We start from the raw sequence: 121,896 nt of genomic DNA, 5'->3' as shown, positions 1-121,896 counted from the left end.
ATTGTGGTAATGTACAGAACCAAAATTAGAAAAAAGTTGTCTCTGTCCAAATATTTATGGACTTAACTATATATTTGTGTGTTTTAATTGGGGGGCAGTTAGGCAGTTATGGTTACTGTTGTCCTTCTGTTGTTTATTTGTTTGATTTGTATAAAGCTAACATTTTTATGGCAGTTAAGGATAAGAGTGGTTGAAGTCTAAAGATGTGTTTATGTAAGACTAAAAGGGTACATAAAGTATAAATATAACTGTGTATCAAAGCACTGTTGATTTACATTTTTCAAAAAGTACAGAATGCTACAGATGACAGCAGCACAGTGTATCAGAAGGCTGCATTGCAGGTCAGATTGTATTTTAATTTTTGCCTCAGAAATAAAAGCTGGAAATAAAGCAAGAAGTGTTGTTTCAATTCTTTTAATATGTATACAATAATTGCATTTACAACATTGAGAAATCATTTGAATTTAAGATGTGCCCATTGTATACTTTTTTTTCTAAAAGCTGCAACATTCTTGTTGAAAATCAAATAAGCCAAAATCTTTCATTTTATAGTGGTGCCACTAATGTAGTCCTCTGGGTTTGAATGGTACGAAGTAAATACTGTTGCTAAGTACAACTTGAGCTTAAAAAACCCTGTGCAACTAGAAAGAGAATGAGTGAGAAGGCAGAAGATGAATAGGTGCAGTTGCATTTCTGACCAGCAGATGGCACTGCATCCCTATGATCTGATAAATTTTTATTTCTGCAGAGGCGTTTGCTAGTTTCTGTCACAATAGTTTGTGTCTCCAGATCACTATGAATATAAAGTCCCATTTTCATGAGAAGACACAGGTCTTGGGATTGACTGGACATTCAAGGATTACTGACTGTACAAGACTAAAATGGGCAGAGGAGCTTCAAAATGATTGGTACTGTTACATTACCCTTTAGAAGGAAGCATACTTTTAAGGTGGTTAGATTATGATTGGTTTTTTTTTATGCATTCCACACAGAAAATCCTGTATTTTATGACACTCTTGTTTCATATATGTTTTTCATTTCTGTTAATATGCAGCATTACCTCATTTTATTTTCTAGTTTTTATCCTTGCCAACCAGTCGATGGGCTTACCCTTTATTGTTGTGCTTCAGTCAGGGATCTCATTACCTCTTATTTTCACATGCATGGATATTTCTGTTCAGTTGTTAATTACCTCAGCTTTAACATAATAAACTGTGGTGGCCATGAAATTAAGGATCTGTGCTCGTATCTGGAAGGTTGCCAGTTTAAAACCCATTACTGCCAGAAGTGATTCTACTCTGTTGGGCCCTTCATCAAGACCCTTAACCTGGGGCGTTGTACAATGGCTGACCCTAAGTCATGTGAAAAAAAAAAAATTCCCTAAAGGAATAATACAGTGTACCAAATTTCTAATTTGAACAGCTAATCAACCATTTTACAAGTTCACTTTTTACATAAAATAATTTCAGGGCTGCAGCACAGGATGTAAGACAGGAACCAGCAGTAAATGTGATGCCACCCTTACACAAGACGTATATACATACTCAAAATGGGTCAATTTACAGTCACCAGTCAATCTAACTTACATGAATGAGAGAGGAAAGCATAGCAATCTTACATGTAAATGTAAATATGAATCCTACTCGCATTACATTTCCAACAACATCACTAGCAAACGTGCCACTTATTACTGAGATAGTTTATGGAAAAAAGTGAAACCTCAATTTTCAAACTCTTTTGTCCAAGTCTGTAGATCAGATTATGTCCAGCTGATGCTTTGTCTTCTCATTCAGAAGCCTCCTGCCTTAAATGCAGACCTTTTCTAATGAAATGGCTTTTGTCACCTGTCATTGTAAAATATGTATTACTGCCCCACATTGTATTACATGAAGGTCAATTTATTCCAACCAACTTTTTTGATCCTTTCCATCTGAATGATTTGGAATAAAAACTGGTAACAAATCAATATGCTTGCAAAAGAATGTAGTCTACAATAAAGCTGATTCTTCAATATAATTTTCTTCTGTTTAAAGCTTGATGCGAAATATATACAGAAAGCAATGAGTGTATTGCCTCAACCACTGATTGCAGGAAAAGCAACCCATATTTGTACCTTTGTTGTTAACCTTAAACCTTATTTTTTCCAATCTGACAGTACTGGAAAACAGCAAATTTAATTAGGTAAACCATGATGTGAATTAAAAGTAGAATTTGGCTCTGATTAAGAAATTGGTTGGAATTAATACAGACTGGCACAATGAGAACAGCGAAGATGAAGATGCAGGAGGAACATGATGACTATAAGCTCTAGTGCATGGCTTGCCACCTGACTTGATTATTTAAGCATTTTGGTAAATATAAATGGATCTTGGGGAATCATGGACCACAATTTAGCACAGTAGAGACTGATGAAGTATGATTTCTGTGGACAATCCATTGCCAAGTTTAATGAAACTGGGATTCTAGAGTCATAAAGATAGGCTGCTGATATGTCACAGCATTGCTGCCAGCTTGACAAACTAATAAGTAACTTGTTAACACTTTGTTCATCACAATGACAGTGTCTCCACCTGATATTCTAAGGTGCAATATAACTTTAATGAACACTTATCTTAAAGACAACTATTGTGCCTTCAACAGAAAAAATGTTTTTTCATGTATATTTTTAATTGCTAATCAGCGAGAGCTGCTGAGGCGGAGAAATTATGTAATAACGTGGAGTAATATAATACTTCGCTTATCGATAGGTAGTGGTATGACCAGCAGATCATAAATGTTTCTTGTTCTTCTTAAGGAGACTACCACTAATTAAAGGCACACAACTAACATTTTTATGCTAATGCTGAACATGAGCACATAATTGAAGTGGGGGAATTTGAATGTAAACATCCAAATTGCTGCAGCCCAATATGGGAAGCAAGCCTGACCTAAACGTCTGCTTTAAAGGAAGCTGTGAAACATGTGAAATGGTTGCTTTAAATCCTGCTGCTGGTTCACTTTGTAACCCTGAGCATGTCACTTTACTTATCTGAATTATAAGTACAGAATTATTATTAAAAGACACTCTGAACATGGAATTTTGCCTGTTTCCTCTAGTTTTGCTGTTGATAATATTATTATGCAGGCAGGCATCACCAGTGACATGTCACTACAAAATGAAGCTTGTCAGCTGGTGGTGACCTGTCACTAACAATCATAGCAGCTTGTGTGACTCCATGATGGTTACAATAAAACTGCCACTTACAGTTGGGCCGAGCCATGAGCAGAGGTAGAATTTGTAGAGGCACAGAAAACTGATAAAATGCAGATGTTAACAGCAAGCAAAGCACACTTACGAATTTGTCTAAAGGACGGTGAAAACACTGTGAACTCTATTAGCCCTGTAGAGTTAGAAGTTGCTTAGTTTTCTTGTGATTTATTGTACTGTTCTTATGTTCCATCATGTTCACCTCTATCAACGTCTTTTATTGAAAGATGTTTTTTTTGTAGGTGTCATCCAGTAATATGCTGTGAGATGTATAACAAATCTAGCGCAGTCAGCAGTGGCTCACCTCTGACTTTTTAAGAAATCCTGGTTCCAGACACAAAGAAAGTCCAAATATCCTTCACATAACCTTTAGAATATTCACATTAATAGCAAACTGCCAAGCTGCATCAATGTAGGAGTAAAACTATTCTGGCACAAATACCAATTTTAAAATTTGAATTATTGCTTAGCTAGTGAATTGTCCCAGCCAACCTTGGATACCAAATACTGAAAAAATGTCCTCATTTTCTTCCTGTTTTCCAGTTAAGTCACCTGATAATACATACAAAAAAGAGGACACAGCATACTTTCTGGGAAAAGAAGGCCAAAACTTAATGAGGAGTGCTATATTATTTCATTATATCACCTTGCTTCATCAGTGAATAGTTTCTGTCACTCCACTGTTGCACTGGGATGGCTGGCAGGCTGAATTGGGAGATTCTAGTGCAAAACTATCTTTAAGCAGGAACACAGAGGAATCAATGTGCCCCAAATGATGATGTTTTTAATTTCATCACTTTGCTGATAGACCTTTGGGGCTGGGCATTAGTACAATTCTACTGTGCTAAAAGTTGAGTGCAGTTCAAACATAAAAAAAACTATGCTTTGCCTCTTGGAGGCACTGTGGTGTTTCACAGTTACACATCTGTGGTTCTCATGCCATCAGCATCCAACGTTGAAGGAAACATGGTACCACTGCACTCCCCAGGCTGGGAATAGTGCCGTCTGCGCTTGCCTTGAGATTCCACATCATCCTGAGTGCTTTGGAGGGGCAAAGAGCTGAACTGTCCAGTCACTTCTTCAAGGATTGTATTCCCTGGTGTCCCAATGGTTTTTGATGGGGTGATGGGTGTCCAGGGCTGCCAAGAGGAGGCTATTGAAGAAGACTTAACCAATTGGCTCTTTTTTTCCTCTCCTGTTTGTTTACTGAAGTTCTGGGTCCTGTATCTGTGCAATGATAAGGTGCGGCTAAATGAATCCTGTAAAACCAAAAACAGTATTATCCAAACCTTAAAGAGGAAATTGCATACACAAGAAACAAAGAATATATGTGCTTTTTAGAGTCTACAGCACTGTAGTGTTTTCTATTCAGCAACATGGGTAGAGCATAACCTATAAGAAGCTGTGAAGTCACAGGAAAATGGTACTAATAGCTGTTAGGGACATGGTAATTTCAGAGAAGGGGAAAATTTTATGTTAAATGTATCATAAAAAATTGCAGATCAATTTATGCTCAGAGCACATAAACAAATTTATTAATATAAAACAACAAAAACTACGTAAGCATTCAGCATTTACATAGCACTCATTCATCATCAACCACTGCAGAGCTGTAGGATAATCAAATTAATAGTACATGTAGGATCTATAATCTTTATTCATTCACCAATGTTTACCCTGCTAATCCAGTTCAGAATCATGGGGAGCCAGTGGCTATCATTCTGGCATGGCATGCAAGATAGGGACCAACCTTAAATGAGGCAGCAGGTTATCACAGGGCACCCTCATACACATATAAACTCCCAATTTCAATCAGAGTTAACAATTCTTGGAATGGAGAGCTGACCTCCAGAAACCTTAGGTGAAACCTAACACAAATTGCATTACAAAAAGATCTGGCCAGTTGGTAACAGAGATTAGCAAAACAAAAACACCAATTAATATAATTTCTGGCAAGGAAACCATTTGGTTGAAATTTCAAATAAAAAATGTAACTCAGCTATTGACAAAATACAAACCGGATTCCAAAAAAGTTGGGACACTAAACAAATTGTGAATAAAAACTGAATGCAATGATATGGAGATGGCAAATGTCAATATTTTATTTGTAATAGAACATAGATGACAGATCAAACGTTTAATCCGAATAATGTATCATTTTAAAGGAAAAATATGTTGATTCAAAATTTCACGGTGTCAACAAATCCCAAAAAAGTTGGGACAAGTAGCAATAAGAGGCTGGAAAAAGTAAATTTGAGCATAACGAAGAGCTGGAAGACCAATAAACACTAATTAGGTCAATTGGCAGCATGAATGGGTATAAAAAGAGCTTCTCAGAGTGGCAGTGTCTCTCAGAAGCCAAGATGGGTAGAGGATCACCAATTCCCACAATGTTGCGCAGAAAGATAGTGGAGCAATATCAGAAAGGTTTTACCCAGCGAAAAATTACAAAGACTTTGCATCTATCATCATCAACTGTGCATAACATCATCCGAAGATTCAGAGAATCTGGAACAATCTCTGTGCATAAGGGTCAAGGCTGTAAAACCATACTGGATGCCCGTGATCTCCGGGCCCTTAAACGACACTGCACCACAAACAGGAATGCTAGTGTAAAGGAAATCACAGAATGGGCTCAGGAATACTTCCAGAAACCATTGTCAGTGAACACAATCCACCGTGCCATCCACCGTTGCCAGCTGAAACTCTACAGTGCAAAGAAGAAGCCATTTTTAAGCAAGATCCACAAGCTCAGGCGTTGTCACTGGACCAGGGATCATTTAAAATGAAGTGTGGCAAAATGGAAGACTGTTCTGTGGTCAGACGAGTCACGATTCAAAGTTCTTTTTGGAAATCTGGGACCAAAGAGGACAAGGACAACCCAAGTTGTTATCAACGCTCAGTTCAGAAGCCTGCATTTCTGATGGTATGGGGTTGCATGAGTGCGTAGGGCATGGGCAGCTTGCATGTCTGGAAAGGCACCATCAATGCAGAAAAATATATTCAGGTTCTAGAACAACATATGCTCCCATCCAGACGTCATCTCTTTCAGGGAAGACCCTGCATTTTTCAACAAGATAATGCCAGACCACATTCTGCATCAATCACAACATCATGGCTGCGTAGGAGAAGGATGCGGGTACTGAAATGGCCAGTCTGCAGCCCAGATCTTTTAAGACGATTGAACAGTTAGAGGCCTGTATTAGACAAGAATGGGAGAGCATTCCTATTTCTAAACTTGAGAAACTGGTCTCCTTGGTCCCCAGACGTCTGTTGAGTGTTGTAAGAAGAAGGGGAGATGCCACACAGTGGTGAAAATGGCCTTGTCCCAACTTTTTTGGGATTTGTTGACACCATGAAATTCTGAATCAACATATTTTTCCCTTAAAATGATACATTTTCTCAGTTTAAACTTTTGTTCCGTGATTTATGTTCTGTTCTGAATAAAATATTAGAAGATGGCACCTCCACATCATTGCATTCAGTTTTTATTCACGATTTGTATAGTGTCACAACTTTTTTGGACTCCGGTTTGTACACTGCACATCAATCTTTGCAAAGAATGCTGTAATTCAACTAAAACATCATACACACATGCACATATTTTGAGTCAAGTTATCAAAACTGTACCAGATCAGGACCATAAATGTGAGCAATTTCTTATGACAAAGCTAAGTTTGTGACATAAGTTTTAAAATGTTCCGATACTCAGACCATTTCTCTCTGTCAGTTTAATGGATATTTCCCAGGTTTACCCAGGTTGTCATGTAGCCCTGCATTATATTGAGGGTCCGGGTGCATAATCGTTAATGACCCACTAGAAAAATCCTAATACACCCAATGGGGTGGGAAATGGATACCCTATTCAGTTTAAATTTGAGCAACTGGCAAAAGATTCTTTGCAATTTGGCAAGAACTTATTCATGTATTAATGTTGTCCTTAAGTTAGTCTTGCTGGGCCTCTGTTAACCTTTCAGATGTTTCAGTATCTTTGATACTGACACAACTACTGTGACAACTACATATTGGGATATCTGATTTCAGAGCTCTCCAAGAAAACTGGGGGTGGTGTTTAAGTTGAATTTGATATGAAAGATGGCATTACTGCCATTAAATTATGCTTACTTGTTCAGTAATGCTTACTGTAGTGTAACTTATAAAAAGTCATTTCTGAAAAATAAACCTGTAAGTCTAAGTTAAGTTGAGTTAAGCTAACCACTCACCCAAAACCTTCCAGACCTTCTAAAATATTATACAACACATGCTTGGGCATGTAGCTATAGTAGACAGTGAAGAAATTGAAAACTGAATGGCTAAATTTTAAAATACCTCACAAATTAATTTATAATATTCAAAAAATAGTTTCATAATTTATAACCATAAAATAGTTAGGTTAAACTTAGCAATTTTTGTTTTTATTTGTTTATTCCTTCTGGACTGGATCCTTATATTTATCCATTGTTGCTATATTACATCTCTTCCTCCCCAGTGACCCTCCTAACCCAATAGAATTGAGTGTAGAAAACAGATAGATGGGAGGAAGTATTTTCAGGGTAATTTTTAGATCCATTCTCAATAAAATACTCTCACATGATAACAATTTTTTCCGTCAAATTAGTTCTGAATTTTATTGTAGTTTTTAAATTAAAATTTGGCAAATTACAACTTATAAATTTTCACAGAGTGTTTAAAATATTATAAGATCATTATTTACTTCACAATGAACCTGAACTTTCATCCTACATTTCATTTACTAGAATGAGCTGATTCATTGGGTAATCTGCTCATGTTTGGCCTTTCACACAGGGGTTTCTAGGTTCTGTGCCATTTTTATTTCTTTCAGCTATCATGTAAAGAGCAGTTCCAATTTCTATACAGAGATTGTCAGCTAGTCCTTAATTGCTTCACATAAGATGTTTAAAGCCTACTAAAACATCTCAAGCAAACTGGCAGTTTAACTGATTAAAATAGGCCACATGATTGTCATACTCTATCCTGGGGAACCTATGTGGCTGCAGGTTTTTATAACAGCCAATTTCAATTTCACAGTCATTTTAACTTCCAAATTATTTAATATAATTGGCTTGTCTTTTTATTTGTTCTTCTCTTATTCTGCATTTAGAAAAACAGCATGATTATAAGGAGTTCAGAACGTTTTGTATTTTACTATAGCTTTAATGCTTTTTTGTTGTTTTCCAACTAATTTCTATTTTTTATTTAGTTTGCTCCCCTAATTTTATCCTAACAATGGCAATTAAGAATCAGCAAAGCAGACACTCGCGAAACCACATTGAATGCTGCAGAAAGCATAAACTACTTAAGCATTAGGCCTCCTAATGTACTCATTAGTAAGTAATGGATTATACAGTATAATCAGAACACTTGTAAAAGCAGAATGAAAAACCTGATGATGAAAATATCAAAAACCAAGTTAAAAAAATCTATAAATTACCCGGTGTAAGATACATACATTGTTGGTACATTCTAATAAAATTCACCAAACATAGTTTTGTAATATCTACATTTACCCTAAAACACAGAAACTGGAAAATAACAGCTTGCTCAATTAGGCTAGGAGTCCAATTAAAACCAAAAACTGGTTGAAACAAACCCTTTTGCCATAAGGCTATTTATATGGAATACCAGCAGTAATAAAGAATCCCAAACACTAATTCTAAAACGTGGAACGTAGTTAAGCATTGACACTAACAAATCACATGCATCACCCTCCCCGTCCTCACTACTCACCTTCACAGGACCACGGAACTGCTGCAGTGCTGTATTGATGGCCTTGATCCAGCTGTGCATGTCTTCAGGACTATCTGCCTGCCATAGGAAACATGAAACACCCTCAATTTCTTTATTCACCTCCTACCTTTTGCCACTAACTTCTCCCAGACTGAGTCACAGATCTCAATGCTCAATGGCTTTGATTTTTACATATCAAATTAAATGCATTGTGATATTTTCTTACTGTCAGATACACTGAATAATTTTAAAACTGTTTGTCTGACTAATATACATACATAAACATCCATTTATTTAGATAATGTCAATTAAATTATCAAAAGAGTAAAAATTGTAATCATAGTATTTATTAATGCATATACTCCAATGCTTTAACACTAGAATTACCAGAGCCTACGAAAAAACTCATAGATCTGGCCCACCTTAAATCCGTTCACACCTTTCCGCGAGCGTCTTTTGTCCTGTAAATGTGGTGATAAAGATAAACAGCAAGCAGCCTACTTTTCCATCCCCTCACTGATGCAGAACATGCACAAAGTTCTCCCAGCTCATGCCTTGATTATCTGGGAGTGAAGTGCTGGAGTTTTAGAGTGGAAATAATAGATCGTTATTTGGAACAAATGCATTTCATGTGTGTTCCGTTTCTACAATAATCTGTCATTTTTAAAACAAATGTTTTTCATGTTTTAGTAGTAAATGACAAAATATAGGCATAAACTATATAATGTATGAAGCCTGAAGTCCAAAGATCAAATAAACACTTTCACAAAAGGTTCAAGGTTTACACAGATTATTGTAGAACGGAATTTTAAAAAGAGGACTGGCATTCACTCTTTTTCACACTGTCAGGCATGGTGAGGCAGCGAGCGACGATATGAAGGCAGCTGAGGATTACCTCAAAACTTTTGCCGGAATTATAGCAGCCAAAGGATACATCCCCTAGCGTGTCTTCAACTGTGACGAGACAGGACTCTTCTGGACGAAGATGCCAAGGAGGACTTATATAACGGCAGAGGAGAAGAGGATGCCTGGCCACAAACCCATGGCTAACCCTCGCACTGTGCGCCAATGCGAGCAGCGACTGCAAGATTATGCTCATTTATCATTCGGAAAACCCCAGAGCCTTTAAGTCACAAACGAAAACCCCTGCAGATGAAAGTGAGGAAGGCGTGGCGAAAAAGGCAAAAATCAGCGAATAAGATTCACTTATTCAGTTCAGCATCACCTTCACCTCCGTCAGCATCTTCAAGTCGTCTGATCTCCAAGGTAAATGCTGTATATTATACTTAATAAACCCAGTTTATTGCAGTACATTCAATTGTATTGTGTTTTTATACAATATTCATTATTTACAAGTACATTTTTCTTATTTAAAAACATACAACAAAAAATTGCTGTGTTTTTGGGGGTCTGGAACGGATTAATAGCATTTCAATTCATTTCAATGGGGAAAATTAATTTGACATACGAATAATTTGAGTTACGAGCTCCGTCACAGAACAAATTAAACTCGTAAGTCAAGGCACCACTGTATTTAGATCTGAACTAAATCTTAGGGCACCAGAAAAGGTTAAACTATAACCTCATCCACATCTGCATTTGACCTCTGAGCCTGGTTTAACAATGTGCATAAAAAGTACAGTAGACAGCTGTGGTAATCATGAAAATTGCGTTCACGTGGCTTTTTGTAAGCTGAGCATTGCTCTTATATGATCAAGCCCTTGGATTGTGAGAGCATGTCAACTGATGTAGCTGTATGTGGCATGCCTATCTACATTAATATAATTAAGTAAACAGTTTTTTTCCCTTTTTTTGTATGGTTCTTAGCCCACGTATCCCAACAGAAATTTGTATCTGGGACTTGAAGCATCTTACATATAAGCTATTTCTCAGTTTCTACAATGCTATATCACCACAAAGATGTGACTATCTGCATGGGAATACTTATTGTATTAGTACCCAGATGGGTTGTCCGTTAGGTCTTTTGGAGCAACAAGATGGTTTACTTATTCATGCTGTGACGGGTGGCCGGGTCCCATGTCCGGCCGAGATGCCCCTGCTGCATATGTTCCAGGGGAGCTACCATGGGCAACTTGGTGGCAGCCTCCCTGGCCGACGTTGATTCCCCAACTTCCCGCAGGGCTCCATGGGAGATGGATTCCGCCACAGCCTGGTAAGGAGCTGGGGTGGCCGCTAGGGGGTGCTGCCTGGATTTCACAGCCCAGCTGGACAAATCTTCAGCCCCACCCAGAAATGCAATTTTGACCAGGTGGTGAAGCGCCAGGTGAGCTATAAAAAGGGCCAGGCACCACCACTCAGTGGCCAGAGTCGGGAGGAGAGGACGAAGCTTCAAGGGAGGAGTGATTGTGCCAGAAGGCAGTGTTTTGGTTGTGATCAGTGCTTTCTGGGACTGTGTGTCGCCTGTGGGGTTCACAGGGAAGACGTGCCCCACAGGTAAAGAAAAATAAATATTGATTTTTATTGATTTTTTATTGATTTTTATACGTGCCTCTTTGCTATTGTTACAGTGCTATCATTCTGCTTGTTGCTGTTTTATTATGCATATTATCAGGAATATGTTAACTTTAATTTTTAAACTATTATTTGTATGCCATTTAGTTCATGGATACACTTTGGTTGCTCTTTTATGCATGACATCATGTTTTGTTTCATTTTGGTTTTCTTTGATCGTGGCACTGAGACTTGCACACTTTAAATGCAGTCTCACCAATGTATTATAGAAATTAGTCAGAGCTTAGTATCTCTTTAATTAGCACTTAATAAGTTTTACAATATAGTAGCACATTGTTTGAAAGATGACAGTGTTATTGTACAGCCAGAGATATTACATACGCTGAAGTTTATTATTTGGCTATTTTATCTTTTTGTTACTTGTTTAATTATAAACTTTAATGTTATGTTATTTCTGTTTTTGGTTTTGTTTTGTCATTGTATCTATGTATTCAATATAATGGTTTTTATTGATATTGTATTGTTTATTAATTTTGCTGTTATGTTTTATGTTAAGTATATACTTAATTTTTTTTTATTTTTTTCCCTGTCTTTGGTATGTAGAACCTAAGGAGGTGGGGGGTTGATCTAAATAGGCATTTGGGGTAATTGCCACTGCAGTGCATAAGTTTAAGATGAAAAGAGACCTACATCTTCTGCAGAGCATGTTTGTTTTTGGATTTCTGTAATTTTTTATTTTTCATGACTGGATTTACTGCCTCTTGACCTATGCAGTTGTTTAAGGTACTGTTCTTATTTTTGTGATTATTTTTCATGTTATTTTTTCCCTCTCTCCTTTGGATATTTGCCCCATTTTTGGGCCTGGGCAGGTAGTAAGCCTGCCTTTTGAATTTGAGAGTAGCCTGGCTGCTGTCGTGAATTCTACTTTTTGGGCCCAGTTTTCCCTAAAAATGCAGGTCTGCATTTAACACTAGAATCTCTGAAGCCTATGAAAAAACTTGTAATCCTGGGCCACCTTAAATCCCTTTGCACCTCTCCATTAGTGTTTTTTGTTTTGTAAATGTGTCAGTCAGCACAAGCAGCAAGCAGCCTGCTATCCCAGCTCGCCAAAGTATCATGCAAAGTTCTGTTTGTGAATATGTTTTGTGATGGTCTTTATATGAAAAACATGTATATGTTACTTATATAAAAGCCAGAAATGTTATTTATTTACCTTGATTAATTTACTTATCTTCCTACAGTGTAAAGTCACAAATAGACTGCAGAGCTCCCTGTGTTTGATCAACAGAGGCATGCTGACAAAGTACATGTGCAATGCTACTTCAGTACATGATTGACTTTAGCTGCAGGTGGAAGCTCCTGTCACACGCTATGCAACTGTTGTTATTGTTCTGCCTTTGTCCAGGAACGGTTTCATAACCTTTATGACCTTAGTCTTGGAAAGTCTTTCTTCCGTGGGACAACTGGGATCTTTTCCTGAATAAGGAGTGGCATTGCACATGTACTTTGTCATCATTTGTCATCAATAATATATTATTTACCCTATACAACTCCAGGCACCTCACACCCAGATAAACAAGACTTGAGCTGAGAGAACTCCTTTCCCTGAGTTGAGCTGCAGCGGTAGGGGGGATGGGATAGCAGGCTGCTTGCTGCTTGTGCTGAGCGACACATTTACAAAACAAAAGACATTAATGGTGATATGCAAAGGAATTTAAGATGGTATGCAATTATAAGTTTTTTTTGTAGGCTTCAGGAATTCTAGTGTTAAAGTTTATTTTCCAAATGTCTGCCCACTAATAAAACTTGCCCAGGTCTTCTTGAATTTATTTTCCTATACACTTATAAGTTACTATTCTACTAAGGCTGGCATTATCTTTAAAGTTTGTTCAATATATCTGAATCACCTTTCTAAACATAAATAATCAAGGCATAGTCCAAGCATAGACACTTGGGGACTTTCTCTACAGACATATAAGTCAGTATGAAGCATTTTTCTCTGATCTGTATGGTTTTGTTTTCCTGCTCATCAACTATTTTACAATTCTATATTAGTGCTGAGCAACAATTAAAAATTTGAATCGCAATTAATTGCATGGTTGTCTCTGATTAATCGCAGACAATCACAACAATCACATTGTTATTTGAAAAATTCAATAATGAACTCAAAAGTAGTTTATTGCGTTTATTTGGTTTGCAAACATATAAGGTGCTTTCTAACAGCAGTATTCCCTTTACATAGCAGCAGTTAAAATATTTCTTGTAAATCTCAATTTAACACTAGAATTACCAGAGCTTACGAAAAAACTCGTAAATCCGTCCCACCTTAAATCGCTTCTTAAAATCGTTCACAGCTCTCCACCAGCGTCTTTTGTCATCTAAATGTGCTGATAAAATCAGGCTGCAAGCAGCCGGCTATTCCATCCCCCCACCGACTTAGAACTTCTCCCAGCTCATGCCTTGATTGATTTTCTGGGAGTAAAGTGGAGTTTTAGAGTGGAAATAATAGATCCTTATTTGGAACGCACACATTTCATGTGTGTTCCTTTTCTACAATAATCTGTGTAAACACATTTTTAAAACAGAAACGTTTTTCATATTCTAGTAGTAAATGACAAAATGTAGACATAAACTATATAATGTATGAAGCCTGAAGTGCAAATATCAAAGAAACACTTTCACAAAAGGTACAAATATAACAGAACAAATGCGCTTTTATTCTAAAGTGTAACTGCAGAAAAAAAGCCTCCTTAGTAAGCCATACTGACACATTTTCACTATAACTGCCGCGGTGGCGTAATGATATCAGCTGCCAACTGGGAATCAAAAGGTCACGAGTTCGATCCTGCACCACTCCATCTTGAGAAGTAAACTGCTCTTAGTCTTACTATTTTAGAATAAAAACATACATTTGATTTCAGTCTGTAACAGCCGGTGCAATTTATGATCCTTGTAAAGGTTAGCTTTGGTTTTTTTTATTCACTTTTCATTCTCTCAGTCGCGTTCAGGATCCTTCCCTAAGACCCCCTCCCCCCCATCTGACATTGCTGTTTTCACATAAAGACGTGCTATAGCTCTGCAGTGTATGACGATACATTCTCTTACCAATGCTAGCGAAATGAAGTGTCTGCATGCACTTTTTGTGGCATTACACGTGTATTTTTTGAGCATGTCCGTGCCAAATAAATAACATTTGAGCTATAGCGTGTCTTTATGTGATCCAAATAAATAACATTCGAGCTATAGAGCGCCTTTATGTGAAAAATTGGATCACATAAAGATACGCTACAGCTCAAATGTTATTTATTTGGAGACGCACTATAGCTCGAATGTTATTTATTTGGCACGGACATACTCAAAAAATACATGTGTAATGCCACAAAAAGTGCATGCAGACACTTCATTTCACTACCATTGGTAAGAGAATGTTTTGTGATACACTGCAGATCTAGCGTCGGAGCAAGAATGCACATCGCACTTTTGCCATCGCTGTACTTTGTATATGTATATGGGAAGCTCTGCATTTTACATGTGCCTAGGAAGTGAGTACATATATAAAGGTAACTAAAGGTAAATAAAGAACTGAAGCTTGTTGATGCTGCATCATCTTTTCTTTTTCCATCGCCTTTTCCTGTAAGAAGCATTGTACACACTTCTCTCTATGCTGTGGGTTCTATTACACACCAGAAAGAAAGAGACAATATATGTAAAAACATCATCGCACAAATGCAATATTATTTGAAAACAAACAGCGTCCGATCAGCTGTAAAAGTATGGCATTTCTAAATGTTTACTTTTTTTCAGTCTGATTCTCTCAGTCAGACTGTATATTTGTCTCTTATTCAGTGCGCGCAAGAACATGCAGGTGGCCAGATGCTGTGTGCTACAACATGCTGGCGGTGATCAACGCACATTTTAAAAAAAGAAAGACAAATACAGTAATCCCTCGCTATATCGCGCTTTGACTTTCGCGGTTTCGCTCTATCGCGGATTTTATATGAAAGCATAACTAAATATATAACGCGGATTTTTGCTGCTTCGCGGGTTTTGCAGACAATGTGTCTTTTTTACTTCCTGTACATGCTTCCTCAGTTGGTTTGCCCAGTTGATTTCAAACAAGGGACGCTATTGGCGGATGACTGAGAAGCTAACCAATCAGAGCACGCAGTTAAGTTCTCCTGACTGAGAAGCTAACCAATCAGAGCACGCAGTTAAGTTCCTGCTTGCTGAATGCAGTGTTAACCAGGAAGTCTCGTCTCGCTCATTCAGCATCAACGTGTTTCGCTGTGTAAAGAGTTGTGCTCTTTTGTGTTTATCTTTGTGCATAGTCAAGCCCTTCATTATGGCTCCAAAACGATCTGCTACTGCTTCAGGGGCGTGGCCAAGCGCAAACGGAAGATATTAACGATTGCCGAAAAGGTTTTGGATTTGTTGAAGGCTACGATTCTTTTTATTTAAAAAGTAGGAAAGGAATATAAGATCTACGGCCACAGTGTCCTTTTAACCAGGGTGCAAAACGAGTTGTAAGTGGATGTAATAAGGCAGTAGTCTGGATGGAATCTGCTTTAGGGATTTGGATTGAAGACTGCCAGAAGAAGAACAACGGCAGTGCTACACAATCGCCTGAAGTGGCTCCTTTAAGGGCTGTAACGCTCTCCTTTGTTGTGCAGTAAAATAAAACTCATTGTTATCGGACAAGTCATCGTGTCATTGTTGGTGAGTAACCATAATTAATTTTCTACTTACAGTACTTAGTACATGTACGTGCGTTTAGTGTCACTGTACACACACATTTACTGTATACTATTTTTGTTGCATTGTACGTATTTATTGCTGGTGGCATGTCTATCGTAATGGCTGTAACATGTGATATCGGAGACACTCAATATCTTTAAAATAATATTTAGGTTTTACTATATATAAACAGTGTGTTTATATACATAATTTCAATGAATCTTACCTAATATCTAAGAGAATACAAAGGGATTATGATGTATAACTCTGCGGGGAATATTTATAAACAGTGTGGGAGAGTTTATAAGGGCTTAAAATATATAAAAATAACCATAGAAACATATGGTTTCTACTTCGCGGATTTTCACCTATTGCGGGGGGGTCTGGAACGCAACCCCCGCGATCGAGGAGGGATTACTGTATATGTCACGTTTTGAAGAAATCATTTTATGAGATGATTTACCTTTATTTATTTACTTACTTCCTAAAGCCTAAAGTCACAAGTAGTGTGCAGAAGGCATGCTCAAAAATGTGTGTAATGCCACGAAAGTGCCTGCTGACACTTTAGTATGCAAGCAGTGGTATGTGCATTCTTGCTCCGATGTAGAAGGGAGCTGAGTTTACCTCTGTTATAGCGCGTCTATGTGAAAACAGCAGTGTCAGATGCGGGGGTGGGGTGTGTTTGGGCTCGTGAATGCGGTATAATAAATGAGATAATAAAACTGACTAAAAAAAAAACAAAACCAAAGCTAACCTTTACAAGTATCATAAATTGCACCGGCTGTTACAGACTGAAATCAAATGTATGCTTTTATTCTAAAACAGTAAGACTAAGAGCAGTTTACTTCCCAAAACGGAGTGGTGCAGGATCGAACTCACGACCTTTTGATTCCCAGTTGGCAGCTGATTCTATTGCGCCACAGAGGCAGTCATAATAAATGGGTGTCAGTGTCGCATGTTAAGGCAGCTTTTTGTTTCTGCAGTTATATTTTTGAATAAAAGCGCAATTGTTGTGTTAGATTTGTACCTTTTGTAAAAGTGTTTCTTTGATATTTGGACTTCAGGCTTCATACATTATATAGTTTATGCCTACATTTTGTCATCTGCTACTAGAATATAAAAAACGTTTCTGTTTTAACAATGTGTTTACACAGATTACTGTAGAAACGGAACACACATGAAATGCGTCAACAATCTATTATTTCCACTCTAAAACTCCACTTCACTCCCAGAAAATCAATCAAGGCATGAGCTGGGAGAAGTTTGTGCACGTTCTAAGTCGGTGGGGGGATGTGATTTTATCAGCACATTTAGATGACAAAAGACGCTGGTGGAGAGCTGTGAACGATTTTAAGAAGCGATTTAAGGTGTTTTTACGAGATTTACGAGTTTTTTCGTAGGCTCTGGTAATTCTAGTGTTAAACATTAATGTAATCAAATCAAATATAAAACCAAAGCTATTTGCCATTGCTAGGGCATTAATGTTTTATCTAGTATGTTGTAGAAAAACAAGTTGCCCACGGAGTCCAGAGCTACGATCATAACATTATAACAAGCACCATCCGAGCAACAGCAAGTTAACATTTCTAAATCTGTTTTCTTTTTTATCTGAAGAGATACCAGCAGAAATATTTTCTTTTATCAGGGGGCAGAATAAACAGTCTATGTTCAGTAGCAACTCTTTGAGGGTAATATTTTTTCCAAAAAATTCTGTTTTCTAAAAAGCACACAAAGCAATGGTTTCACAAATAAATCAACATAAAATGTCTGTTGCTGCCTGTTGTCGGTGCAAGTTTGCAGTTTGCGGCAACAGTGGCTACGTGGGGGGCGGCTCAACAGCCAGCAGGAATGAACAGTGGTCTGGCTGCCCTGCTGTCTTTGTGAGACAGATGTGCTGGGATGGCAGTTGCAGTGACACGCAATATGGTTTGTACCTCCTGTCATCGTAAGTGTCCGTCCTCCCAGGAAAACGTTGCCATAGGTGCATCAGCTACACAAACGTGTTCAGCACCACGATTAGCTGGGGACCGATCAGCTGATGCCAGTACCTCACTTTTTTTTCAATCTACATCTCCAGATCACTTGAATCAAAATCGGAGTCTGACAAATCAGATTCCGATTCAGCAATAATATGAAAAAAGTCATCCACAGATCATTTTGCTTTGAGCATTCACTTTGGTATCTCTCCACATGCCATTTTGGAAGGTGTTTGCTCTTCGCTACTCATGCACGTGCAGGGACTCGAGATCAAATCAACAAAGCTAACTTTCCTTCTAGCAAAAGCATATCGAAAAGCGCGGTAACAAGAAGATCATTGATCTCTACTGATCACTAGCGAGACTGAGGCTTTCAAAATAACAATAATAATAACAAAAACTGCATTAATGTGCAATAAAATAATTGTCAGCATTAATTAATTAATGTGTTAACACAAAAAAAAATCATGCTGGACATCTATACTGATATGGACTGGGTTATGTGTTAGAACTGAAAGGTTGCCACATCATTTGATGGAAATAATTATCAACCTACAGAGAACTGAATTAAAAAAAAACCCGAAAATCAAAGTGAAAAAATGATATAGTTGGCTAGTCCATTTTGCACAAATTTCATTACACCAACACAAAATTGTACTCAGTAGTTTGTATGGCCCCCATGTGCTCGTATGCATGCCTGACAACGTTGGGGCATGCTCCTAATGAGACGATGGATGGTATCCTGGGGAATCTCCTCCCAGACCTGGACCAGGGCACCACTGAGCTCCTGGACAGTCTGAGGTGCAACCTGGCGACTCCGGATGTTCCAAAACATAATGTCCCAGAGGTGTTCTATTGAATTTAGGTCAGGCGAGTGTGGGGGCCAAGCAATGGTATCAATTCCTTCATCCTCCAAGAACTGCCTGCATATTCTCGCCACATGAGGCTGGGCATTGTCATGCACCAGGAGGAACTCAGGACCCACTGCACCAGCATAGGGTCTGACAATTGGTCCAGGATTTCATCCCAATACCTAATGTCAGTCATGGTGCCATTGTCTATCCTGTAGAGGTTTGTGCATCACTCCATGGATATGCCTCCTCAGACCATCACTGACCCACCACCATACTGGTTATACTGAACAATGTTACAGACAGCATAACGTTCTCCACGGCTTCTCCAGACCCTTTCATGTCTGTCATATGTACTCAGGGTGAACCTGCTCTCATCTGTGAAAAGCAGAGGGCGCTAGTGGTGGTCCTGCCAATTCTGGTATTCTATGGCAAATGCCAATCAAGCTCCATGGTGCTTGGCAGTGAGCACAGGGCTCACTAGAGGACGTCGGGCCCTCAGGCCACCCTCATGAAGTCTGTTTCTGATTGTTTGGTCAGAGACATTCACACCAGTGGCCTGCTGGAGGTCATTTTGTAGTCCTCTGGCAGTGCTCATCCTGTTCCTCCTTGCCCAAAGGAGCAGATCCCGGGTCTGCTGATGGGTTAAGGGCCTTCTACGGCCCTGTCCAGCTCTCCTAGAGTAAATGCCTGTCTCCTGGAATCTTCCCCATGCCCTTGAGACTGTGCTGGGAGACACAGCAAAACTTCTGGCAATGGCACGTATTGATGTAGGGTCCAGGTATCGCATCCTGCTACCAGAAGAGACACTGACTGTAGCCAAATGCAAAATTAATGAAAAAAACAGCCAGAAAAGATGAGGAGGGAAAAAATGTCAGTGGCCTCCACCTGTTAAACCATTTCTGTTTTGGGGGTTGTCTCATTGTTGCCCCTCTAGTGCACCTGTTATTAATTTAATTAACACCAAAGCAGCTAAAACTGATTAACAACCCCCTTCTGCTACTTAACTGACCAGATCAATATCCCAGAGGTTTCACTGACTTTATGCTATACTCTGATTAAAAAGTGTTCCTTTAATTTTGTGAAACTGTGTGTGTGTGTGTGTATATATATATATATATATATATATATATATATATATATATATATATATATATATATATATATAATGTTAAATAATTGTTCTATTTTTTACTATTGTGCTTTCCATTACAGGACAGTGTGGTAAGACATAATGGTTTTTAAATTACTCTGATCAATTTATTTGTCTTCTGGTGAATTGAAGCCACACTTGTAGCTTTCTTGTTATCAGGTAACTTAACAATATGTTGATTGACAGTTTGTACATAATGTGCTTAACCTCTCTGAGTTCCACTTTTGAAATCGCACAAATGTTCGATGTCCTAACGAGCTATTCTGACTCCTGCTTTAAAATATGTAAACACTGAGTTCATTTTCACTGCTAAATAAGGTATAATGTGTATTTCTTGTTCTGTAAAAAAAACACTGTGAAATATTTCTGTAACTTATTTACAATGTCCCAAATCATACAATTTAGGGATGGAAAGGGAAGGTCACAGAGTGAGGTACAGTTTAGGTATATGGGCATACTAACACTTCCACCTTGTATGTTATTGGAGCTAGGGCATTAGACCCCAGAATGTGCTTCATAGAGATAGTAGCTTAGGACTCACTTTCTGCATTCATAAAAGGAAATACATGGAAATTAGCCTCACTTTGTATTACTCTGAGATTAGGATATTCACTCCTATTTTGTTTTGTACTGATGCACCTCACTTTTATGTTTATCTGTTATCACACTGGTATTTCTGTCAAGCAGATGTTCCATCCATCCATCCATTATCCAACTTGCTATATCATAACACAGGGTCATGGGGGTCTGCTGGAGCCAATCCCAGCCAACGCAGGGTGCAAGGCGGGAACAAATCCCAGGCAGCACGCCAGCCCACTACAGGGCACACACACACCAAACACACACTAGGGACAATTTAGGATCGCCAATACACATAACCTGCATGTCTTTGGACTGTGGGCGGAAACCAGAGCACCCGGAGGAAACCCATGCAGACATGGGGAGAACATGCAAACTCCGCACAGGGAGAACCCAGGAATCAAACCGGGTCCCGTTACTGCGAGGCAGCAGCGCTACCCACTGCGCCACCCCAAGCAGAAGTTAATACTGAGAAATACGAGTGTAGCATGTTTTATTTTTGTGGTTAGTGAGTCTGAAATTTATCCTGATTCTTACTTTTGTGGTCACACTTGCTATGAACCAGCTGTGTTTTTGTTTCTCCCTTTCTCTGTCAGCATTTTTATGTTTATCAGAAACAAACTATTGCTAAAGTAAAAGTGGTGTGGAGTCAATGTTACAATAAAAACTATTATGTTTGCCATTATGCATGAAGCAATGTTTCAAAAGATGCTCATGAAATACAAACTTAGTTAGTCTGCAGTATAAATGGCATTGCTATTCTAAATAAAATAAAAACTTAAAGTAGCTGAGCCACGTACGTCTAAGTTCAGTGGAAGATTCACAGAGGTAATAGAAGAAGATAAAATGTGGAAATTTTTATATGAACTACTAAAAGGAATGCCCAAAGAAATTTAAAAGAAAAAAGAAATGATGATTGCAATTAAACACTACATCTATTTTTGGATCTGCTACATCATAACAAGAGCCACTAAAAACTTGGACTGCTGCCCAGAGCACACTACATTACTCCCACTTCACCTGTTAGGCACAAACACTTTAGAGGGTGCTCAATGGTGACAAATAAACAAAGAAGCCCACAAGCAACTCTAAGACCTACTTTCTGCCTCTTTACTATACACTCTGAAAGTTAATGGTAAAGAATTCACAGCTGCTGATGCTTATGTACATTTGTGCCCTGTCAACATCAGGAGTCCCTGGAGAACAAGCCAGATGTTATTATGATTCACAAAAGAGTAAAAAAAGAAAGCAGCCGTTAAATGAGATGTTATGAATTCACACTTGGCTAGTAAAGCATTTCAGTATGTTTTTCGGAAACATAACCAACACAGTAAAGTGTCAAACACAAATGGATATAAGCTGTTTGGATAAGCACAGGTGCCCTATTTAGCATTATGTGTAACCATGAATGGAAATGGGCCAAAACATGTCAAAATGCAATTCTAGGAACATATTCTCATACTGCAATCCACTTTTTTTAACATTCTAAACAGTCATCAGTGTTACAGTGATGACAAAATCTGAACTGAGTGTTTCATTAATATACATACCTTCAGCTGATTGATCTTATATTTCTGGATTGTGTACATATGAAGTATGTGACTGAGTGTCAGATCAGTTTTTTTAATAATTCTCTCATCGCTCAACTTTAAGTTCACAATTGTGAACAGCTTTAACCAATCAAAGTACCTCTGATCGCAAGGTGGAAACTGAGGCTAGAATTCCAGTTGATCACATTGCATGCTTAGGCATACACCCACACTGACTCTTACTAAATCAATTTTGAGTTTCCAATAAGTCTAGTATGCATGTGTTTTGGAAGGTTTAAGAAAATCAGAATAACTAGAAATCTTGCACACATACTGTGAGAATGAGCAAAATTCACACAGATATCAAGCCTGTCATTGTGGCCTAGATACAGCTAGGTGTCTCCACAATTGTCAAACACCTTTCCTCATTGGCTTTCTAAGTCTGTTTTAGTACTAAGTCCTACTTGTGTAACACTAAAAGCTAAGCATTCTGTTATGTCAGGCAACTGAAAAGACTAATATTTTATCTAGTTTTGACTGAGGGAAGGTGAGGTAAATGAGACAATCTCTGAAATTGAACAGGGGCATAGAGTAGTAATATTTTATATAAAACAATCCATTCATTTTCTGATCCTGCTTATTCCATAGTATTGTGGTTCCAGAGTCTATCCTAGAAAGACTGGTACAAGACCAACCATAGATAGGGAGCTAATCCATCACAGGGTATGCTTAGGCACACTACCACACTCACTCATACCAGTTCAGAGAATTTGGGTTATTGTAGGAAAATGAAGAAACCCCTTGAAACCTTGGTTAGAATGGGTACAGTTCAGAAATGCAGTGACTGCTCAGGGATTCTGGACCTGGAGCTATGAGACAGGAGTACTACCAATAGTGCCAAGGCACAGGGCTAATCTATTTTAAAACTGACTGTAAGAAACGTTGAAGCCTGGGACCTGTAGTTCTCATCTAGAATAGGAGGTTTCTTTACACCCTTGGGCTCACACTGTTGGGACCTTTGTCCATTGTAAAAAATTAGTTTATAGTTTATTCATAGAAAGTGTTAGAAACAGTTGCAAAATGCAGTCACAAACTGAACTCCTCAATCTCCAATGAATTGTGCAAATATTCATCTGTAACATAAATTAGAGAGGAAAATCTATGAAATCTATCAATTTATTAATTGAACATGCAGACCATTGATAACAAAATTGACTAAAATAGGAAGTGTGGACGAGCATTAGTGAGTTCTCTTAATGATATTAATTTGATACATCTGAAAATAGCTTTGTCTGACTGTCAAAGCCACCCATGGTCAATTTTAATAAAGAAATCCAAAGTATGTGCAATATGGTCATTAAGATGCACACAATGGTAATACAGAACTGAAAAGTTTATAATTCACCAGTATACTATATGTTCCCACGCCCTGCTTTTCAGTTTTTGCTTACCTTCTTAAACTTTTAAGATGCATGATTGAATTAGTATGGGTAGCAGCATGAAGACTGGGCTGTCAGGCAATAACAGAAACACCCTAAGGTATTTGCCCTCACAGTGAACACCACACTTCTGGTTTCAGCTTATCGTGTGACATGACGCAACAATATACACTGATTGTTTGACCTTTAGCCTAATTATAATGCCTGCAGAATACTGCTCACTCCTATAAAGTTTGGTGGCTTGTATAAATACAGATATACCTGGTTAAGCCTCAGGCACTAGGTTACCACTAGCACTTAAATGCAGGCAGTGAATTGTGAAAAAACTACCTTTGCACTGAGAGAGAGAGATGACTCAGTGCAAGTAGGCAAAAAGCCAGGAAATCCAGAGCTTAATCAGGAACAGGCAGGATTCAGTACAAAAAGTATGCAAGAAAACTTGCACAAGGGCAAAGAAAAATTTTACTTGAACAAGGAGCAAAACATCAACATGAAAAATCAAAAGAGCTGGAAGTACTCTTAGAGGGTGCCTTAACAATCCCTTTAAGTGGTGTAAATAAAAAATAAATCAACATCTTAAAGAATACTAATTATTGGAAAGAAAAAGAATACTAATTATTGGAAAGAAACTTCCCGACAACTATAGTGAAAGTCTGTGTTGCTCTTATGAATATGATATGCCTAGCAGTAACTTAACCCCTAAATATAGAGACATTTGAACTTATAAGGGCTAACGCAATATGTTCTTAAAATACTGGAAAACTATGCTTGTGAGTGAATTCAGCACTTCGGCCAAAATAAAACACATGTACTGTATAACACCTTCAGTTGATTGAATCTTGTATCTCCATTTCACTTTGTGTTTATAGCAAATCCCATTAGTTAGGAGGCTATCCCAGAAAAAATGCACTCCCAAGTACATTATCTGATAATGTGATTATATGTTTCTGTGGAAGTCATAGAATAAGTTGCGCACATCACTGATTCTCTATAACTTGACTTTCATTTTTTACATTCATTTAAAGTGTAATTCTCATCTTCATAATCAAAAGACCATGAAAACAAATCCAGTAATATAAACAGCATCATAATGATAATTTTTACTAAGACTAAAAGCACTCTTTTGTTTCTTTTTTTCCACAGTAGTCGAAGGCAGACTTGAAAACCACCTATAAAAAGTTCTGAAAAACTTTACATTCTTACAAGTATAAAACAAACCGAAATTTCTTATATCTAAATCATACACATTGCTCAAAACAAAATCTGTTCTTATGTCCAGATCTAACAAAATGTAGGTTTACTGCATGATTTCAATTTAGACAAAACCGATGTGCAAACATCTGGCCCATTTTTTGTGTCAGCCTTTAGATGCTTTTTCGATTTTTCTTTTGTAACAAATCTTGTGCAAATATAAAAGTGAAAACAATATTACTATTAAAATCTGCCCATATGTATGTGTGACTTTCTGGTAAGATGGAGACTGTCAGCTGTTTTTGACACAGCATTAAATCTCTAGCTACCTTTGTGTAGTGTTGTTCTCTGTGTCTGCATGCTACATGTGTTTGCAGCTCAGAGAAAAGCCAGGTCTAGCCATGAACAAATTGTGGAAATACAAAAGCAAAATATAAAATGTTCATTTTTAATCAGAAAAGGCCTGCAGGAAGTCACAACACACCATGTGAGTGCCTGCCACAAAAACTTATGTTATATGAACTATATTTATGAATATAGTGCACAAAAACATAAGTTACTCACTTTATTTAATATTATTGTTCAGGTGTTGGAAGGTATCACAAATCAAGCTCACTGCATGCTGAAAACCTTGGAAAACTCAGTTGTTTCAATGTCTGACTTAAATGCAAATTTCAGTATGTATATGTAATGTGTAATTTCAGCCTGACAGTTCCTTACAGCATCTAGATGACACAAAGACCTCTCTATTGATTTTCTGTGCTTTTTGTTTTTGCACAAATACATCATCTTGTTACTCACTGAAATTAATATAACTCAGCTGATACTTAGGCTGCCATATCATATCATGATTTGTTACAAGTTATGTGTTATGATATGCAAATTTCAAAATCACTGTTAGATGACTAACTTCGTTTTCATCAAAATTTGTATCAGAACAAAGAATCTCCACTTTGTGGATTTTTGGGGAGTGGGTTATTCTCAATGCATTTATGATGTTGTTGTGTCAAAACACCATCAGTGTTGCTGTTCTCTCTCATACTGTGTTCAGAAATTACGCCCATTACTCATTCCGTGTCTGGCTCACACATACTTTGTCAGTTGGTATGTCCCTTACTGCTTTAAAGGCCATATATGATATTGTGACTGGTGGAGTAGTCAATTACTTGGGGGCACAGATACCTAATAAAATGGCCACTTGTATCTCTACGTCAGAAATTCATTCACATATCTGCTGGGGTCTGTGTGATGTATTCTTAATGCCACAGAGTCTGAGTATGTAGTGGTTGCAACCTGGAATTAAGAGTGTAAAAGAGGCTGAAATCAACAATCAAAAATGTGTCAGTGTGTATACTTGAAGGATAAATGTATCCTTCTTTTCACTTCTGTAAAAATAAAATCAACACCTTTCCTGAAACTCCATATTTCCTATCCGGTAAATGTTATGCCACTTTCATTTTCTTTTTATACAGGTTGAGAATGCAATGTGCTAAGTGTGCAATTTTTAGTTATTTTTAAGTGTGACTTCATTTAAGGTGCTTCAAAGCCAGATACACAGTGGTAAATTTTAAACAGGATCTGAAGTACATGCTTTTATTAAAAGTCTGGTGAAGTACTAGGAAAAATGTCTCGGAACATTTTCTGTTTCAGTTCCACATACCATTAAACGTCTGTTATGCTTTTAGTTTAGGATGAAACAGAAAAGCATATTATGTCAGTCTATGTTTTCTTGTACCAGTTTGTGACTGAATGAATGTCAACGGGAATTTCTTTAGAGATTAGAGATTCTTAGAGTTTTTTTTTCTTGTGAGCATTTTATACTGTATAACTCATTTCTCTGTACTACATGTACAAGATAAAGAAAGTTTCTGTTTTTATTTTATACTAGCAAAATACCCACGCTTCGCAGCAGAGAAGTAGTTTGTTAAAGAAATTATGAAAAAGAAAAGGAAACATTTTAAAAATAACGTAACATGATTGTCAATGTAATTGTTTTGTGACTGTTATGAGTGTTGCTGTCATCAAGGATTTGATTATCATTATTTCTTTTGATCAGGTTCGTATTTGGAGGAGGTGTTGTGTTCAAGTTACATTCCGTGTTTGTCAAACATTGTAAAGATAACAGGTTTCATTCATCGAAGTGTTCACTACCCAAATCAGTACTCGTGAATCTAAGATATTTAACAGGCATTCCCGGTATTAAGTTGTGGATTTGCCTGCAAATATTTAGCGGTAGCGTGTCTATGAACTTAATTTACCCTTTCCCAGTCCTGCAAAGTCAGTTCACGTGAGCCGCCCAGAGTACATGCATCGAAGCTTCTCAGCTGTGCTTGTGCTAAGAAAAGAAAACATTTTAAAAATAACGTAACATGATTGTCAATGTAATAGTTTTGTCACTATTATGAGTGTTGCTGTCAGCAAGGATCTGATTATCATTATTTCATTCAATCAGGTTCGTATTTGGAGGATGTGTTGTGTTCAAGTTATATTCCGTGTTTGTCAACCGTTGTAAAGATAACAGGTTTCATTCATCGAAGTGTTCACTACCCAAATCTGTACTTGTAAATCTAAGATATTTAACAGGCATTCCCGGTATTAAGTTGTGGATTTGCCTGCGAATATTTAGCGGTAGCATGTCTATGAACTTAATTTACAATCCTGCAAAGTCAGTTCACGTGAGCCGCTTGGAGTACATGCATCAAAGCTTCTCAGCTGTGCTATCTTGAGCGAACTCGCGATGTCCACGGCTTTATTTAATGTTAGCTCAGACCTGGCATACCAGCCATTTAAACTCCGTTGCAGCAATTTTAACTCTGTTACAAAGTGATCAAAAATCTCATTGAAACCCTGCATCTTCTCATTAAACTTGTATCTCGCGAATATCGTATTCGTCATGGGCATGACAAACGCCAGCGGCAGCCTGTCTATGAACTTAATTTAAACTTTAGGTTTACACCGTGCTTTGTTTCCGAAGTAGCTGCACTCATGAATATGCTTGTATGCTTCACTCGCTTAATATTCTTTTGCTGCCTTCTCAATTGTGTACTGCGTTTTTTGAACAGGTTTCATTCATCTAAGTGATCACTTGTACTGCGTTCAAAGTCAGTTCACGTGAGCCGCTCTCTTGTGTGATCTTGCGATGTCCACGGCTTTATTTAATGTTAGCTAAGACCCGGCACTTAAAGGTTTCTCGCTACAGCAATTTTAACTCCGTTACAAAGTGATCCAAAGTCTCATTTATACCTCGTGTCTTCTCATTAAACTTGTATCTTGCGAATATCGTATTCGTCGTAGACATGACAAACGGCAGTGGAAGCGTGTCTATAAACTTAATTTAAACTTTCAGTTTACATCATGCTTTGTTTCCGCAGTAGCTGCACTTATGAATATGCTTGTATGCGTCACTCATTTCATATTCTTTTGCTGCCTTCTCAATTGTGTAATGCGTTTTTTGTTTGGCGCTCTTTGGCGCTGTTGCTTTTGGTCTGCGTACTGTGTTCACAGTCAGTTCACGTTAACCGCTTGGCGGCAGACTGTTTCTATTGGATTGCCGCTGACGGACGGCCTTATATGGGCAGGCACTTAATTACGTGGGAGGCGTGACGATGAGAGATGCAACTCCGCCTCACACGGCGACCGAGCTGCTGGCTATGGCCAGTATATATGTACATAAGTAGGTTCCAGTTATGACCGTTACGCGTAGAATTTTGAAATTAAACCTGCCTAACTTTTGTAAGCAAGCTGTAAGGAATAAGCCTGCCAAATTTCAGCCTTCTACCTACACGGGAAGTTGGAGAATTAGTGATGAGTCAGTGAGTGAGTGAGTGAGTCAGTCAGTCAGTGAGGGCTTTGCCTTTTATTAGTATAGATTTGTAAGTGGCAAAAGTATGTGAACCTCTAGGATTAGCAGTTAGTTTGAAGATGAAATTAGAGTCAGGTGTTTTCAATCAATGGGATGACAATCAGGTGTGAGTGGGCACCCTGTGTTATTTAAAGAACAGGGATCTATCAAAGTCTGCTCTTCACAACACATTTTTGTGGAAGTGTATCATGGCACGAATAAAGGAGATTTATGAGTACCTCAGAAAAAGAGTTGTTGATGCTCATCAGGCTGGAAAATGTTACAAAACCATCTCTAAAGAGTTTGGACTCCACCAATCCACAGTCAGACAGACTGTGTACAAATGGAGGAAATTCAAGACCATTGTTACCCTTCCCAGGAGTGGTCAACCAACAAAGATCACTCCAAGAGCAAGGCATGTAATAGTCGACGAGGTCACAAAGGACCCCAGGGTAACTTCTAAGGAACTGAAGGCCTCTCTCACATTGGCTAACGTTCATGTTCATGAGTCCACATCAGGAGAACACTGAACAACAATGTTGTGCATGGCAGGGTTGCAAAGAGAAAGCCACTGCTCTCCAAAAAAAAATTGCTGCTCGTCTGCAGTTAGGGTTAGGATCACATGGACAAACCAGAAGTCTATTGGAAGAATGTTTTGTGGACGGATGAGACCAAAATAGAACTTTTTGGTTTAAATGAAAAGTGTTATGTTTGAAGAAAGGAAAACACTGCATTCCAGCATAAGAACCTTATCTCATCTGTGAAACATGGTGGTGGTAGTATCATGGTTTGGGCCTGTTTTACTGCATCTGGGCCAGGACGGCTTGCCTTCATTGATGGAACAATGAATTACAATTATATACTTCTGTCCAAGAACTGAATCTCAAGAGAAGGTGGGTCAAGCAACAAGACAACGGCCCTAAGCACACAAGTCGTTCTACCAAAGAATGGTTAAAGAAGAATACAATTAATGTTTTGGAATGGCCAAGTCAAAGTCCTGACCTTAATCCAATCGAAATGTTGTGGAAGGACCTGAAGCGAGCAGTTAATGTGAGGAAACACACCAACATCCCAGAGTTGAAGCTGCTCTGTACAGAGGAATGGGCTAAAATTCCTCCAAGCCGGTGTGTAGGAATGATCAAAAGTTACTGGAAACGTTTAGTTGCAGTTATTGTTGCAAAGGGGGGTCACACCAGATACTGAAAGTAAAGGTTTACATACTTTTTTTGCCACTCACAAATATGTAATATTCGATCATTTTCCTTAATAAATAAATGACCAAGTATAATATTTTTGTCTCATTTGTTTAACTGTTTTTTCTTTATCTACTTTTAGTACCTAAGTGACAATCTGATGATGTCTTAGGTTATATTTATGCAGAAATATAGAAAATTCTAAAGGGTTTACAAACTTTCAATCACAACTGTATATGTATTGGAACATAGTGAGGGGGGAGGCTTATAGCAATGATTTCTCTTATAAACAGCAAATACATCAGCTCAACACATTGTGCAAATATTTTACATATATTTTAAATTCCTCACAAAGCAGGGAAGCTGGAGTTCCACACAACTACCTGTCAGAATTGTATACAAAGCTGTCTGTTAAATTAACTCTGTTAGTTGTTATGTATTTTAAGGAATCTAGGGAATATAACACTTTTCCAGAAACATTAGACCAGACATCAGTTTCTGTTTTTCAGAAGACAAATTGACACCTCATTGATTGTGCATCCTTATAGATCAATCTCTCTTCTGAACAAGATGTTAAAATCCTCCAAAAAGTTAAATTAAATGAAATGGGAACATGCTCCCTTTCATAATATTACAAGGTCAAACTACATTTATTGAATGCAGATAGCTATTATCTAACCTTCACCAGTTGTTAAGTAAAAAACATTATATACCCTCTATAATATCTGAGCTTATAAAATAATATAAAAGCCTTTCAAAGAGTTCAATCTATATTTGCTTATTTTATTAATGAAACTCAGTTCAAACATAACAGAAGTATTTGGATGAAATTATTATACTCCACTCCAGAATCCTCTGTTCACATATTAAAACTCTGACTATCGATCTCCAAAGATGGCCATCTTTTCAACTTACTTCAGTCAGCATAAATTTTCTTATTAAATGAATTTCCTTAGAAAGGCCATATATCTTTTAAAGTATCCAACATATATTAACAAATTCTTTCTTTTCATAACGCAGATTATTTAGAACACAAGAAGACCCTGTATAAAAAAATGAATACTCTGCAAGGCCTTAAAGCATAGCAGACATAGCAGTATAATAATTATATATTCTAGCTTTATTTAAACTACACAGCATTTAATTTATGGAATTTACTAGGCATCCTGACATTTATAGGCCTCCATAATGGCAAATTGCCTGTATCCTTTGAATAACTAACTTCAAATATAATCTTTGATTCTATGAACAATTTAGAAAATGATAAAAAGAAATCTGCCCAATTTTCGTATCTTCATTCAGCATCAATAATAGCTAGTAGTGACTCGATACAGGTAGTATTTCCAGACATTCATCTTATTTCAGGGACTGAACCCCAGATGATCTTAGGCAACGATGGGAACACTACCTTTCAATTAGAATCTGAGATAAGGAGTGGCATGTAGCCGTGAATAAAATACATTTCTCTTCACCTATGCAAAGCATGGTGTAAATAGCTAACACATATAAATCGCACATACCTATCTCGACTAATTATCTAAAATTTACCTAGCACAAGATCCTTATTGTGAACAGTATCACCTACCACTAGCCTTGCTTGCTTTGGAATGCCCTACACTCACAGAATTTTAGAAAAAAAGTACTTGCTTATGTTTCAGATAAAAAATATTCTAAATCCTTTAAGAGCATTACTTTCAGTAACACTAGATGGAGTAACATTATGCAATGAAAAATCTGTTGTGATACCCTGCTGTACATAGTGATAGTGTGATAACTTATTTTATTCTGTTGCAAGAATAACCAACCAACTAATACAAAATGGCAAAATTATGTACATTTTTTTATTTTATTTAATATTAGAAAAACATAAAATTATCTCTGACAAGGAAAAGTCCAAAGCTTTTTCAGAGTTTGACAGAATTAATTAATTAATGCTATTCTAAAATAAGCACATTGGGTCTCGGCTTAGCCTTTCTTCCAACTCAAGATATATATTAAAAAGTACTTTACATTATAATCTCTGTTCATATGGCTCTCTAAATTAGAAAGGTGTTGAGGCTGACTTAATTATATTTAATTTAAAACAAAAATGTTTGGAATTTAGTATTTCATTTGATTTAATGTAGTAATTTTCTTATTGTAATATGATTAACAACATCAATAAAATGTAAAAAAATAATTATAACAATTAGGCATATTATTCAGTGAAAATAAGGTTAATTTTAGTGAAAAATAGGAAATGCAAAACTTCACAAGAACTAGACTTGTAGCACATTATACTATAGCATGATGTCTGCTTTCAGTAGTTAACACTTCAATTTCTGCACTCACTCCTAAACTTACAATAGGGATAACAAAATTCTGAAGTCAGCATTCCTCTCATTTACAGGGAATATCTTCAGTCTACATCTGGTTCATCTTTTCAAATTCCAGGTTATGTGAATATTAAGGCTGAAATCCAGGCAAAGCATGCAAGAGACATTTTCACATGTTTTAAGATCTTTTAACCAATATTTTTCAAGGTCAGAAAAATTGATCACTTTTAGGAATAATAATTAAAAATAAAACATTTTCTAAATGGCACCTTGTACAATAGTATCACTATATGCTTCCAGTGCTCTTACCTGAATGTAGAATACTCTGGAGCTTGTAATTATTTCAAAGAGGTTGTCCCTTGTTAAGAAGTCACTACAAAAAGAAGACAATTCCACCTTGTTATAGTGACTCTTAGGTACATCTCTGCTACATACACCATCAAATATAACAGGATGTACAGTCTGACTGAACTCTTTTTAAAAAGTTTTATTTCTGAATAGCAATATTTTAAAACTTAGCACTTCAGGTAACCAAGTTATTTAACAAATGTTTCATTCCTGTGTTTTACATTTACTGAAGGGCAGAAAAGAGAATAATTGTGTCCAACAGTGAAAAATCTTGGAGTCAATTTTCAGACCATAAGGCGCACTTAAAATCCTTTAATTTTATCAAAAATCGACAGTTCGCCTTATAATCCGGTGCGCCTTATGTAATAATTCTGGTTGTGCTTACTGACCTCAAACCGATTTTATGTGGTACACGGTGCTCAAAAATCTGTCAAAATGTTTTAGAATAACTTTGGTAAGCTATGAAGCCGCACCGCTTGATGGACTGTTGGAGCATTACAGCTACCGTAGTCAGGAAGTTTACGTCAGGAGACCGGATGGCTTTTTCCACAAATCTCTGTCTCTATTGATCTGCGACTCCATGCACGCCCATCTAACCGATACTGTCAAAATCCAAGTGAAGCAAACTAATTCGGAGCTTGCCATCATTCCAGGTGGATTAACCAAAGAACTCCAACCATTAGATATCAGTGTGAACAGGTCGTTCAAAGTTAAATTGCGAGCTGCGTGGGAGCATTGGATGACAGAAGGCGAACACACATTCACCAAGACAGGAAGGCAACGGCAGGCGAGTTATGCCACTATCTGCCAATGGATCGTGGATGCCTGGGCTAAGGTATCAGTCTCAATTATCGTCCAAGCTTTCACGAAGGGCGGAACCATCACTAAACAGCTAAGTAACAGCAATGAGACTGACTCGGATAATGACGAGAGAGATCCAGGCATGCTTGATGCTGAAATCGCCCAACTGTTTACCTCTGACACTGAGGATGAAGAATTTGATGGATTTGTGGAAGAGGAATGAACTGAAAAAGTGAGTGTATTGTTTTGTATTTTATGTTACAACTGAACAATGTTGAGAGTTATTGTGAATGAGTTAAATAAAGTTTGACTTATCTGACTGTTTTGTTTCGCTAAATGCGCTTTATAATCCAATGCGCCTTATGTATGAAAGTAGACGCATTCATTGATATTGCGCTTTAAAATCCGATGCGCCTTATGGACCGAAAAATACCGTAGTTAAACAGATGAACTATTAGAAAAAAACAACTCACCCAGATTTAACAAGACACTCATGAACCTTTTGTACATCCTTTAAAGGAACTGAACGAAGTGGATCCTTGTCCTAATAAAAAAAAAAACATTAATTTTCTCTTTAATTTTGTTTGGCAATCCCCTGATCTATAGTTGTTATGTGGTAACCACGATGCTAACTAATAGCTGAAAACATTATGCTTTGTGTATAAACTATCATTTAACTAACAAAGGGAATGGAGGGGGAGCAATAGAATTGAAAAAACACACAGAAGAGTTTAGGTCTTTAAGAAGCTGATTAGAGTGAGCACTTGGTGTGGAGAACCATCTATAACTGCAGGATAAAGGGACACCCTGGTTACATCATTTGATAAATTAATTTTTCATGTCTTTTATACAAAAAAGTCCCTTTAACTTGTTTCATTCATGCTGACAGGATAGCCTGTAGTCCCCATGACTCTGATCTGGATTACAAGAATAATGTTACATTGAGAGATGACTAACAAAACCCAGAGTGAGAATTAAATAATACAAAGCATACTGTACCTGTCCATCAGTATTCCAGTTCTTGATAAATGACAGCTGTTAGCTTTGCCCATATTCTGAATAATACTGCTACTGTGCTATGTTTACAAAGTGCTCATGAAACACTCTTGCATTTTGTATTTGTTCAAAGGTATGATGTCCTAATGGAAGTTAGAAGTATGACCTGACAGCAAGAGAAAATTCCTCCATTTCTGAGTGTTTCTGATCCCAGTGAGTACCTGGATAATTTCCCTAGTCCACACACCAATCCTCACTACAAGTGATGTCCCAAATAAATGACAACTTGAAAGCTGCCAACAGAAGATGAGTTAGCCATATCAAATCAAAAATCAAATTAAATTTTGTCCCATACAAATTATACATACAGTTAAACTGTATCGCAATGCTTAGTTGCTGAACTCGAATGACTGTGTCTTTAAGAAGAATATAAAGGACAATAACAATAATACATGACTTTATAAATATCAAAAACCATTAACAGAATTATAAATATGTTATAAATAATAACTAAATACCTTAATAAATTAAAGTAAGAGAGTTAAGAATAGGGTAGCGCTGCCTCGCAGTTAGGAGACCCGGGTTCGCTACCCAGGTTTGTTTCCCAGGACCTCCCTGCATGGAGTTTGCATGCAGGTTAGGTGCACTGGTGATCCTAAATTGTCCCTAGTGTGTGCTTGGTGTGTTTGTGTGTGCCCTGCGGTGCGCTGGCGGCCTACCCAGGGTTTGTTTCCTGCTTTACGCCCTGTGACCCTGTGGGTAAGATATAGCAGGTTGGATAATGGATGGAGTTAAGAACAGGGCATCTTTTAATTCTAGAGACTTTCTTTATTCAACATGTGAGTGGACTGCAGGAAAAAACTCCTCCTCTATGTCTTTGAACAAGTGTTTAGGCTGTGGTTGCGTTTATGTGACCACAGCAATAAAAGAGGCCATTGTTGGGATGGCTGGTGTAATGGATAGTTTTATTTGTCCTGGTCCAACATCACTTGGTATAGATGTCTTGGAAATTTGAGGGTGCGCACTCAGCGGTGTGTTCAGTTGTCTGCACCGTTCTCTGCAGAGCTTTGCAGTTCTGCTGTGTGCTTCTCCCAAACCAGGGGACAAAACAGATTAACCAATGTACATGGAATGACTAGTAAAAACTGCCGCAAATAACTACAAATACAAATATATGGCTATCAACCATATTTTACTGGTGTATGTCATCATTAAGGTAAACCTATTTCAGTTTAGCTGATATTTTGGTTAAAGGTCATTTATGTTGGTTTCCTCAGTGTGGCTCTCTATTTTATTGTCTCCTGCCAATGTGGCTCTTGTGGAAAAAAAATAAAACTGTCAGAACCACTGAGTCAAGACACTGCACTATACATCACAATATGTTTAGGTCATACCAGGAACTCACTGTAGTAACCTCTGGAATTCACTTAAACTTCTTGTCCTCCAATTCCAACATTTGTCCCATTGTGAATTACACAAAGTTAAATTTAAAAATTAATATAAGTAACACTTTTTAGTAGATAAAATGTTTTATTTCAATACCTAAACATAGAATTGCAAAGAAACACAGCATTTTGTTAGTCATGTTATGCAAAGAAGTAAAGGCTATGCTTGGCCAACTTCAAGACAGGTGACACTGTGTTTTCTTCACATTTGAATGACTCATTTATATATACATATTTAGCCACATTTTGCATGGTAATAATTATTTCAGATTGTTTTAATTAGCTTAATTACATTTTTACATGCAGTGTATGATTATCTGTGCATTTCACATTAGCAGATACCATTCTATATGTGTGAGTTTGAGTTTGAAAGTATTGCTGGTAGAATGCAAAGCCACACTGACTAGAACATCTACCTTACTTACCGTTTCACATTTGAAGTAATTCACAGAGGTCTCGTCCAGTGTAAAGAATCTTCTCTTCCAGTTTTTTCTCTGTGAACCATATTTAAGAGTGGTTAGTTTCTGAAAGTCTTTATGATATCAAACACATTTCAACATCTAATGTTTCACAGCCCTTACTATTCAATATTGACATTAACCAGAAAGACTGCTTTATATTTCCATAATAAGAAACAGCAAAAATGGTGCAAAGCCTTATTTAACAGTTCTCTAGTTGAAACATATGTAATCAGAATATAAGTTTAATGTCACTGTGCTCTGTACAAAAATTATTTTATAAATCCACTCACATGTACAGGCCAGGCCAAAGTTAGCACACAGGCTCTCAGCATTTAGAATTGCTGGGCCAAGCACAAGACAAGATAGACAAAGACAGCTAGAGGAATATATGGTCAGCCTAAAGACAAGTGTATACTAAATTATTTTGTCTTATGTTAAAAGTCAGCACAAAATCTTCTTTCCTTGTTTGGAAATGGACTATTTGCCAACATGGGGGCCTGCATGTGGAGAAACCAGTATAAAAGACTTGGACAGCAGCTAAATGCTTTGAAGCCGACGGACGGATGGGTGATATCGTCATCCGTCCTGAAAACCCTTCCACCGCAGCAACAAAAAATGGCAGACTGTATAGATCAAGATCCCACCTTAGTATGTCTTGCTATGGCTTCCCGTCTGTAATGCTGTGTAAATCGTCATTAAAGAAAGCTATTATTTTCTCTTATGTGATTTTTACCACCATATCACTATGGGAGAGGTATCGCCTTTTCATATATCTATATAGTTTTCAGTTACTTAAAACGCAGCAATTACAAAAGAACTTGTTCCAACTAGGTAGCTATCACTCCCTAAAGGAACAACATACTGAAAGGCATTCAACTTATTCCTATAGTGCCTCCCGTGTTGTGTAAGGTCATTACTGTCACATGTACAGAGCACAGAGAAATTCTTATTGGTAAGTGCTGATAAACATGCAGTATGCTCCCATTCTCTGGTGTGAATATACACCAGAGTCTTGCCCCCAAACATGCTGTCTTCATTACCTGAAATAGCTGCGTATAATGACTACTCCACTGCCTCTCATAAATTGTTTCACTCATAGTTGCTACCACAATGTCAGTTTCTTCCTAGTCTACATACACTTGTGTGGCCATTTTAGGTGCTTTACTCAAATAGAGCAAGTATGTTACACTTCAGAATGGTTTTCTTTATGTAGATATTGATTAATGTGTACTGTCTGTCAGCTTTCATATTGAATCACTTGGCAGTAGCAAACAAAGCAGCTACCTGAAAGCAGACACTTTCAAAGTTTGTTACAGATACACTCACCACATTCCCCTGTTTAACACAGTATCCACTTTTGATGACACCAGGTCGGCTAGGACTAGAGAAAGGGATGTGGCTCTGACAGCGTTTAAGGCCAGTATGGACTGGTAAAGGTTCTCGTCCCTCTGCCTCCTCATCTTCATTCTATGGGCAAAAACACACACATGAGGTTTATTTCCTGCGTCATGCACTGTGTGAGTTCCAAGACGTGCTCCCATCATCCACCTATGAACACCAATACATGTATTACTGAATAAATATAAATTTACTAAATTAACAAAACTTATCACTCGTAATTAATTTTCTTGGCGAATATATTCTCCTTCAGGATAAAGACATGCGGTTAAATGGATTTTAAATTACAAATGTCTGCATTATGGTGGACTGATCGGATGTGCCACATGTTCTTATCCTGCAGAGGAAAACCCTATATGGAAACTGGATTGACCGATTAATGTTTGGCACATTTTGTTAATTTGATGACGAAGCTTGGCATGGTGGGGGTCACTCATTAATGTATTCCTTTTCTATGGAAATGATTTGTTTACTTTGTTTTTGTGGGTCAGAGCCTGTCCCAGCAATATTGGGCACAAGGGAGAAACCAGTCTAGGATAGGGGTCTAGACCATTTAGACAGAGTAACACTAACACACACTGATTTTGATTTTTTATTAATCTAATTTGTGTATCCTTTGTGGTGAATGGTTGAACCTCACAACCATTGTGTCTGTGCTAGAATTGGAATATAGAATAGAAGAGGTATGAGGCTTCAGTGGGCTAAATCATTATCTAATGAATCAATTGAAACATCTGTATCAATATTTTTCCACAAAAAATAGCATAGGAGCCACTGTCTAACCCAATACTAATGGATCATAAGTGTACAACATAGACACACATCACTATAATTTATGCCACCTGAAAGCATGTCTTCAGACTGTTTGGGACAATATACTTGGACAATATCTTAACCATATTCTATCTAAACCATACAATGAACTGGATTTCAGTTTGGATTAGGACAATTCAACGTATTGTTGTACATTATAGTACAAATGAATAATAGTTGTTGTTAGTACTATTAGTACAATGACAATAAAATATACAGTATGTTAGAACAATTGAGCAGACACAAATTTATTAACAAGAATATATAAATAATAAGAATATAAAGAATAATATATAAATAATAAGAATAATAAATAAATAAGTAATAATAAATACATAAATAAATAAATAAGAATAATAAATAGATAATAAAAATATAAAGAATATATAAATAATAAAAAGGTGTCATTTTGCTTGGCTTTTCTCTAAATAAAAAACAGCAGTAAGCACTGTGAGTTACCTAGTAGACTGGCAAGTTAAATACAGAGATACTAGAGACTTATTTTGGTTTTAATCCCAGTCAAAGAAAATGTGTTTTGCACATATATGTTATGACATTGATTCAATCTTCTTACAGAAACATGACATTAAAAAAGATAAGAGAGTAATATTTATCTTTGCTACTTTTTTTTGTATTGTTGTAGGACTACCATACACCCCCTTCCTCCCACCACCCTGCACCTATGTCGGTATGTATGACTGCAGGTAATGAATACTAGTACCATGTACTGACATGTGGCAAGGCGTTGTGAAATGTGTAATTTGAAACTTTTAAATAAAATTTTATTTCTAAAACCTTTTTAAAGGTAGTATATAAATACGGTACTGGATGTGTACATAATTCTTTAAGTTCACACTTTAATTTTTTACATTATTGTTTCATAATGTACAAAAAAAAACCAAAAAAACATGAAAATACCACCGGACCATAGCATTGCCTGATGCAATCGCCTTGTTGCCAGCCCTGGATGCGACAATATTTTTTCAACTCACAGGCCTAGTTAAAATATAATTAAAAATCTTTTTCAAGTCCATCATAGTTATCAATACATCAGTTCTTCAATTTCCAGTCCTATCTATTCTAACACAGGGTTGTGGGGACCTGGAGCCTATCCAAGCAGCACTGGACTTAATACAAAAACAAAATGTAGACTGAACCCTAGTCCACTGCTGGACACTCTCACTAATATGGGGCTAATTTAGAGATACCAACCAAGTTAACTTTTAAGTCTTTAGAATATGGAAAGAAACTAGATTACTTACACAAAACCCATGCAGGCATGAGAAGAATATACACATTCTATTCACACGGTGCCTGGGATGGGATTTGAACTAAGAAATCTTCAACAGTGTGACAGTAGCAGTAATCTCTGCATCACCATGCCACAGAATTTGAATACACTACTAACATATACCAAACAAGTTTATTCTGCTTCTGTGTATCTCCAGAAGCAGAATTAAAAAACTTTAAATTTGGGGTTAAAACAACCACATGTGTATGTGCCAGGTAATTTTCAAATCAAAAATCAAATCATGTAAATAGGTTTTTTTAGGGTTAGTAAGGAAGTGGTATGCCATTGTGATTGACATGTGGGTAACTAAAAGTCCTCAGTTATGCAGGTCACTCTGCAAATCTATAGACCTCTACCACAACAATCTGCTCACTTTCTCTGTGCCCCCAGCTTTGCAGCACTGCAATCTGTCACATCAGTGGCTTTCAGCAGGTAGCACATAGCACTGAGGATGGTTAATCAGAAACCATCTTCAAACACTCTCTGTTGAAATGATGATAGTGATATGTAAAGCATTTGGAAGAGGAATTTGTCCAACATCTGGGCCACAGATTTCTAATATGCACAACATACTGTAAGAAGACATCAATTCATGTTAAAAGCCAGAAAGGAGTTTTGCAAGGATCCCACAAATCTGTAAAACCATCACAATGGCTTCTCACTGGTTATGTCCAACAGGGCGACTATGCTCAGTCACATTTATTGGTAAGGGGTAAACAAAATCACATTTGGGTCTTAATGTATCCTCTTATGTTTAAAATATATGTATGCTTTTTAGAAAGAGATGAGAGCAAGCAAAGATGCTGTTAACTGTGAAAATAAAAATGACAATGAAGATAATACATTTGAAAAGTTAGAGGTAAGAAAAAATAACTTTTTATTCACTGGGATAATAAAAAATATGATCATTTATCATACAATATAAACTAGAAATTGGAGTTCTGCAGAGGAAGGGGGAAGTGTTTTGTGAGCAAAATAGGAAAACAATAAAAGAAAATGAATGCATGAATAGTTTTGAGTAATGAACCATACTTTTGCAAAGCTACAGGTGACTATGAACAAAGCACAGGAGGAGGAGAAAGTCTAAAGAGACTTTCATCGAGCGAATGCCTCCATCCATTCATCTTTTCACCCATTTCTTTCCAAAGTCAGGTCATAAGGAGCCACACTTTATTCTGACAACACAGTATGAAAGGTGGGAAGTAATAGGGACACAATTACTCACACCACACAAATTTAGAGTCACCATTTCACCAAATATTCATGCTTTTAAGACGTCAGATGGATTCAGTCCAGGACTTGTGCAGGAGCTAAGAGCACAGGCAGCAGCTGAAGATGATGATAGAAAGAAGTTCTAATGATTACATCCAAACAAGAAGATCAAAAATAAAGGGAAAAAAACTAAAAAAAGCTAAAAAAATAATACTTAAAATGTATTTCTTAATTACACCAAACAAAAAAGTTCTTAAAAACAGACAAAAAAAGAAATAAAATCATAAATACACGTTTGACATACTCAAAAATAGAAACAGCAATGTCAAAGAAACTTTGAGAATGAAATGAAATCTTAAGTAATAAAAATCAGTTAATATACCTATAGTGAATTTGTGTTTGACATCAGCTGATGCAGTTTTTCTAATTTTTTGACTTTCTTGAAGATGTTTTTCTTAGTGTTTCTAAATGTTATTGTTCTGACAATCATATCAGCACCATCTTTGTTGATCACTCATCACAAACACCAGTATTTGTAATTGTAACTAATGCCCTTGGCTGTAGTGTTTACAATGAAGCAGTTTCCAATCTTATGGTCAAACTTCATCATAAAACATCACGTCATCACATCATTGAAAACGGTGGTGTGCACTATTCTGTATTTATTTATTTTCTACTTAGTGTACTGGATCCTAAGCCTCTGAGAGGATTTAAGTACTAGGACATTTCTATGATTTTAACTTTGATTTAGATTTTTTGGCTCTGATGATTGGTCTATTTGTTTCTTTATCTTTTAGACAAATTATTGCCCTGACTTTAATTCTCCATTATGTGCTTTCCAACTCCTGGTCATTTTAGAAGTGTTCTTTATTAACTTTGAATCCATAACTAAGCCAGAGGGACAATCCAAATCTATAAACTTAAATCAAACTGGTATTTAAAAAAACAAACAAACAGACTTAAAATGACAAGAACTAAGAGTTAAAAACTAGCACAAAAGTTGGTCCAAAGAAAATGGCCTTTATTCTTGTTGTTGCCACAGTGAGGGTTTTAAATAGTTCTCGCAGTTAACTGTAGCTCTAATGACCATAGAACCTTAGAGTCCTAATTCAATACAAGGCCCCGCTCCTGCAGAAACAGAAAATAGACAGGATTAGGGATTAGGGATGCTGTGTTACTGCTGGGGTTTATTGCCTGGCTTGTGTTTATTTTCCTTTATATTTTTGCTTTTTAGGTATTTTTACTGTTTTCATGTTAATATTGTCAGGTTTATTTATTGCTAAATGTTAATGTACTATCTCTTTAAATGTTTGTCCATAACTTATATTTTGTGACATAACCGCTGCTGTGCTCAACCCCTCTGTCTTTATATTCAGGTCAGATAGAATGATCCAGCACAGGATCATTAAGTTTGTGTAGTTTGTGAATGTTGCTTTTTCTTTGGATTTACTGTTCTTTTGTGATTTATTTTTTTCTGTCAATGGATCTTGCTTTCAGATTGTGTATTGGACTTATTTGCCTCAGGTTGCCTTTTTTGTGCATTTTTTTCATATTTTTCCATTTTTTCTTAACACTAGAATTCAGATTTATAAAGAGTCATGTTTGTGTGATCTCTTTCACCCAAGAGAGTTTAATTTATTTAAGAACCTTGATTGTATTTTGAACTTTTAAAGCCAGTTCCACAATTTGGGCCTAAACAGGCCATAACTTACAGGTATTAGTTAGGAACAGGTCTGTCTTGCAACTCATTTTGGAGGCCTCGCAACCTCATTTGCCATGCCTGAAACTTCTTTCACAACATGGAAAGGATGAAAAACCCAAAATAAAACATAAAACTTGACAAAGGAAAGAAAGAAGGGAAACTTTCTGCAAAACTACTGGTGCTACAATACAGTAGCATCGCACTTACTGGATTAATTGGTGTGTGAACCACCACACCTCCGACAATTTCTGTCTTGTAGGCCACTTGCTGCTTCTTTGGTTGAGATGACACGGCAACTGCTTTCACTTCTGTGCATGCAGGGGTTTGATTTACTTTAGGAACCTGAAAAAGAGCATAGAAAACAACATGAAGAGAAGGAAGCGTTGCATGCTTATCCATAACTGATTCTATGTACTTTTTTAGAACACACATTATGGCTTATTTTGCCCTGTTCCTGAACCCAACTCACCGATACTGTCTTTAGTGTTAGTAGTGAGACATGAGCATTGGGCTGGGAAATATGGCGAAAAAATAAAACCCTGATTTTTCAAAAACGACAATTAACAATTAAATATTTAAATACTTTATCATAACACTTTGAACTAATCTTGGGGAAAACAGCCACATTTTGCAAACTGAAAACACAATTGTAAATTTCCTTGAAATTCAAATATATATTTTTATTGTCAATGAGAAAAGATGCAAACTAAGACTTTTCTGTGCTTTTTTGTGTACAGTAATTTGTTTTTAAAAATTTGCAGCTCTTGTTCTTCTTCACTGTAGTTACCACAAGGCCTTTCACATTACTTACAGGGACCCACCCCCTTAAGTTTTCCTTATAACGTTTTGCTTTATTGCAGCCCTTTCTGCTGTTCCCCATATGTTCCTCATACCTTACTTTTTTTGATAAATGTTTTCTTAAATGGAATGTTTAGCTTGCAGAGTACATAAGTCGGCTTCTTCCCTCTACTATAAATACACTGCATCCACTAAACAGTATCATCTCCAGACAGAGGAGCAGCTTCAGCGACAGACTGCTGTCACTATCCTGCTCCACTGACAGACTGAGGAGATCGTTCCTCCGCCACACTGTGCGACTCTTCAATTCCACCCTGAGGGGTAAACGTTAATATTATACAAAATTATTGTCTATTTTACCTGCATTTTTATCACTCTTTAATTTAATATTGCGTTTTATCAGTATGCTGCTGCTGGAGTATGTGAATTTCCCCTTGGGATTAATAAAGTATCCATCCATCTATCCATCTATCTATCTACAGGTAGGGCTAGCCCTAACAATCTTAGGTACCATAGGCAAGGCTTTGCCATGTGGCCCTGACAAGAAAAAATGTTTTGTGATATTTACATATTTCATCAAGTTAGTCTACCTTTGAAGTATGGCTGAAAAGAAGCTATAAAGCAGATGTCCAAAGAAGGCAATGGCACCTTTTAGCTTCTGATTGCATCTGCTACCACTAAATTTATATTGTATGCAGCACACTGCACAAAGAAAACTCTTGGGCTTTTTTGCAACAGTCTGGCCTATACACCTTTGTGCCGCCTGCCTCCATGTCAACACCATTGTCATTCTTCATGATTGCTCTCTGCAAAAGGAATATTCAAGTCTGTCCAGGGCAACAGAAGACAAAATTTCTCTTACTGTCACTGTAGCTGGAAGGAATCCCATCAAGTTCTCTTTAATCCAGGATACTTCCTCTAGTATGGCAATTCTTATAATTATTGTCATTTGTTTCTCATTGCTAACATCAGGTGTGCAATTTAAAATAATGTAGTTATATTTCGACTGCTTGATGTCACTCACTATAAGCTCAATTGCCTTGCCACTCTCAATGTGTTCTGTATGTTCATTAATGCCTTTGAAGCAAACATTGATGATCAGACTCATAGAAGAGGGAATGCAAAAAGCCAGCTACTACAGAAAATGCAACAGATTTTACTTATATGACATGGGAAATTATCTTTTTTGTATTATTTTATTTCTTTTTTTTTAATGAGAAACAAGCATTAACAGTCCTAACCCTGTTTTGTTTATCACATGCAATGAGTCATCTCTCGTGGGGATTTCCAGTTGATTATTTAGTTAAATAATTTGCAGACCAGTTCTCTTTTGTGCAAAGTGAAATGCTGCTTTTCGTATGGAATATTCTGTGGTTTAGAGAAATCACTCATGTGGAGTTCAGCTCTGTTATAGCATGTCTTTATTTGAAAACAGCAGTGTCAGATCGGGGGGAGCATGAACGTGACTGAGAGAATAAAACAGAATAAGAAAAAACACTAACCTTTACAAGTACCATAAATTTACACCAGCTGTTACAGACTCAAATGAAATGTATGTTTTTATTCTATAATAGTAACAATAAGAGCAGCTCACTATTCAAAACGGTAATTCTAGGAAATGCCCAGAATTGAACCGGTAACCTCTTGATTATGAGTCAGCAGCTCTTCCTGCTGCACCACCCAAACAGTCGTGTCAGTGTGGTACCCTAACCTGATTTTTTTTTCTTCAGTTATATTCTTGAATAAAAGCACACTTGTTTTGTTATGCATGTATCTTTTGTGAAAGTGTTTATTTGATATTTGGACTTCAGTCTTCATACATTATACACTTTATGTCAAAATTTTGTCATTAGTACTATAACGAAAAAAGTTAGTTTTAGGCATGTGTTCAATATTCCTTGCCTCGCATTTCCTGTCATCCTACATTTACATTGATCGTTGTAGACACGGAACACAAATGAAATGCATGTGTTCTAAATAATGATACATGATTTACCTAATACAATTCCAGGCACCTCACACACAGATAAACAGACTTGAGCTGGGAGAACCTTTGTACCCCCCGTGTTAAGCTGCAGCGGTGTATGGGATGGGATAGCAGGCTACTTGCTGCTTGTGCTGATCAACACATTGCAAAAAAAAGATGCTAATGGAGAGGTGAGAAGTAATTTAAAGTGGCCCGGGGTTCGAGTTTTTTTTGTAGGCTTCAGGGATTCTAGTGTTAAACAATCAAATTAATCACCTTGGTAATCTACACACAGTGCAATCTGGTTTGACAAGTAGATAATACAAATGAACATCATGGACCTATTTTTTGCCTGTAATCCATATGTATTTCTTCCCCAAAAATGACATAAGCAAATACATTAAAATACTTGAATAAGCACATATCCCTACTGTCCCAATTGAACCTTAACACTCTTGTCACAAGATGCCAGCTCTTCCCATGTTAATTACTTCTTTTATGTCAATTACACTAGATAGTTGTTAGTCCTATTATAAGAGCAGCATTTAGGTATGAAGTGCACTCCTATCTCAAACTACTCAGTGACTATTTAATCTATTGTGTGTCGGGGCTTGGATTTGAACACAGATCTCTAGAGCTATAAGACTCAAGAGCAAACTAATGGGTTATCTAGCCTGTTTATATCACAGATCACACATTCTGCTTCCAGCCTAACTATAAAATAATCCCTTTCCAAATGGTCACAGTTAAGATAACAAAGTAAAGCTCTAGGGAAATGATGCTTTTAAGTTATTTTATTTAATTCTGGTTTACACTCTCACACAAAAACAAATGAAAGAGTCCTCTGGAACAGCACATTTTTTTTGTGTAGACTCTGTCCATTATCTGTATTCTATTTAATCTGTATTCTATTTAATAGAGCAGGAGTATTTTTGTTGAGCACCATTTGCAGGAAAGTCTGTCCTCTGGTTAACTTCAAACTTCACAGGACATAGCCACTATTTTACAACTTTGGGAAAATTATTTGGTTTGAAGCTCCTTAAATCAGGTAAGAATACATATTCCTGAAAATCAGATACTAAATTAATTAAAAATGCATTTACCTCATCTCTGTTAGTTACAATGAGAAAAGCACTTTGCATTTTTTCTTATATGACCTCATATTTCCCACAAAGTCACAGACCATTTCAATATTTCAGATCAATGTCAGCCTGCTAGAAACTTCTTAACGACTGCATTTTCTAGAAAAACTTTCATTTCCCTCTTGTTTATCCTCCTCAGTTTTCATCACATATAAGATCCAGATTAATTGTTTTTTATTAACTAATTTATTTATTTCTATAGTAAACTAAGTATATTTATATCTTGCCACAAAGAGGGAAGGCCATTAAAGCAACCTTCCTACCTTGAATAATTGCAATAAGGCTGAAATATTAAAAATAAAAAATCTAATTAATAGTAACTAAATACAAGGGATGAGTGGACATGGGGAGAAATCATCACAGTAAATAAACAGCCAGCACAATAAAAAGCCTACAACCTCTCTGAATTTATCTGTGGAAGATATTGATCCCTGACTACCAAGTGAAGCAGCTTGTCCACTTTTCCACCAAAATAGCAACAAGCACTCCCTTTTTCACCTGCCATCTGTCCTTACATAAAGTTATTCGCCAGCAAGTGGGCTTACTTTGAGGGTAACATGGGAGGTAGATAATACTGGGAGATGTATCATGTAAATTATTTTCAATGTAGAAAAATTGTGGCCTTCTAACAGGAATAAAATTATTTCTTTCTCAAAGGCAAAAGATGATGTCAGCGGCTTCACACAAAAGCAAGTTACACAAGCCACGGCAGCACCAGCTCCACTGTTCACAGGAGGAAATTACTCACTGACCTTGCTGCTAAAATAGAATCAGACAGATAAGATTACTTCATGTCTCAGAGCTCATAGAACGTTTCAAGTGCTTTGGCATGAACACACACATACAAACAACAAGAAAGAATTATGTCTTTTCCAGTAAAGAGTCTGCATAACCAGGCAAATAAGGGTATCTGCTTGGTGCCAGTGTATCCCTATATTTCTCCAATGCAACTGACTTCCACACTGACAAGTGGCAGAACTAGATACACAGTGATTTCACTTCTTGGGTCGGGTAATAGACAAATGTACACACAGAAGCTGAAGAGCTTGTTCAACTGCACTGAGCACTATAGCAGAAGCTAGTCTTGGTTGAGACATCAAGGCTAGTCGTTGGGCACACCTATACATACAACCCCACTTGTCGGCAAATATATGGGATGTCAAAATCCATTAGGGCAAGGGGGGAAAGTATGTAGCCAGGACTGTGGAGTTGTAAATGGAGGAGGCGGTTGAAAGCATACGCTGATAGCGCATTGCTGCACTCTCCACACAATGAGCTACCTGGATTGGGACACAAGTGCAGCACGTGATACCTCAGCACCACACTGGAGCAGTGTGAGGTTTTTTGCAGTGGCTGGTGTACCAATCCTTCCACCAACTCCCAAGTTTACCCTGTAAGTTGGAAGCAGTAGTACAAACATGTTTATTATGACTGTTGCACAATAAAAAATAAATATCTGTCAAAAGAAAGCAGGTAGGTTGAACATCTTAAATAACATAATATTTTTTAATATGAAATCTGGAAGCAACTGGTTGTATTGAGTCCTTGGGTTAAACTAGACAATGTAGCATTTTAAAAATTAAAAGATAAATATTCTTCAACATGCTACAGCTTAAACAATATGGTTCACAATTTAGTTTTTCACATTAACTAACATTTTTCCTGAGTTTCAAGAGCCTGAGGCATTTGCATTTAATTGATAAAAAGCAACTCCAGCATCAAGTCAGTTTCTCAGGAAGTCTGCTAACTTGCATAAAAAGCCTGATCAAAGCATGTCACAACAGGCCTGTTGTCACTGATGCAGCTACAGTTTCTTTCTGCAAAGACAGTCAATTATGCTTCATTTGGAAGTCATTCTAACAGATATGCTAATGGTCCTCAACACTTATTTATATATTCAGGCAACTTAACTGGACTTGCACATGGAATCTCTTTAGTACAGTAGCACACAATCAAATCGTTTTTTCTGAGACCTCTATACTTCTCTGCTCAGTAAAAAACATGTAAGTAAAATATGCATTTATAAAATTAAAACAGCCTCTTTTAGTATTGAAAGGTAGGTGAGTATTCAACGTGTTGCAACAGAGATACTGTACATAAATTTGTATTGCAGGTTTCCTAATACTACCTTATCCTGGTATTCCTGGGCGCAAGTCAGTAAACAGACCTAGATGGGACGCCAGTCTCCCACACAGCAAACTCACAAATACATCCACACTCAGTTCTATTGGGACAACTTAGAGGAATCAAATAACCTAACAAGTATGACACTAGGAGGAAACTGGGCAAAACCAAACTTAACAGTGTAACGTGCAGTGAACAAAATAAATCCCCCTTAGATTAAATCATTTCATGTATCTAGGCCTTTGCTAAAACTTTGGACAAGTCTGTAGTTACTTTATGATCCTCAAGTGAGACCACCTTCACTCACTACATTTTTATTATTGTCAAACCAGATTTAAGACTGTTATACAGTGCTTTTCATATCTATCTGTTATGATAAAAAAATGTTGTGAGGATTTTTCAAGTAAGGGAGACAGGTTTTGAGTTAAGGTAGTTAACTCTGATCAAGTTGCATGAGACTGATGACACATGTTAACGTTAATTAGTACACACAAGTAACAATTTCACTGTACACATGCAAATGATGACCCTATAAGCCTACAGAAATGATGTGCTGTCTCCACCACCAAAACAGACATGTATTAAAGGGCTGATGTAACATCTGCATTTCATATGAGAGGACATGTGTGCATCAGTGAGGTTTTTGTCACATAGCCTCTCACTTTGGCACCTAGTGAATCAGTATTATGAGGTGCATTTGTTTGTTTGTAGTTTCAGTTGAATCAACTCTCCAGGACCAAAAAAAATCTCTAGGAACCTGACTCCTGTGCAGTTTTGACTGTGTGAAAGACAGATTGTGAAGATGCAAGATGAAAGCTATAAACTTACTTCCGTTATTAAATGAAAATCACTAAGTGTGCGTGGTAAGAGAAGCAGATACAAGCAACCACCTTTTTTTGGTGCTGTCTGACACACGAACACTTGTATAATTCATACCCCCACACAGCAGGTGTTTCTCGTATGAAACGGAATTAATTATTAATCAGAGGTATGAAAAGAAATGGCTATGCAGAATGGCCTGGGAGACATCAAAGCATGTGGCAACGCAAGCTCAACAAAAGGGCAAAAAATTAATAGTGTACAATTTTTCAGGCCATACTCAAAAAAAAAAAAAAAAAAAGTAGGCAAACAGACTGATAGACTAGATTTCAGTCTATAAACATGATACAGAATTGCAAACTAAAGTAACCTGCAACAAAAATGCCTACATCAGCCTACGTGAACACCATTTGAGTAGTGGGTACATCCTCCTTCCTTTGACGTCAGACTCTACTGATTACCAACGAAAAAAATCAATATATCACACTATGAAAATTACAGAGGAGGCATATATAGGTGCACTCACCTCTAATAATCCTTAATATACTGTACTAACAGAAACAATACCTATATTTCTTGAATGAATGGTGTCGGCCAAATGAAAAGTGTATGTAAGTCCTTGATCATTTGGCAAGCAAGTGCCCTTTAATTGGTTGCTTTTAGGTTTTTCCAGATACTCAGCTCTCTGCACCACAATAATTGGTAGCGAATTAGCATTGTTTTTGGCTTTTTTAAACTCATGTGATTGGACAATTGTCAACACACTATTTCATGTTCATGTCCTTGGGATGATTCTGGTTACAATCTGATCTAAAAAGTAGTATGAGGATACATTTTTCGTCAAGGTTAGTGAAGAGACTCAGTTTAAGCAGAAACTAATGGATACATTTTCTGGCCTGAAGGAAAGGAGGGAAAAATTTATGTTCAAGGAAATATTGGGTATCCTGATCATAAAGACAGAAGAAGATTTAGGTTGGGTGGGTATAGTACATGACAGGTTGGGGAACAAGTTATGTTTTAAGATGTGGAAGGTCTGTGGATCTTACAATATGGATTTGTGCCTAGGTGAGATAAACCGGGATACAAGACTTGAGAAAAATCAGAGGACTAGTTATTGTATGATGTTGATTTATGGAGTACACTGGAAATGGCCATGGATTGTACTTTCTGTTAGCAGAGGCAGAATAAGAACTGGATTGGACTTGTGCTGTGGATGTATTATAGGACAGACGGAAGCCCACGTTATTAAAAGATTATGGAGTTGGGGAATGCAGACATTATGGTGTGGGTTTTCACAGAATGGGGAACTGGGCAAATTGGCAGAGCACTGGGCAATTTAAAGACAGGTGTAGTATAAAATTTGAGTGGCAGGTGTACCTGTTCTATAGGGAATGTTATGGGAAGAACAAGGGGACTGTGGATGTCATAGACTGAAGTTTTCAAGCACAGTTGAAACGGGAAAGCTGGCATCAGATTGGGCAGCATGATGCAAAGGGTATAATACATTTTAGCCTGGATTTGTCCTATGGGTCTGGGTCTATGACAGGCCAAGATGTGAATTTGCATTATTATTTGGACCACAAGAGCCTGTGGAATGACCAGATAGTTAGATATGAAAGGCACTATATGATAAATAGATTAGAAAGGCACTATTTAATAGAACTAGATTTATAGAAAGAGGGGTTTAAACAATTAAAAGGTTGACCAACAAACAGACAGATTAAGAGAAACTGAAGTGAGAAACCTGCCAAAATGCAAAGAACCTACAAATGCTTTCCAATAGTGCAGTGAACATTGCCTGAATATCCAACTTCTTGAGATGGGTTATTCTTGGTTGTAAATAGGATGTCTAGCAGTTTTTCCAGCACTATTAACCTTAGTGCCATAATTCAGACACTAACTATATTGCTAAATGTTATGTACTCAACTTAAAAATGTTACTCTCAATTACAAGCTAACTTCCACTACTGCCAAACAATTCCATATACTGAACGTACCTTCATTTTTTGAGCTGTTTTTGGTAAAAGCATCTGCTGAATAATAATAATAACATTATTATTATTATTATACATCTTGGAGTTATATCCTAACTTTCGGGCAGATGGGGCTCGTTAGCCTTGTAAGGCTACTCATCTAGGAGAAGGAAAACTCTGATCCCAAACCTCCACTGCCTTGTGGCTAGACCCATTTACGGGGAAGGCTAGGGGAGTAAACCCCGAAGACAAATCAGGAGTCGGAGTCCCTAAGGCAGTTTGCTATCTGCTTGTCTCATAGCTTTCTGGCAACTCCTGCGATACCTTGGATGCCAAGATGTATAGGCTATGCCTTTCCCTTGTAAACATCTGATGTGTGGAGAGAGGGGAACTGGTACATGGGCAACATCAGTCTCTCCTCAACATGCTGCCCAGGCTTGCGCCCTGGAGAGGACACTCCAGCTTCGCTATTCAGCGTCGACAAAACACGGAAGGCAGCAGTCTACCGGTTATAAGCCACCTGCTCGATTGACGTAGAGCTGGCGCCAGGGGTTGCCTTCGTCGGTGGGAGAGACTACCATATCTCATTGGACAGCTACCGCCCGCCTCAAACTGGGCAGCCCCCAGTCAATAAGGTGTTGTCTCGTCACAGTCTGTCTGCCCTACTGGGTGCGTAGGGCTCAGGACATTAATATGGCCGACAAGCAGACTGTAAAGTAAGCACCAAGCCAAACAATAAAAACAAAATCAAACTACAAACAGAAAGAACGACACTTGAGAATTGGAACTTGGAACGTAAGAACAATGACACCAGGCCTGTCTGATAGTGTACAGGACATAAGTGATGCTCGCAAAACAGCAGTCATCAATAATGAGCTGGCAAGGCTGCATATTGACATCGCAGCCCTCCAGGAAACACGACTGCCGGACTCTGGAAGCATAAAGGAGAAAGAATACACATTCTTCTGGCAGGGAAAGAAAGATGACGAAGTCAGAGAACATGGTGTGGGCTTTGCAATAAACAACTCTCTATTAGATATGATTGAGCCATGCAAACCGGGCACAGAAAGGATAATGACACTTGCCTTCTCACAAGTACAGGCTACGTAAATCTGATCAATGCCTATGCACCAACCATGCAAGCCAGCACCGAAACTAAAGATCAGTTCTATGAGCTATTAAACAGTGCTGTTGCCGCAGTCCCTTCTTCAGAACACCTCTACCTTTTGGGAGATTTCAATGCCCGGGTCGGCTCTGACCACGAATCCTGGCCAAGTGTGCTAGGTCACCATGGCATAGGGAAAATGAACGAAAATGGCCAGAGATTACTCGAACTCTGCTGCTATCACAGCCTATGTGTGACAAACACCTACTTCCAGAACAAGGCATGTCACAAGACATCATGGAGACACCCAAGATCAAAACATTGGCATCAGCTGGACTTGATCATCACCAGGCGCAAATTTCTGAACAGCATCCACAACACCAGAGCTTACCATAGCGCTGATTGCGATACAGATCACTCCCTCGTTGCCTCAAGGATTAAGTTACGCCCCAAGAGGCTCCACCTCTCCAAAAAGAAATGTCAGCCAAAATCAACACCTGCCGGACCACCGACCTAATCAAGAACAAGGAATTTATAGAACAACTGGGGGAACTGCAGAATTGTGACCAAGAGCCAAATGCAGAGGACAGATGGAACTTACTCCGGAACACCATCTACAGAGCTGCCATCCTGACGTATGGCAAAAAGGAGCACAAGAACACTGACTGGTTCGAGGCCAATGCTGCAGAGCTCGAGCCCGTCATTGGCGCTAAGAGAAGGGCACTGATCAACTATAAACACGACCCAAGTCAGTACAACCTCCAAGACTTGAAGGCTGCCCGAAGAAAAGCCCAACAGACTGCTCGTCGCTGCGCAAACGACTATTGGCTCCAGCTGGCAAGCAGCATTCAGCAAGCGTCAGACACTGGCGACACAAGAAACATGTACGAGGGCATCAAGCAAGCAACAGGCAAACCAATAAAGAAGACTGCACCCTTAAAGTCCAAATCAGGCGAGACCATCACAGACAAAGACAAACAAATGGGAAGGTGGGTGGAGCACTACCTGGAACTGTACTCCAAAGAAAACTCTGTCACTCAGACAGCGATGGACGCCATAGAAGACTTGTCAGTTCTGCAGGAGCTGGACACCGAACCTACCATGGATGAACTCAGCAAAGCCATTGATTGCTTGAAAAGCGGAAAATCACCGGGTGATGATGGTATTCCGACAGAGATTATCAAATGCGGAAAACCAGCTCTTCTCAGACCACTCCATGAGCTCCTCTGTATGTGTTGGAGGGAAGGCAAAGTTCCACAGGACATGCAACGCCAAGATTGTCACTCTGTACAAGAACAAGGGAGACCGCAGCGACTGCAACAACTACAGGGGTATTTCACTGCTGAGCACGGTGGGCAAAGCCTTTGCCCGCGTGATTTTGGAACGCCTTCAGATCCTCGCGAATCGTGTGTATCCCGAGTCACAATGCAGCTTTAGGCCAGAAAGATCCACAGTTGACATGATCTTCTCAGTACGCCAGCTTCAAGAGAAGTGCAGAGAACAGCAGATGCCATTATTCATCGCCTTCATAGATCTGACTAAAGCGTTCGACCTTGTAAGCAGGAGCGGCCTGTTTCGGTTACTAAAGAAGATCGGTTGTCCACCTCAGCTGCTCAGCATTATAACCTCTTTCCACGACAACACGCAGGGAGTGGTCAGTTACGACGGGACAGTTCAGAACCCTTCACAATCAAAAGTGGCGTCAAGCAGGGCTGTGTCCTAGCACCTACTTTATTCAACATTTTCTTCTCAATGCTGCTAAACTTTGCTTTCAAGGGCTCTGCCGAGGTGTTTCCCTACACACTAGGAGTGACGGAAAGCTGCTGAATATGGCCCGGCTAAGAGCAAAGACCAAGATTCGCACTGTCCTTGTCAGGGACATGCTGTTTGCTGATGACGCTGCCCTAATGTCACATACAGAGGAACACCTCCAGCAGCTAATGGACCGCTTTGCCCAGGCATGCAGGGAATTCGGATTGACAATCAGCATCAAGAAGACCAACGTCATGGGTCAAGACATCTCTGCTCCACCCTCTATCACCATCGACAATGAAGTGCTGGAGACCACCGATAAATACATATACCTGGGCTCCACTATTACCAGCAACTTGTCTCTCGACAACGAGATTAACAAGAGGCTCGCCAAAGCAGCCAGCGTCATGGCCAGGCTGAGCAAGCGTGTGTGGTCCAATAACCATCTAACACAGAATACCAAACTTAAGGTATATCATGCATGCGTTCTCAGCACTCTGTTGTATGGCAGTGAGGCCTGGACCACCTACGCCCGGCAGGAAGACCGCCTCGAGCTTCCATCTTCGCTGCCTCCGACGCATCCTTAACATCACGTGGCAAGACAAAGTCACCAACACTGCCGTGCTTGATCAAGCCAGCTCACTGAGCATACACCTCCTTCTATGCCAAAGACGCTTACGTTGGCTGGGCCACGTGCATAGAATGCAAGATGGACGCATACCCAAAGACATTCTGTATGGTGAATTGGCCGCAGGACACCGCCCCATTGGTCGCCCACATCTTCGCTTCAAAGATGTCTGTAAACGCGATCTCAAGCTGACTGGCATCGACCCTGACAGTTGGGAACAGCTTGCTGATGACCGGAACGCCTGGCGCCAGACTGTCCATGAAGGCATCAAGAGGGGTGAGCAACATCGCAGTCAACAGATGGAAACCAGAAGGCAAAGGAGAAAAATGAGACAGCAGAAACAGGACTCGGGCCCCCCATCCAGCTTCACCTGCAGCCACTGTAGAAGAGACTGTCGATCTAGGATCGGACTGCTGAGTCACTCCAGACGCTGCCCCCAAAAACACAAATGAAGATCATTCCAGAGCGCAAACATCATCTTTCGAGATGGACGAATGCCTACTATACATCTTGGAGTACTGAGGGCTATTTCTTGTGTTTATTATAGCTAATGTTTTAAGTTGGTCTCATCTGACTGTGATCTCCAATGCAGAGTAGAGTGTAAAGAGGCAAGGGCAAGAGTCAGCATCTCCAAATTTACAGTCATAGTACTCTACTAAAAAAGCATGACCGACATTCTTCAGGACAGGGGGAAGGTAGCAGTTGTCACAAGTGAGGTTTGTTCATGGGACAGGGTAGAGGGGACAGTTGCTCTGACCAACTGTTACAACAGTTACAACAGTAACAGAACTGCTGGTATTATCTTGGATGACAAGAGTAAAGTGTAATCTATATTTATTCAGTTATGTTGCTATCATCATTTAGATGATCAGTAAATAGTAGTAGTAGTACTAGTAGTACATAAATTGCCAAACCATCTTCTGTTGTGTAGAACCATCATACCCAACCTTACCTTAGCAATACTTGTAACAGGTACATTGGATAGGGTAAATATCTTTATATATAATACGTTACCGTGGCTGTTCGTTTTTCTGTGTAGGATTTTAAATCACCTGTAGGTCGCAAACCATTTGATCTACTGAACTGAAATTTGTAACACATATACTACGTGACATCTACTATCCGCTTTCGGGGTAATGATTGACCTCCAAGGTTATTCCTCTTTTTATTTTTATTTTATTTTATTGTACAATCAACTCTCGGCAATGGCCAGCAGGGCGGTTGTGTGGCTCATGCGTACAGGCGCCATTCTCACCCCAACCACCTTCACCGTCACTTCCCCTACCTCTTCATATCTTAAATCATTCTTGTGGCAGATTGAAGACTTGCCAGCTTAAGTGAAAAAATTCAAGAACACGTACTAAGTAACTGCAACACAAACACTGATTTAATCAGTTTAACGCAAATAGATGCCGACGAAAGAAGAGAAGAAGTGGGCCGCTAGGGTGGAGAAAAGAAGAGCTGCTCAGGAAGCAGCAAGCGGATAAACCTCTGAACAAACGAATGCATTTGTGCATTTGTGTGTGTAAGAAAACTATAAGTCAAGTGTATTCACTACACGTTATTGTGCAGTGTGCCATTACTGGTCTTCTATATTATAATACCTTTATTATTACTTTGTTTGTTTAGTTCTAAATCTTACAATAGTTTACTGTTTTGCACTATGCTTTTATGTTCTACCAAATTTTGGTTTATGGGGTAGATTCCTCTTTGGTGATCAAAAAATTACATCAATGTGAAGTATATATCAATTGATCAAAAATGAGCCCTTCTACAGGGCAACAGGGCAGTCTGGGAAGATCTTGAAATATAGAAGCATCTACTCTAGATTAATAGAAGCCAGGTCATTATGCGGTGCATATCCAGTGGGGATATCAAATAGAAATATCCCACTAGAAGTTTATTTGGTAAGAAGGGAGCAGTCACAAAGGTAATATTGAAAGGAATGCATATTTTAGTTGGACTGGGGTCCCTTCAGGAATGCCTCTAAGTAGCATAGACAACTGCAGCCCTATTAAATGTGTTATCACTATAGGTCTCTCCAGAAAAAGTTGCATAGCAAATAAAATGAGACTAATATTTACTTTATCCTTTGATCTCAACCTGCATCCCATTAAACCCTGATGGTCACATCCTGAACCTTCTGGAAGGCTACACTGATTTTGATTAATGAGTGCACAACACAAGAATTCCTTGTATACAAATGTTTTTTTTTATTCATAAAACATTTAAAAGTTTCCAGAATCTTGAACATTTTGATGCTATTATTTTAGTTTTCAAATTAAAAATTTGCCTCTCTACCTTTCAGAAAAGCTGTTATGTTACCCTCACCTAACTCTTCTCTGCAATTTGGACTCCAGTTTGGATGTGACTGAAACACTAGCAAACCTCTACACATTACTTTTATGTTTCATTCTCATCTGAGTCTACACTTAAGAATCTTTCAGTTAGGGCTTCGTATTAAAAATGTATAAATCTACCTCAGCTTGATAGTGTTAAAATGTTGGCAATATTCAAATAAGGATGTTTTCCAAAATGACTAAAAGAATGTTAATATCACATGAATTTCCTCTACTGTGGCAAATCTAAATGAGTTTTATGTGAAACACAAAACAACACAACACTGTGAAACACAAAAAAAATTGTTGTATTTCTGACTGTATAATCAAACAGAAGCAATTAGACTACCAAGATTCTGGAAAATGGCCTCAGTTAAAAAATGAATATCAAGTCACTGCAGATATAGTAAGAAAAGAATGCAAGTACGAAAATCAAAGAGCTTTGACAAATAAGTGATAAAGAAAGTGGCAAGTTGACACAAAAGAAAATACTGCAAAGAAGTATGATATATTCAACAGCCTTGTCACTAAAACAATCAAACCTATTTTACAAGCTAAAGCCAGCCATGACTATGGTAATTCATGAAGAACTAGTCCTGAGAAGGGAGTAAGCATAACACATCACACTCAGTCTATATCTTCAGAAGTAAGAAAAAAGCTTTTAATGAAAACAAACTAAAGTCAAACCCGAGAACAAATGTGTAACAGCCACAAATATGGTTGAAAGTTTTGCAATCAAAAAAAACCTGTGCCATAAGTGTGAAGAAACATCAAAAAAGTGTCTGTTGGAGAAGGCTAAATTGTTAAAATTAGAAACTTGGCAACATTTAATATCAGTGACAAAAAAGGATAGAAAATGTACACCTATAGCCTGATTTGGGTTTCTATAAATACTGTAGATAAAATGGCAGTTTGTAGCTTTTGACAGATTCCTTGCTTAGCCAAAAAGTCAGTCAGTCAGTCATTCTCCAACCTGCTATATCCTAACATGGGGGTCTGCTGGAGGCAATCCCAGCCAGCACAGGGTGAAAGGCAGGAACAAACCCCAGGCAGGATGCCAGCTCACCGGAGAGCCAAAAAGTATTTATTATTATTTGCTGTTCAATGTTCCTAGTATGGAAGAGTTTAAAGGAGAGGTGAAAATGGGGACAGCATTTCCCCAATTGACTTTGGTTGGGAATTTTTTCTGTCACATTGTAGATGTAGATGTTATCGTCAGTTGGATGCTGCTTAATGCCTCAGTAATGCTAACATGCAAACAGATATACTGCAATATGACCTAAATCTTTTTGAGTATCGTGAAAATAATATTTTGCTAATAATTTGGTAGGTTGCTTATTTACCTAGTGCATATGCTAATAGCATGAACGTGTCAGCATTTATCAGCAAAAGAAAAAATGAAAAGTAGAAACACAATGTTGGCCCTTCATCATTATTACTCAATGCATAGTAAATCTAGCAGGATGGCTTAAATTGCAAAGGTTTCATACTATGTGCATCAGCATTTATTAGCAAAAGAAAAAATAAAGAAAAGTAGAAACACAATGTTGGCCCTTCGTCACTATTACTAAATGCACAGTAAATCTAGAAGGATGGCTTAAATTGCAAAGGTTTCATACTATGTGGGTGGCACAAAGTGAAATTCTTGCAAATTCCATATTTGCTTTATTTCTCAGTATACATCCAGCAGTAAAAAGTTTCAGGTATAACAGGAGAGCAGGGTGGTGGTCGAAACTATAAGGCAGTACATGTCCTGGATGAGATATCACTAACAGGCTGGCACACCATGCTAAGATGTCCTTGGCCAGGGGAGCACTATAAAAGAAAAATAATCTCTCAGCATTGTTATTCTGCTGCAGTGGTTTACTCAGAGGATATTATTAATTATAATATTTTTAGTAGCTCTATGAAAGAAGAACTGACCTAGAAAGTGTGTCCTGGCAGGCTAAAGTAACATCAGATGTACTCCCATGACTTGCCTTATAAGGGCACCACCTCCTCATGCAGATGACCTTAAAGGTGGAAGAGAAGATACAAAGGCTTTTCTGGGGAAGAGCGACAGGCGACCAGTGTATTGAGGGAGAGGAAGAATGGGAGATAATAAGGAATGTTTTAGAGATACACTTGGATAGATAGCCCATGCAAGAATAGGAAAGCCCGGAGTGTTATACAATAGACTTTTGTTACTTTTTTTAATTTTTATTTGTATCGTGTTAGTTCCCACCATGCCTTGTATATTTTATACCATTTATGCAAAACCCTTTGCAGGACATTGCTGATGAATTTTTGGTACAGGGTCAGTTCTAAAGCACCGCGATCTTATGACACAGATTGCAATAAATAGTATAATGCTAGATAGCTGTCTTTTTTATCTCTTGTTATACATTTTGTTTTTGGTGCTTACATGCATAATTTCTGTTTTGACTGCTGCACAATTTTTGGACAGACGTACAGTACCACTGATTGCTCATTTCATGCTAATATTATATGTCTATACTGCTGGGGGGCACCTTTGTCAGCCTTTCCCTGTCTCTTGACACATTCCAATATTACATTACTGACTGTTGTTCAAAATCCATGAAGGCAACCACTTCTTGTGTGAACTCGTCTTACAATACAATTATTAAAATAATAAAAATCTCATCCCTGGGGTCATTTATCTAACTGAAAAGCAGGAAAAATGCAGCATGTGATTTAAATCATATGAAAGGCAGCTGGCAGATCTGAGCATCATGTGAATATGCAAACAAACTGTAAACCCCACTGCAGCGCTGGCAAAAATGTAAAATCAAGATGCAGGTTTAAAATTAGAGAGCTCCAGTAATCATTCAGTATATCTTAGTTCTCAATGTATGCCACTAAGTAAAGCCCTGCCACTACTTTACAAAAAGAAACAGACATCCTGTAGCTTATATCAGCCTAATTCCAACTAGAATATCTGGTCACAAGAACATGGCTCTGTCCATTTTTTCCTTTAAATTTCAGGTAGTGACTTAGACTGTATAGTTTAATTACTAGTTATTTTTTGCAATTTTGATTAATTTCATTAGCATTTAAGATTACTATTTTTACAGTTTCTTTAATTACATCATTTCATAGCCATCTTGGAATTTGGTTTCACAACTGCAGCCATTTTATATGATGTAATCACATCAGATCTATTTAGATGGCAATGTGCTTCACTGGGTTTCCAAGCTTTTGGAGAAAAACAAATCAAACACACTGAGGACTGCTAAAGAAAAGTTACAGTTAGGGAAATGTTTCATTACTTATGATTAGGAGCTAATGCTAGTTTCATTTTTTGAATTAGATTTATTAATTCTATACTTTTTTTAGTTTTTTGTGATCAGTCTTATTCTCTGAGTTATGTCTTCTAGTCAGACTAATACTGTCTAATTCCAGTCCTTGATGCCTAATTTGAGATTTTATGTTTCTGACTGGCCACTATGAAATCTTGGAACAGAGCAAATATAAGTAACCACAAGATGAAAATGGTTTTTTTTTCTGAGGTCAAGCAGCTGAAAAAAGATCTCAAGGTTCAGCAGAAGCAACTAAATGAGCTCACTGCTTCTGTATAGCAGCTGTTTATACAATTTAATAATTTACAGACTAGGCTGGTCTCAGCTCCTGTGCTGCAGGCAGCTGTTCCATATTGCAATCTAACCATTCCTCATCCAACACCAAGTAGCTGTTGAGGTTTACTTAAATAGTATAGACTGTTGTTTGACAATCAAACTCCCAACTATGAAACCAGTCATCTGATCAAAATGATCAAAGACAGCTTTTATTCTTTCATTGTCCGTTAAGCTACCCCCAGAATGGCCACCTGCTGTAAAAAAAAAAAAATCTGTCAAGGAATTTATAGTAATCTTTGATCATCCTGAAAACTGAGGAGTTGCCACTAATCATCAGTTAAATTGCCACCAAGGAAATAAACTTATGGGTGAAAATATGGCTTCTGCAATGGGTTCAGATGAATGATATATAATTTCTGAGTCCTGTAATGGCCACTCACTGGAGTTAAAGGATAAGATGCATGGTGATTATATTAGTAATTGTTTAGAGGAGGTTATTACAATAGAATTAAAGCTGGGCATTAAGATGTAAAATCTTTTACACATAAAATGGATCAGGCAGTTAAGGATGTCCATATCCCAATGCAAATGGAGGCTCATTTTCAGGAAAGTAAGAGGAGAACACTACAAATTTTAAACTTTTGTTGTGGAGGTGACGGACACAGTAGTAATGCATAAAAATTTTTTTACAGGTACACTTTATCACACACGTGCGAGTAGAAGGCAGCTAAAGGGTCTGAGTAAGTATAATAAAACATCCGATCAAGGGGCGGCAGAGTGCGCTGACTGTCTTTTTCAGTTCCCTACAGACCTTTTGTTTGTGAATTAGCTCACACCCACCTCCTTGGAGGCCATTTAGGCTCCGAAAAAACTTTAGAGCGGATTAAGCTTTATTGGCAGGGAATTAACGAGGAGGTTCGCCATTTTTGTATTTCTTGTCTAGAATGTCAATTACGGCAAATTCCTAGGAGGGACTGTGCTCCTCTCATTCCCCTTCCCTTAGTTGATGTCCCCTTTGAATGAATCGTGGTCAATATTGTAGGACCCTTAGAGCCTTCAGCCCGAGGACATAAATATACCGTATTTACACGTGTACCACGCACACATTTTTTCCCGACAATTAGCATTAGAAAATCAGGTGCGCGTCATACACCACAAAACTGCGCGTCATACATGAGGAAACTGCTTGGGCTCGCTTTCTTGCTCGCGCACTCTCTCTCGCTCGCTTGCACACGCACTCTCGCTTGCTTGCTCGCGCTCTCTCTCGCTCGCGTACTTGCGCTCTCTCCCTCTCACTCGCTTGCTCACGCACTCTCGCTCTCTCTCTCTCTCTCTCGCTTGTGCTCTCACCCTCGCTTGCACGCGCAAACGCTCTCTCTCGCTAGCTCACGCACTCTCTCTCTCGCACGCACACTTACGCTCTCTCTCTCGCTTGCTCGCGCACTCTCTAAACGCTTCCTATACAACCACAACGTGCGTCGTACACGGGGAAAAACGATTTTCATGATTTTCTTTGTAAAAATTAGGGTGCGCGTCTTACACGACGGTGTGTGGTACACAAGTAAATACGGTATATTAGTCTTTGTGGATTATGCGACCCGATATCCGGAAGCTGTTCCCTTGCGCTTGGCTACATCTAAAGCAATCGCACGGGAACTAATAGGAGTATTTGCACGTGTCGCCATTCCTAAAGAAGTCCAAATGGACCAAGGAACGCCTTTTACCTCAGAGACGTTCAGAGAATTGGCCAAGTTACTGAAAATAAAGCACTTAAAGACCGCAGTGTATCATCCTCAAACCGACGGTCTAGTGGAGAGGTTTAATTAAACTCTCAAACAGATGCTTTACAAGGTGGTCAGTGGGGATGGAAGGAATTGCGATCAACTCCTCCCCCTCATTCTCTTTGCCTATCGGGAAGTCCCACAAGCCTCTGCGGGGTTCTCACCTTTTGAATTGTTATACGGACGACAACCCTGAGGTATATTGGATATTTTGAAAGAAGGTTGGGAAGGCTCTTCCCTCTACGAATATTTTGGAATATATCGCACAATTACGTGATAGATTCAGGAAAATCCAACCTATTCTAAAAAGTCATATGGAAGAGGCACAAGCAGCACAGCCCCGTTATTATGACCGTGGCACGACACTCCGAGAATTCCATCCGGGATTTAATGTTATGGTATTAGTCCCCACCTCCAATTCTAAATTGCTCGCCCATTGGCAAGGCCCTTATGAAATTAAGGAGAGAAAAGGATTGGTCGACTATTTGGTGAAACAACTCAATCGTAGGCCATGCAAGCGGGTTTATCATGTGAACTTGCTGAAGCCCTGGAAGGAGTGGGAGCCAGATCCCTCCTCCGCTCAGCCCTGCTCATTCTTTGCTCACATAGACACCCTTAATTTCGGCTAGGAATTAACTTATAGACAAAGACGGGAGCTGGAGTCAGCTATCCTGTCCATCTCTAAAGGTGGTGAGCGAAAAACTCGGGAGGACCTCTCTGATTGCGCATGACATAGTGACTGAACTGGGGGTTATAGTCCAAGAGCACCCCTATAGACTTACTGAGGCAAAGAGAGCAGAAGTGGAGCTGGAAATCAAACGGATGCTGGAGCTAGGAGTGATTGAGGAAAGTTATAGTCCCTGGTCCAGTCCAATTTTCTTGGTTGGTAAGCCTGACGCAGTTGGAGGTTTTGTAATGACTTCCATCGGGTTAACCAGGTCTCCCTTTTTGATGCTTATCCCATGCCTTGCGTGGACCTCCTCGAGAGGCTTGAACAAGCAGAATTTTTGACCACGCTTGACATGACAAAGGGGTACCGGCAGATTTCTTTAACCGATCATTCGAAGGTCAAGACAGCGTTTAGCACTCCTAGCGGACACTGGCAGTATCGTGTTCTTCCATTCAGGTTACACAAGGCTCCTGTGACTTTCCAGCGTCTGGTGGACAAAATGCTCCAACCCCAAAATGCGTATACTGCTGCCTATCTGGATGACGGACACTAGAAGAAGGCGGGCTTCATATTAATCCCAAGAAATGTTTCTTTGGATTGAAAGAGGCAAAATATTTAGGCTACCTGGTGGGTAGAGGTATCATGAAACCACAGTGTTCAAAAATAGATGCCATTGTAAAATGGTCCCGTCCTCAAACCAAGAGGCAAGTCCAAGCCTTTGGATTGGCCGGGTACTACCGCCTGTTCGTACCTCGCTTTTCAGAGAGAGTGGCGCCCTTGACTGATCTAACAAAGAAGAGGGCTCCTAATCATGTGGTATGGACTGACAAGGCGGATGTTGCATTCGGTGACTTAAAACAGGTTCTTACTTCAGCACCAATATTAAAAGCTCCTCATTTTTCTCTCCCTTTTATTCTCCAGACAGATGCTTCGGACACAGGCCTGGGTGCCGAACTGAGCAAAAGCGTTGATGGTGTTGAACACCCCATCATGTACCTGAGCCGGAAACTGTTGGATCGGGAGACCAGGTGTGCAGCAGTGGAAAGGGAAACCCTTGCGATTAAATGGTCGATTACACAGCTGAAGTACTACCTCTTGGGCCGGGAGTTCATTCTGGTGATGGATCATGCTCCTTAACAATGGATGCCCTTTAAGAGGGAGTCAAATCCACGGATCACTAGGTGGTTTCTTGACCTTCAACCTTACAAGTTTTTGCTAATTCATTGCAGAGGGTACTCTCGGTGCCAACGTTGATGCTCTCTCTCATGCCCATGACCTCTCAGTGCAGGACGGTCGACCTGATGGGTCTGGGCTGAGGGGGGGGCCTTGTCACACACATGCAAGTAGGAGGCAGCTAAAGGGTCTGAGTAAGTGTAATAAAACATCCAACCAGGGGGCGGGGGAATGCGCTGACTGTCTTTCTCAGTTCCCTACAGACCTTTCCCAGGAAATTCTGCAAGGTTCCGGCACCTTAGAAGACATCACTTCCGGACCCGGCCCCTTTGCTGACGTCACCTCCGAAGCTGGCCCTTTTGCTGGCGTCACTACCAAAGCCGGCCCCTTTGCTGACATCACTCCCAAAGCCAGCCGCTTTGCTGACATCACTTCTGGTTCCAGCCATTTTGATGACATCAGTTCCTCTACAGGCCTTTAAAGCCTCCATCTTGGGCTACTATAGTCAGTTCTGTTTTGGACTCTGTTATATGCACATAGTGCTACTTATTGCAACTCTTTTGCAGCTGGGAAAAACAATATACGGGTGGCTGCCCCAAACCTTTATGATGTCTTGGGACTCTTAATTGTCACAACTTGTAGTCAATGCAATTTAGGTAACAGTGTAAATATATCAGTGAGAATAAATAAAAGAGTTATTGTTTGGTTAAGCAATTATAAATACTTCCAATTTCAATAAAATATAAATTAAGTATTTACTGTATTGATGGTGGCCATATTGTAGACAAGATTTTTGGAAAATATTAGACACCTTTTGTAACTATACACATTGAGGTTCTGCATAAAGAATGTTTAATTTTTTTTGTGTTTTCGAATGCAACATATCACATTTTATCATGAATTACCCTTGGCTTCAGTGACACAATCTAATTTTTGCTAATTAATATGTACTTTACTAATTTTACAACAGAGAGTTATTTTTGAACCTGTTATTTTTTATCACAGAGCTACTGCCCATAGAGTATTTTCAGACAATTCCAGTAAGCAGTTGACACTAAAGGTTCCCCTGTGTGGCACATATGACTATTTTATAGATTTGCTTACCGGTGCTGTCTTGCCTAAAAGGAAGGTTATGTTTTAACCCAGCCACATAGCATTGCTATGGAAAAATCTACCAAAGAAAATATAAAAATTTAAACTATCCAGTTGTCTTCTAGGTAACTGATTTTTTTTTTTATAAAGAAGAAAGATGAATAACCAAGAGCATGTATTAATTATAGCAATTTTAACAAAATAATAATTAAAAATAACTACCATTACATTGATTCCTTCTCTTATAAACTTTATACAGGATCAGATGTTTTCCCCAAGTTAGATGTAAAGCATGCCTACTATCTAAATTCAAATTAAAGAAAGTAGGAAATGAAAGACAACATTTACTACAACAGCAGGACATTGCAAATATTGTGCTATACCCTATAGACAAACTAATACCAGCAATATTCCAAGGTTTTGTCAATGATACCTTCTCAGACCTTTCGGGTACATTTGTGTAAGTCTATGTAGATGATAGTTTAATACTTTAACAGCTCAAAAGATACTCATGTTTGAGTGGTTCTTTCTAGATTATATACTAATAACAAAAACAAACTATACAGAAAATGCGTGTGATTCATAAATCACCCATTTTGTTTCTTGGTTATGAAAGCACTAATACTGGTTTGACTATGGATGAGTCACATTTAAAGGCAGTTTTGGAATTGGAAAGACATACTTAAATTAAACAGGTTCAATGTTTAGTGAGTTTTGCTAACGTGTTCTTCTGGACAAATGAAGAAAAAGAATCCTTTTAAAGGTCAAAAGAAGCTATTACTGCTGCCTTCATACTCAGATACCCTGATAATTCAATCCATTTATTCTTAAACTATTAAAATAATCCATTTTATTCCTATAGCACCAAAAGGTAGATTCACATATAAAACACAAAATTATGAATTAGAATAAGAAATACCATTGAAGAATAAATAATACAAAAACACAAGAACAGTCCCATAAACAAATTACATACTTTGTGTAAGGTTACATGTATGAATATCAATGTAAAAATTAAATCATCCACAAGAATGACTGTCTAAGAAAGAGAACTTAACTGAGTTCATAGTCAGGTCAGATCACTTAAAAAAGACCCTTGTATTGTGTATGATAAAAAATGACGAGTAGGATAGGAAAGACTTATTTTAGAGTTTGTAACTAAACACTCGAAGGACAATGGATATTCTTTGATATTTAGATAAGATATAATAATTCCAGCCACACTGCCACCTAAATATTAGAAGTAAGCTGGTGCAGATAAACGTAACTAGACAAAGTCACCTTATTTAGAGAGACAAACTCAGTAGATATTTGCAGTGTTACACTTAAGATTAATACGCAAAGCAGTCCATAATGAATTTGTACAGTACATGTGCTTCACTTTTTGATGGACCTTGATTTAAGCGAAACAGCGTTAGTGGTAGAAAGAGTTTTGCACACAGATCCATATTGAAGATTTATTTCAATACAGTGTAGGTTTAGCAGACTGACACTACTGTAATTCAAGTTGGAAAACAAATCCTCCAAAAATCTAATTTTACTTTACTAAGTTTACTTCAAAGTTTATATTATTAAAAAAAGCTGATATGCAAAAAGCCACCTGACCTACACTAATTTTACAAACTCAAAATCACAAAAATATGTTAATAAACAACTCACCAACTTCTCGCGTCCACTTCAGATCTTCAGCTGTAGTCTGCACTAACTGTTCATCACAATACTAGCACAAAATTACATAAAACTAGAGCAAAAAAATGTGAAAATATGCAAGCTATTACTACTTGTGATGGTCAGTTCTGCTCAGCGGCCAGTCTCAGCAGCCCAGCCAGTAGTGTAACCTAGCAGGGGTGGCTCTAGGTTCATGGAGGCCGTGGGCAGAGAAAGAATCGGTGGCCCCTTCGTCCACCAAAGTCAATATGGTATCTTATGCACAGCGGATGGCCACGTCCATTGTAGACACTGTTCATGACACACTGCTATATGCGCGTGTCCGTAACTTGAAAACCAAGTGGCAGCCCATGATATTCTCATTACGGCAGAACGTTATAATACTACATATAGCTTACTGCTCCGACTCTAGCGACATTAATAAATACAGCGTACTAATTAACAAGAAACACAATGTTTTTTGGCCACCTGGCTATCAGCTGTCTCATTATTTTCTCATTCTGTTTTATATTCAATATATATTGGCGTGGCGGCCCTGTGCAGGTACACAGTTTGCACATGCCTAAGGCTGCGCCTGCTGCCCGCTGCTGAAGCCTAGCACTTCAGTTGTGACATTGCGGCTCATTAACTTTGGTCAAGGCTCATGGCTGTACTAGCAGATGACGTTTCCGGTACCGTAATGCCATGGGAAAACGCGCTTTTGTCAGAAGGTAGAAATGATTCTATCACAAATGATAGTAATCATTTTGCACAAGTTCAGTGCTAACTAGGATCTGTCATGCGGGTCGCATGTTTGACATGCCTGCCCTTGTGGAATAAGCTTTAGTCCCTGTAATTATCAATTGTTATAAACAGGTTCATACCAGTTCATAGTCACCAGTAAACCTATTATGTGTTTCATGGGGATGAGGGAGATGAACCAAAGTACCAACAGATGTAAAGCAGCAACACTAATTCTGTTTACTATGGTAAAGTAATTATATTCTGAGATTTTTAACGTTTTAAGTTACAGTGGTTATACTTCCTAATCCTGGTACCTGAATGGCGACATGTTGCATGTTGATTAGCAAATGCAAGTAAGAATTTCTCCTGTGAAAGCAGTAGACCACACAGGTATTGGTAAAAAAAAAAAACATGAGCTTTCATGGTAGAGGTATGGGTCAAATTCTGCTCTGATGTGTAACTGAAGTGTCTGTCTAGTCTGAGAGTGATTATCAAACTGCAGATCTGCATTTTCAGGAAAAAACATAATTTAATTGGTGTTTAAAACACTCCAAACGTGCTCTGTTCCTCAGACAACATTTACATCTTGTCACATCATAGGTCTGTTGTTTCTATCTAATGCTAGTTCTTTACACCCTTCATGTACCCTTCTACTGGCCTTTCAGCCCAAGTGGGAATGGAGGCCATACACCAGCTTCACGATGCAAGAGTCACATGCATTTCTCTTTAAAGGCCAATTTAAGGTTGTAATTGGAGGAAACTAATACATTGCTGAACAAGTAAAGGTCAGTCTAAAAATAGAAAAAAATTATAACAATAAAAAAAACAGTGCTCTATTTTGGGTAAGGCAGAGGGATTTAGATCAAAGATCAATCAAAACCAAAATCTAAACTTTTAGAAAAAAGTTAAAGTCAATGGAAAAAATAATACAGTCTGATGTACAAAACACTGCATCTAGATCATTCACTATGTGCAACTTGTCACACACGTGCGCATGGGAGGCAGCTAAAGGGCTAGAGTAAGGACAGTTCCGAGACATACCGGGATGTGGCAGAGTGCACCGACTCTTTTTCTCCCTTGCCTGCATACCATTCACGGGAGATTCCACCTGGTCCTCTTGACGTCACTTCTGGGACTAAGCCAATGGAAGGAGACCTTGCCGGCTCCAGTCCCTGTAATGTCACATCCGACCTTGCACCAATGACAGAAGACCTACAGAAGCTCGACCCCTTTGACTTCACTTCCTGTCTTCCCCTTTAAAAGCCTCCACCTTTTCCCTATTCCCTCAGTTCTGTTATGGACTCGGTTTTGTGCACATCACTGCTGTATCTATCAAAGCTACTTTGCAGCCAGGAAACCAGATTAAACGGGTGGCTGCCCCAAACCTTTATATGACTCTGTCTCATGTTTGTGACAAACTAAATACACTAATCACTCTACACTGAAAGAAAATGAGTGTCACTTTCCATGACATACCACACATATACAGGTGAATTCTGAATTTTCTGACAACAGACAATGCAATAGATAGATACAACAGAAATTCTTTTGATATTTTCCATCTAAATGACTAGAGCGCACCTCAACAGACCACTGACCTCGAAGTATGAATGATCAAACGTCAACTCAATCAAAAGAATCATTCAGCTCATTGTCTGAAATGTAAACCAACATGTTACTAAGCACCCAGTGTAAATGATCACACTAAAGCAAAGGAAATAACAGAATTGATAATATTAAAATTATAAAGTGCAACTCAGTAACACACTATTTTCCTTCACAGAGTAAATAGTTTTGTCTAACAAATTTAAATATATTCAATTTGAATTACAAAGTAGTAAAATGACCCACGTCAGTCATACTATTCCTAATATAAATGACTACTATTCAATCCAGAAGATTATGCTTTCTTCCAATCTCGATGACTAGAGTTCATCTATGTAAATTAGACCATTCCATGTTACACCTGTTAAAATACAACTGAGGACATCACTCTGTTCCCAATTTATAATAACACAGTGTAGTTTAGCAAGTTTAAATAATCTGAATGAAGAATATTTGCCACAGGAGTACTTTAAAGCATTACCGTAATCTTGGTAGCTCGGTTCAGTGCATCTACCCACTCCTGCAGGTCCTTTTTGTCATTGGCTTGAAGAAAATACCTTCTGGACAGAGCATTAATCACTGTTATCAAAAAAAAAAGAGAGATTCAGGTACATGTTTCACTGGAAAAACATGCAGAAAAGTACTAGTTGTTACTATTAATGAAAACTCAAGTCATTTATCTCAGCACTTTGGAACATTAGGTGGCCAGTTCATACCCAATTGTACTGGACTAACCAGTGACATATTGCTTTTCAGAAATAGCCATAGTGCAGTGTAAGAACAATCTATTCAAAATATGAAAAGATATCCACTTTTCCTCAAAGCAAAGGCTCAGCATGATTCAAATGATGAGCACTTTGCCTTTTCTAATAATTAAGTTTTGCCATACAAAATAATGCATTGTTTGACAGAAGTGGAAGTAATGTAAGTTCCTACTGGAATTCCAAAAGAATATGGTGCCTTAATGGTGCTTTTTGTGGTTCCATTACATTTCCTTTGGACACATACTTGGCAAGAATGAGGCCAAGCTTCTTTCTTTCATCTTGCTTTCTTGTCAAAAGTGTTTATATTTTTGGATGTCTGCTCACATGTATGTATGTGTGTTTAAATGCTGAGCAAGAGCTTGTTACAGACACAGATTTACTCACCAAAACAGAATTCTGCCTTTGGCTTCTGTTTAGCTGTTGCCTCACTGACCTAAAGAAAACAGGATAAGAAGTCAGTATAGGTTTGTTACTCGATGAATTTACAAGGATTAGGATTGGAGGAGAGATAGAAATCTCCAGAACAAATCCTACCTTGGAGATGTATGTCAGCTGAAGGCATCCTGCAGGTTCAGTACCACTGGGGAGATTCTGAAACACAGCGGAGACAGAGAGATGATTACATTTCCATTTTCTTGTGTGACCTGCACTCTTCAAATGGTCAAAGCAAACACCTGTCATGAACCATGCAATGTTTTTATGCAGAGAAAGGTCAGCATGGCTAAATTTATGGTGAGGTAAAGATTCTTTTAGGAACTGAGGAAAATGAGTAGTCAGGACATATGTAAGTTGGAACTCTATAGCAAAAGAAATTAGTTACAAAAAACTAATGAAGGAATAAGAAGTCAATATTAAAGACAAACAAGAAACAAAACCAAAAGAGCAAAAAAAAAAACAAACAATGAAAGGTGTAAGGGATGTAGATTTCCTGAGCTTTTATCTCCTTTATTTAAAAAAAAAGCACACTGAATTGTATGCATCTTGGCCTTATGAAGATGGCAGGTATGAATTTAAATGTACATAGCCATGCTCAAGTGCAATTGGTAAAGTTCCCACAAAACATGCCATCTCTGCTAGTATACACTGTCAACCTAGTTTAATTGTATTTCTCCAATCTAAATTTGTCAAGCATATTCTCACTTGTTAGCCTATGTTGCTCTGAATAAGGTGGCCAAGGCATCTCAAATTCTTTCCTCCTTGGAATGCAACTGTTGGATTACCTCTTTTCCCTTCTCTCCTTGGCTGCTAACATACACAATACATCTTTCAAAGTTCTTTGCTTATGCTTCCTCAATTTGCTGCAGTGTTTAACTTCTATCCTTTACAGAACCATTTCTAAACCCTTCCTTTATCATGAAATATCCTTTACAACCTTTAGTTTTTGCCTGCACTGTTCACGCCCACATAAAATTAGTAACAGCTGAGAACGTATGATATCTGGATAAACAGAAGCTATTGGTGAAGTTTAGTCTTTTCATTGCATTTGTTTTCAGCATTCAAAGCTAATGTGAGCATCTTTCTTCTTTGTTCTTATGGTGGCTGTACCACAACTAACTGATTCAGATGGTAGTGGTTAAACTTTGATGGCCTCAGTGTACACCTTGAGCCTTCATGTATTAAAAATCAAAGACTTATTGCATGCAGCACTACTTCTGTTGCTATTACTTTTACTTGCCTTCACAAATGAATAGAATTTCAAATATTTTAACATGTTAACAAAGTGCTATTAAATGTCTGATAAAGAACATCTTTAATATTCTGCCATAATCTATCGAGTAACTAAAAATTAAAAAAGAAAACATACTATGAAAATACTGCACAATAAATAAATTTACACTATATAAAACATTAAATTTCACATTACATAATCAAATAAACACAAATAAGTAACACTGGATGTCGAAGACAGAAAAAAAACTGTGATATGGTTACAATTGCCCCTTTCAGCTTGGAAGACCTTTTTAGCTTTTCTGAGCCCAGCACACTTCAGTCTTTTACATATGGCTCAAATATTTCATGAAACTGTTGGGTCATCACCCCTTTAGAGTTCTCAAGAATACTGTAATCCTGTGAGAAGGAACCATCTCACTCATGGATTGCTATGTTTATAAACTTTAGCCCTTGAGGTGCTGGGTGCAGTTACAAGACATACTGCTACTTGGTAGAGCTGTTCCTCCTGCACAGACATCACATGTGTCAGTATTGCCATCACAAACTTTTATTTCCTCTGATCATCTCCATCCCTGCCCCATGCTACCTTTTCCTACCTGCCAACCCTTCATCCACTAATGTAATGTTTTAAATGATTTCCAAAAAAAAGTCATATATAAAAAGCATACAGATGTTGTACACAACCAAGTAAAATGGTAGAAGCTTTATTTTTAAAGTGTCTTTATTATGAGTACTGGTGCTAAAGTGCTTTACAAACACATTTTTTAATATTCCTGGAGTAGGAACCATATTTGGTTAAATGACTTGATCAGCCAAGTGTGAGTACTGAACATATGACATTGCCCTTTACGGACACATGTCACCAGGCAAAACAAAGTTGTTTACAAAGTGTACTGCCTGAAGTGTGCAAATATTCTTGCAATATTTTCATTGGTAATATTTTTTTTCCATGAGGACTTTACTTGACTGAGAACAATGTACTTACATTGTTGTAAATGTCATTTATTCCAGAAACACTAAGAGAAACTTGTAAAATATTCCAAGTTCTTGGTTATATTGTGTGTACAGTACTGTACTTTCCAGCCAACTGTATTTTTTTCATTTTTTATAGTTTTTCTTCCTTATATACGATTATAAGCAAAGTAGGCATTAATCACATGATCTAGAATCTCTGTCTAAGCAGACTTATTTTCTTTTGTATTCTGCTGTTTGACATTAGGGAAGTGAGACTATGCATATGCATAACACACCTGTGACTTAGGATATCTACTTATATTTTCATCTCTGTTTACATAGATAAGAATTTTATGATGGTACATTCCATTCTTGCAGTATTACATTTGCTTCTGGAGACTGGTTTGAATCCCAGTATAATCACTACCTGTGTGGAGCACAGCAAACAACACAGTATATATGTGAGTGGCAGATCAGCAAATGGCATGTAATCTTCAATTATAAGGATATTAATGCAGTAAATCGAGTTTGATGACTAATTCTAGATGAGTCCACTGGCATAAGCAATAACAAATGTTTGACCAATTATGTGCAGTACCTTGAACACAACAGAACAATGGTTTCTTTTACTAAAATCGTGAAATAGTGGATTCATTTTCAATTGAATCTGATTTCACAAAGTTAGCCTTGAAGTGAATGCAAACATAAAAATAGATTGAATGATATAGACCAGTGTTTCCCAAACTCGGTCCTTAGGAACCCCTGTGGCTGCAGGTTTTTGTTCCAACCACAGTCCTAATCAGTTACAACACCTGAGCTCATTTAATTAGCTGGTATTTTTTTTTCTTTTATTCGACATTCAGAAAAGCACAGCAGCATGATTTTTACATTTATAAGACATTTAGAAATATTTCTGCTTTTGCTATAGATTTAAATGCTTAACTCTCTTTTGTTGATTTCATTATACTTTGTCCATTCTCTGTGCAGCTTTTCCGCCTTCATCGTATCTTATTAATGACAGTTTAAAATGAGCAAAGCAGACACCCAGGCAAACAACACTGAATTATCAAAGGCTGCAACTACTTTAGAGTCAGACCCACTAATTAGTAAATAATGGATTAATTAAACAATTAGAACACCTTGAAAAGAAGGATGAAAATCAAGATGAAAATACTTTTTTAAAAAAAAAATACATTATTCCTATATAACTGCTTGGTACATTTTAATATTTTTGTTTTTTAGCAAACTTAGTTTTCTAATTTTTATGTTGTTCCCTAAACACAGAACTTGGGAAATATCAGTTCGCTTAATTAGCCCAGGAGTTCAATTAAAAACATAAGCTGGTTGGAACAAAAACCTGCAGCCACAGGGGTTCCCCCAGTTTGGGAAACACTGATGTAGACAATTAAAGAGTCATTAGTTTGTGATATTTAAAAATGTAATCAGTTGTACTAAATATTAAGTCTTCAGTAAATGTTAGTAAATCTTCGGTAAATTAGCCTGCTAATATGTATATCATTTACTAATACAAGCATACAGTATACTGTATCTCAAAAACATGCCATATAACTGGCAAAGTGACTTTATGACAAACTTGATCTTAAAAGTGTGTGTTGGCAGAAAGTCTAAAGAGTTTTTGAAAACTGGATGCTGTAAATGAAAGAATCCAGAATAATTCACTGTGACACTGATAAATTATTTTTTTGGTTTTTATTTGGCTATTATTGATTTTAAACTACACTTATTTTTTCATTACCAAACAGAAAATGTCAATGAATAAATCTAGTACGTGCAAATAGTAAGACAAATAGGTTCTCCATGATGATTATATCATTGTATATAAAATGCCCCCCCCCCCACAGCCTACAACAATCCCCTTCCTTGTTGATAAATGGGTAGAAATTCCCCTTCTTCATCTAGAAATGAAATGAAGGTCCTGCTTCATATGGCAAAGTTGTTATTCCCATCTTTTAGTTTTATATATGCTGCTAATGTTCCACTTAGTAGAATCAATGAATAGTGGTCCTGTTTCTGCACTTAATTAAGATGTCTGTTCATTTGTCTCTACAGCTGCTCCCCTCCCCTGTCTTCTTAGGCACTCCATATTGTGTGTCATCTTGATCACCCAAGCCCTTAATTTACCACCATGTAAACGTACAGTACAATATGTCTTGCTGAGAAGTGTTCAATACACATTTAATCCAACGTTGTTTGAAATACCATGCATATCACATTCTAAAATATATGTAATTAAATAGGATCTTAGTCAAAAACTCTTTTTTATCAAAAAAGTCTGGCTATCTCAAATAAACCAACCCTCCCTATTACATATGATTTATTTGTGCAGTGATCGGAGAGCATATAATACCTGCCCCTGCTTAGTCTTCACTATTTCGCTGTGTCTTGTGGGATTAAATACAAAAATCCTGTTGCTACCTTAAAAAGCTTTAACTTAGCCTTGCACCAGACTACATCAGCAACATAAGAACCTGAAGCTAAGAATGTTGGGACCTGGCCATTACTTGGATGGGAGACCAACCAGGAAAGGCTTAAGTTGCTGCTGGAAAACATGTTAGTGAGGCCAGCAGAGGGTAACCACCTAACAGCTAATGTGTGGAGAGTGTACTGGCACAAAATGGCTGTCGTTGCATCATTCAGGTGGATGCTGCACATTAGTGGTGGTTGAAGTGACTCCTCACTCTTTACGTAAAGTACTTCATGTAGTAGGAAAAGTGTTATATAAATGTAAAGAATTATTATTATTAACATAAGAACTTAAATAATTTAAGAAAAAAGAGGAGACTGTTCAGTCCATCAAGCCCATTTGTTTAGCTAATGGCTAAGCTATCTGAATTATTCATCCAGATTCTTCTTAAAGGTTGTCAAGCTTTCTGCTTCAACTACATGTCTTGAACGTTTGTTCCTAATTTCCACTGATGTCCTTGAGTATGTGATTCATCCTTAAGCTGAAAGAATGTTGCTGGATCTAATTTATCAATGCCTTTGAGTATTTTGAAGAGCTGGATTAGGTCCCCAAGCAGTCTGCTCTGCTTGAGAAGTGCTTCCTGGCTTCAGTTTTAATTGCCCTGATGTCCTCAAGTATGTGATAAATCAATAAATCTTACATCAATAAACTGTCAACACTTTTTCACTAATGCTGTAAAGTTTCCCATGCTTCCAATTAACCTATGCTCCATGGGTGATAGTGGCATGACCAGTCAGCCCCTAGAAAATAAATAATGAATTTTCTGATGGATAGAAATATGAGAAACGTGGAGATCAAAAGAAAAAGAAACTAAACAAAAGTCCAGCAAAGAGTACACACCAGCTTGTTTAATGTACTGTACTTAACCCTGTGCAGTCAGCATGGGAACCACCCTTTTTCAGTAACATTTAATCAGTACAAACTAGTGTTGAATTGATACTAAAATTTTGACTTTGGTACCAATACCAGCTCTCATACCTCAGTACCAATACTAAAATGATACAAGAAAATGCAGGAGAACTCTTCCACCACCCGGAACCCAGCTGCTTTGTTTCTCCAGACTGCATACATGCCTGACGCACTGCTCCGCCACATCCAACTGCCACACTATCAACTTTGCTGAGCATGCTCCTACACAGATATCATAATGAATAGCAGTTCCCCCTTGGACTGCATATTATATTCACATATCATAATGTCTCCACGTTGAAGTTTAAAGTGGGCTAATATATGCATATGATAGATATCATGATGGAGGTTCCTTCGCAGTTGCCCTAGTACTCATTTATGCATAGTCATAGCTTCACTCTTGGAATTTAAAGTGCGGAAATATACAAATGTTGCTATGCTTAGTGCAGGTATAATACAGTTTTTAAAATTTGATATTTAGTACTTTGTAAGTACCAGTACATCACTCAACACAAACAAACATCACAGTGCAAAAAAAGATTTAAAACAAAAACGTCAGAAGCATAAAAACAAAAGATGTTCAAAATAGAAGTATGGTGCCTTTTTCAGATTAATTAAAGACCTACAAGACTACAACCTTGTGATGTCAAGATACAGAAGAGATGTTGTTTTGATGGATTTTATGGGCACTTAACTGGATAAAAGTGCCTGAGTAAAAAAGGGGAAAGAGAAAAATGACCAAGAGATAGGAAGTTTAAAAAGACACAAGCACAAATGTAACAAAATGCTCCTCACACTGACTTATATTATTTGCCCATATCTAGGAGTAGGTGGTTACCTCAAAAATCTAAATTACTGTATAATTAACAGTTCTTTCAGATTATACCAGATATTGGTATAATACATTTGTATATGTCTTGTATAAGACTGAAACACATTTTATTAACAAATAACAACACTGGTTCTGAAGTGCAGTGTGCAAAAACAAATCAAATGTTTTATAATGTTTGCTTTATGACTTGTTTGTAATTTTCAGTTTATTTTTGTAATTCCCATTTGCTTTGATGATTTTTTTATGTTTTCAATTTGTTTTAGTATTTTTTGATTTGCTTTTTGCATATTCATTTTTTTTTGTTTTGGCATTTACAATGTTTTTATCTAATTTTTTATGTTTTACAAATATTTGTGTGTTTTCTGATTTGTTTTTGCATTTCAAAATAATTTTTATGTTTTATGATTTGTTTTTGTGTATTTAATTAATTTTTCAATTTTATAATATCTTTCGGTGTTTACAATTTGTTTTTGCATTTTATGATTTGCTTTTTATATTTCCAGCTTGTTTTTTATGTTTTCTGATTTGTTTTTGCATGATTGTGACAACAATATCACATGACTGACAGTGGGCATTGTAATGCAACAATCACTATCCATGGTACAGTGCTGAAAGTTCAAGACTACTTATTCTCTTATTTATACGTCCATTTTCTCATAAAATGAAGGCAGTCACTATACTTAATGGAGTGGAGTTAGGTACCCTGGAATACATTTTTCAATGTAAGTCATTATAGCCTCTCATGGCCACATAAGTGCACCCCACTGGACAGCAGTCATTCAGGCACTTGTATGGTTTACCTAAGCACAGTGATACCACAGACAACAGAAGTGAAAATCTGAATATTTCTGTGAATATAATTATTTTAAATGAAACGTGTTTCATACTAAATAACACTAATGTAAAAAAGCAATATTTTGATATTACAATACAAGGTGACATATCTCACAATTGGTAAGGATAAGATTTCTGATTTAGTCAGGAATCTCAGTACTTGCATGGTATTGTACAGGTATGCCAAATCTGCTTTTTTCAGCACAGATGATAAAAATTCATAAAATGGAAATATCATAATCATCATTTTTCTCCTTTCCTGCTGAAGTCTGAAGTAACAATAGGCTAAGCTGGGCCTTCTACAGATGATTTTACAGATGGCAATGTCTAGCATGATGCTACTACAGCACCCAAAAACAGTCAACATGGCTTTTTCAATAATGTTTAATTTAATTTTGTATTATAAGCCTGCTATTACCCAGGCAGTGCACAGAGTGGGTGAGGCTCTTTTTGCTGCGCAGCATTTAATATTGATTTTATTGTTTATGTAACCCACATATAAACACATGTTTTGAAAACCATAGTGTACATCACACTTACAGTCAATCCATTGGGCCAATAATCCAAGAGGAAAATCTGAAGTGATTTTGAAAGTTTCTGCTTTAATATGTGAAATGTTCCACTGAGTGTATTGGTTGCAACCACAATTTTTACACATGATACTTTATATCTTAAAATGAACAAGACCACTTTAACACACATAACAGTGGCCTAGTTTTCTGAATGATCCTCATAGACTGAAGAACTTCAAGAGAGATTTTAAATATAAATTCAAAGCTTCAGTTGAGTTTGGCTTCCGCTTTCATATTGAGATCTGAGAATTCATGACACAGGTGCACACACAGCAATATTTGACATTACACAGCTCTGCACCCACACTAACAATTTATATAATTTTCTGTATGAAAGCATTTATAGCAAAGTATATGTAAGTCAGGCTGCACTGTGATACAATGTTCTGTGAAACCTTTAATTATGTATTACATACTGTAGCTGAAATGTTTGGTTCTTAAAAAAAAACTAACACCAGTACAGTTTTCTGTGTGAAGCCTGTAATTATGTGTTGCATAACAAATTTTTCCTTAAGATAACAAAAACATATAATATTGTGCATACTCAACACCAACAAAGTATTAGACATATCATGTATGCTGTTTTGCAGGAGAAAAACTAACAAGTAATTTTGACATTTTTCGATGTCTGTTTTACCTATCAAGATTAAAAACAAGAGTGTGACTCATGAACATAACTTTAGACCCCTACCAAAATAAATTAAAAAAAAATTATTTTGTACTTTTTATATAATATAAATTAACTGACATAGTGAATCTTAGCAGGTGAATCATATAACCTTTTAGTACAAATTTCATAAATCATTTAATTCCCAAATATCTACAAGCATGGAATATTTTAAGATTTTTAATTAAACTTTGCGTACAAAAAAAATGAATAAAACTGATATACTATAAGTGTCCAATGCCAATTCTATGTGCAACCTCAAAACAAAAAACACTACAAAATGTATGACAGGGCCATGAGAATGGTAGCACATCACCAGAAAAAGTAATGAAAACTTAAAATACTTTAAAAGAAAAAAATATTTAAAATCACTGTTGCTGATTTTTTCATCCCAACCTCATTTATTAAAAACTCTAAATCACCAGACCTTGATAGCTACACCTCATGCCAAACATTCTGCTTAGCCTGTTGCTTACCTGTGGATTGTCCATGTACCAGAAGAGAAAGTTTTCCTGCGTGTCCAGGAGAAAATAGCGTCTCTGGAACTTATTGCTACTATCATTTTCTTCAATATCCAAAAAGCCACAAATGCGATTGTGTCGATCTACATAAGGCATTCCCAACACTCTCTGTTAACCTGTCAATAAAAGACAAAGTAAAAGATAGCCTAATAAGTCTAACTTCCTGTAGTTATATACAAAATCCCAAGCATAACAGTAACATTATCAATAATAATAGAGAACGTTTGTTTTTATATAGCCATCATAACCCATCCTAACTTCACATCTTTTAGCTGGTATCATTCAAATCATTTATGTTCATGGTGGCCTTAATCACATCTGTCTTGTGTGACACTCTCCGCTGAGTTTTTTGGCATGGTATGACAAAGGAATTGATCTAGACAGAAAAAGCTGTAAAAAATGACAGCAATATTGCTAGTGATGAGAAATCAAGTAAGTAAGACGATCATCTTGAATATGTGTAGAAATTGCACCAAAGATGAGGAGTTATTCAGTTGTTCCAAAAAACAGTAAGTAGCGATGCTAAGCTCAGAATCAATTAAATAATGAAAAAAAATCCTGTATTTGTGTACTAGTCGTATGTTATGGGGATTGTTCTAAATTAAAACATTTTAGGTCAAAGACATTTGCTTATCTATCAGGTAGCACAGGTTAGACAACAATACCAAATCCTTTTACAATTAATCTTGGAGTAATATCAAATGGGATTAAATTATCTAGCAATGAATTCACAGTGATCTAATAATTTATTGTTTTTTTGCCTAATTCTGTACGAAAATAATATATTATCAAAAATGATAAAACTCATGTTTTCATTGCATATATAGTTTTTTTTAGAAACTTGCAAAGGTATTCAAAAATAAATCTGCTCAGCTGCTGCAGAGGCTTCTGTTTAACTGTAGCTGTAATGTAAAGGATTCTTCACACTGAGTAAGGGTGGGATATCAAGCGTTGATTCTGAGTACTGTATCACTCTTTCTTTAAGTTGCATTGATGCACTTATGATTGAAATGTATTTTTTTACATAGCAGTGTGTGTTTGATTGTTTTTTTATAATAAAATTATATGTCTTGGTAAATATTTACAAATATATAAATATACTGGCTAACAAAAGTTTGGAATCACTTAAAAATGTTCAAGTTTTTGATAGAAATGGATACTTTTTTAACAAGGTACAATGAAATTGATTTAAAAATATAGCCTATGACATTTACTAAAAGTCAAATGGCCATTACTTCCTGAAATTATTAATTTTTCACATATCCCTACAGTCATTACTCCACTGTCCTAATTGTAAACTCTCCAAGCACATCCTTGTTCAAAACAAAAAGTTATTTGCCTTTCCTTAAGTCACAAAGTACTTGCATTCACTAAAGCTGAATTCGGGGTTTAGAAATGGCTGAGTCAAAAGAGCTTTCTCAAGAAACACCTCAGTCTTTTGTTGTTTTGGAAAATGAAGAATCTGTAGTTTGAGAAACAGACACCTTACAGTTTCTCAGATAACTGCTTCTTTAAATGTACACCACATACCAGTGTCATCTATAACAGTAAAAAGATGACTCTGGGATACTGGCCTAATACTCTTTTCCAGCCATCTACCATCCAATTTTTGTGTTCCTTTGCCTATTATAATCTTTTCCTTTTAATTGCCAGTTACAGATAATACGTTTTCTTAGAAACTCGGTCTCTAAGGGCACACTCCTGGAGTCGTGTTTTCACTGTTGTGGGTGACACTGATGTTTGATGTCTATTTAATAAAGAAGCCAACTGAAGGCCGGTAAGCAATTAAACTTTAGGAAAGTTAATATTTTGCAACCCAAGAAAAGACAGTTTACTTGTATTATTGAATAGAATAACAGGTTTCAACAGTGCTAATGCAATTGCAAGGGTACTCTAATTACCAATTAGAATTTAAACATGACTAATTAAGGATGAGATAAGAGAATTTACCATTAGGACAATAAAGGAATGACTGCTGAAAATGGGGCATGGAGAGTAATAAATTATAAATCAGTCATTCAAGCAGTAACTGCCATTTGCAACAATAGTAATCTCTTTAAATGTCTTTAATTCCTAAGCCGATTAAATTTTACCTTGATAAAAATAAAGTACACATTTCTGCCTGAAAAATTCTGTGAAATTACAAACTTCTGACAACTAGTGTATATATAATGTATATTTTTTATATACTGCATAAAATTACTCTGTTTTTTTATTATGTTTTGTGTTTTTGTTACACCTCTGTTTTATAGTATACCTGTAATAACTGTATAGCACACTTCTGTAGCAAGTGGAAGTGTGCTTAATTAGAAATGATTGAACTGAACTATAGGATTATCAGGCCATTATTATCACATATACTGAAGATAGTGAAATTCTTATTTGCATGTATTAATCAGCAATGAACATGCCACCACTTTCCACCACCATAATTATTAATTTAACAAACAGTCTAAAATGGATTATTGTGGGATTGTGCATGCATAAGTAGACCCTTTGACAGACTGGCATCCAGTCCAGTTACGATTTCAGACCATTCCTACCAGCTTGGTTTCCGTTTATTATGGCCTTTAAATGGAAGTAGAAGCGTTAGAGAACAGATGGATGTTTGGATACATTGTTGATCAATACAGGGCATCTTTAATTCCCTCTAATATTAAAAAAAATATTTTTGACAGAAAAACATTTTCCATTAGTATTTTATTCTGTTTTTCATATGCTTATACTTTATCTTAAAAGTCAAACTGCGTTAACCAGATAGCATACCCAAAAACCATCCAATCATCTTCATGTTGTTTTTGAAAGTGACATTACATATTGGATCTCCAGCACATTGGATTTTTAAATTAAATAAAATTAATCTGACCTTTAAAATAGTTGTAACTACATGGTCTGACTGTTATGTAATGGATGTTCATTTATTTATTCTGTTGCCTACTACAACCGACTTGTCCAGTTTGGCAAAAATGCAGCTAGGGATATAAACAAATGTATACCACCTTTCTATAGTGAAATCATCCCAAGCTGCTTTAGCAGTACAGGGCTAAACTCACTGTCCATTTTATTGGGTCCACAAACAGAACTCATATTCAAACAGTCATTTATTTGGCGGCAGCTTAGAATGTATATAGCATGCACACATGGACAAGACATTTATTTGTTGTTTGAACAAAATTAGAATGAGTAAGACACATAATCTTAACAACTTTGACAGTGGTATGATTGCTGGTGTTATACATAGTGAATTCTGCATGTCAGAAACAACTGCCCATCCATGGGATTTTCACACACTACTGTCTCTAGAACTTACAGAAAATGGCCAAACAGATAAGCCACAATTACTGAAAAAATAACACTTTGCAAAACTGCCATTCAGAAGGAGATCTGAGAGGACAAAACACTATAATATTTTAAGTAGATATGCTTATGATCACACCTGGTTTCACTCCCGTCAGGTACGAATGGGTAAATTTGACTAAAGTGGGTGTATGATGATCAATAAAAGAGAAATGATAATGGGAAAATATGTAAATCATAATTTCTGCTATAGCATTAAGATGCTGTATTCAGAATTTGGAATAAACAGCATAAATTCATTGGATCCATCTGTACTTTTGTTAACAGCTCTGTCTAGTGATGTAGTGTTAAAAATGTGAGGAATATTTTATTAACACACACCTATTAATGCTAATTCAGCATCATTTCTAATTCCAAATCAAACATAGACATTGTTGCTGCCCATATGCATTACTTTAGAGCCACAGTCTATCCTTTTTAAATGGATCATGTCACTGAATCTTGGAAAAGTGCCACTGTACATTGGCAGATCACCACAACACAAAGCATTTATTATTTCAAATTAGTTCCATCATCCTCATGACTATGTCTTCAGTTTAATTAAATTACCTGCATAGTCTGAGATCTCAATCCAATACAGCACCTTTGGGATGATGTCTACTGTGGGGTTTGGCCAATAACTGTACAGGAATTGTATGCTATGTTTAAGTCAGCACTGAAGAAAATCCATGTAAGAGTTTTTAAAGCAACTTCCTGATCCATGTTTTAAAGAATTCAGTCTCATCTGGGAGCAAAAGGGGGATTTAGCCAAAACTGGCCACAAAGTGTATGTTACACCTGTTTATATACTTTCATGCACAATTAGAGCACCAACAGATAAAGTGACTGAATTCAGAATCACGCACTGGCAGACTTCTGATTTTCAGCCCAACTGAACAAATATCCAGATCCCAATATACAAGTTCTGAACATTCTGTCACTTTTAAATTAGATTAGATTGATTCATGTCCCCATTATTATTGAAATAATTTGTTTGACTAGGATATACCAATGAAGAGTTTTTATTCCTACTCAAAGTATACAGGATTTACATATCAGTGCATTTGTTTTTACAGATTCATATACATGTGAAAAACACTTGTGTTGTGGTAAACCTTTGGCTACAATGACCAGCTGTAGAAGAACAGACAAAATATTGTCTAAACAATCTTTTCAATGCACCTTATACAACCCTATCATTAAAATTTGCACAGGAATACCTATCACAGACTTATTAAAGTGATATGCATGAGACTCTAAAGTAAACACGTATGTGTAGAACACTGTAAGAATTACATGCCCCCACCAACTTTTGCCAGTGTTCTCCAAGCCACCATCCTATACTGTAAAAGCAGCCAAAAACTATAAATGCAGCACTGAAATGTTTCATAAGCAGGCAACTTCCTGTAGCACGAAAGCCTTCACTTTCTGTTTGTGTTTCAGTGTCAGCTGGAACAAGTGGCATGCAGCTTATGTTGCAATCTAATGCCGCAAAACTGGCTTTTTTACTGCTGTTTAAACATGAGGCAACAAGCACACTTAACCAGACATATCACCTTTAAAGTCTCCTGACACAAATTATTTCACCTCCTACACTCCACCAATGAAAAAGGCATCTTGAGAAAAATTTTCACACATTACCTACTTGACCGAGTATGATCATGTGGTCTTTCAATGTGATTCTTTGTGAGATCCTCACTTATTATCATAGATCTACAAGTAGAAGGAAAAGGATGAACAACAAATATACAAAGTACTCACTCAGACAAGAGCTGTAAGTAAAAAAAAATGTTAATAGTTGCCCTGCCATACAGTAACCAATATAAAAATCAGACAGTCATGTCAGTTAAGACCAATTATACGAAAAAGTGAGCATTGCCCATTTTGCATGGCATTTAATGACATGCCGTATAAGGCCTTCTCTGTGAAAAGGAAGACTTAACAGAAATACAGAGCCAGTTTCCCTGTCCCACCAGCATTCCTTTTAAATTGCTGTTCTGCTAACATTTGTCCATCTTACTTTCTGAGTTTCAAGAGATAACAAGATGCTAATCAAGGATAAGTTCATGTATTTTTAGTGACTTCTTCAGACAAAAAGGACCTTAAAAGGACAATTAATCTTTAAACCTGTAACCGCAAGCTGAATCCTCTTCACTATGATTAATAAAATAATCTACCTATAAGCAGGCATTGGATGTGTAACTGTAAGGGAATCTCATCCAATATCCAGAAACTATATGTTTCCTTAAAATTAGGTGCATATACTGTATCTCACCTCTCTCTTTGGAGCAGGAAGCTGACACACTGTTTTGGGAGCAAGATACTTTATGCTTTGGTCCTGAAAGCTACTATTAGTACATTCTTGGAGCTTTCTCCCTGAACTACTGTAGCTCTACGACTGTGTACCAGTGAATGAGCCCTCTGTGGATAAGGAAACAATGCTTTAGGAATGGAATGAGCCTACAGAATCAGCCCAGAATAAGCCATGATATTTCCTACTAGGTAGAAGAAGGTTTGGAAAACAGTTTAACAGTGAGCAGAATAAGACATCACATCACTGACCATGTGGCAATGTCAAAAAGTACACTCTGTCACAGGACGTTCAAGTTTTCCACTTGAACCTGGAGTAATAACATAAAGCAACACACAGCATCAGACATTACCTTATAGTTTTGACATCATAAAGCTGTTTATCTGGTCCAAAATAAATTAGAACTGTAAGTAGCTAGGAAACAGCCAACTTCAGACATGCTTTCTTGTGTTACTGTGTAACAAGCTTATGATTTACTGTGTTAGGTAAACTTCTAGCATTTACAAGGTTGCAATTCATCTGAAGATAAAAGTCTTATATCACAGCCTAATTGTCTAGCACTCTCTCAGTTGTGTCTGTGTATTAAAAGCAAACACAAGTTGAATGTGACCTCGTGTTAAAACTACATAAAAAGGCATGTAAAATAATGAAAATTCAGGAATTCCTTTAAATGAACATACAGAAGCCAACCACTTCAATGTTACATCTTTGGCTGCCTCATCTGACTTGAGTCCAATCTTTTATGTTGATACATAAACATTTATTATATTTTTATAATCTTTGCGAATATCAATAGATTGTAATATTTAGTTTTTTAAAACTAGTTTGTTTCAGTTACCCTGATATTAGTCTAACATCAAGAAACACCACCAAGAGAAAGATAAGGAAAAATACAGGAGTCTTGTAACTTTGTCTAATTTATTATTGCCACTTCCAAAGGCAAAACTGAAAATTGATTGATTCACATTAGTCAATACATGCATCTTCTCCTTCACATTTTCCAACAGAGTATATAAAAGAAAAAGCCACTAATGTATAAATCAGCCCATAGTAAAACAGAGATGGTAGCACCACTGCAAATGACAGCCAAACCAAATCATATCACCGAAGTATACAGTATATTAGCCAGCAGAAGAAAGAAAAGGTCATTACTGCACACGTCAAAACAGCATGAAGGTAATTAACCCAATAAAGGTCAAATAATCTAAAAAGAAACAGTCATCCCACTTCAGAGAAGTTCAAGTAAAGCAAAAAAATTCTAAGCAGTATAGATCAGCCAATATCAGCCAGTCCCCACAGGGTAGGTAAGATGGAGTAAGAAGAAGACAGTCACACCAATACAGAGAAGTTAGCATTAAGGGGGGAATCAAGTTCATTTTATCATTATATGAAAGATAAGGCTACCTATGTACAGCTAGTGAAGAAGATTTTCCCCACCAGTACAGATCAGCTGGAGTAAGAAGTCACCACGGTACAGCTCAGTCGATATAAAAGAAGATTATCACCCGATTTCAAAGCAGTAAAAATAAAAAGAAACTATTTACCCCAGTATAGATTGTCCAGCATAGCAAGGAAACTATCACACTTGTATAGGGCAGACATAAGAGTATACAAATAGGACACAAGTCCAGTTTAAATCAGCACAAATCCCAGTTTAAATCAGCTAATACAGTATAAATAAACTAGCAAAATACCCACACTTCGCAGCGGAGTAGTGTGTTAAAGAAGTTATGAAAAAGAAAACATTTTAATAATAACATAACAATTGTCAATGTAATTGTCATAGGCTTATTTTAGTATTGGCAGTGAATTTGATGATTGTAAAGAGATTAATTTATGATTGTAAATGTTGTGTATGAGAAATGCACATTTTTAGGATGTAAGGATCTCTTTGTAAATGACATTTGCAGTTCTGCCCTCGGTTTGTAAAATGACCAAGCTGTCTGGTGAGCTTACTCTTCAGCATGCAATGTACAGTTGGCCATGTGAAAAGCAATCTTGTGTCAAATGTCTTGTGTCAGAATCTGGCCCTGTGACTTATTTATTGTCATAGCGAAGCAGACCCTTACTGGAAATTGGAGGAGTTTGAATTAGAATGGGAGGTCAGAGGGTATGAGAGGGATGCGAGGAATACATACAGTCTCCCCTGAGATGCAGGTTCTTGTGCAGAGATTTGATCTGAAGCCTGGTGCCGTTACAAAATTTTGGTGGTTGTAAGTTTCGTAGTAATGCAGTGGAGTAAATGAAAAGGCAGGAGTCACCAGCAGGAAGACATGAAGCAAGGCCAACAATAACAGGCTTGAAACTGTGGAGTAAAGAAGAAAGGAGCAGTGAGCACGACGAACAGCTGAGGAAAGTAAGGAAGCAAGTGAGGAGGCACATGAGTGTGGGATGTCAATGTATATAGGCAGGGTGGTAGGTGCGCAGACAGCGGCCATGTGGAAAAAGGAAGGGGGACCGGGAGCGGCCCTTGTGCGTCTCTGCCGTGAAATAAATCCTCTGTTGACGTAAATAAGGAATGAAACCGCCAACAGGAAAGGTCAGTTCCACAAGTTCCTTACGGCATAATGGTGAGAACCGCCAAAAAAGAAGACGTTATTTTTGAAAGTTTGTTATGGGGCATGGGGCGAAATGAAACATACTTAACGTTTGTAAGTACAGTGTCAAGGATAAGCATGGGAAATTTGGGCTTCCTACATATATTGGAAGTCGCAGAAATAGTGAGGAGGGGTTTCCCCTATCTACATGTATATATACAGTTTAGGGGGTACACCCGTTTCCCCCCTTAGGTGTTGCAATAGGACAGGAAGCATACCTAACTTTTGTAAGTATACTGCAAGGAATGAACACACGAAATTTCAGCTTCCCACCTATATGGAAAGTGGGAGACTTAGTGATGAGTCAGTGAGGGCTTTGCCTTTTATATGTATAGATGGACAGTAATCTTAGTTTAGAGCAGCTAGTATGTTACAAAAAAAGCCATCCTTGAAAAAATCAGCCATAGTAAGAATATAATGGTTCCAGTTCATATCATCAAGTATGAAATCAATAGGAAATAAGATCCAAGAGTCTTACACCAAATACAGATCAACCAGAGTAAGAAACAGACAGTCACCTCACTTCAGTCAGGCAATAAAGGAAAAACACAGTGGTGTTACATCAGAGATAGTCACCCTATTTCATTTAAGCAAAGATAAAAAGGGCACATTCATTTCATTTCAGAGAAGCCAGTGTAAGAAGACAGACACCACATTGCAGGTAAGTCAATTCATGAACAAGTCACCACATTACAAATCACTCAATGTAAAAAAGAAGTCAATCACTCTACAATAAATGAGCCAAATATCCAGCCACCACACTCATTAGCCAAATGCACAGGAAAAGGATATTCAGAAATTACAAATCATAGTATAAAAAGGGAAAGTCTCTCCTTCCCAATCTAGCAAAATCTCGTTTAAAACACCTAATTTTGTGCAACTCGTGACATATCTATAGGGCCAACTGTCTTAATGTAATACCTGAAATTTGGAATTCAGCTGCACAGTGACAAATAAAGCATAACAGTGAACACCAAAACAAGCAGTAGATTTCTTCTTATATGAAGAGGATACACCTCATTCATATTCATCCAATTTACAGTCACAAATATATTGAAAATTTACATCTACAGTACATGATTTGGAAGAAATCCAGCATACCCAGAAAAAACGTATCGGAAAACATCACTTAACTGATAAAAAGAAAATATTACAAATCAGTCAGTGTAAAAAGAAGCCAATCACTCTACAACAGATGAGCCAAATGGCCAGCTGTCACAGTCATCAGTCAAATGCACAGGATGGGGACATTTATATAATACAAATCACAGTATAAAAAGAGACAGTATCTCCTTCCCAATCTAAGAAAATCCTGAATAAAACACCTAATGTTGTGTAACTTGTGACGTATCTAGAAGGTCTACTGTCATAATGTGATGACCAAAATCTGGAACACAGCTGTACAGTGACAAACAAAGCATAAGAGTGAACAATAAAACAGGCAATAGATTTCTTCTTATATAAAGTTTGACCAACAAGTGATATTGTATGTTTCTCTACTATGATATACAGCAGAATGTTGGGCTATAAAAGTAAATCATTTGCAGCAAAGGGTTATTTTAAAATATGTTACACAGTGCTTACAAAGTTTAATAGATACTGGAGGTGGAAAATACAATTTAAAAGAAACCTGTGCCTCTCTAGAGCAACTAGATAGCTGAAAGTAAGGGTCGTTGCTGTGTTTTATTTATGATGAAGATGGAAGACATTTTTATGAGTCCATAAAGTAACGTCGGACAAGTGACCCTAACTGACCCACAAAGACTGGTACACCACTGTGTGCTGTTTATGATGATTTCCGATTAACCTTATATATTATGAGAGCCAGGGGTTGAAGGGAATTGCATCACAAAGAAACATGTCACATGACTTCTCTCACCCTCTTGGCAAATACCATTCTGCACTGGACACTGAAGCTCTAAGAGAGAAGCTATATTATGTGTTTTGGCCCACCCCAGGGACACTGCCTTCCACTTCCACTATCAAGCCACTATGTTGTACGTGCCAAACTTCTCCAGTCTGTCTGGTGATCTTATCTTACAAATATAAAACTGCACCCTTTGCCCTGAAATCAATGAGGAAAAGGTAACAAAGGGGTCAGTGAGTGAAAGACACTACCACCTGACATATCAAAGTTCTTTAGGGAAGTTCTGCATTCCACAATGCTGCTACATTCTAGTCCAAGGAAGTTAAAGACACTCTTGCTGCAAACTGACGTGAACCACAGGAAATTGTGCTTCTTTGAATAAACAGCATACAAAACTGAGAATTTTCCGTTTTTATAGTTCATGGGTCTGTCAAGATGCAGTAACTCAGGACAGCATCTAAAGTTAGTGAACATCTTGATAAACAGGCTTAGCAGTTTACAACTTTAAGGCCATCCATAATTATTCCTTTAAAATGGCAACCTTATAAAAGCTCTGGAGTATATCAAACAATTGCCTTTGAAGGCTGTCAAATTCTACAGCACTAATGCTTATAGGAAATTGAGTATAAAGCATTTAAATGACATTAGAGAACCATCTTTAAACATGGTTAAGCTGTGTAACTCTGTACCCTGACAGAAATATTGGGTGATGGGATTTATCTATGCCAATTCCTGATCCATGGGGCATGTTTTCCCAGTGTTTTAGTTGTTGAAGGATTAGCCTGCAAGCTACTCAAAATAGAAATCTGCCTATGCTGCCAGATTTAAGGAAAAATAGCCCATCACTGTCACTCTTTTTTCTATCACAGGGTGCATGAACCTTATCCTGCAAGAACATACACCCTGGATGACCTGTCAGGCCATAATAGGAAATCCTCATTAATATTCATCGAATTTACAGTCACAAATATATTGAAAATGTACATGTACATGATTTTGAGCATATCCCGAAAAAATGCATATAAAAAATCTTCACTTACTTTTGAAACTCACAAACAAAAGAATATCAATCACTATGAATTATCAGTCAGCTATGTATTGAATTGTGTGATCTCTTTTACTGAGATAAGATAAGATATGTTGGCTTGACTGATGAGCAAACAAGTAATCCAAACCAAGGTGCACTGAAGCAGCTCAAACCTTGCCTTCCTCTAGAACCAACTGATGGATGCCAACAGTTAGAAAAGTCATTACAGGAAAAAAGGGGTGTGGTGTCAAATGAAAGCTGTGAATTATCTAGGGTAGATCTACAGGAGGCCAGTAAGCATGCAGCTGCATCAGTGGATGAAGCAGCAAAGCAAAATCCCATGTGTGGGAAAAGTTCAGAAAACGTATACAGAATGATTTTTTAGCAGCATCAGACATGTTTTGGCAAACCATTTAATGACTCAGGTACAAGTGAAACATCAACCAGGTCGTTCATAGGAAGGGTGGATAAAAATCAAACTTGTATTCAGATATCACAAAGGTGTGGAAGCAAAAATCTGAGGTACTTCTAAACCTAATGGAGATGCCTTTTTCAAATAATAGGCAGTGCAGGAAGTACCCAGTGAGGATAGGGTAATTTCTATAATTAAAGCTTCACAGTGGCATGCCAACAGTGGCAGATGAGATCCAGAAGGAATATGACACTGCATGAAATGCATGAATAATACCTTGGGGTTTGCAGACTGGATTGATGATCTCCACTTCTAAAAAGAGATTGTGGGACAGTTATTGAAGGTTTATAAATCCCCCACACAGAAAATTCTATACTAGATTACTATAATGAAGACTTTGTCAGATGTTCAAATAGCACTGGCCTGGAACAGTGGACCAACATTTTGTTTTTGTATGAGGATTTGAGGCGGTGTGGCTTTTATCTATTTTAATAGACTTTTAGGACTGCACAACCTGGTGTATTTTGTTTGAGGTGCTACAAGAGTATCAGGCTCTATATCCACTGATGAATTTCCATTAGTTCACTGTGATTGTGAAGCAAGAGTTGTACCTCGTACTTACTATTAGGAATTGTGTTTTTTGTATCATCTAGTAGTCATAATTTTTATGGACAAGATTTTAAGAATTGAGAAATATCCTGTCTGTGCACGTGAATGTTACATTTTTGCTGTTTTCTGAAGATGTTGTCCTCATGGCCCTATTAGACCATCCCCAACATGTGGTGAAGTGGTCTGCAACAAAATATCAAGATTTTGGCATGAGAATCAGCATCTCCAAATAGGTCATGGTTCTCTCCCAGAATAGAGTAGCTTCCTCCCTACAGATAAAGGGGTAGTAGAGTTCTTCTGGGCTTTGTTCATGAGTGCGGGTTGCCACAATTAGAGGATTGACTAACAAATTAGTGCACTACTAACAATTTTATAAGCACTACACTGGACTGTGGTGGTAAAGTGTGATTTAAGACTTCCTACTTGAGGCTCCCTCTCCATGATAGCTTGAGGAACTCGGTACAAGAGGACCTCAGAGTAGAAGTGCTGCTTCTTAGGATCGAGAGGAGCCAGTTAAAGTGGATTAGAAATTTAGTCAGGCTGCATTTTGAGAAAAAGCCCTGCAGTAAACACTGTACACAGTGTATATTTTTTGCCTCTGAGCTGGCCTGGAATCCAGAAGTACCGGGAAACTGTTGCATGGAATAGAGTGGCTTGGTCTGTCCATTACCACATGCATCAAGACAAGATGATATAGAATCAAATTCCATGCAAGCCCTTCCTTGATATTTCTGGCAAAAGGCATTATGAGGGAAGAAGGAGTAGAAGTAACAAAATGCAAAATGTTGTCATGTTAATGTACATTCATTGTACAGTGTGACTGTGTGCTGGAGACCTAAATCAAATGAATTCATATTCTGCTGATGTCAATTTATGTAGAGGCAAAAATATGGTAGTGCCTCAAGGAAAAATATGAAAATCAATGAGACAGTGGGCAAGGGCGAATATGTAGCCTTCTTATGTTTTTTATGTGTAATGTTACTGTAATGAAGGTATGGTGTAATTAATGAATAGAGTTGTAGTTATGAAATTGTAATAAGCTTTCTTAATGTAAACTATATGAAACTCCTCTGAAGTGAATTTAACAGCTGAAATTAACAGCTTTATAATAATTCAAATAATTAATCTTCTGTTAAAAAAAACTCATAAAGGTACAAAAAGAACTGTATTTATTCCTGGACTTTCTCCACATAGAGTGTGGGGTGTGAACTGTATACCTTGTACAGGGTACATGCTACTTACTGGAAGACAAGCTACTCAAATAGATTTCTCTTTGCAAGCATTTTATGCACACCATGCATATGGCATTTTCAAAGGTGCTTTAGTACCTTCTTGCTGCTCTGTTCCCCCTCTCTGCAATGTTTCCTCCATTACAGGTTACAATACACATGCTCTTTCTGTTAAGCATTGCTTACTTCCCATTCTTAAAAATCAGAATGCACATTTTTGGAAGATTACAAGTGGTTTGGAACTCAAGGTAAAAGTGATAAAATATGGCAGAGTTGTTTCAGGTCTGTAATTATTTACAAGTGCTATTGGTTTTGCACTTTCTCCCATAGGAAATTTCATTTCCTACATCTAAATTGTTTCAGACATGAGATGTCACCTAGTATAGAAGCATTTTAAACATTTCTGCTGGTATTAACTTACAAGCTAGTTATAACCTTTAAGAATAAAAAGGTGGATGCATGGCAAGTGTTTATTAATCTTATTTTGGTGTAAATGTGCTTTTCAGGAAGACAGGAAGGTTGGGATTAACTCCTAAAACTCAACTTTTGCAAAATACATAGGGTCCTTGGATTTCTTTTTGAAAGTAATATCAAACTTCAAGGCTGTGTGTCCGTAATAGTCAGGATGCTTGTTCAAATTTCTCCACTATTTTATTATTTGACCACAAACTAATGTCAGACTGCAGGTATGCTTGTATGTAAGCATTGGGAAACTACTTTTGTTTTCTCTTACTGCGGGAAAGGTAAACCATTACTTCATATTATTATATCATGGTGGCACTGTAGATACTGTTACTTCTTTACAGGTGTTTAAACACCAGTTCAGTCCCAGTCTGTGTGGAGTTTATGAATTATCTCTATACGTTCTTGCTTTTTTTCTAGGCATTCCAGTTTTCCACCTACATCTTAAACGATACTTTAATACATCACCCTATAGTGGCCCAGTATGTAAGAATGAGTGAGTGAGTCAGCCCTGCAATGAAATAGCACCCAATACAAGAGTGGTTTCCACCTTGTACCATGTCATGTCAGAAGTGGATTCAATCTCCAGCAGCACTGAACTGGATTATTTAAACTTGTAAATTAATAGATGGATGGATATTATCTTATGTTAAAATAGGTAATTGATTCCTGGCTAGGTCACTATTGGTGAGGGGTTTGCATGTTCTACTTGTGTTCCTGTGTTTTTCTTTGAACACTTTGGTTTTCCCTGCATCACAAAGACATTATATATGTGGTAATTAGGTTGATTTAAAAGTCTACTCTTAATGTGAGTGAGTGTGTGACCTGCAATAAAATAAGATCAACATCCAGTACTGGTTCTTGCTTTTTATCCATTCTCTGACTCCACATAATGGAAAAAAGTGTTTCACAAAATGGACATTTCCAACAAAATTATAGAATTTATTTACTGGTAATAGCTTTGTTACTCTGGCTCTTTTCATCTGTATCTAATTTCGTCATTTTATTGACTTGTGCTATTGCTTTGTGGATGAGCATTCATATTGTGCTCCTCAGCAAGAAAAGTGCAATTTTTTATTGCAGAATGAACCTAAGACAATTTTGTGTCATCTGTCTTTTGAACTCACTGGCATCCTGTTTGCAGAAAAGGCATGTGGGTAGTAGTCAGTTTAACATTATCATCACAGAAAGAAAGAAAGAAAGAAAGAAAGAAAGAAAGAAAGAAAGAAAGAAAGAAAGAAAGAAAGAAAGAAAGAAAGAAAGAAAGAAAGAAAGAAAGAAAGAAAATATTTCAGGCCAGCCTTTTGTAAAACTCTTCATGCACACTTGTAGAACACCTAATCCTCAGGCAGTCAAACTTCATAGGTTGTTTAATATGAGCTACTGTATAGTTTTTCTGTTCATATTATCAAATAGAATTCTTTCAAAATGTCAAATATCATTCATGGTCTTGGCTTTCCTGCAAATTCTAAGGGGACACAGTACACTGTGATTAACATAAAAGAATGTGTTCCATTAACAAGATAAGGCACTGATTTGTAGACTGTAAATATAGCTGTATCACTGACGCTGTTTAGAGCTATCTAAGCCCTAAGGCAGAAATTTTCCCTTTCTTCTACAATAAATGATTTTCCCATCAAGTATGTCTAGCTGTGTCTCATAAAATATAAACAGTAACCAAGAAATTGTAGCTAAGAAACTCTCATTTGTACTTTGTTTACATAACACACTTGAAGAATTCACATATTAGTGTGCTGTATGCCCTGCCAATTCCAGATGTAAGAACAGCAGATTACATGAACACAACAACAGTATTATTATTAATAATCTGTTTTTAAAAAAATTGACTTAAGGCATTTTCTGTGTACAGTATCTTGTTGAGGTTTCAAACAAACAAAAGCCGCCTTTCTCAACTTTGGGCCCGTGGAGCCCTTAGGGGATTTAGTTAATTTCATATTAAAAATGTACAAGAGGAGTAAAAGCCTCTGGAGTCATGCAGCATTGTCATTAAATGAGCCATGGGACAAAAATGGCTATCAATGCTTTTTTTTTCTTTGCATTTATTTATAAATGATTAAAATGTTTAATTTAGTCCTATGTATGCTTATATCTGTTTTGCTATTTATCAGTCCATCTTTTTATGTAACACTCTCCTATCCTTTAAGTAATATTGTGTGTACACACACCCACACTTATGTATAATTACAGCTTTTATTTGACATACTGTATTTAAGAAAAAGTCTTAATGATTAAAACTAGTGAAACCCTTTCAATATCTGTTTGTGTTTCTGCAGGCTCACTTCAAGAACTTTTGCATATCACAAATGTGGGAGGACAGGTCAAGAGTCAGATAAGCCCAAAGGAATTTTTACCCAGCACCACACATTTATTCTCTTCATACTCAGACTTATTAATAAATAGGGATTCAGCCAAAGCATTAAATTGATATGAATTTTAAATATGCAGCATACACTGTGTAAATATAAATATATATATATACACACACAAATATATATAGTTGTTAGTGGCCCAGACACAGACAGACAGACTCACCCAACACATGTTTAATGGACATTCTGCTATATACAATTAAGTGCTCTCACAAACCCCAAAAGTCCCCAAAGTCCTAGCCCTTACCCGAATGTGCTCCAGGAGTTTCCCGGCAATTTCCACCGACACGCCCCAGTGTGGCGGAAGTGCCGGCTGCATCCCCGGAAGCACTCCGGGTGTCCCTGCTCTTCTTCCCCCCAGCACTTCCGGGTGTGGCGGAAATGCTGAGGTCCAGGGCTCCAAAGGCATAGGAGCCTGGTGGTGACCATGAGCCCCTACAGGGTTTAGCTTCAAAGCTCTGTACCCGTGGCCCCCAAAGGTACCAGGGCAGTCGCCCCCACATGGTCTGGGGAAGGCGCAAGCCCTCCTCTGGTCCTCCTGGGCATTTCGGCCGGGTCGCCAACAGTATATATATATAGTGACAGATAGGGGGTGCTGTCATCCCCTTGAACCCTCAGATGAGACACCAGAAACCAGGTAAAAGTCCAATAATTAATTTTATTTGGACACAAAAGTGCACAAAGCACCCTCCACACCACAATACTCATAAACACAATCAAATCCACAATAACAATAATCCTCCATTCTCCCAGACGCATTGCCACCCTTCCTCCCAGCTCAGCTCCTCCGTCTGGGAACTTTCCCAGTCCTTTATAGTCCATGACCCGGAAGTGCTTCTGAACCCTCAGTCCATGTAATTTCCTAGTTCTTCCGGGTCAGATCAAAAACTCCTCTTCATCCCGGAAGTATGTCATTTCCCCTGTCGCTGTGACTAAGACTAAGACTACTTCTGGGTTATAGGGCACATAACAGTCCCTGGGCTTCCCTGCAGCGTCCTCTGGTGGCCCCTAGGGTATCCAGTAGGGATGTAAAGGAAAACTCCAATGTCCATGATTCCCTGCCGGCATTCGGGACACCTCCATGCTGCAGGGAGGGCTCCATCTGGCGGCCTGGGGGTATTGGCCGGGATGATTGGCTGGCCATAGTCCAATATATATATATATATATATATATATATATATATATATATATATATATATATATATATATATATATATATATATATATATATATATATATATATTTATGTGTGCATTACATGTGAGTGTGTTTGTGTGTATGTGACCGCAGACCCTTTTTAAATTCCCTCACAAGCACTGATTATACTATGCATTGCATTATACTACAGAATGTGCAGGAGGACTGTGATTAAATAAACTTTAGTTTTCTCAAGACCACTGAGCCCCAGAGTTTTATTTTCTACAGAATCTCATAAGCCTTAAGTTTTTTTATTAACCTTCCAATGCTAGTTGCTTTTAGTTTACTATACTTTATTATTTTCCCATAATTAGGTATATTAAGAATCTAAATATACTTTTTCTAATTAAAAAGGATACAATGACATAATTCATCAAGGATCAGTCCCTACTCACTCACAAATTCAATTAAGAAGATTTAGGAAATGGATGCATTGATTGCATTTTTGTGTTTAGTTGTTTGGTGTTTTGTGTTTCCCTGCATGTCATTGTTTTATCTTAGCTACACCTATAAAGACCTGAACTCATTTTCTGTAAAATGTTGAACACTGATTATTTTGATCTACTAGAAAAGTGTTCAGTTCTGGCCATCCGAAAAATATCAAGTATGATCTTAAAAATACCTGTTCTAAAATGGCACTTTACTGGGCTTTGCGGTTTCTTGTAGGACCACTGCCTGACAAGAACTATTTTATTTCGGGATATGCCTCCTAATATGTGGACAGAACAGAAATATATAATGTATAATAGGCTACCTAGCAGGATACAACAGATCACGAAAATCCAATCTTAGCATGCATCATTATAAGCAGCAAGACTCCTTTTAAAATCAGAAACCCATTGGTATTTCACAAATCTGTTACCATCTATTCAGAATTCTTTATGAAACTCATTACAGGCCTCAATAATATAGATTCTCTCCTCAACCTTTATGTAAATGAGAACCAAAAATGGTGACTCCTTGGCATCACTCTGTAAAACCACTATGGCTTTATTTTTATGAGTGTATAGTTTATGTGTTACTTTGATCACCTTGAAGTAATAAGTGTATAGATAGATAGATAGATAGATAGATAGATAGATAGATAGATAGATAGATAGATAGATAGATAGATAGATAGATAGATAGATAGATAGATAGATAGATAGATAGATAGATAGATAGATAGATAGATAGACTTGACTCCTGGTGAAGTTCATGGCTAATCTGTCAAGAGCTTCCTAACCCAAGCAAGAGTACCCAAGACCAGGTTGGAGAAGTTTGGTACAACTGGTCCAGGACATGGTGGGCACAGTTTGTTCCCTGCCTTTTATTACACTTTTGGAACAACCAGAAATGAGACATGAATATGACCTAACCAGCTGAAATACAGACTATACCTTGGCCAGGCTGTATCATTAATGTCTACCATGTGAAATGAAGAAATACATCCTCCATGTGTGGGCAAAAGTAGGTTTACAGTTGTTTGTATGGGAAAGGGCATTCAGGTTATGATCATTACAACAATTTTATTAACTGTATTAACTTGAAGGAATGTCACAATGGCACAGTGCACTTTGGTACCATCTCGTAAGGGTTCAAATTGCCAACCTTTATTATTTACACATTCTTGTAGTCTACTTGCTAATAACAATAATAATATTAAATAGACAAATAATACAAATAAATAATACAATAATTAATAAATAATAATACAAGATTAAACTGTGTTTTGCATACTCACTTCTGCAAACTTGCTTTTACCCAATCCTTATATATATATATATATATATATATATATATATATATATATATATATATATATATATATATATATATATATATATAATCATACACACATACAAACACACACACACACACATATATATGCATTTTATTACTTTGTAGCCATGTCAAACTAACAGCATGTCAGGGATCCAACAAGTACAGTACTCTGAACTAGTATTCGGTGTAAAACAAATGCAAAAGGCGCTATATACAATATGTGGTTGGTATATACTTGCTTTCTTGAATATGTTCATTTTCAGTTAAGTACTTTAACTCTAGCCATAATTACACTGTCGCTCACATAATTACAAACTTTGTTACTTTTAATAATTTTCTGTGTTTTATTTTCTGCGTAGCAACCGAGTTCCTTCCTTGCCTTTTCTGCTTTTCTTTGCCTTGAGTCCCTCGTGTATTATGAAGACTTTTTCTCCTCTTTTCTTGACCGAAGTTCTCGATATGTAACCTGAATCTGTGTCTTTTTTTATTTTCAGCACTTCTTCATCTATAGCCCCTTTTTATCATACAAAACCCATGCCAGACCTCTTCCTCTACCCGTTCTTATTTGCGTTTTTTATCTCGCGCCCTTCTTTCCCCTTCTCCCGGTTGCTCAGATTTACGCGCCTCGCAGGGCAGACCCCCGCTCGAATTCCTTGAAATAAAGATTACGCGCTCAGTTTGTGTTATTTCGCTCGATACGACGATCGGTTCCAATCAGAAGCTAATGAATGGCGAATATAATTAATAATTACTCCAATGTATTGATTTGCCCTCTGGAGGGTATAAGTAAGAACGGTGCGTTTCTCCTGATTCAGTCGAGTTTCACCTGCAGGGGTGAGTTTATTTTTAGAGAGAACGGTAAGAAGAGGGCCAGGCAGCCGGCCGCACTTCTGCGTTTATTCAGGTGAGCTTCGCGAGCGCCTCGCTGCACCCCTGCCACACCCACCTGCCCGGACTCAAACTCCTAGACGCTCACTCACCCTCTGGCAGTCTCGGGGGTCGTTGTCGGTGCCTAAGGGGAGCGATGATATACTCCTGTCCCGTGCCGGCCGAGCCGGGAGCGGCGTGTATGCTCTGAAACCCTCGCTTCTTTGGTTGCACACTTTTTTTTTCTCATGCGCATATTTTCCGGTTAACTTGCTGCAGATTAGACTAAACCAACCCCGGATGTGAGATAGAGCGTTATGCTTGAAAAAAGGAACCAAAGCTCTCCTGTCCGCGCGTGCTGTTCAGCCTGCTGTCACTACGCGTAGCGCATGTCGCTGACAGTCGGAGTGACACGTGAGATGTACTTGAAGTCACACTGCAAATGCGTTACAACCAGCAGTTACTGGACACAATTGAAAGGGCAAGAGTGTGTGACAGGGTCTGATCAAATATGTGTGAGATTAGAGTGCTGAGAGATTACACACACTGTGTGTTCTAGTACTTGTAAAGATCTTACCGAGGGTTTAAATGATACCTGCCTTTTTTAAGTGTAACAGCATTCAGATAATTCGTTTGTCATCAACCAGCATAACCATGGCAACCATCATAGGCCATGAGTTTGAACTTACTATGTGGAGATATCTGTAGACACACCTTCCCTCCAGCACACATACAGACGTCTTCAAACTGAATAAATCCTTAACATGTTAAAAGACCATTTAGTTCCAGGCTTAGTAGTTTGAGTAACAATACAATTCTCCTAATATCTTATTTACTCGGTTTTTAAAAACCATCAGGTTCTAGCTGCATGAGTGGCGAGTTTTTTTTTTCTGGTTTCCCACAGTCTTGTGTGAAATACCAGCGTGACGGTTAACACTGAGAATTTTTCCCCTGTGTGTTCATCTGGTATACTCAAGTATCATAGCGTATACATCTGTTTCTGAGCCAGCTCCATCTTGAACCTAGTCACAGCCAACCACAGCCTAGCATGGCCAAAACATAATCACATTCATCATGCTTATTCACACTTACTGCAAATCCACACAGACATCTGTACTTGCTCATAGCAAGTCAGTTTAGATTTAACCATTATTTCAAGTTCATGAAGTTGAACTGTGGGTGGATACCTGCGTCAGCAGAGGTTGAATATACAAATTACACACAGAAGGCCTCCGAGAAATTAAATGGCATTGAAGTGCTGTAAGGCAGCAAAATGACCTGCTGACCACTATGCCTTCCATATGTTTATGTTGGGGAATGAATCTATAATCTGAACAGATGCAAAAGTGTTAGTATAACATCACCACTGCTAGAACTTTGCAAAATAACCAAAGACTAGTCCACCTATAAATAAGATACCTATTTAAAATTTGCAGGTCAGTGGCTTTTAAATTGTAGAATGTAATATACTTTTGTTAGTGACCAGTGCGGCTTCTGCATTAAAGGCTAATGGAGCAAAGCTGTGCCTGTTTCTATGCAAATTAAGTAATAAGCTTCCCTTGGTAAATTAATATATGTTATATGTACATAACAATTCTCAGCTTTGTCTTCTTAAACATTATTTCCAACTATTTTATCATATGCTCAAAAATAATTACTTATCTATAAAAATATTCTATTTGAAATTGTCTTCATCCTGGGTGCCGACTGATAGGGCTGGGCTAATTGGCCCTGCAGTGTTTTCAGTCTACCCTTGGGTGTGTTTGCACACATGTAACCTAAATTTTCAAGTTTAGCAATGGGGCTTGAAGGTCATCATCCGCATTCAGTTGAGAATTGCCTGTTATTTTTTTATTTTTTATTTTTTTTGAGGCCATGCAACACACAGAAGTAAAGAATGTGAAAAGTCCACTGCCATTTTCTCCCTTAAAAGTAGTCAGAGTAATTTTGAAAAAAAAAGGGATCACTATCCGGAATGTACTGTTTACAAAATGCTGCATGCTGATTTTTACCTACTGCAGAGGAGGACCAGGCTAAATTTGAACAAATTAGAAAATGGATACATGGCGTAAGCTTCAGGTGCATTCAGAGACTTAAATAACTGATTTGAAAATTGAAGCCTTCTACATGTTTTTAATTACTTCAGAGATTCAGTTAACATCTTTTTGGTTATTGAAACGTTTGAAGCAGTGAGTCTGAGTCATATTCAAAAATTGCGATGATAATTGATTTTAATTGTATGCATTAGTAGACTATATTAAAAACATGTTTTTTAACAATGCTTTGCAATATCATGTAGCTAAACATGTAACCAAAATAGACTTGTTTTGGTTCAATAGTTTTCACCTACAGCAGATTGCAGTTCAAGTGATGTCAAAATGGCATTTATTGATGTCTTATTGTTAATTATTGGTTGTGGAGGGTCTGTGAACAACTAGTTCAAATTTCTTAAACGTAACATTTTTGAAAGATGTTAAAATTTGTGTAACTCTCAAGATAAAATATTTGGCTGCTCTTGGCCATGGAGAGTAGTACTGGAATTTTGCTGATAAATTGTAATATCAGAGAAATACAGAATCATTGTAATGTGCAGATAATGCAGCCAAGAGGTTGGTTTTAGTGTAAGGTACTGTAAATACCAAATATATACAGAATTTGTTTACTCTATGCTTTCAGGGCACCACTTACTTAATTTAATTCCTCTTAACTTTCATTTCTAGGCAAGTGACATTTGATAACTTTGTTAATTGTTTTGCCATCAGGAGAAACTGTCAGACAAATTAAAGAGGAAAGTATACAAAATATGCAAGACAAAGAAACCCCTCTCAACTTAAATTTGAAACAGTAAAGTAATGCATAACTGAAATTGTACAGAATCTTTTATTGTTTAAAGATAAACAAGTTCGCCAATACTTTTCAATGGGAGCTTTTGAAATGTCAAAAATTTGTACAGCATGCTGTATTTATAATAAGCACTTTGAGCTACATTTTTTTGTATGAAAATGTGCTATATAAATAAATGTTGTTGTTATTGTTGTTGTAATATCTCAACAAAAATACTTGTATTTTTTTACCCAAATCAATTTAGTTTTAATATCAGTTTAGTAATTGAGAATTTCAGCTGGATAACAGAGTGAAAGACACTTAATTGTATAAGGTTCAGGACTCAAATATCTGCATATTTAGTAGTAGCAGACAAGCCACTACTATCTGTGTATTTTATGTTGTTTGCCTCTCTTTTTACACTCGAACACATATAGTGCCATGTTCCTAGTATTTCTGAGTCTTTTTTGTTACTTGATCCATGTTAACATCTTGCTTTGAGAACCTGTGTTTTTCCCTTTGTTGTTTTTCATGTGAGTTTTGTCTGACCGTTTTGTGATGTTGTTTAGTGTTAACATGGTAATTTAGCAGATGATTTTTATCTATCCAGCTGACCCTGATAACAGTGAGTTTGGCAGTACGCATGAATATGTGTGCATTACAGCAGATGGGCACCTGTCTTTTGCCTAATGCCTCCCATGTTTTTTTATACATAGTACAATCATTTTTGTTTTTACTAATCAAGTGCTTGCATTTTAACTGACTTGTTGAAAGTCAAGGGTGGGGATTCAAATGATGATTTTGTTTTTACAGTCTAGTACTTTATCAACTGGCCACTAAGTTACAATTTGGAAAAGATGTTTTTTTTATTGTAAAAGCTCATGCAAGAGATGGAAAATTAATGCATAACAGTCGAGTGCAGTCTGGACTTAGGGAATTGCTTCAGTTATTTAGGGCTTCAGCAAAAATTAGTGAAATGGGGAAGCATTGTGATGTTGTACAAAAATAACAGTTCAAGGCCCCTAGTGGGTTGGGGACTCCATCATGTATAGCAGCCTTGTCTAAAATATTATTATTAATTTTTTTTTATAACGTACAGTGTTTGTCATGTAGTGCTGATTGGTTATAACACAGTGGATACAGCAATCTACGTTTGTTATATTACCCTATATTCCCGGTAGCCCTGTGGTGGATAAAGGTTCAGAAGAGAGAGCATCCACACTGTCACAATGATAAGGGGAAAACTTCATACAAAATGTCTGTTAGACATAACCCCTTTGCCACTGCATTACTTTAATTAGACTGATACCAATAATACAAATTCAATATATGGTCACTATCCTTTTTATATTCTATATTGAACCTTGTACTTTAAGCTTTGCATTTATATTTGTAAAAGTTTCTTATTAATGTTATTTTTGGTTAAAAAAATGACAGATACAGGGTATGTCTCTGAAATGTAACATAGCAATAGTGTGAGATGATTTTTAATTCACACCATACTGTTCTCAAATTCTGTTATTCTGGCTGAAGATATCTTGGAGCTGGGGGCTGGGGCTTATTACAACAACACTGACCCCAAGGCTGAAAGCAGCAATGGACAAGTCACCAGCCCATCTAGGGCCCCACATACATAGGGGCCAATTGGGTTTCTCTACAGTAGTTAACGTAACCTGCATGACTTTGGTGATATCAGAGCAATACCAATGCAGATGTCTGGAGAGAATGTATAGGGTGGTCCATATCTAATTATGCAATTTTCACTGCGCTATAACTTATTAAGTTTATTACATAGAAAATCACCTGAAAAATCCCAGACCATCGAGAACTGTGCGAACTGACGACATGAAGAATCATCTTTGCACCGAACTGGAATCGTCCCAGCATAAATTAAAGTCATCCAGATGATCTGGATCTGCATAATTAGATCTGGACCACCCTGGATACTCCATATGAACAATGACTGGGCAGAGTATTCAGACCCAGGAGGCTGTATCCACAGAACCTCCATGCCTTCCATTAGGAATTTTAGGAAAATATTAGATATTTTCATTTCAAATCATATTTATAGTATAATAACAATCAGTAACATTTCAGTAATATATACAAATATGAAAAAATGGATAATAATCAAGATAAAGCTGAAAATTGTGCTGCGACAGTCTTTTAAAACCACTTCTCAGAGTATTTTCATTCTCCTAGCAAAACCAGACACATAATGATTTTGGACTCAACAGCATTAGGGTGTAAGGTCAAACACTACTGCTTAGTTACTGTATACTGTAAGTCTGAACAACTTTGTTCAAAAATTTTTATTCAGGGCATAATCATGAATAAGAATAGACAATAAATAAGCTCAAATGTTTACAGGAAAAAATAAATTAACTAATAAAGTGGCACAATTTTCATTGAGTTGATACCTTTAAGTAAAATCAATAGAAAATTCTTATTAAGTTTAGTATTTCTACATTTGTTGCACTGTAAGTGTCACAGAGCAACTTAATGATGAGTACTAGACACACACGACCTGTTGGTGATCTTAAGAGTTTCTCTCTCTCTCTGGTCATTAGTGTTAGTTGATAGTGCAGATGGAGACTTGGAGGAAAATAAATCTTGTTGGACAGAAAGTTAAGTTCAGGTACAGACAGAGAGAGAGCTGCTGAAGAGGAAATGTGACACTAGGATTAGTGAAGCTGTAGGCTTTGACTCGAACTAGAACCACCTACATCCACCAACGCACCACGTGAATCTGGTACTGAAAACAGACAGATAGACAGAGAAGTTGGCACACCTTGATGCAGAGCTTCAACAAGTGGATGTCAAATGGGAAGCGTTGGTGATCCACCACATGAGCATCAGGTAGCCTGTTAAAGGCTAATCTAAGTGGATATCATGGTAAGGCCTCACGTGTATTAGATCAACATGAGCTTTCAGCTTATGCATATGATTTATCAAACAGATTCTACTTTTTAAACAGCATCATTGCCCACATTTTCTTGCAACTGAACCCCTCTTAAAAGTGAGGAATAAAGCCCAATCTCTGCATGTTAGAATTCACTACGCACATGCAGATAAAGCTTAGTGTAGTGTGAAGGTTTTTTAGCATTTGAAAACATCAGCTTTTTGATTTAAGGCAAGTCTAGGCTTGCTATTCCTCTTCACAGCCAGGCCTAAACATGCTGGTAATGGAACTACAGTAAACAAACTCTTATTTAAAATCATGTGATTATTTTATTTTCTCTGCAATTTAATGCATATGACATCTCCAGACTGACACTGAGATCATTTTTCTTCTGTGACACTGTATAAGTACTGTAGTGATATGTAGTTGCTAAAAGGAAGTCTTCAAAAGGGGGTACTTTCACAAAAGAGTCACAAGAGAAAGAAAAAAATCACACCAATGCCCCACCCCCACTACAGCTTTGCTCAGCTAAAGGAGGTGACGTGGATGGTGGATGTGTAACTGTCAAGGTGGCAAGCTGTTAACCAAGATAAGCTTGCCAAAGAGTTTATACAGCCTCACCAGGACCATTTCTGTTAGGTAGCTGTTATAAGAAATCAATACAGCATGATGAAAAAGCAAAGCCTTCCTGGAATGTGAGTGTATTAAGTGACTGGAGGTAGTCACCTCAAAGCAGTTTTTCAGCACACTTCCATATAACATTGACTTGATTCTGGTGCTATTGAAAGACATTCCAGACACGTCAAATCTACCAATATTATGAAAACATTTAAAAGGCAATAATGAAAGAAATCCTGAAATACACATTGGCGATCCTAAATTGTCTCTAGTGTGTTTATAGTGTGGGTGTGTGTGTGTGTGTGCCCTGCCCGGGATTTGTTCCTGCCTTGTGCCCTGTGCTGGCTGGAATTGGCTACAGCAGACCTCCGTGACCCTGTGTTAGGATATAGCAGGTTGGATAATGACTGACTGACAACAGTGGACAGCAGCAACCATTGAAAGGAACAGTTATTTTAGATTAAGACAAGGGATCTACAAGTTTCATAAAAAGAAGGAATCCAATCATTGTGAAATTGTAATCAATCAATATTTCATATCAAGCATCACATTGCTTCAGCTGTTTATGATGTGGTGAACCGTAAGGACACAGAATGCTGGGCTGTTTGTGAATAAGTTTAAGCTCCTACATGTCAAGGTTCAAATGCAGACTGAATGGCCATCTTTTCAGTGCTACACAATATAGATGACAGAGGTGTTTAGCTGGTCATTCCTGTTATGAGTTCTTAGAAAATGTGGCCAGAGATAGGATGGAGGTACTTATAATGAGGGAGGGCAAGGGAAAGGAATTGCAAGTATTCCATGTCATTGCATATATCAGAACACCAAGTGCATTCCATTTTTCTTGTGCAACTTGCGGAAGTGATTTTACATCAGGATTACTTGATCATCTGTGATAAATTAGCACATCTGTTAATTCTGCAGCCTCAAACGTTTAGTGTCTTAGGTCTGAATACTGTCTTGGACTCATCCTACATGTAGTTTGAATATTCTTTGTGTGCATTATATTAACTCTAAAACTGAATTTGGCCCAAATTGATGTATGAGTGTGCTCCGTAGCAGTCTCACTCTTCGTTCTAGGTTTTTTTTACTGTATAACTTGCACATAATATTGCTGAGATGAACATTTATTTCCCCTCAGCCTGAATTGAACATGTGGGTAAGAAAATGGATGGATTTATTGTCTGTACTAGTTGTGCAACCCAACAAAGACAGGTTGAAATCTAAGTAATCAATGTAGACCTCTGCTTTAATATCTGCAGTGCAACAAGCAATGCATGTGTCTGTTATATGCCATTTGGTATGGGATTCGTAAAAGCAGTGTTATTGTTTGTGATGTGCTATCTATTGGAATGACAAATGCAAAGCATTTAATTACTAAATATGCTTCTGATGAGCCATGTTTTGGAATGACAGAAACATAGCAACTGGATGGACAAACAGACACATATGTTTTATTAAGTGTGTTTTTGATTACACTCATCCTTACAGTGGTTTTATGGCACATCAGTGGGGGGAATCTGTAACAAGGATCCCTTCATACTGGGTGGTGCTCCCTTAACATGCCATTCCCATTTGGCTCCTGGGGTGCAAACTCCAGTATGTATTACACATAATTTGTGGGAAGTAACCATGACAAACAGTCCTCTTTTGCCTTAAACGACTAACTGGCATTCTGACTATGACACTCAATTTAAGGCCCATTACAAATGAGTGGTGTATCTTGTGCATACATTAGGAAAGGAGTAGTTGAAATAAGTTTAGATGATGCCAAGAAAGTCTTAGAGCCAGAAATGTGGTGCCTATGAACAAGTTTGTTGTTTTGTCTCCTGTTTGGTATATATCTTTTACTCGTTTTCTTTATGTCATTGGAATTACACAATCATATCCTATGAATTAACAATTAATCATATGTCACCCATATACAGTAACTCTGATGCTGATGTGATCAGTTGTTGTGTACACAGATAAACACCTGAGAATTACTAAGATAAACATTCTTTTGTTATTTTGTAAAGACATGGCTCTGCTATTTTCCAGATGTGCTTTATCAGCTGTGGTTCCTAAATTTAGCTCTGGGTGTCTACTGTGGCTATGAGTTGTTTATTCTAACTTCTCAATCAGTGCATCATTCTTACGTGTAATTTACCTAATTTTTTGCTCAGTTGTTCTTTTTAATTCTCTTATTCTAAGAAATTCTGAAATATTTCTATATTTCCAAAACTTTAAAAACGTAAGCTTCATTTGCCATTTTCTGTTTAATTCAGCTCAGTCTATAGAGTATACTGCCTTAATTGTATTCAAATGCTGACCACACTGAATTCTAAAAGGAGTAACTGCTTCTGTGCCAGTATAACTTTTCTACTCATTTGTAAGAAACATTTTTAAATAAGCTGATAAGTGAAATAATAGTGCTAAAGGGGCCAATGCCTGTGTGTTCACTGCCTTCTGCTAATCATCTGAATTAAGATAAAATTAATGCAGCAAACTCTACAAGAAAGGTACATTTAAAAGAAAATGGAATAAGGATACATTTAAAGCTATGGCAAATAACCATTGGCCAGATAAACCAAAGTCAGTTAAAGTAAGAATGATGCACTGATTGTAAGATTGCTTGGAGTAAAAACTTGCAGTCTTGTGGTTAACGTACAGCATTTCAGTTTTTAACATACAAGGTTTATGGAAGATGTCAAACAGGCACAGGAGACATTGTAAAGGTGTAATTATTAAAAGGTCTATAAGCTGTATAGAAGTTATATTTGATGACTTTCATTTCCAGGGACTGGTTTCATTTTGCTTTCTCTGGTGGGTAATGGTCTTTTATTGCCTGTGTCCTTTCATTTTTTCTGTCAGACACACAAGCAGATTAAGTTAAAGGCCGGTTCTAAAATGTCAGAGAATAAGAGAATGAATGTCATACAACAAGGGACAAGACAGAAGTAAACCCAGCTCATGCACACATTCGTTCCCACTAATACTGGTTCAGTTTAGTGTTCCCGTTTTATCAAGCAGAAATACTCAACAGGCATACCTTAGCAAAATCAATTTGGATATAAAGAGTATATGCAATATGAACACATATATCGTCTGTAAAGAAAACTGCACCCAGGATTATGAAATGGTACTAACCAATATGTCATCTACTTTTATTTATGTAAATAGCTATTTATTCTCAATTGAAGTCAAGACTGTAGGAGAGCACAACTTACTGGATGCATAAGCCCCCCAAACGCAAATTCTACCTGTTGATCTGGAGCTAGAAAAGCTGTGTCTGTGTGGTTTAAATTTTATAGCATTAAAATCTATCATAGATTGTTTTTCTTAGCATTTCAAAGAAAATTAAAGCAAATCTTTATTATTTATATCACATTCTATAATGAACACAATCTAAAAAGCACATAGTTAAACAATCTAACCTTGCCTTTTTCGGTGTCAGATGGCTGTTTCATGGTATAGACATTTTCATTGCATCTTTTTCTATTTTTATAGATACAAGGTGAGACAATTTGCTTTTTTTCCACAGATTCATTCAGTGTTACTTAGATGTTATATCAAACATGTTCACAAGCAGTTGAGCTCCCTAGAAGATGTGCCAAGACTAGAGCTGTCATAGGTGTGTCAGTTTTGGGTTTGAAAACTCCAACATGAAAAACAGCCCTCTAATAAATCTATAGTGCATCAATCCCAAGTAAGCAGGTTACTTATGTTTCTCGTTTATTACTACACTAATTAATGAGTAACCTGTTATATGGCATGGTAGGGAAACTTCAGTAACTAGAGAAAACTCCACCAGTACACAAGAAGAACATGCAAATTCCACAAAGACTATGGTAGGGAATTTAAAACTTGAGCTGTGGGGCAGCTATGCTAACCACTATGACACCAAATTAAACAGAATGCATTTTATAAATAAATATTTTGAAAAACTGTCTTTTTCATCTGAAAACATCTGAATTAGTATTATTTCCAAGAATCTGGTTACAAACATACAATTTAGTAAGGTCATATTGACAAATAAAGAAGATACATTGCATATTTTTAAAGTGTAGCTTGGTAGATGCATATGTTACACTTCTACTAAAATGGAAGGGAAAAACCAGATCCTAACTCCGAACCAAGAATGGTATTGATGCAAATGTGGATAAGTAAATAAGAGAGGTTACTTTAGAAGATCCTCAAATAGCCATCAGTCTGTTTTCTGATTTTATCCAGTTCAGGGTCTCAGGTAGCCAGTGACAATTCCAGCGGCACTGAACAAAGCAGGACACACCATTTACCTTCACTTGGTCAATTTATATTTGCCAGTTAACCTAACCTGCAAGTCTTTAGGCTGATAGGTAAACAGCAGTGCACATAGCAAAGCTGTAAATATCTGACATTGAAATATCTGACATTTGAAAACAGGCTGAATGACTGATGTAAGACTGTTGCCCTCTTAAACCCTCTTTTGCAAAAGAATAACATATTCCTTGGAAGCCACCAAAAAATACAGCTTTGAAACATGCAACAGTACGAAAGAACAAACAGTAAGAATCCATTAACCAATTTTCAAAACAATTAGGAGTCAAGTGGAGATGGAAGCAGTCCTGGCAGCATCAGGGTCAAGGAAGGAGCTAACCCTGGAAGGGACTCAGGGTAGGGCTTGTCTAAATTTCTTAGACTGACAAAAATGTATGACATTGTATCCTGGAGCTGACTGAGAGAATAAATAACTAATAATGTGGTCCAGACACAAAAAGTGTCAAAATAAGCAAATAACGGACCTCCACCATCACTTGGGTGCATCTGGTTAAAAACAGCAACAGAAATCACACTGCAGGATTCAAAAATACATTGAAATATATGCTGCTATCATAAATGTATGCATATCTCTATTTAATTGATTCTTTCTTTAGATTTCGCAAATGGAAACAGTCATAAACAGTTTAAAACTGACAAGCTGAGTGAAACAATGTCTTCCGATGCTCACCTAGTTAGCTTCCTGTGGTTTGCATGTCGCTCTTCCTGGGTTATTATGTGAGTGTGTGAAGTTTCCATGTGGCCTGCTGTGTCCGCCAGTGCCACCCACTTTTCGGTTGTGAGGACGCGCCCACAGGATTGGCTTGAGCATTTCCTATAACTTGAAGTTGCTTGCATGCTATCACCATTCCCAGGCCTGTAGAAGTCAGAACTAATTGCAGAAGTGAAGCTTCCTTTTTAAACAAAAATAAAATAAAAAAGCAGTGTTTTGAGAGGCTTCATGTGACACACTAAAACATTGTTCTACAAACGTACTCTGATTTGATAGCTTTGATCTATAGGAATGTTTGTGAAGGCATGAAAAGTTTGACAGTATCACAGCTATGCTCTTTAAACTTCAAAACACATTTTTAAAAAGTAGAATTAGTATTTTACAGACTAAGCAGCACAGTGGCAAAGTAAAAAACACTACAGCATCATAAATGTAAAGCTGTTTTGTAATCCTGGCTTGGTCATTATGTATACTTTGCATGTTCTCCCCTTGTTCATGTATATTTCCATTAGTTACTCTGATTTTCGTGCCAAAGACTTGCTTATTGCATTAACTGACAAATATAAGATAGCCACACGTAGACCCATACTATATATGGGCACTCAGAAATGGACTGATTTCTTGTCCAGGGTTAGGTTCTGCCTTGTTATTGATGCTGCCAAGATAGACTCCAGGATCACATGAATCAACATTTACTTATAGGTTTTGCTAATGAATGTATGAAATCTCCAGATTTCTAGACCTGAAGGAGTTTTTAACATGCACTCTAGAGTACAACAGCTGTTATGGTTTGTTTTCCTACTTACACTAGTCCACTAATCCATCCATTTTCTAACCCGCTGAATCCGAATACAGGGTCACGGGGGTCTGCTGGAGCCAATCCCAGCCAACACAGGGCACAAGGCAGGAACCAATCCCGGGCAGGGTGCCAACCCACCGCAGGACACACACACACACCCACACACCAAGCACACACTAGGGCCAATTTAGAATCGCCGATCCACCTAACCTGCATGTCTTTGGATTGTGGGAGGAAACTGGAGCGCCTGGAGGAAACCCACACAGACACGGGGAGAACATGCAAACTCCACGCAGGGAGGACCCGGGAAGCGAACCCGGGTCTCCTAACTGCGAGGCAGCAGCGCTACCACTGCGCCACTGTGCCGCCCTAGTCCACTAATAGATTTCATTAACTTAATAATTTTACTACATAGAACTGTTTCACTTTTTATAATAGTGAAGCCAAAAAGGTAAGTTTAGAGAAGCATCATATCGTTTTTCCAGAGAAGTCTGTAGGGAAAAATGCACAAAGTTGGAAGAAGATTCTAGCTCATTGTGATTTATATTTTCTCCTGTCTCTAAATAAATAGTACATCTGGCCAGTGTTGTGTAAGAGAAGAGATGGGCTTCTTGATTTTCAATGGAAAATATGCCTGTCAATTTACAGAATAAGTGACAATACATAGTGCATTAGCAGTTGAGGTCAGTGTCTCATGGTGGACAATTTCCCCAAGGTTTTTGTCTTTTTGTTTGGAAAAATGGGCTTGAGCAGTTTGCTCATTACTTGGGTTTTTTAAAGAAATACTTTTGTGATTTTTTTGGCTGTTTTAAAAAGATAAAAAACACAGAGTATACACAAAGTAGTTAAATCAAGTTTGAAAACTGAGATATTTACACAAAGATGTGCTTCTTTGATGACAAAATGGTACATGTTACATGTTAGCATAAAATAAAGCATCCTATTACTGTATGCAAAAAAGTCAGGTGAAGTCAATTTTCTTTGAGAGCCACAAGTTTTTTGTATAAACTTTCAGTGAGTTTTAATTTGAAAGCTGTAGTTGGTAGGCAGCCCCCTTTAATTCTAACTCTAAGGAATAAGCGTTAATTGCAAAAGTTGTGCAAGTTTAAAGAACTTAGCAGCACCGTGATTAACTATTCCATGTTGTCAGGTTTCAACAACTGTAAAATAATCAGGGGCCTCATGTATAACGACGTGCGTAGAACTCGCACTATAACATGGCGTAGGCAAAAATGCGGGAATGTGTATGCAAAGAAAAATCCAGATGCAGTAATCTGTGCGTATGCAAACTTCCACGTTCTTCTGCTACATAAATCCCAGTCAGCGTGAAAAGTAACGCACGTGCACGCACCCGCTGCCCCGCCCCAACTCCTCCCAGAATTACGCCTCTTAGAATATGTAAATCAATACAAATAGTGCTTAAGATCAGCCTTCTGTGAAAACACAATGGCAAAAGTATGAGGGAAAATAGAACAATTTCAGCGAATACCAAGTGGAGGCAAGGAAAAACGTACTATTTGTTGGTTTAAACATTGGTATAAACAAGGAAAGGAAGCTGATCGAGTGTCATAGCGTGTCGGAGAAAGTGTAAGCTCAAGTTCACAAAGTCGCACAGTGCCTGAAATAAAAAAGAAGTCACATATCAAAGTTGTCACGAGTTGTAGCCCACCGTCTGAGTGTCATATGAAAGCTTATTAGGGTACAGAGAAAAAAAAAGGCACACAGTGTGGAAAAAGCATGAAATGTCAACTTTAATCTCGAAATTTCCACTTTAATCACGTAGTTTATTTTGTCATTAAAGTAGAACATCATAAACTTAATCTTAAAATCATTTAATGTACTAGTTTTTCAAATCCCATTGTAACTAAAGTAGTACGTTAAATGCTTTCTTTTGTATTTAATCTGCTATGTGCTCTATTTGTGTGAATCGCTATATGCTTCTTAAACTGGCTTTCTCTTACTCCAACAAGACACAGAATCCATTACATTCGTGATATTACAACTCTCTGAATAACTAAAATACTGAGATGTATACGCGATATCATTTTCATGATGATAGGAGTTAAATCATGTTATTAAACATGGGAACACTGTGGCGCAGTGATTGTGCGCGACCTTCGATAAAATAATTTATTGCAGCAGTACTGTCTCTTTCAAACATACTAACCTCCAATTCCTGTCCTTCCTTTTATTTCTCCAAATACCCAATCGCCACACAATCCGCTCTGTAATAGACGTTAAGCCATCTGTAAGCTTATAACGCCGATTCTTCAAAACTTTTAAAGAACATTGAAATATCTTCGTAGTACATATCTAATTATTCTATCCTTCATGGCAGTCCCAGGGAAGCATACAGTGCGAGACAGGAACAATCCGTGAACGGAGCAATATATCCTTGCTAGCGTAGCGACACCATGTCCTTTAATTATTAACAATATAGATTATTTAAATAAAATTAAAGTTTTATCTGTATAACATAATAAACATATTTTGCTGCATTTTATCTTAAAAAGGATATCGTCATCATATGTAAATACACGCTTTATTAAGTGGCTCAGGTTGTGCAATATTATATCTGTATCGCAAGTTTACAGTGAAGTAATTGTACTTAAAGGTACAAACAGCTCTACAAGGAGAAGTTGATGGAGTGATAGAGTGCGTTTAGAGCTCTTGGGATGAAACTGTTTCTGAAGCGTGAGGTCCGTACAGGAAAGGTTTAGAAGCGTTTGCCATGTGTGAAGCAGTTCAAATAGGAAGCATGGCTGAGGCAGCGTGTGCTTGATGCTGTATACCGATAATTCTGTTTCTGATCAGCTGCTCCGAGTGGTACAGTGAGAGTAATATGGAAAAAGATGATCCGCTGTGGCAACACCTAACGGGAGCAGCTGAAAGAAGAAGAAGGTGGTGCAGTGAGAGTAACATTGCTAAAGGACCTATGGTATTTGACCATTCTGTGGACCATTATATTGTTACAGGTTAATTACAATCAGATGCATTAAACTAATAAACAATATACAGTTAATTTCAGTGTATTTATAAAGCTGCATCAGGGATGTGGATCTGAAAAAGAAAGATAAACCACACAGGAACAGTAGCATTGCTTTGACGCTGGGTGCTGCCAGTCTGCAAAACCGAGCGGAGAACTTGCGTATGACAGGGTATGAGCTGCCGTGGAAATGTGCATGTCTTTACGGCAACTTTAGGTTTTTTACATCACAATTTGAACGTGGAAACGTTCTTACGCAACATTTCTGTGCGTACATACCATTTATACATGAGGCCCCAGGTGTTTTACATGGACAAATTTATTCACTTGTTTTTCAACTCTTTGGTGTTGAAAACAAGTAGATACAGTAGGTTTCACAGCTTGTTTTTCATGTGTGTTTGTAATATCTGCTACACAGAGCAGTTTTGCCAGTCTATGTGGTTTCACAGCTAAGTGGGCTATTTTTGAACCCTTGTCATGAAAAGAATAGCTTGGATAAGAAAACTGTTTTAAGGTAGTGTTATCAATATTCTTATTATTATAAATAAATTATTTAATGTACAATATTTATAATCTAGTGTACAGTACGTTAAACTGACTTTAGAAACAATTAATGAAGTATAATAGAATTATAGATATACAGTGCCATGAGTACATTTTTGCCCTTTGTCTGATTTAATCTTATATTGCAATTTTTAACTAATGCTTTCTCTTCTTTGAGCAAAATTCAACATTAAATGAAGAGCTGGTTGAACAAATAGCATATTTTGCAACTTTTCTTTATTTAAAAAAATGTTGAATTTGATAAGTGAACTAGAGAATATACTTTTAATTATAAAGCTACATTCCAGTTATATTAACTATAATTGCTATAGTTAATCAAATGTATTTTCCACTGTCTTTAAGGAGGGTGGCACAGTTGTAGTGCTGCTGCCTCACAGTTAGGACACCCGGGTCGCTTCCCGGGTCCTACCTGCGTGGAGTTTGCATGTTATTTTCTCCGGGTGCTTCAGTTTCCTCCCACAGTCCAAAGACATGCAGGTTAGGTGCATTGGCGATTCTAAATTGTCCTTAGTGGGTGTGTGTGTGCCCTGTGGTGACCCACGTGACCCTGTAGTTAAGGATATAGCGGATTGGATAATGGATGGATAGATGGAATGTTTTGAAGGAATACCTCTTTGCACAACCAGTAAACATGTTTGATGTTGCTTATTTTAAAGACGTGCTATATTTGTTAATGTATCTTTATTTAGAAGAGAGTTATAATGGCACTGACAAGTTGCATCACCTGGAAATGACTTCATTGCTAAGTCAGGAGCAGTATGAGTTTGCATTCCATGATTCAAATAAGCTGCTTCAGAGCCAGCTTCATGGGAGCTAATAAAAATGACACTCCAGCACCAGTCAAACAATCTGTAGCTACTATGGCTAAGCAACTCATCCTTCTAATCACAGCTAGCTACCTAGAAGAGCAATGAAAAGAGCATTAGTTTATTTGGTCAGCTCTGGCAAGCACTGTATAGTGTTACAATATTATTCCATAATTTGAAGACTTCAGCCTTATATTTTCATATTTCCTACACTGAATTAGACACAAATCACGATGTTTGCTGCTAGATCTACCCATGCTCATCACCCAGGCGACATTAAAATCATCCATCATCCTTTTCTTTATAAGTGTTAATCTCATATCCTGTCTCTAAAAGCTCCTAATTGCTGAGGATTAAGAACTCAGCTTCTTCAGTAGCTTGGCTACCAAGTGCTTGCTCACAAACTGTAAGACATGTAAAGCTTAGTTGGAATCTTATTTTGGATTGCTTTTTTTCTACGCACCAGTCATTTTTATGGGTATCCCTATTCAAAGAGCAAGGTTGTGAACACTACAGATCATATTTTTTCAACCTGGTTTTCTCCCCAAAAAGTCATACAATCACTATTTTTCCTTTGCAGACTTGAATTTAAACCTAGAAAGGTGGTTGAAATGTCATGGTTTGTTGTATCCATTCATAGTTTGTATTGAATCCAATAACTTTTTGTAAGGGTGCAGGATGCAATAACCTTTGGTAAAAGACAATGTCTATCCCTAAAATAAGTGTGATTTCATGATGTTGGATTATTTTATTCAAGGACATTTTACCATTCATAATTTGCCTTTGCACCCTAGAAACCAAGTAACCTGAACTGTTCTATAATATTTCAGTAATCACTTACTGCACTAATACTAATCTTTATGATCATAAAATAGGTCTTTACAATAGGAGTTGACAAGAAGAATTCATAATTAATTGTGGAATTATGGTATTTGAGGGTTCACAGACACACACACACAGACACACATCCTTCATTGAGATATACCCGAGCTCGAAATTTTTGATGAATATAAAGCTTTCGCTCCTCCCCCATAGACGAAAGGTTATGGTGGGGGAGGGCACAAAGCAAAAATATATGCAAAGAATTGTTATGTGCCATGATTCAACTGGTGTCTTGAGCAAAGTCCAAATATACAATTGTAATCATACTTCTACATCTTTAGCTGAGGGTGCTGAATAACCTGAGTTTTTTCTAGCAATAATAGGTACAAAGCCTTGGACACAATGGGTAGATTTAATGATTCCCAAAATTGACTAAAGCTTTTTGTTATGTTTATTGGAATGCCTATGTAATTACCTGGGAAATGACTAGCATCAGTGAATTGCAAGTGTTTACAATATTCTGGATGCAATCCAAATGCTGTTGCACAATAAACGGATAAACATCTACTCTCATGTGAGCTTGATGACTTTGCATATACATCATTACTTGCTTACTGTGATACTTTCTTCTTTAAACATAAATCAAAAAGAAACACCCCAAACATCAACATACGTATGTGACTCTTGGTGTGAAAGACCAATGCAAGGTTCTCTTCATGACTTCAATTTGTGCAATTGAAAAATAACTTGTTGCTTTATTCGACATGTATTTGTAAGATGCAGTTTGTGTATCTAACACTTCTGCTTTATGTCCCTATTCCTATACATCAGGATTTGAACACTGTAATCTAACAGAACTACAGAAACATTTTATGATGTTGTAATATCTGTTCTGACTTTATACTCAAGGTGCTCATGAGTGGCATGCTCACTGTAACTGAGCTAAAAACAAGGAGACATTAATGAAGACAATATTACATATTATGGGAACAACCAATGACAGATATTGGCAATGAGCACATAATCAAAATAAAAAATTGTCAATTTAAAAAGTAAGTCACATCAGTTGATTCTTAATAAACACTCCTTCTTTGCAGATTTGTTACCCTGTGTTTAGATTGTAATTAGCATTGGCAAATATTGTTGCTCTATACATCCATGGATGGATGAATAACTCTTAAATAAACTATAGATTCCACAAAAACCTTGCAGAAAGGGGTTGTCTGAAACAGTATTAAATGCATTTTATTCTTAAAAATGAATGATTGCAAAAATTTAACATAAATTGTATATGCAACATTATTGTCACTTACAGTATGTTTCATAATAAACTCTTTTATTCTTCTGTTTACCATGATACCAGAGAGTGATAACATGTTGTATGTTGGTCAGAAACAAATAAGAATTTCACTGTGCTCTATAATCATGATAATATTAATATTACTATTGCAGCTATAGTAGATCACCCAGATTTCAGACTTGCCCTACACTCTTAAGAATAAAGGTGCCAGAGTGCTGGTTCTGAGTGATGCCATAAGGAAACCATTTTTGCTTCCCAAAATACACATCCACATTATGGTTCAAGAAAGAACTTTTATTTATTTAGATCTGTAACAGGCTCCATACAGTAAATAACCATGAATAGATGGTTACAGATTTGTGAAATACCAACTGGTCTTGATTTTAGTAGGATTCTCACTTCATAACACAGGCTAAGTCCAGGTTTGTTAAATCTGTTAATATCCTGCTAGGTAGCCTACCATACATTAAAATATTTTTGAGTTTTTTCAACATATTAAGGTGTTTTTCAAAGCGCAAAGAGACAACTTTTATGCAAAGAACTCTTTCCAGAATGAAATGATTGTTTATCAAGAAATGGTTCTAAGAGAAAACACACAACCCTGTAAAGAACCATAAAGTGCCATTAAAGAACTATTAGTTTTAAGGGTGTATGGTTGATCATTTGTGTCATTTGTGTGGAAAAGTATTTCCAGTTTTATTTTCTAAGTTAAGGAGTCGTTTTTCCATTTATTTCGGGTGTAGATGTTGAGAAAGATGTTGTATCTGTAAAAATAGTGACAGCTACAGCAGGAACATTATACTAAAGTAGCAAGTGCATAACTAAAAATCAGAATGATGCTGAGACTTGAGGGGAGCTCTGGCAAGAAAAGGAGTTTGTGATTTAAACAGCAGATCTAGATCTAGGTATTTTGTGTGAATTTGCTCTAGAAACATCACAAAAAACTATTATTCTTTTTGTAGAATAGAATAAAAAGTATTGTAGCATAACTATAATTTTTATTTATTGACAGATTTTACATATTAGCAGTGTCCCTGGACATGAGTTAAATATTTTGGCAGTGAAGTCTGTCTCAATATCTCTGGCCCTCATGACTTGAGAACCAATTACAATCAAATATGGCAGTCTTACTATAATCCTTCAATGTGAGATCTCCACTCATTCTGAAAAGTTTACATTGCATAGCAGAATATTTTTAAACTTGTTTAATCCAATCAGACTTGAGGGGACAATAACCTATCACTGCACTTTTGGGCACAAGGCAGAAACCAAAACTGAAATGTTTTACTTCTACTTACTTTTCCTAAAATATTTCAAACCAAACAATGAGAACTATACAGATACTCTGCTTCTGCTGGTTCTAGCCGGTACTCTTACTACAGCATTTTTTAAACAAATAATTCATCCCACTCCACCCCTCCACTTCTGTACTGCAACACACAATGCCTTTAGTGTTTGACAAGTGTTTTATTTGCTTTTTCACTTCCACCTGCTAATCAAAGATTCAAGCTGACTTGCCAGGCCTGTTTCCTTTTAGACAGAGCTGTTGTCACACTCAAGGTTTTGCTTCAATAAACCGTGAAACACAAGTTAATTAAAGTCATGTTGCATTGGTCTATTTTTGGATCTTCAAATTTGCAAGTATGTTTAGCCTAAATGTTATCCGAAAAATAAATTGGTTTCAGACAGAGTGAATATGGCCCTTAAAACAGTGCAACTTTATCCAAGAAAACTGCTAAAATGATAAGCTTTTGGAGAATAAAACTCATTACTTAATATATTGTAAGAGTACTATAGATGTCTTGTGGTTTGGGCAGAACCTCACAGCTCCAGAATCAAGATTTTATTCCCAGCCACTATGTATGTTTACACATCCTCTTCATGTATGAATGGTTTTCATCCTACATTCCATAAAATTTCAGGTTAATTTAAATGGTAATTTTAAATTGACCTGGCGGAAGTTAGGGTGGGCATGTGGAAGGATTGCCAGTCCACTGAAAAGTGTGCTTATTCACAGTTAGTTTCAGCATTGCGTCCAATTAAGTCAGGATACACTTTGACTCTCAAGGACCCAGAAAAGGTTTAGTTTTAGTTTACTTTTATTGTCTACAAGTGGAAATTTGCTTTGATCCAGTCAACAACATACTAAAGCACATTCCTAAATATATGCAGACATACAAAAAATTAAAAATTGATGATGTGTGTGTATATACTGTCGCATGCGGCTGGGGGTGGAGCCCAGCCGGGATGCCCAGGAGGACCGGAGGAGGGCTTCTGCCTCCTCCAGACGGCGAGGGGGCGACCACCCTGGTTGTGTTGGGGGCCACGGGTAGAGGGCTTGGAAGCCCAACCCTGTAGGGGCCCGTGGCCACCGCCAGGTGGCGCCCCGGTGCCTGAAGAAACCTGGAGCCCAGCACTTCCGTCAACACCAGGAAGTGCTGGGGGGAAGAAGACTCATGACACCCGGAGGGCTTCCGGATGCGCAGCTGGCATTTCCGCCACACGGGGGGGGTGTGTGCGTGGGGGATTGCCGGGAAAGCAGCTGGAGCCCATCTGGGTTGCTATTTAAGGGGCCGCCTCCCTTCCGTCGACAGCAAGAGTCGGGTGGAAGAGGACGGAGCTCGAGAGAGGAGTGGAGGCGGCCAGAAGGAAGGCAATTTGTGACTGTGAGGCCTGGACTTTGGGGGATCGGTGCTGGAGGCACTGGGTATGCACTTAAAATATTGCAAATATATTTGTAAATAAACCGTGTGTTGGGTGAAGAAACAATGTCCGCTTGTCTGTGTCCGGGTCCAGTTCCACAATACATAAAACAGAATTTTATAATAGTTTGAATTTGTCTAGTTAAAAATGTTATTACAGTCAGTGTAAAACTATTTCTACTACTATTTGTTTTAAATTTTGGCAGTAAGTATTGCCTCCCAGAAGGTAAAATTTGGGAAAAAAACTATTCAAGCAGTGTGTCTGGTCCTTACAATGTTAACTGCTTTTCTTTTTGGTCTTTTTATACAATTCTTGAAGCCTAAGTTGTGATTATCCACAGAAAGAAGACCCCAAAAGGATAATTATCCTAAGTTTGTTTTTATCTGTCATAGATGGTCCCCTAAACCAGGCCAAGTCAGTATATTCTCAATATATATATACAGTAATAGAATAATGTATCATAGTGTCCCTAGGAGGGTAGTTGAAATGTTCATTTTTCTTACTCTTCTTAATAAATAACTGTAATGTTGACATTTGTTATAGATGTGTTGCATGTTTTAATTAAATTCCCAGCTGTTACCTAATATGGTTTTATAGGTATTTAAAGTTACTAACT

General features: G+C 37.4%; 1 protein-coding gene across 1 annotated transcript; it reads right to left on the bottom strand.

Moving 5' to 3' along the window:
• Positions 1-398: 398 nt before the first annotated feature.
• si:ch211-204d2.4 (uncharacterized protein LOC100003662 homolog) lies at positions 399-100,303 on the bottom strand. The gene is made up of 12 exons (XM_039769242.1): positions 100,060-100,303; positions 79,833-79,993; positions 70,967-71,023; positions 70,817-70,865; positions 70,150-70,247; positions 42,943-43,077; positions 37,646-37,786; positions 36,284-36,352; positions 33,891-33,961; positions 32,578-32,641; positions 8,996-9,073; positions 399-4,506 (listed from the first exon to the last, which is right to left on the bottom strand). Exons 2-12 carry the CDS (start codon positions 79,971-79,973, stop codon positions 4,165-4,167), a joined length of 1,245 nt encoding a protein of 414 aa, XP_039625176.1. The 5' UTR covers positions 79,974-79,993; positions 100,060-100,303; the 3' UTR covers positions 399-4,164.
• Positions 100,304-121,896: the final 21,593 nt, after the last annotated feature.

The sequence above is a fragment of the Polypterus senegalus genome, chromosome 11 (genome assembly GCF_016835505.1).
Source record: "Polypterus senegalus isolate Bchr_013 chromosome 11, ASM1683550v1, whole genome shotgun sequence".
NCBI lineage: Eukaryota > Metazoa > Chordata > Cladistia > Polypteriformes > Polypteridae > Polypterus > Polypterus senegalus.
Note: the sequence above shows the minus strand (reverse complement) of the source record. Positions and strands in the feature narration are given on the sequence as shown.

What these genes read in the sequence shown, in the direction of transcription:
- si:ch211-204d2.4 (XM_039769242.1), bottom strand. Translation starts at nt 79,973, where the DNA reads ATGCCTTATGTAGATCGACACAATCGCATTTGTGGCTTTTTGGATATT. An exon ending in ACCGAGCTACCAAGATTACG is followed by an intron (nt 43,078 to 70,149) that starts GTAATGCTTTAA and finishes GCTCTTTTTCAG; the next exon opens with GTTCCTAAAGTAAATCAAAC. An exon ending in AGTTCCGTGGTCCTGTGAAG is followed by an intron (nt 4,507 to 8,995) that starts GTGAGTAGTGAG and finishes TTGGTTTTACAG; the next exon opens with GATTCATTTAGCCGCACCTT.